General features: G+C 40.3%; 2 long non-coding RNA genes across 3 annotated transcripts; both read left to right on the top strand.

Annotated features, from left to right (window-relative positions):
- Positions 1-16,831: 16,831 nt before the first annotated feature.
- On the top strand, positions 16,832-51,946 carry LOC135417240 (uncharacterized). The gene is made up of 5 exons (XR_010431983.1): positions 16,832-16,926; positions 43,580-43,714; positions 44,256-44,357; positions 46,874-47,014; positions 50,857-51,946. It is a non-coding gene; the product is annotated as an uncharacterized LOC135417240 (long non-coding RNA).
- A 48,482-nt stretch (positions 51,947-100,428) lies between these two features.
- On the top strand, positions 100,429-120,616 carry LOC135413613 (uncharacterized). 2 transcript variants are annotated; one of them, XR_010430308.1, is made up of 3 exons: positions 100,429-100,790; positions 113,814-119,612; positions 119,645-120,616. It is a non-coding gene; the product is annotated as an uncharacterized LOC135413613 (long non-coding RNA). The 2 variants fall into 2 exon arrangements; XR_010430309.1 differs by having other exon boundaries at positions 100,430-100,689.
- Positions 120,617-125,910: the final 5,294 nt, after the last annotated feature.

The following is a 125,910-nucleotide window of genomic DNA, read 5'->3' as shown; positions in this document are numbered from 1 at the left end:
TGTAATTACTACACAGATCCAGCCAAAGTGGACTTAGAATGCGTCTCCTTAAGCCTACCCAAGGCAAGCTCACAGCCTCCTGGGGGTGAGATGTACCTAAGTGAATTTCATCTATTTTATTAGACTTTTGTACACTTGAATGAAGTTCAGTGTAAAAGGTCTCTGCAGAAATAAACATAGCAGATCAGGGGCAAAGTGCAGTTTTCCCTGGTGATTTATATAGTTTAAGATTAGAGCTGGTATTTTGCAAAATGCTGTTTGAAGTTGTTAATTAAGTTTGCCTGAACAGACCAAAACAGACACAGCTAATTGGTTAAGGTTATAGCTATGAGATTGTGACTGTTATCACTGTGAAATGTCTTGGTGTATGTTCTTGTTCAGGTCTGTTCTTCCATTCTTTTTTGGAGGAGGCAGATAAAGCATGCACTGTATCACTGAGATAGTGAGGAATACTTTTGGGAGTATCATCCCTATCTCAAATCTGCTGTTGTTAATGGGAGGTTTCTTTACTGAATACCTCTGTGTTCATTCTACTTGCATTTTTGACAGGAGGAGTGCTATCAGGTGACTTATCAACTTTTTTTTTATGAATAAAGCTTAATAGGAAGCCTTTTCACAGCATGAGACCATCCATAGGTCCAAAATAATTTAATCAACTCTCACAATCCATGCAGTTACTGGCAAACCTGATTCCTTTTATGAATAATTTTACTTGGATCTTAGTAAGAAAAATGTTCTTGTTAACAGTATGAGCAACAAATTTCCAGACAAAAATATGGAGGAGGGAGAGTATGGATAGACAGAGTCTGGGGGGGCCTGTGACTTCATTGCACTTCACATGATAAGAGGGTTTACTTCAGGAGCCGGTGATGGGATGGAGACTTGAAAGGCCAGGCTACAGGAAATGGGAATGGTGAGTCAGGAAATGGCAGCCTTCCCTCCGAGTCATCCTTGAACTACTGCCCTGGTGTGTTCAGAATGGGAATTGGATTAGTAGAGATGTTGCTCCTTCAGAAGAGGTTTCAAACTTGTGTCGTGACCATTTGATGTTGTTAAACATTACGTGCTGTTACTCCCTGAGAGCATGGATTTCAGATCCTGCATCTGCTCTGATCCCTAGTGTGGGTGCCTGCCGGTGCTCTGTAGCTGTCCCTCTCCGCAGTGGCGGATCCTCCATGCCTCCCTCCTGGCCCGGCTCTCCATCCTATGAGCACTGTTATGCACCTGCCTCGTTTCTTGTTGAAGCCGCTGCATGGCTGGTGACCCAAAGGTGTCTTGTGTGGCTGCTAAACAGCTGTAATTTCCCATAACAAGCAAATTATTCTCTCTAACACTTGATCGTCTCACCAGGAGCAGAAGAGCTATCTGTTAGGGGGCCAGTGGTAGTATTTGATGATTGCAGGGGTGCTCACCATGAGGGTATGTGGGGTGACTTAACTCATCAATGAATATAAGTATCTAAAGGGCGTGCTCCAAGAAGATGGACCCAGGCTTTCCTCTGTGGTGCCAAGCAACAGGTCAAGAGGCAATGGGCAGAAACTGATGCACACGAAGTTCCACCTGAATATGAGGAAGAACTTTATTGTGTGAGTGACCGAGCACTGGAATAGATTGTGGAGTCTCCCTCACTGGAGATATTCAAGAACCATCTGGATGCAATCCTGTGCAATGTGCTCCAGGATGACCCTGCCTGAGCAGAGAGGTTGGACCTCTGTGGTCCCTTTCAGCCTGACCGATTCTGTGGTTCTGCTGACTGGGCAGGCAGGCAGCAGCAAACCCGAGCCCGCCGGTCAGATCACGGCTTGGAAAAGGCACCTGAGCCGGAACGCGCGCCGCGCTCCCACCTCTTAATTCTCCGGTGTTAATGGGCAGGACGAGGTTACGCTTCGTGGCGAATTTCGGCGCGGCGGAGCCGGACCGGAGCGGCAGCGCCGGCAGCGGCCGCCAGATGGCGCCCTGCCCAACGCCTTGGCGGGGCCGCCGCGCTCGGCCGAGCGGCCTCCCCGCCGCCTCTGCCCCCCGGCCGTGGCGGCACCGCCTTCCAGCTCCACTCGCGGAATTGTAAGTTGGAAGGCACCCCTGGAGATCATCCAGTCCAACCCCCCCGCCAAGGCAGGATCTCCTCGAGCAGGTTACACAGGAACGCGTCCAGGTGGGTTTTGAATGTCTCCGGCGAGGGAGGCTCCATGACCTCCCTGGGCAGCCGCTTCCAGTGTTCTGCAACCCTCAATGGAAAGACGTTGTTCCTTATGTTGAGATGAAACTTCTTATGTTTTAGTTTATGTCCATTGCTCCTTCTCCTGTCACTGGGCACCACTGAAAAGAGTCTGGTACCATCCTCTTGGCCTTTGATATATTTATAGGCACTGATGAGATTCCCTCTTAGTCTTCCCCTCTGTACACAGAACAGGCCCAGCTCTTGCAGTCTCTCCTCATAAAAGATGCTCCAGACCCCTCATCATCTTTGTGATGATGGGGGAGTGGGTTTGGGTGAAATGGGCCTCCTGGGCCATGGGCAGGGTCAGGGGTGGCCTCTGGTGAGGCTGGGTGAGGCCACTAAATTCGAGCACTCAGGGCCCTGGCACTGGCTGGGATTCATCAGTCTTCTTCAGGGAATGCAGAGCGACCAGCACCAGTGGTGACAGTGGTGACAGAAGGATAGGTGCCAGTGACTGAAACCGAGCGCTCTGTTCATTACAGGCATTTTCAAATGATATTTCTTAAAGACAAAGCAAAAACAAGCTGCCCTTGAACGGAATAGGAAAGTAATTTGAATGTTGAATTTCAGTAGCAATTGCCTGTGTTGCCCTTTTGAACCCTGTGTGTTTCAGTTTTCCCTCCCTGAGCATTCTCCTCAAAAGAACGGATGCATTGACTACATGCGTGATTTTGGGGAGAAAAACAGTTTGAAGAACACAGCCCTGTGCCGTGTCAGCCAGCTGACTGTGTGCATTCATTGGGGAAAAAGTTGAGGGCAGTTAGTCCACACTTCAAGACTGGCTCTCAAGGAGGCCAAGGCCACTGAGATTTTGGGATTATTCATGTTTCAGAGTCAGTTTGCAAGACAAAATTGTTTAGGGCCTAAAGGAATATAAACAACTGTCACGTGTAGTTGTTGGAGCTTCTTTTATGAGAGGCTTGTATTACTTAAAAATTGCTTACGATTGCTAATTTAGCATCTGTGTGGAATGCTGTATTGTCTGGACTCCTGTATTTGCAATCAGAGCAGATAGCAGAAGCATAAGCACTTCCTGCACAGCTTCTTGGCTGCGACCTGGACTGACCTCGTGAACGGCAAGTCGGGGTGAGCAGTATCAGACTTGGATGCTTTCTTCCATTATCGCTGGTGTGTTAACCTAGCAAAACTGCTTGGCTTCTCTGCCGAGCTTTCCAGCTACACTGCAAACATCTGTCTGCCAACTGACTGAAACCACTGCATCGTTTTGTGTAGGCTACCGAACAACTGTCAGATGGGAATAACTTGGATTATCCCATGTCTTAACCAATGTTCTAGATGCAAGAAGTTCTGAACACTTTTATCTTTCCTTGACTTTCCTGTTTTTTTGACTGAATCCTTCTCAGCTATATGTTTTCATTCTCTTAGTAGGCCTTTAAATAACCTGCAAGAGTGTGCTGGATGTTATCCTCCTGCAGAGCTCAAGTAGATTAGGCAGGAGCATTGAGTTCATTGGATCACTATGGATCCACTCAGTTCTTCTATGCATCTCCTATCCATTAGTGTCCCATCTCTAAGAGACTTAGTGATATTAGTTTTGACAGGATGCATTATGCTGTCCAAGGTTATGTCTGAGAACCATAAAACTACAAAAAGAGGATCTCCAGGACAACGCTACAAGCAACTGTACTGGCAGATGAGCTGAGATCTCTGATAATTATTTTCTGCCAGCATGGACATGTGTGTTGCTTTCAGAGTGACAATAGGCTATGAGTGAGAATACCTGTGCAAAAAATATACCATAGACTTGGAAATGTTTGGTTTGGAAAAAAGGTGCTTTTCACATATGTTAGAACTCGCCAGACTTTCTGAAGTCAAATGGGAATTTCAAAACACTTGATCCTGCAGATTAGGCTGTCCATACATATGAAGGAGCCTTGGAACATTCATTCTGAAGTTAGAGAAACAGGCTCATTGAAGAGATGCTCATACAGATGGTTAGGCTTGAAATTTGGGATTTATTTGGCTGAATACCACAGAAGTCATCTTTAAGTTCTCCGTGACTCATCCAGGCTGTCTGAACTTCTCAGACTGAAGAGAGGAAGCAATGAGCAGGTTCAATGATGACAGAGCTTCCTGTCTTCCCTTGAACAGACCTTTTTCATTATATTCTGCTGATTCAAGTTGAGCTCAGTGACTGGGCAAAAACAGGAGAGAAAATGCTGGTTGTGGAATGCCATTCTTGCCAAACCTTTTCAGCCTCCAAGGAAGGCTTATTTTGGCAGAATGTTAAAAATGCTCTCTGGATTGCTTTTTATTTGGAGAGGTAGATGGGAAAGATGCTCCTCCCCAGGCACTGAACCATAAATATTTGACTTTTATACAACCAAATTCCTCTGAGTAGACATGGAATAAGTGACAAAAAATGAGCTTTTACCAAACCTGTGGAATTCATTTCAACATTGCCAGGTGTTTGGCTGTAAGACTGTGAGGTCCCATATTTAACAGCTCATATACTTTGCCAATAATATGTGAAGTGTTTCATTATCTTATACACTGTAGTTGGCACACATCAGTTTGCAGACAAAGAGTAATGGTTTATGATGTTTGTGGATTCCATGTGCAGTTGAAGGCATAAAATGGTGTGTGGTGTATGATAAGACAAATACATAAGAATGAAAGGGCTCATATAGCAAATACAAGATGCTTTCAAGTCGATGATACATAAAACCGTAAATTGTTAAGTTACATCAGTATTTTGATTTTTGTCTCCTTTTATAGTTGACAGGAGTAAAGAACAATGAAGAAACTTGCCTTCAGCTCACCCAAGCTGTTCAAGGAGCACTTGGGGCAGATCAAGAGCTGTGTTATTTTGAGTCTGCAAAATAACCAGGTAGGAGTTCAAGGAGTACTTGGGAAAGATGAAGAGCTAAGTTATTGTGAGGCTGCAAAATAGCCAGGGCTTTTTAGAGTGTTCATCCTAAAGGCTAAATTTTTCACAAATTAAAGCTTAGTTTAGGTGGACAAGCTTACTGGACCAACTGCTTATTCACATCAATTCCCAATATGCAGTGAAGTATTTCAATCGATATTGAAATAATTACTGCAAGATTCTGGTTATGAGCATTTTTATGGATCTTTTTTCCCCTGTGGTGTTTTCACTCTTTTCTGAGTTTTAATCTTTCCAGAAAAAAAAAAAAAAAGTATCAAAAAACTTGAAACTTTAACCTACTTCTAAGTAAATCTTTGACTGAGCAAATCTTTATGTGTTGCTTTGCAGGATAGCAGTGTATTTAAGTGTGCACTCCTTTATGTGTAACAAATGTTTTGCTGAGGTAGGGTCTAAGGATGAAAAGCATCTGCCTATTTACACCAGCAACTCCCCAAGCATGGGAATCTGGTGTGTTGCAAGAGTGGCGACGTTTGCTGTGGCAGTGCTTGCAGCAGCCTGTGTGGTCTGCCCTGCTGGCCTTAGCAGCCTGTCTGGAGAACTGGTAGGGGCGAGCTGCCCAGGAGACCTTGGTCCCTGGGTGAGCTCTCAAACAGCCCACCAAGTCACAGGGCTGCTCCCCAGCTGCAGCGAGCAGGGCAGCTCAGGGAGATCTGCCGTGTCTCACCAGTTGTAATCCAGAAAAAAAACAAGCTCCGGGTATCTAGAAGAGTGAGGAGGAGAAAGTTTGACCATGAAAAGCAGAACAGGAAGCTTCTTGCTTTCATGTCTTCTGCAAGGACTTTGGCAGACTGGCATGTTTTGTGGTGGTTCTGCTGGTGCTTTGGACCTCTGTCAGATGCATTTTTTTTAGAGAGCTAGTGAATTTTTGCATATGAACAAGAAAGTATGTCATTTATCTGATGCTGAATTTCAATATTTTTAGTATTTTCCCCCTTGAGGTGGTTTAGGAATATGGAAGATGATTTTAATGAAATTTTTATTGTTATTTCTAATGCATTTTCTGTGGTGTAAACACTGACTGAACAAAAAACTGAAAGGTGGTCCCATCCCTTGGGGGACTGGAACCTGGTATTAGCCATCTGACCAAGAAATGATTAGAACAGTCACTGGGGAGGACAAGGTAAGAGTAACATTATTTATATGTATTTAAAAAATAATATCTAATAAGTTTAGCCCAGAGGGCTCCACAATCATCAACAGTATGAAGTTTAACAAAAACAAGTGCTGAATTTTTTACTTGGGTCGAGGCAACCCTGAATGCACATACAGTCTGGTGAATGAGATTCTAGAAAGCAGAGCCATGGAAAGGGACCTGGAGGTCCTGGCCAATAGCAAGTTGGCCAATATGAGTCCTGGGAGCCAGGAGGGCCAACTGTGTCCTGGGGGGCATCAGGCAAAGCATCGTCAGCCAGTCGAGGGAGGTGATTGTCCCGCTTTGCTCTGCATTGGTGCAGCCTCACCTGAAATATTGTGTGCAGTTTTGGGCACAAAATATAAGAAAAGATATAAAACTATTGGAGACTGTCCAAAGGAGGGCAACGAGGATGGTGAAGGGTCTAGAGGGGAAGCCACATGAGAAGTAGCTGAGATCACTTGGTCTGTTCAGCCTGGAGACGAGAAGACTGAGGGGAGACTTCACAGCACTCTACAGCTTCCTCACAAGGGGAAGTGGAGGGGCAGGCACTGATCTCTTCTCTCTGGTGACCAGTGACAGGACCTAAGGGAATAGCATGAAACTGTGTCAGGAGGTTTAGGCTGGATATTAGGAAAAGGTTTTTCTCTCAGAGGGTGGTTGGGCCCTGGAACAGGCTCCCCAGGGAAGTGGTCACAGCACCAAACCTGCCAGAGTTCAAGAAGTATTTGGACAACGCTCTCAGGCACATGGTGTGATTCTTGGGGTTGTCCCATGCAAGCACAGGCATTGGACTTCCATGATCCCTGTGGATCTTTTCCAACTCAGGATATTCTATCATTCTATGATTTTACCTGCTTTGATGCAGATGATCACTAAAATAGTGTATTTGAAGTTGTCTGAACTCACTGGTTTCTTATTATCAGAGAAACAGGCAGTTCTAAGAGATGCATGTTTCTCTCTGTGTTTAAAAGAAGTAAAACCTGAGAAACTTTCCAAAAGCCTGAATCTTCTGAGGAAAATGATGAAAATAAAGCTTTCAACTGAATCTGTCTTACTATGCTGACACTTCTGTGGCTCGTCTCACTTCTAGTGACTGTATAGATATTGTTCATTCATATTCCTGACAGGACAGTTGTGAAGCCCTTTTTCTGGCACTGATGATGTAACAGAAGACCAGAGGATTCCTGTATCAACTTTCTGCCTTTGCTGCTTAACTTCCCTTTTGAGAAAACTTCCTTATTTGGAGAAAGTAGTGCACACAGATCCAGATTCAGCAATGTTTTCTGGCTGATAGCAATTCGATATGGCCTTATGCAATTTTTGTTCTCCCAGCTTCCACACACAGGGGAGTTCACTATTTTCTGTTTTATCTTAGTTGTCTGTAGTCTCCCTACAGTGGATGGACAAAATGTTTCCACAGACATAAAAAATGATCCTCAGTTTGACTATAGAAATCTGTGTTTAAAACAGGCATTGATTTAGAGGGAACTTAAGTGTGCCTTAACTATTAGTCTATCATCTGTTTTTGGGCAGAAAATAATTCAGTAATGTCTAGCTTTTAGTCATAGTATATCATGATTAGAATGTTTATGTAGGATGAGGATAGCAGAAAAAATATGAGAAGGCTTGCTGGTGCATTTCTGAGTGGTCTAAACCCAAATGTGGATCAGTTACTGATACTGTCTGAACCAGGTGACAAAATCAAACCATATCTGTTTGGGCCATATGAAATGTCCTCTAAATAGCCTTTGAAAATATGAGCATTAGGTAAATTATGGTTATTATTAGTGAGCTGATGTTTAATTTTGAACTACAGCTTTAATGAGATAAATGTCAGATTATTAGTTTCTAACAGTAATCACTTAAATGAAATTTCATTAAAATACTTGTGAATAATTAATGACATTAAATCACTGACATTTTAACAAATCTTTGTCTAAGACCTGAAGACCTGGTGAAATACGCAGTTTTCATGAATTGAAATAGAAAAACCAGAATCCCATCTGCCTAAAACATAAACCTGTTCAATGCAGAGAAGGAAGTTACAGTTTAGGATACCAGAAATTTGAGATATAATTTCAATATTCATTAATCTTTTTTTCGAAGACATTGGTGCATGTAGAAGCAATAAGGCACGTCCCTGTTTCAGTGCACATCATTTTAGGTCTAGGAGTGCAGAGTGTGAAAATAAATTTTTCTTATGTTATGTTTTAATCAAGATAAAATGACAGTTTTAGAGTCACAGAGTGCATATAACAAGATAAGCAGTGCTGCTTCAGCACAACTTGCATGTATTGTTAGAAAGCAGCATGCACTTAGAAGCAAATGACGGCCCTGAAGTTATGGTGATATTGTAAGGCATTGGTATAAAGTGGTTATCTTTTATATCATTCTTACAACCTTGGCACACATGGTTTATGTTCAAGAATTTGATTTCCTTAGTTTTATATTTTTGCTGTCCTTAAAATCCACCATATGTCCAAGAATGAATATAGTCAATTAAAGAATTTCATAAAACTTTGTTTCTTGAGGGCAGAAATTATTAGAAAACAGAACATTTGTATCAATATTTTATTTGCAATACTGTCCTCTCAATATATACTCACAGCTCTCCATTATTGTTGGTGGGAGTTATATATGCAGGAGTCAAGCAGAATTAAGCTTTCATGAGTAGCTAGTTAACAGATAAATGTTGTATCTCTGTGCTCTGTAAATTAGATGTTGTTCTTAAAGAGGGTTTTCACAAGTCCTGGTTATGTTTTTTTTTCTTAGCTAAATTTCATGATCTTATATGTTATTTTTTTAATAGGGTTTGTAGTTTTTGCAAACACCAGTATGACTTATGGTGACTGATGATTTTTGTTTAACCTGATTCTACACATTGCCTTGAAATATTTTTATATTTCAATGTAACTTGGAACTAAGATCCATTTCTTGAAATGTAGCTAATAATGCTCTGGACTGTTACTATTGCAATGATGTTAATTCTTCCCAGTCTCTGTTATGCTGGTCTGGCTTGCACAAAGAGTTTAAAAAGGCCAGGAACCTAAGACCACCGGCATTGCAGGGAAATAACATCTGAAGAGCTCCCAGTCCTACAGTCCGCCCTCCTGCTGCTGAAGAGCAATAGCAGACTTGATTGGAGTTTATTTGTGGATGGCTATTTTCTAAAAAATAACAAATCAAAGAAATAAATCAGTACAGATCTTATATTACATTTTATATGCTTTGTTTTGTTGGTGGCTGTAGCATGACTGATAGAAAAGGAAACACATTTTTGCTACTGGGAACATGCTTAAGCTTATTTTGTTTATTGTAGTACTTTTCTGTCATTTTGCTTATTCTTTGAAACACTTCCTGCCACTTTTATTTTACTTTTTCCCCCCCAAATCTACAGATTGTATAGTCATCAGTTTCTTCTGAGTTTAATTTTTTTTTTTTTTTTTTTTTTTTTTTTTTTACCTTGGGTTGATCTTGCAGTTCCTGTTTAGTCCTTACTTTGGAGAAAACCCTTAGTGACTTCAACAGGTGGTCTCCTGGAATCAGCTCTTGGTTTTGCCGTATTGAGTGCATGATGTCTGTTGGACAGTTACAATCTGAAATTGTATGCCAAAATCACCAGCCAAGTCCTCCAGAACCGCTCTTTGAATCTGCTGTGTTATTGAAGTCTCATTGGACTACTCATATGGTGATAAGAGTGGTAAAGGGAGACTGCAAAGTCCATGCCCACTCTTCAGAGCCCAGAGAAGGAGGCATAGGAGGGTATTTGGGACAGAGTCAAGAAAGTCAACTATATTTTGTTTTCTTTTGTGGTGCTTCAACAGATGAAAGGTGCCTTCTTTATTCAAATGATAGAATGTGGAGATATCCTGTTCACATGTACACATAATGCATGTGCTGTAGGACTGGGGGAAATGAGATCCTGCGTTTGGTTTTATATCCAGAATTGCTCTATGAAGTTGCCGGGTTCCTTACTAGTTTCCTTGAATCCAGAAGCATGTCTGTTTTGCAGGTGTTTTGCTAAAATTACATTCCATTGCAAAGAACAGATCTTATCCTGTTTGTATTTTTTAAATGCTACCTTCACTTGTGGAATCACATAAGCAATTATTAACAGCCAAACAATAAAACAAGATGTTTTTGATTTGGATTTAAGTCGTCGAGTAGTCTTTTGCTGATCCATGCAAAACGCTTCAATTGTGTGATCATTTTTAATCATCACTAATGAAGTTGACACACCCATGATGTTGTTTTTGGCTTTGATACCTAGAGGACTTAGTGAAGTGGCTGGAGGGTTTGGTTGTGTTCCACATCTCACAGCATCATGGGACACTGGGACAGTAGTTGCTCCAGGGAAGCAAGAGAAAATCAACATTGGCATCATCAGTATTCATCTTCACTCCCACTCTGATTCTGCTCTGGTTTCTTTTAGCTTCTCACTTGTCGTCAATGCAGCAGCAGGAGAGCATCCTGACTTGGTTTGTGCGGGGAAAAAAAAAGGAAGACTAAAAATGGCTTGATCTCAATTTTCAAAGTATGGGTCTGAGCAAAAGTAGGTGATACTTCACAGGTCTTTGGGAAAGAGGTTTTACAAAATCTAGGTACTGGACATTTAAAGCTAATCAGGTTTAACCTGGGAATAAACTGAAAAATAAGTTATACAAGGGTAAGTAATTATTGGAAAATTGCTAAGGTATATAGTAGACTACCCATAAGGAAGTCTTTAAAACAATATATCTAAAAGATATGAGCTGGCAATCAACCAGACATTACAGTCTGTGTGATCAGGAGACTGGTCCAAATGGAGATGGTGATTTCTGTTGAATTTCTAGGTCCTACCACAGGAAACCAGTAAGGAAGAAGGAAAGTTGCTTCTTTTAAGTGACCAATGCCTCCTGACTTTTCTGTCAAAATAGGTCAAAAATGGGTTGTATCTTGACAAGAGTGATAAATGTTTAAACTGTATGGTACTTTTGCCATATTTCATTCTTAACTGAAGAGGTAGACTCTCTTCAGGAAAAACAGCCATATTAATGACTTATAATTGTTAAAGTGTGCTAGTTAATGTTGAGAGACTTTGCTTAGGTTGTAGGGTAGGAGAGGGAAGCTCCTTCTCTCTCTTTTCTTCAAATAGTCCAAGTCCTGACCTCAGGCCTTACTGTGCAGAAATCAAAGACTTTACCCTTTCTTCTCTTGCACTGTCTGTTCAGGAAGCAGGAATAATGGATCTCCTGAATGATGGCCGTGATTTTAATGTGGGATTTTGCTTGTTGAATTGCCTTCTCTTCCGTATGGGAAGGACCTGGCATCATCCTAGCTGGTACTACTGTGATGGCTGCAGGACTAGACCTGACGTCTCTTACTTCTATGGAGTGTAGTCAGAGCTGGCACACTGACCTTCACCAGCTACAATGAAGTGCCCTAAATTTATTTAGCCCTCTAGAAGCACCCTGTTGGTGTTGGGCACACTTAGAAGCTCAGAAATTATATTCATATATGTGTATCAATAGAAGGAACAAAAGTAGCTGTAATACTGGAATAGAAAACATACAGGAGTAACAGAATAGCTTTGCTGGTGGGTAAGTGGCTTGATACACTGAAATTCATTTTCAAACAAATTAAATAAATTAACTGTACCACAATGTGCCTGTGGTTTGAATTCCAATTAGAAGGAATATTATAGTGGTGTAGTTACAATATTGATCACTTGGTTGGATAACTAAAAATGTATGTGAATGATAAGGGAGAGTAAAAAATCACAGTGATAATGAAAAATTTAACTGTAAACATCATATGGGTGTGTAAGACAGAACTTTTTTTTTGTTAAACCACAAATGAAATTTTACAGTAAATGGCCACAGAACAAATAGGAGGAGAAACAGCTTACAATTTATGCCTGAGTTCCTGTGCCAGACATGACTCAGAAGGTAACTGTCAAAGAGTTAGTGCAGTAGCAATTGCCATGTACTGAAGCTTAGCATTCTTGTGAAAGAGCCACAGAGGTGTTAGACAAAACTGAGGAAGCCTCTCAGAAGGAAAACTAAAACAGTCAAGATGTTAAATTTCTTAAAGTGCCATGAAATATAAGGGGTGGATTTAGGGTCTTTTTGATAGATAGTGTGCTTTTTCTCTCCAAAAATTAGCTTCTAAAAAGCCTAAAAAAGAATAAAAGAAATAAAAAGACATAATTGAATATGTGGAAGTAATTGCAAATAAGGAGCATACAAAGGAGAATTAACTTCCACAAGATACATGTCAAAACACAGTAAGGTACACCAAAAAGATTTTGAAGAAAATTGTGAAGGAAAAGTAAATAAATTCACTTTTTTATCATTAGAAGTTGAAACATGACTGGTATATCTGTAGAATATCAAAGAAATATGATAGCAGTGTACTGATAGTATGGAGGAGCTTACAGCTGCTGCAGCATTTTTTTCAGGAGGTGAGGGAAGGAAATGCATTCAAATTGAGGCAGAATAGTTTTAGGCTAAGTATAGCATAATTTGTATGAAATTCTAAGGGCAAGTGCTGCTTACTGAGTAGTTTAAATGACACAAATATTTAATTGCCAAAATCTTAACTGGAATATGTGTCCTAGATGTTTGAAGGTGGAAAGTGGCTGTTTTGTTGCCAGTCTAGAGTGTCTGACTTTGTGGTGGGCAGACTTTTAGAAGCTAAGTAATAAAGATATGTGAGGAGGCACAGGGATATGTATCATGAAATATTGCCACTGTGGTTTTGTAGCCCTGCCTCGCTATTCTACCAATTTTTCTGAAGGAGTCAATATAGGGCAGTTGGATGTTGTGTGGTGCTCTGAGAAACATAATCCAAGGTCATCATCTTATAAAATTATGGTGATGTTCAGTAAGTGGGAAAGTTCCCTTCTGAGAAGAATGTGAGAAGTGAAAATTTACTTGCAGAGTAAAGGAATTTTCCCACTAAGGTCTTACTAGGTTAGTCTGCATATATGGGCCTATCAGTGTATTTATGAGAGGATGAAGGACAAGGTAGGCATAATCAAGAAGGATGGGCCTTTACAGGGCAGTAGGAAAAAGGTCATAACACCTAAAGACTGAACGATAAAGTGGCAGAATTAATTCTATGTTAATAAATGCAAAATAATCCATCTGGGGAGAAAAAACAGCCATGACTGTATGTTATTCAATGCTAAGACTCCACATTAGCTGTTGCTGTTCAGGGAAGACACCTTGAAATAGTTGCAGGCAGGTCTATGCAAACTTAACTCACAGCTAGTCAAAAACATGAGTAAATTGTAGGAATGGATAGAAAGGGGGCAGACAACTAAACAGAAAACATCCCTGACTTTGTTTAAATACAGGATAGACTTCTTGTTCTTTGTAATAGGCCAAGTAAATAGATGAAATAAGTATTACTACATAGTTAAGTATTAACTGATTTCATAGGAAGCCAATCCCATTTAAAAACAGAAGGCTCGAAGAGTGATAAAAATATCAAAATGTCTAAATGAAACTTTTCCCCTCAAAAATTAAGTTTTTCAAGATCACAATGCAAGTTGCTTCTCCAAGCCCTTGTAGCTAAGGGATTCACAGACTCCTACTTAAAAAGAATCATGATTGATATATCACAACTACCAAGAAACTTCAGGCTGCTGCAAAAATAGTCTAGTAAGCAACCCACAATCCTTATGGGGTCATTTCAGTATCTCTTAGCATGTAAAGTTGTCCATGACCCACTGAACAGGCAAACATTCCTAGGTTTTATTACGTGTGATGGTATGGAGTGATGCTTAATAATGTTTTATGTTACAGGTTACAAGCTAACTCTAAAAATGAAGTTGCGACAAATGACACTTTGTGTGCAAATTGTTAAAGACAGAGAATTTCAATGTTAATTTTTATTAGGGATGAAAGATAAAGAAGACGCAAGGTGAAAAACAGAGGTAATGTTTTCTTGTAAGGGGAACATTTGTGCAAATGTCATGCATTAGCCAGGATTTTATTAATGGTTATCTTAGCTTTCTTTGTTCACTCCTATGCTTTTGGGTATTTGAAGAGGGAGGGTCATGTCTCCCCCTCCTTCCTGTGCAATAAATATTTAACAACATGGGCATTTTCAGTGTCCTGGGGCAGTCCTTTGAGCTAACAATTAACATAGGAGAGACACCCTCTCAGTTGTTGTTTCAGCATCTCTTTCTGCAGGCTCACAAAAGTATTCTGGTTGATGTTTGGCAATTTCAGAGTCAGAAGGATTTGAGCTAGCCAAAAGGACTAGATTATTATTACTACATTCTTAATGTCAGCATAGATTCTATAGGCTCTGGCAGAAGTGATGAAGACAACAGGCCTGCCCTGTGCTTCAGATCTGACTGTTACACAAATGTAATCCTTAACAGTGTCCATCAGTTAAACTAAATAAATATATACAATATATCTATGTATGCATATAGATATAATGAAGCATCTCTTGTTTATTAACCCTGAACTACAAAAAATTTTGCAAACACATAATGATGTCTGTTGCCTTAGCAGAAGTTGCAGTAACTTTATTTACTTAGCATTACTTTTTTGGATGGCCATCTTGGCTGTTGTAAGTGACATCAGACTGAGGGAGAAAGTTTCCAAACTGAGACAACCTCTGCCAAAACTGAAAGAATTCTGTTATTGTTAAACTCTACATGTAACTCTCGAACTGCAGTGCTGTGTTTTGGGAAACACTGATCAACTGGGACCCAGAAACAGGCAACAAAAAGACTTTGCTGGCTCCAAATGGCAAATTCCCTTCTCTGAAAGGGCAAAATGAAAGGAGGTAAGATTCCTCCTTCCTTATGCACTTCTAAATATGCAGTTTCCTATTTGGAAGGATTTATCAGCTAGGTAAGACTTATATGTCTTGCAAATGTTCAAACTAGAAATAAAAAAAAGAGAGGAATAAGATCAGTGTGGCTAGTAAGAATGAGAGTGATGCTAGAGCATACCATCCAACTTTAATTATAGTTTGCAATTTACTGTAAATAACCTTATGATATTTTCCTAGTTTAGGGGAAATTCTTCAAACTTTTGCTCAACTAACTTCCATGGGAATTCATGTGAATAACGACTTTGAGAATCAAGATATGGAAATAATTATTCTCTCTCAACAAGCTGGATAGCTTGTCAGCTATCAGTACTACCACAGATTTCTGCATGTACTGAGCTGGGCCAACCCCTGAGAAATGAAGCTACATTAAGCTGATTTGCTTGTCTTCCATCCCAAGGACTGTACACTTCTAAAAAGTACAACGTTCATGTCTAGACCTGGCAAGGACTGACAAAATAACTCACCTTTCTTCTTTTATCCCCCTCTTCTTGTTCCGATCAATATCCTAGGTGTGTTGTTCATTCGTTCTTTTTGGTGTCTGCTGTTGTCACTTCTTTGAATAAAAATCTACAAAGAAAATACCTCCCTACTTGATAATTTTTTCCAATAAATGCTCATTTGCTTCTGTTGGTCACTTCTGTTTATTTAAGGAATTACCAGGGTGTTGTAAAGGATAATTGGGAGTCTGGGGAAATATAATGTGTAATGATGAAGTTGTCCACTCTGAGGTCCGAACAATGTAGACTTTGCTGCTGGCACTGTGCTAATTGGTAGGGCCATGCTTCACAGGCAAATAGAAGAGGACAGGTGGTGAGCACAGCAGTTCTGCGGGGTTTGCAGGGCATCTGTGCTCACAGTCTTGCCTTCAAGGGCATACAAATTCACATGCAGATAGTCAAGAAACAGACACGTATAATAAAAAATAAAGCCAGAATGTAATTAAATAATAAAACATGACAAACAGTGCATTTCTAGGGAATTACAGCATGCCTTGGGTGGAGCTATAAGGCATGAGGCCAAAAGTTGGATGTCTTTAATCATCCAGGAGGCACAGAAAGCTCCTGATGCTGACAGTGCTAGAGAAAGGAAGAGTGGGATGGTGTGGGCAGTCTTTCTGCATATAGTTTAGAAACCAAGTTTGATTTTATACTATTTGGGCATGGAGTTGTCTGTATCTCCTGCTTGCTTTTTGCTGTGTATGGCCTCAATTGGTTAACCTACAAAGACTGCAGAATGATGCTGATGCATCAAACCAGATAGTTCAGCACCCAAGTACATCTAATGAGTGGAGCAGGAAGTCTTGTCCTGGATCAAGTCAGTTTTTTCCAGCCCCTGTGCCTGGACTGGGATTTCCATGAGTAAACCTCAAGAGCAATGAGAGCAGCTGCTAACTCTGGTATGGGGAACAGGGAGAATGAGAGGATCCCTGGAGTGCTGTAAGCTGGACTGCCGAGGGGTCTGTGCTGAGGCTAAGGCTGGGGAGACTTGAGGTGATGTGGCTGGGGAGACTTGAGGTGATGTGTCTGGGGTAACAGACATTTGTGACCATGGGCTTGGCCAGAGAGGCCCAGAGGGTGAGTTGGAAGCCAGAGTTGCATTTTTCAGTGAGGAGGGACAAATGATGAGCAAGACCATTTCAGTGCTTTTCAGTGTGGATGATTAACATAAACTCTGATACCACTACGTGTCCTGATGGCTACTGCTGTACGTCTGTACAGGGGCTGTGAGATTTCAAGGAGCTGTGGGTGGAATGACTAGTTTCTTCCTCTTCATGGTCATCTTCTCCAAGTGTCTTTTCTAAGGATCTGAAGCTTTATCCAAGAGGTAGGAATGAGGCAATGTTTGCAGGTGCAGAGTTTTTCATGCCTTGTGTTCTTCCTGTTATTTTCTGTCATTTGCCTGGAGAGATAGCAGAAGTGAGCAGACATAAGGCTTCTGCTGAGAACTGCAGCTGGCAACAGGATGTTGTCTCTCAGTGAGAGAAAGAAGCCAAACCCAGTGCTCTTGCTGCAGTGACAGCTCCCAGGAGGGTGGAGAGTAACAGGCTCTTGGAGAAGAGGTCTTGTGAGGTGGGAGCCTTTGTGTCATGATGGTAATAAAGCCTTCAGAGACAGAACATGCTGATTCACAGAAATTGAGACTGTTTGTGGGAAAGGGTTGGCTTTCACAAATATCTTGACTTGAAAACTATGGTGGAAATAAAATTTTGGAACTGTCATAATGTTTTGGTAATTTCTAACTGAATGGCTTTCTCATTCGAAATTACTTTTTGTTTTGAAAATTAAACTTAATAGCATATTTAAGAAGTTGCATTGAAAAGATATGTTTTGAAATTGTCAAAGCAAAATGCTGACCTTGAACTCCAGGGCTTTTTTCTTTGCCTCATGTCTTCAGCTTTGAAAATTGCAATAATTTAAAACTTTCCTCCGACTTTGAAGTGGGATATCGATATCTAGAAAACTGTTTACAGGGAATTGTTTCTCCCTCTGCTTAACATAATGAACTGTGCCACTTCAACATGGAGTAGCTCCATTTAAAACCAACAAATTTCTAATAAATTCACTTAAAAAAAGAAATGTAACAATTCTATTGCTACAAAGCCACCTTTTACTGTCACAATTAGTCTCCCACAAGTACAAGCAGGTTTTCTGATTTTAGGCTTAAAATGTTTACTGGTGATTGTAATGCACTCAAAAGCAACCAAATACAGATGGTTAAGTTTGAACAATGTTTTTCTCACACAGTATTTAAGGTTCAAGAAAGTCATAAAACAAAGAAGTCCCAATTCAGTACTGTGCAGCATGTCCTGCTGATGTGTTTATTTCTGTTGCCTGGATTTTAATCACTGAGATGTGCTCACTTCAAATGTGATGCTAAACATTGCCTGTTATTATAATGCATTTCCCAGGAAAGTGCATTCTGACTAGCATGCAAAGTGGAGGAGAAAAGCATAGGGGGATTATTATTTCTTTTTTTAAAGCGTGGCCTTAAGAAAAACAATGGTTCATTCTTTCAAGCCCTGTATCCTGAGTCCTATTTATACTGTTACCAGTTTGGCAAAGGGAAAGGGGCTTCCAAGTGAGTGTGAATTATGGTTGTACCTACAGGCTTGCAGTACCAGGGGGCCATGCTCAAAGTGTCAACTCAGCTCCTCACAACTCACTATCATACTTTCTGCCCACACTGTGCCAGGAAGCTTCATGGCGTGGCTCACAGCCTTATCAATGTGCTTAGTCAACCTTGCAGGGCCCAACTCCCAGTGCCCATCTGCTCTGTGTGGACATTAAAGACACCACTATGCTTTTTTCCTGAGTGTAGTGGTTTGTTGCAGAGTTCTTGACTATAATTATGTCCCACAGTAACCATTGTGCAGCAAGACATGAGTCAGTCATTGACTTTCAGTCCAGCAGTGGTTGTGTTTTGGTGGTGATGGAGATTTCTGGGGCAGTGAGTGAGTTATACAGTGAAGCCCCGATACTGACGTCATTAGGGCAGCTGGGCTCACTGGTTTAGCTTGTGTGATAGAAATGCTTCTCATCACAGTGATGCCCAGGTGACATAAGGTGTATAGAGATATGATTGCTGGGTTTTTTGGTTTGTTTGTTTTGGCTTATTTATTTATTTATATTTATTTATTTATATTTATTTATTTGTAACATTCTTGGCACTTTTATAGTACTATACATTGGTAAAATATATTATATTAAAGTGATGGTGTATGGTGAAGGTGGGTGGAAAGTAAAACAGAATAGCTGTGGTGAAAAGGTAGCAGCTTTTCAGTTTGCCTGTATTACTAAAACCAAGACAAAATAATTTTTTTTCACTAGGACTGTCTCGAACCTCAGCATCAGGTCTGGCTCAGTCAAGCATGAAAACTGTTCATCCTGTGACTCTCCCCACTTTTAGTGCCTTTCAACTATTTTTTACCTGGGAAACCTTATGACAGCAGTATCTTGCAACATAAAACATTATTGCCCTACTCTGTGTGCTTGGGATTTTATCATTATAGCAGAACACCAAAAGCAGCAGGTTAGCAGATTTGCTGCTGAGCTGGTTGGGTGCCTCTGTGTCATTAGTCCATGTTACATGTGCTACTGAAGCCCGGCACTCACTGCTTAGCGTGGAGGCACAGAGACAGAAAAGAAGCACTGCTGGCAGCCATCATCAGCTAATTTTTTTTGTCTGTGATTTCAGGATGTTTAAGACACAACAGAGCTTTTTTCTCATTAGTGAGGGTGAGTATGCAGAAAACAGATCTCATGAAGTCCTGTGCCACCCTGTTCCATCTTCATTTCAACATCACCCGCTCCCACCTTGTCTGAAAAGTTATACACTCTACTGGATGCCTTGGGAAGACGGATTGTTTTCATTTGCAGAGAGGTTTGCAGCAGAGCACTTTTAAAATGACATTGTAAGAAATTGCTACAGTGGAAGACCTGATCTGACTTTTATTTATATAAAAAGAGATCAGGGTTAGGATTTCTAGTTGGAAGAAGCCCATGATTTTACTAGGACATGGAGGCTCATTCTTCTCTCTTGGCATGCCATGCTCTCTGCAATCTATCTGAGAGGCAATAAAGGAGGTAATAAAGTGGCAATCAAAAACAACGCTTCAGTAGTCCTGAGCCACAGTTTGTGGGATCTCATTTGGAACTTATTTACCTAACCCCCTCCCACACATCTGTCTGTCTTAGACACCTACAGGAGTCGTCTCTTTGGAGGGCTGGAGGCTGTCAGAAGATTAAATTTATTTCTTACATCAATCTGGAAGACTTTTTTGTTGGGAAGAGGAAATGCAGAGAGGTAAGGGTATATGGGCACTGCAGGTATGGAGTAAAGAGACAGCAGTAATGACTCTGGATCCAGGAGCAATGCATTTCCATCAGTGCCATATTGTACCCGGTTAACTGACCCTGCTAAGAAGAATTTGGTATTTGGAAGCAGAGCTGCTCACCTCATAGTACGTCTGAGCAAATAGTTCAGAACAAAGTTGATGTATTATCTTTTATTGGCAGGCATACAATAAAAACAAGATATGTATAAGCTAATTATAATTTGTTCACATTCATTATTTTACATATTTTAAAAATCTGTCTTTCACAGATCTTTGTATGTTGATTATGAACCATTCTGTAAACATCATCAGTCTTCTTGGTTCCTTATTTGCAGTTAGGTATGAGGACTTTCTGACCATGTTTCTGATCTAACTGCAACAAGTTCACAGTGTGGCTGGTTTTCATAATCCTGTGTGGATAGATCGGATGCTTTCTCTTATTCATAAGGATGGCAAGAATCACATATACTTTCTGCAGGTTTTCATGCCAGTAGAGACTGACCTGCATGTGACAGAAAAAGGCTGAAGAGAGGTATGAATGATCTTAAAATTCAAAATTATATGGACAGAAGAGGCTTCTTTATCAGTTTCCTCTGTTTTACATTACTGCTCTGGAAGTACTTTTCATTTCCTCTCTCTGTATTTTTGCACATATCTTCTCTTGGGCAGGAACGTGTGTAAAGGGTAGAGCTGAATAGAGCTGAACAGCTAGCAATAGAATTCTATGTTTTTTATACACATGGTAGCCTTCTGTCTCTGGAGACTAATAGATTTAAGGTCCCAGGCTAATTGTTACATGCATAACTGTTGGTAAACTGGGACAAAATTGGCCATGATTATGAACCTATGCAGAGCATTTTCTTTAGTTTTCAGTCTTCCAGAGTAAGGGTGGAATTCTGCATTCCCTGCTGAAGCAAAGTCCCACTGTGCAGCTGAGTCAAAGTAATGGACGGTTGCCTGAATGAAGACTGCAGTATTTAGAAAGAGAGGGCCAAGCAGATTTTCTTCTCTTTATTAGTTTTCTTCCTTGCTGTGGTATTTCAGCACATCCCAATCTTAATACATTTCTCTTTGTAGCATACTTTGGGATGGAGGAAAATGTTCTCTCTCCAAATCTGCCTATAGGGAATTGACATGGGGAGAAGTGAAAAATTTTAAACCATTCTGTTTTCCAGTGGTACAGGTGGGTCCTTACTCAGGTAGCTGAACATTTTTAAATATGCCCCTAGAGGTGTCTGTCTGAAAACCAGCGACGTGGCAGAGCAGGGACTTGAACCCGCCCTGGTGTCCCAGATGCTTAGCTAGTGCTGTAAATGCTGGCTTATACTTCCTGTCCTAACACTGTACTTAGTCCTGTCACTGCTGCCTTTGATTTAGAAGGGCCGCTCTGAATAGAAAGACTGTACTCAGTGTGAGTAATGGTGGTGAAATTTGTCTTTTTAGTAGTTGATTTTTAAGGCTGAAAAATCTGGCATATTCACAAACTGTGAATCAGTGCATCCAACTACAGATGTTATCCTCTGGAAACTGAGGATCTCATACCCAGACGTACTGCTGTCGAAGTACAGAAATGCTATCTGAACATGATTCCTGTTTCTATGACATCCAGAAGATAGCTGCTTTCTCTTTGTAGAAGCAAAAGATCAGAGAAGGCAAAAAGCAAACTAGAGTAACACAAAGGAAGGGGAAAAAAATGTGTTCAAAAGACCTCTGTCTCTCCCCAGCTTCCTGCTCCCTCCCCCTGCCCCCTGCCTCCTCTTCCTTCTGTCTCTAAGGGTTAAATATGCAGAGGGAAAAAATTGCTAGACTTTATGTCTGTGCTTGGTGGGAACTATTAAATTACAGCTGGATGTTTTTAATTATGCCACACATAAATGCCTGAACACAACAGCGTTTTAATCCAAATGTGAGCCTCATTTATGTGTGTTCTGTGTTTGCTCTGAAATGCACTGGCTGGCACTTGTTTGTGGTGGCCCCTTTGTGGCGTTGTAACAGTGTGTGGGGTTTTTCCCTCCCCCCCCCCTTTTTTTTTTTCCCAAGTGTGAGGATGGGAGCTAGTGCTGGCGAGGGGGAAAGGAAATGGGTAATAAAACAGAGAGCTAAGCGGCTCACTGGAGCCAGCGATGCTGGGATCTGGTTAATTGCTCCAAAATGAAAAAGATTCGGGGGTTTTCATGAAATCCCATAGGTGCATTTGCCAAGCCTCAAATATTAGATTGAATTACAGTTTCTAATTCCTCCCCCCCTTTACCCACAGCCATGTGTCTTATTTCTTCCTAAAGCTTGTCCACTTTTCAGAGCAATGAATGTAAGAGAGAAGCAAAGTAAGGAATGCCTGCCTGCTTGTTTTGCATCTTCCCCACTTATGTCTTTTCCTAATCCTACCTTTTATTAAAAAACAAGAAATTTCTCTCTCTTTCCTCCGGAGTATCCTGATGTGTTTGTGGATTTGAGGTTGAAATGTTGCCTATATATTCTGCCTTGCAAAGGGCTGCGGGGAGGGCGTATGAGGAAGACTGTCTCTGTCCCATGTTTTCCACACCCACACACTAGCTAAGCATAATATAATCCTTTTCTGCATAGCCACCAAGACTTGTTTTTTTAAAGGGGCTTTGACCTGTCCCTCTCATTTTCAGAAATAATTTTACATTGGCAGTTAGTTGTGCCAGCATTTTTACTATCCCACAAAGGGATTTCAGCACCTGATTTGTGGGGACTTCACTGGGAAATGATGTCAGTGGTGTGGCTCAGAGGAGTAGCTGTCTCTGAGATCAAATCCTTAAATGGTAGGATTGGCACCCACAAAACTGAAGCTGGAGCTGAGACTCTCCTGTGTATAAATTATATCCACAAATCAAGATGCAAACCCCTCTTCTGACAGTTATTGTGTTTTGTTAACCAGTGAACAATGTATATTTTCTTAGTCTGGATGTTTCAAGATTACAAAAAGTGCACCTTGGTTCTTAGGCTCATATCTGATCCAAGTGTTCTTCTCCTCTTATGAGGAACTGGAAATCTTCCCTCCTTCTTCCACCCTGGAGCTGGGAAGGCCCTCTGAGTCACCTAGCTCTGTCCCAGCCTTGGAACGGGTCTTTCTGCTGGAAATTTCTCTGCCTTGTTTTTCTTAGCTGATTGCTCTGGTGCTCTCAGCATCCCCCCCCCCCCCCCGCCCCCAGCAGATAATTCTTATGCACTTCTTCTGCAGGGACTTTTTTCTTTTTTTTTTTTTTTTTTTTGCTTTTTGCTTTGTTTCAGCTTTCTTTTTGTGTTTTGGTTAGAGATGTTTTTGCATGCCAGCCTCAATTGACTGGTTCAGTCCCTCTGTCCTCCTGAAAGTTGTTTTTTCCTACATTCCTGTGTTATTTCTCACCTTCCTCACATCACTTATTGGTGGAGGCTCCCCTGGATATGAATGTGTGAAATATCCCTTCCAAATTATGCATGCACATTCACAATTAAATATAAATTCCTACTTTCAATCTGCTGTGATTATTTTAAATAATTAAAAATTAAGAGCTCCATTTCCCACTCAAAGGCAAGAAGGATTTAGGCCACCGTTTAGCTGGCAATGTTTAGCTGGCTCCTCATGCAGCCTCTGCCATTAGGCACTAGTCTGGGCTGCCCAGCTTAAAGAGAGCAGAGCAACTAAGGGCATGCTCGAGTAAAGCATGCTTTGATACTTCTGCTGTTTCCTTGTACGTGATCTCATGATGCATTGCTGTGGGGAGATCTAACTGTTCTGCCAACTCATTTTCAAGAACTGTTTTCAAAGAGAATGGTTTTAAATTGCTCACTTGGGGGGTCATTTATTGTCTTTTTTTTTTTTTTAGTGCTGGTTCCTCAGGCATTTGAGGGTGAAATCTCTATTGTTCACCCCACCTCCAGAATGATCAGAAATCATGGATTTTTATTTAGCCACCCACTGTCTTTTGACCTGAATACTTCAATTTTTCTTTCCCACCCAGTCCCTTCCTAATGTTAGCCACAGTCTTCCCATCTTGCTCTCACCCTGTAGGGTAAGGAAATGTGGTTTCATCCATGAATGACATTAATGCCATTGTGTGAATCATTAGTGGATCCAGCATCACAAGCCCTAGGGGATCAAATACTTGCAAACCACTAGAGAGAAATTCTAATATCTAATACGTGGCAGGAATCATCCTAGCTCGAAGAAAACAAAACAACCCTATTTAATACCCAGAGAAGGTCACGGTGCTTAGAGAGAGCAGAAGGCCTTGTGTAATAGCCTCGAGGGGCCCAGAGGCAACCATCCTGCTTCTCCCTTCTGTCTGCATTCCCTCTCATCTCCCCTCTTCCCCAGGCGGCTCCCTCTCCAAACAGCTAACCAGATCCTTCCCACTTGTGGCACATAACGGCAGTATTTGAAGCCCTGACTAGGCTGTTGCCTTGTTCTTCCTCAAAACAAACAAACAAAAAGTCAAGACGAAGCATGACTAACTCAGGAAAAAAAAAAATAATGAAGACAGAAACTGAGCTTTTGTGGTGGGGCAGAAGAGAAGCTGAACACCTGCTGTTCTGCTGTGGTGTTATCCCAATTGCCCTGGAGGTTGCTGTTAGTTCTGCCTTTGCAGGCCTTTGTGCCAGTGTTTCTGCTTTGTCTTAGCCCTTGGTAGAAGACAGCACGAGAGCATGAGGGTTGTCTCACATCCCAAGGAAGTGTTTAAGATGTAACCTTGTGGTTGCTTGCTGGCACCTCTGATGATCCCAACACTTCAGTAGGTGTTCAAAAGCTGATTTACCTTTTTTTTTTTGTGTGTATGTGTGTAATGACAGGCACTTGCATTTGAAAATTTTGGCCAAACATCCTCTGGGATGTAAATACACAAGGTATATTTGGCTGTTGGCTCCTGCAGTATGCATTACCTGTGTAAGAACAGGAATACTGTGCAAAAGCAGAGAAAGCAGATGGAAGTGCTCTGTTATGCATAACAGGACACAGATTTCCCTTAATGACCTCATCCTGCTAAACTTGAAAAGAAAAGTCAAAGGTACTGCAAACTCTTTCTCTGTGGAAACACTTATTCCCAAGTATCAGACATCAATACTTGATTCCCTGCAAAAATTAGGTTATTAATAAATTTAGTAATCTAAGTAATTAATTAGCAAAGGTAGATCATCTGTGGTGCAAGTGGCAAGCCTAGAGATGTGTAGAACATCTTAAAATAGCTGTTGAAATATTTGTGTAAAGTTACATTTTTAATTTCTCTTCTATTATGAACTATGAATGAAAGTATTGGACTTTGGAAATTTCCAGTCCCAGAGGGGGGTGGTGGGACCAGAACTGAAGGGATCGTTAGTTAGTTTTATCAAGTATACAGAGCAAGTTTGAAACAATTTGAAATCAGCTAGGTTGGTTTTAACCGTGTCTGGGTTTGAAACTCTTTACAAATTAAACCTGATTGTTTGTATAGGAGTTCTTACACTCCATCTCAAAAGCTAGCAGAGATGAAAAAGCAATGGAGAGTGGAAATGTTAAAGTCAGTATTCTGAGAAATATCAGGTAACACTGAATTTTCAAACTCTTCGATACTGACATCTATAAACAGAGATTCAGAAAGCTTACTTTTTGAAGCTCATTACTGTAGTGAACTTGTTAGTTCTCTGGCAGCTATGAAGGTTTAGCCACCAATGATGTCAGACTCAGAATTAAAAGTATGTGTGGAACAGATAAGATAAAAGGTGCCTTTTTCCTTCTTTGAACATTAAGAGTTTTCTGGTTGTAGTTTCTTGAACTTGTTGAAGTTAATACATGATAACACAACCTATTTTGGGATGGGGAAAAATAATCCTTTAGGCATGACAACAACAACAAAACACCAAAGAGAAGACCTTCTATCCTAAGTACATGTAAGATTGATTTTCTGTGTGTGTGATTAAATGTCTTAATTTATTAAGCAAAGACTTACTGAAAAAAGGAAAATTAGAAAAATAATGCTTAATCCATGCATACAGCTACTACAATGTCTGTTTGAATAATGGATCTTTTTCTGCACATCAGTGTTACTACAAGACTGGAAAAGCATCAAAGGAATATTCTGCTTGCTGGATGAGCCTTAGGAAGTTAAGTACTGAGAGGAGGCTAGGTTATGCTTTCTCAAACTGTGAAAGAGATAAAAATAGGGCTGAAGATGGCTGTATAAGGTGATATATAGGTACAAGCCCTCACTGGTGAAATTTCTGATCTGGATTAGCAATGTTCCTTTATTTAGGAAGAATGTGGAAGCACAGTGATACTTTAAAAATTGAACTAGATACTGTTCCTAACTGGAGACCTTTTCTAAATATCACATCTTTTGTTATTTCTACAGAAACTTACATGAGCTATGGTATAAGTACTGAAAATATAAATAGTAGCCAAGACATTTTTAAGTGACAGCTTTTACTAACAAGGTACAACAAACAGATTACAAGGTATATGAGCATTCCTTATCAAGCAGAAGCTCATATGATAGCTGAATAGTTTCATGATTTCTAAACAGCTGTTTAAATCAGTGGACTTAAAGCAATTCCTGTCAAAATCAGAGGGAATGTTACCAGTGGAAACAGAATTAAGCCCTAAAGAGATCATTTTTTCAGCACCTTTGAAACTTTTCATCTGCCACCATTGGAGCCAGTGGAAAGGATTTCATTGACTTTGGCACATAAAGGGATGTTGGCTGTGTAACCCAAGATATCTTGTGTGTGCCAAAGCATAAACGAAATTTAGAATGAGACCAGCTTTGCTGTAATGGTGATGATATAATACTCAAGAGCAAACAACTAATAACCTCGTCTTAAAACAAGAATCCATCATGAATGCTCTGAGACCAAAGGGAAAATTTGCCTCTGGCCTCTGGGATTCCCTGCTGGGCAATAAAAAGAGGAGCTATATCATGCAGAAAATGATGAGGAAAGAGGAAAAGCCCTCAGGAGAAAAAAGCCTGTTTCCTTTCCCCTCCTTGTCTCCTGGCATAAGCTCTATTTACCCCTTGTGTATGATTCCACTGAGAAAAACCAGTTCATGATAGAACAAACTGAGAAAGTGCTAGTTCAGGCAGCTTCTTCTTTTCTTTCATGGATTAATGGCAACTAAAAATGAAAGGATTATTTAAGGCCATTTGGGCAATATTAAGTACTGCCTATTGTGTGAGTCTAGGATCACATATAGCCTGGAAACCAAAGACAGCAAACCACATTAGGTTAGTGTAGGTGGACACCTAGGTTATGAAACAGGAAGTTCTTGGATTTGCTTGTCAGTAGTTAGAGAATTGCCTGTTCTGAAGAAAGAAATTAAATAAATGGTGGTTTTCAGTCAGCCTTTCTGAAATCCCAGAAGAACAGCCATGTTACCCAACTCTCCAGAAAACAGTCTTAGTGACCATTCTCACAGATCATTTTTTATTTGGACTTCTGCTGAAGATACAGGAAGTCAAAGTTCAATCAAGTTCACTATTCAGCTTTCTTTATCAAATCAATTCTGCTGTGTTTCCCTGTGGGTGAAATACAAACAGTTTTCAGGCCTTTGGTGAGAAACACATTTCATAGACTGGCAGGACCTGGGGGAAATAAGAACTTACGTGAGTGTACCCTGGGGTGTATCCATCTCTGTCTGTGCTGGGACAAGAGCTGCCATTTGAGTATCTAATTTTGGATTTTGCTTCTCTCTGTATCAGCTAAAGGTTCTAACTGCTCTGCTTCTCTAGTTCTGGAGCAGTACAGGTGTGCAGGTGTCCCTTCATATTTGCTGTGTGAAAACTAAATTGGAGAAATGAGCTTTATATTAACTTGCCGAAGGGAAATACATGCTTATTCTGTTATCACACAGATGTGAGTTGCATGGAGAGAGGCTTGCTGTCACACCTCTCCATGTTCTTAGATTAATTATCTGACAATTTGATTATGTGCAAATAGGTTTACATCCATGGGCATTCATGGATGTAAAGAGCAGGGACATGAAAGTGCATATCTCCAATGTAAAGCAGTGTAAACATCCCTGAAACACCATCAAATGAGCTGGCTAGCAAAGCTCTGTGGGGTGGGGGATGAGGAAAAGGACTCGGGGCTGGTTGGCTTTGGTGTCATACAGTACTGACATGACTACTCCTTGTAGGGTCTGAGCTAGCGATGGTGTGGGATCCTTTGTCAGAATGAGGCTGTCAAAAATTTGCTTGCAACTAGATCTGGAAATCTCCTTGCATTAGATGCTATGTTGTATGAACTGACATTTGTTTGGAGGAGTTGAGTGAAAGGATTTTCACTCAGAACTTCCAATTTCAACATATGTGGGTTTCGGGAGGCCAGAGGTCTTGTTTACCCATTAGAGGAAGAAGCTTCACTGATACTGTCTGGAGAATGACTAAAGGAAATTAAACACAAAAATAATTAGCAGAAAGCTACTATGTTTTGTTTGTTCTTGAGCAAGTGTGTTGTTAGATAGCCTTCATCCCAAATTGTGCTAATTCTGTGCTCCATGTGCACCCCTGTGCTTCAGGAACCTGGTTGCCAGTGACCATATGTAAGAACTTTCATTAGGGATGGACATTACACAGTGTTGGACTTCTTGCACAGACTAGGTATTCATTACTGATGTAAAGATAAGGGCCAAATCACAGATTGTTCCCAAATGAATTGGCCATATTACATTATGTGTTGTCCAGTTACAGCTCTGGGTTCTTGAGAATTTAGAACTGATCTTGTAAAAGGTACACAGAAATTATTTAAACCAATAGTGGGGAATGGGAAGAACATACCTCTGCACAAAGAATACTTTGTGCCTTCCCACCCATTTCTTTGTGCCTGGGAAACCATTACTCTTCTTTCTCCCTTGTTTGTTACAGTTTTGGATGTCTTACTGCATTGATATTTCCTATTCTGGATATTTTGAGTCTTATTAACAGCAGAAAAAATGGTTGAATGATAATTTCTATTATTTTCATGTACAGATGTTGGTGGAAAGTTCCTGATGTTTAGATAGTAGTAATTTAAAAAGCCTCTGAATTCCAGGATGAGGCTTTTCAAATGGGCCCAGGCTCACTTTCCCCTTTTATCTAACCTTTATTCTTTCAGACTAGAAATTCTTTCCTATGTGTTAAGGAGTGATTGGTTTTCTTCCCAGTCTGGATCTACAGCAATCTCCTGGGTTATTTTGTCTAAGGTTGTTGTAAAGAGAAGCAAGAACTTTTGTTCCCCTTCTCTCATATAGAAGTGAGGGTCTTGTTCTTGTTGTCTTTCCTTTGAGCAGTGGGGAGGAGAAATTCCTTCCTGACAGCTGAAAGGACAAACAATTCAGAAATATAAACATTAAAGGAGGTGGGGGGATGTCATTCTTATATCACACTGGTGTAAATCAGCAGCAAGGTCAAAGTAATATACATTGCATCACTTAATGGGAAATCTACTTGTCCCCATGCACATCTTTTCTCATAGGAGTTGGACTCAATTATGTCCCAAATTCTTGTTGGACTGGTGTTCTCATGGCAGAGTATTTTTTGGAAGAAAACAGGCCAAAGTGAAGCAGGTCTCACAAGCAGCAGGAGACACAGCATAATGTAACATAGAACAAGCAGCAGGAGACACAGAGACAAATGCTGTGGGAGAGCCCTACCCCCAAGTCTGACCATAGGAACACCAGACCCAAGTCTGTGGTGTCTTTACAAGTGGGTGTATTGCAAAAGGGATAAACATTCAACTGGCTATGCCTAACATTATGCTAGCACTATCTATAATATACCCTGAAAACTCCAATAACAAATTTTGACTGGATTTATGAGTTGCAGGACAGGAGCCAAGTTAGCTCTTGCTCCGTCTTGAAGTGTTTGGAGCGATCTCATCTTTATATGTCTCGGATTTTGTTTTTTCTGACTTGGTTTCTTTGTATCTTCAATAGCTTTTATCAAACTGTAACACTGACATTCTTTCTCTAACTTGGCTTAGGATCAGAAAAGGGGCTCTTACACATACGTGTTTTATCTAATGGGCTTTTTCTTTTAATTTCTTCTTCAATTAACAGAGATTCTCTAGTCTTTAAATTTTTCAATTACCTTTTTCCTGCCTGGTTTGAAAGTGCTTGGCTTCCATTTTTCAGAATAATTAATAACTTTTCAATTCATTTGGTAGCTGTGATAGCACTTGCCATCTGCCATGACACACGCATGCACTCAGCCACCCACTCATCAACTCACCCATGCACATACAAATGGGATCTTTAAAAGGGGCCATAGCATGTCCACGGAGGTAAATCTGATAAACCACTTACAAAAGAGGCCACCTAACCTCTCAGTTTTTTGTAACTTTGATCATTCCCCCTGCAGAATATTTCTGTCTGTGTCAACATGGAAAGTTTCAACAAAGTTGGTTTAACCCTTATCAAGAAGGGGGCAGAGGGTAATAATAAGTAATTTTGGCCTATGACAGTATTATTTCCTCATGCTTTGTCTCTGTCTGTTTTTGTTTCTTTGTCTCTAACCAATTTTTTTCCTGAGAGATCATACATTTTCGTATGTCTTAAAAGTCTACACAAATCTAACTGACTTAAGAGCAAATTATCTTTATACCTGTTCCTTGATCACATCAGATGTCTGCTGCTAATGTTCCTGAATGTTCTTCATACAGATCATGCAGCTGGCCATGGTTCACTTAAAGTTTACAACATTAGCTAAGGCTGATCTATATTAAAGGTGGTTTAAAATACTGTTTAAAATACTGTTAGAACCATGATACATCTTTGGATTTGCCAGAGACTTCATATCTGACAGATGTCAAAGTGACCCCATAGGGAAGATTACGTGTAATTTCTGTAGACATAAACCTCATTAACACATTGTTTCTAGAAGATGTGTGAATATTACTGCCACACTTAATGATGTTTTTTGTTTTTAATTTTAGTCATTAGCAACTTCTTCACTAAAAGCAATGACTATGCCCTATGATAAGATTATTATACACCCACTTTCTCCATATTTTTATTGGGCATTTTTCTGTTGGCTGAAATAAAATTAATGAGAATTTTTTAAAGATACATGGTAATTTGATGCTTTCAGATATGAATTAAAGACATAATTAAGGTTTAGACACTCTGAAGATGTGTATCCTCACTGAAATGACATGGACCTGTTGCAGCAAGTCCAGAGGAGGGACATGAAGATGATCAGAGGGCTGGAGCACCTTTCCTGTAAGGAAAGGCTGAAGGAACTGGGGTTGATCAGCCTGGAGAAGAGAAGGCTCCTGGGAGACCTTTTTGCAGCCTTTCAGGATCTAAAGGGGGCTTTGCAAGAGAGCTGGAGAGTGTTGTGAAACAGATGTTTTAAGGTTGCTCAAAAAATCATCAGCAAAGGTATCAGCAAAAGCAGGTGTACTATAAAGGCAACAGCACAACAGAGTTTGTGGCAAGGTTCACTATACTACCTACTAAACAGTTAAAATATACTGAGAAAAAATACGCAAAAAACCTAAAATCAATATTAGTCTGGACTGAAACAAACGCAAGACCATCTATGCAGAGGCTGTGGTTGTGGGGGGGAGTAGGTGAGACAAAAGGACAGAAGGTATAAGGACAAAGAGGGATATGGCCCAAAGGCCTGGCAACACTTAACTTACAACTTAAATTAACTTACCTTAACAGCACTTAACAGCATTGACTTAACACTTATTAACTTAACAATTTAACTTGGATCCATATATACTGCAACAGTAACTTACTTATAAATGTAAAGTACTTAAGAACTTAAGAAAGTTGAATCCCTAGCATATTTGATACAGCAGATGCACACAGACATAAAGAGTCTTAACAAGGTAGCTGTGAAAAATTTCCCTCAAGGTCTGTGAAATACTGACTTTGAATATTTTTGCATTCTTCTCAATGGGCGAAGGATTGAGTCTGGAGGAGTGAGATATCAGCCCAGGATCCATCAGTTGGTGATCCTCCAAGAAACAGCAAAAGTGGAGGTTGCTAACTCTGAGAGGCACCCCAGATAATGTTTCTGATAAGCTTGGAGGAGCTCAGCCCAGGTGTTGTCAAGGCCGAGGCCTGATGAGCATTTCACAGATCATAGTGTGGTCTGTGGGGCAGGGTGGGGATGCACCACCACAGAGAGGAGCTTTTCACAGGTGATAGGACAAGGGAGAATGGCTTTAAACTGAAAGAGGATTGGTTTAGATGGGATAGTAGGAAAAAATTCTTCACTGTGAGAGTGAGACACAGGTTGCCCAGAGAACTTGTGGACGCCTCCCCTGGGAGTGTTGAAGACCAGGCTGAATGGGGCTTTGAGCAACACAGTCTAGTGGAAGGTGTCCCTGTCCATGGCAGGGGTGTTGGAACAAGATGATCTTTAAGATCCCTCCCAACCCAAACCATTCTATGATTCTATGATTCAAATGATATCTTTTTGTATCATATTATTCATTATATGTCATAGGTAATTATATTTACAAGTAATTTAATTCAGCATGAGTGCTCATCTCTGTTTCTTTTTTTCTGGAGCAAATTTTTTGCCAAGCAATAACACTTTCTATTGTAGCACCTTATAACTGCAAGTGGGTTTTTTTTGGTAAATATAAATGGTGTATCTGTAGAGAATACGTGTATATCCAACAAAAGCCAAACCAAACCAAAGTGTGTGATGTAAATATGTATGTACACAGCACATGTGTATGATATACGTGTGATTTATTATAGTATGTAGCTCTGCATATTGTACCAGGGCAAGGAGGAGAAAGCTCCTGGCAATTCCATTCCTGATTCACCATTGCATTGTGATTGCTTTGGCCATGCAAAGTAATTGTAAACCTGGCTTTACTGGGCAGTTAAAGTGGGTTTACAGCTGTCTTGTGTCAAGAAACTGAGTGAAGCAGCCAATGAATTCAGCACAGAATTCCTGCTATTTTGGTGTGGTGGAAGCTGCTCCACAGGTGGCCTTTCCAGTGAGCATCTCACTGAGAATGGAGCTGAGTGATAGTTGGAGCAATTTCTTTTTCCACAGCCCAATACAATGAGATCCTTTGAGACTTCCAGTGAACTTCAGCATGTCCAAATTTGATTGTTAGAGCAGTCCTGCTTGTTTATAAGTCTAATCTTACTGAGAGGGAGCGAATACCACCACCCTGTCTCTCTCCACTCTGCACAGAGCCGCGTGGGCTGCAGTAGGTTTCACTGCTGGGGTGGCTGCTTTGCCATGACACCTCCCAAAGTATCTGCAACATACTTGCAATACAGAACAGGGCTGTGGAGCAAAACAGGTAGAAATACCTCTGCCCACAATGCTTTTCAGCATCTGTTTCTGAAGAGCAGCGTTTTTCCTTCTGAAGGGTAGTGCTAGAGGGCAATTGGTCCTTTTGTGCCTGATAACTCTTCCTTTGTCTTGTTCAGCTGTTCCTTCATCAATGCTGCCAAAGAAAGGCTGAGCTGTACTACAACTCAGCCTGGAGTGTCCAAGCTCTCAACTCCTGTGAAAAAAAGTTGATGCTTTTTTTTTTTAAGAAATAAAAGAGGGGAAAAAATTACCTAAAATATAATAAATAGATACAAAATAAAAATACACACAAAAGACGCTCTGCACACAATAGCTGGAAAGCAGAAGTGCAGCAGTCTTTTCCTCTGTCAGTGGGTCAGTGTGTTCTGTAAGCACTTCCATCCTGTCGGGTCCCTGGTTGGTCTCCACCTGCTAGCCGGCTCACTCCAGAGGCAGCGCTGACCTGGCCGCTCCCTCATTTCGCTGGCGCCAGCGGCTTGATGGGCCTTGCACTTTGATTATTTGTGTTAACAGTTAATTTAGCACCATGGACACGTGTGCCAAAGCTGCCTCCACTTCCTGCAGCCTTCCAACAAATGGGACTTTTATGAGATGCCTTTCACAGCTCCCCCGCCTCCTCCAGCTCAACTCCTTTGCCTCTCTTCTCCCCCACCCCTCCCCTGCTTTCCCTCCCCACCCCGCCGTCTCAATCTCAGCTGTAATCTTTTCTACATCTTGCAGGAAAAGAGCTATTTCTGGCAGCTCTGTCTCTAACACTCGCCCCACTCAAACTGATTTAATGGAGATTTATAGATGCGAGGCTATGCAGCTCTGAGGCGCTTTCCTGAAAAGTTTTTCTGTGCCTGTGTTACGTATGGAATATATTTATTTAATATTTGATGTTGCATCTACACTGTCAACTGTTTGCATGACATATTCCACATACTTTTTTTTTTCCCCCCAAGAATTCCAGTGAAATCTTGTTACACAGCACATTTCTGGTCCAATTCATCACAGCTGCTAACTTTACCAAGCTAAAATCTGACACCCAGGTCCAATTTCATAAATCTTTGTGATAACACTGACTCTCGTCTAAGGCAATATGTATTTTGGCTCACAGCTACAAATAAATCCTATCGTAAGTACCTTCTTCCTAGTATGCAGCATGCTGCAATGGTCCAAAAAAAAGCAGCTTCTGTAAGAAGTTGCGGAGAAGGGAGACTATTATAATTTATCATGATTTTCCAAGTAAGCTCTCTGCTATCTTAAGAAATTATGTTCTCTAAAAATAAATGGAACTGTAGTTGTATGTAACACCAAAACTGCTGTTTTTGCTGTTAGTCCAGCTTTGATTGATGCAGGAAAACCCAAGCTGGTATGTAGGGGGTTATATGTTTACAGCCCAATACACACAACATGTTCATTCTGTTTCACTCTTTTCTAAGTGTCCAAGTGCTAAAATTAGCATTAAATATTCAAAACACAGCCAGATAAACAAAAGGAAGTGTATTGTTAAAACTCCCATTTCATCTTCGTTATTGGAGGGTGCTTTGCATGAGTGCTCAAGAGGGTATGTGCTAGTCCTGGGACACCTCCGGGACTCCTGCAGCAGGCACACATCCCATCCAGTCCCTCGCAGCCTCCATGTGAGACCTGGCTTTTGTGTGGACTTTCAGCCTGAGGGATTATTTTACTTGACACCTTTCCCATCCTTGAGTGCTGACACACATGGACGGTCCCCTGTCTGCTTACAGGGGCAGGAACCGGAGCATCCCCATCCTGCCAAGTGCTCCAGGTGGCTGCATTTCTGATGGCTTCAGGTGTAGGAGTCTCCTGATCTGAGCTGTTTACAGGAGCTGGGGCATAAAGCTTTTTCTCAGTGTCTCCTCTGAGTGACAATCCTTTTCCTTTGTTAATGAAATGGGATGAGCTAAGTGTAACCTGTGAAGAGGTCGAGCACAAATCCTGTACTCTCCTCATCTTCAAAACAAGCACTGTGCGAGCCATGATCCTGCCTGCTCTCCTGCCTCCTGCTTGTTTAACAAATGGTATTTCGAAATAATGCCATAGTGTATTTTTAAATATCAAATTTTGCTGTGTTTTGAAATTGCAGCTTCCCTTTGGTTGAAAAGGTTTTATCCCTGTGTTTAACGTTTTGTTATTATGGTCTCTGCTAAATTCCAGGACAGCACATTTTGGAGGTTGCTGGTGAATATCTTTTGCTTAAGCTGAGGCAGGTACTTTCCTCATGGATTTTTTTTTTGTGACACCAAGGGAAAAAAAGTTGGAAGAATACAGATATTACCATTTTGGATCAGACCAGTTGTGCCTTGAGACCACTGTTTTGCTGTGAGAGTAGCTAATCCTGGATGACAGGCTTTTTACAAATTAAACATACTTTGAGAATGATTATTCTGTGTAAGGGTAGCAGCACTGAAAATTAAATGGGTTTTCCAGGCTGTGCTATTGTATGGCACGTTGCTTTAGACTTTTTGGGAATTTACATTTGTTCTGGTCAGTTATGGGGTTTTACAAAAGACCTAGGAAGTGTTGAAACTGTAAGATCGTGTTGGACCAAGTGTTGCAGTAACATAGTGTTTCAACACTGTGTACGTCATGAACCTGTAATTTCAACACTTTCTAAAGAGTCACCAGAGTGTCTCAGGCTGAACTATAACATAACTAAGTGCTCCCGCGTGAACACTCAACTACCTTTCCCCCCTTCCCCCCCCCCGGAAAATATAATTTGAAATACCATTTGGCTGACATTAAAGAGTTTAAAATTGTTTTATTAATAATGAAGGAAAGTCAAAGTAAAGGATTACTGTAAATAGAGAAACTTGCTGACTCAAGGGGTAGCGGGAATGAGTCCTTCTGCTGGATAAATACAATGGACTAGAGTTGCAGTTTTAATTATGGATTCACTTGTGAGGGACAAAGCTCAATTTTTACAAGCCATCTGTGGTTATGCTTCTGCCTTATGTCATTGCACATTGGTTCTGATATCAAATGTTAAACTCCTGCAAATGAATCTGGCTGGATCTCCCTCAGGCTCAGCCAGAGTGGGGAAGAGAGATGGAGCACAGCTTTGAACACAGTTTCAAGCAACCTAGCTGCCCTGTAAAGTCCACAACAGACAAGACTTACATTTTCTGGCACATGTTCTGTTTCACTAGCCTCCCTCCTCAAAGCTTCCAGAACAAGCACCCAGGATGCAACCTCCCTTTAAAAGACATTTTAATAACACTGGAGAAGCCAGAGCTTCCACAGCTGCAAGAGTGAGAATGGACAAGATCACTTTGCCTTGTAGACATGGTGGCTTTGTTTCCTTAACTGGCAGCCTGTCCGTTGAGTGACCTGATACTCCCATTCAGTGAAAAAATTCCTTGGTCCTAATACAACAGTTTTTGTGCACCGATTCAAAGTATTTTGCAAAGGTTGAGCAACATCCCTTTATGAGGTTGAGAAAATGAGGTACAGACCAAAGTGATTGCTGGAAGTCCCCGATGAGGGCAGCAGAGGACGGAGCCCCAGTAGCCAAGTTGTTACTCAGTAGCATATTCACTTGAGACACTGTGTCTATGGCACTCAGCTTCCCACCATCCTGTAATGCAGGGCGAGCAAGTGTGAGTTCTTGATGCAAAAGCTTTGTTTTGCACTTTTCCTTATGTGTTTGACGAACTTCTACCTCACTTCAGTAACCTTTCAGAAGCATCCTCCTCCATCTTATAACCCTTGATATTCCCTCAAGATCTAAATGACCAACATTTTCTCCAAGTAAAACATTTTTCTCTCTTCGTATTTATGAGATGAATTGGGAAACTTCCTGTACCATCCCTGGGAAACTGGACAGCAAGCAAGACAGGAACTCCTGCATTAACACAGCTTGTATTAAACATGCACTGGTGTGACTGTATCTGAGGGTGGGAGAAAAAGAACTACTGGGAATAGCCAGGATTTCTCCTTGTTGCAGGCAATGCTGCTGAGAAAGCACAAACCAGCCACAGTGGTGAAGTCATGCAAATGCAATGCTCCCAAAGGCCACAGGAATTGTGGAAAGATTTGTGTAAATATCTCATGCATTCTTGTGCTCTAAGGTTTATGGAAACAAAAACCACAGTCACAGAGCCAATGCCACATTTGCTTGTCCCTTCCCCCTTCTGTTTCTTCTCTGCAGAAAGGTTGTAGAACAGATTATGAGCAGACAAAACCCAGAATTTTTTCTCTTTTTATTTTTACTAGTAATATGAAAAAAAATGGAAAAGATGGTGAGCATAAACAAGGTTAAGCAGGGTACGAGAGAAAGGATGGCTGATTTGTGAGTACCACGTGAACTTCTTTGCTTGTAAGCATGCCTGGAAAAATACATGCCACACTCTTTTTCCCCCAGTCATTTCAGACAGCACATTGACTCTGTCACTGACCAACTGGACGCCCCTCTTTCCCTGCACCAGTTCATTCTGTAGATGGTCCATACAATTTACTTACCCTCAAAGGGAAGATACTGTATGTTTACCTTCCTGCTTAATTTTTGAGGTTTTATCATGCTCTCTTGAGAGGCTGACAATACCTGAGTCTAGACAAAACCAGCCCTGTTTATTCATGTCCTGGTGTCATTCCTCTCCATTGTTGAATGCACCAAGGACATTCTCCCCTTCTTCAGATGCTTTGTATCATTTCAGTGGTATTACAATAGAGAGGGACAGTCTACATGAGGTCTGTTATGAGTAGATAGCTCAGGGGAATAATGCACCTGCTGTCAGGGAATATGCGTGTCAGTCCTACTGCTGCTACTGGACGTGAGCTCTTAGGAGCTGGTGACTGACTACACAACACTGTCAGGAGAGGAGGAGCACTCTATTAGATGCTCTTTTTTTCAGGTGTTGGCTACTTACAGTCCCATACTGACAAGAGAGAGGACAGGAAAAAGGCAAAAGGAGCTGATTAAAAGATGTGTCCTTAGTCTGCTTCAATTAACCACCCCTTTTCAAGTCTGAGGGCGCTCTACCATCATCTTTTTTCAATGGATCCACAGACCAGAGTGTGGGGAGGACGGGAGCAAAGGATTCCAGCAGGGGCTGGAAGCTGTGAAATTACTGAGAAAGAAAAAGAACAACTTGTATTGTCTCAGGGTAATAACAAGCCTGGCTGCTGGCACAGAGACTGCTGTGACCCAAAGCTTTGCTGAAAGGCGAACATCTTTCTCAGATCACAAAACCCAATCCTTTCCTGCCTTCTCACAGTGCCACAGCACCCTGTGTGTGCCACCCCCCTGCCCCCTCTTCATCTGCTGAGGTGCATTTTTTTTCCAAGGGGAGTTTTCTATTCATAGGAAACTGGGCAGGATGAGCTGGTGCTAATACCAGGCTGACAGCAATGGCCATGGAGCCAGGCTTTCCTTGGCCTCTTGGAGGGACATTGGCTGTGGCTCTGAGCAGCCCTGATGCTTCAGCAGGTGGCACTGTCAGTCCTGCTCACCCACTGTGGGGCTTTTCTGCTTCCAAAGGTATTTTTCTTTTGGATAAGGAATAAAGCTGAGGTTCTGACCACTTGCGGTCATTCAAAATGCCAAAGTATTTTTCAAAATACAGGGGTGATGGCCTAGGCTTCCCAGCCAAATTGCAGCTTGGGTACCATCCCACCAGTCCAGAGCTACACCGGTGATTCCACTGGGATGTGATTTATTTCTTCACTTCCTGTCCCAAAGGAACACCCACAAAGTTGTGAAAGTTGTGCACAGAGTACACAATGCAAAGGAGGCTACACTGATTGCTAGGTGAAGGTTAGCAATTGCTGGTATTTCTGGAGTGGATCTTCAGATCAGAAATGAGCAGGAAAGAAATAGCTAAGCAGCTCCTAGTCAAGGGTGCTGCTGATATATAAACACAAATAAGAAAGCGGACAAAATGCTCCAACATGTCAGCTGTGAAACATTTATTAAGTTAACAAACATTTATTAAGTTAACCAACAGCACCATCCTCACTATCTATTGTTGCAGCCACTTATGGGTGCAGGCTTTAGTCTTTCTTTAACAGAAGCATAAGAGAATTGGTGCTAGTTATCCTGCACTGGTCTAGTCCTATCACCCAACTGGCAAAACTCAGTAGCGGTGGTTTATTTCCTTCTACCAGTTGCTTCAGCTATGGGTTCAAAAGATGATTATTTGATTGTTTTACATAATCAGAGTTTTGTTTGGATAGACGATTTAATGTTTTAAATTCTAGTGGAGAGCATCATCATTTTTTTTTTCATGAGGGGGTCCCTTGCTCACAGCACAAGATTTGGAAAGCTCCAGAGAGAGCACTTTCCTACCTGCTTCCAGATTCCTTCCAGTCTTTCTGGCCTCCTCCCTTCCGTGAGTGCTGCATGCGGGGTGCAGTGCTCCTGACTGTTGCAGAGACATATTTGCTTATTTTATCTCTGAAAACAAAACAAATTTCTCTGTGTTTTGTTCTATTTCCTACATGATAGAATCTTTTGTTTTCACTTGCAACCTTTGCAGCTTCCAAGAATTTTTACTTCTTATGGTTTGCTGAGATGCGCAGGGTTCAATAGTCTGCCACCAGGCCCTGGCCCAAGGTCGAGGATTCCCTCCTTTTCCTTCCCAGTATTGTCCTGCATCCTGCAAGGCCCTTCTCCTTACATTGCTGTGGCTGTCGTGACAAAGGGGACTGGCACCAGGCACGCTCCCGCTGCCACGGTGACAGCTGCCGAGCACTCGTCAAGCTCTAATGACAATAGCATGACCTCAGATACTTTATTAAAAAAGAAAAACTTGAAAGGGAGGGTACATTTAAAAGCAGACAATAACACCTCGTCTCAGTGCAATGCATTGTTTTTGCAAGCCTGGGACAGAAATGCTTTTAATATAATGTTGGCCTATTGGCTCCCAGCCTCTCTCCCCATTTTACACACAGGTTCATCCACACCCGTCCTGTACTCGAGTTCCCAACAGTTGCTGTGGCTGTAAACATGCAAATATATGTTACCTACTGCTGGGCTCAATATGAAACCAGGCATCTTATTGGCCAGGCCGTACTTCTAAAACTGCTGTGACACTCTCAAACTAATTATTTCTCTGTTCTTCACTTCCTCTGGTGTGATGATGGGGTAAAATGGGGGTGATGGTACTTTAGTCCTCATGACAAAGCCTCTTGAGCTACACAGGTCTGGATGAAGCTGTGCTATGGGTGGAGAGGGAGGCTGGGAACTGTGCTGCTGCATGGTGCTTCTCTCCCACAGGGACGTGGAAGGGGAGGACCCTGGTGGGCAAGTGCCTGTGTTCAGCTGTGCCTGAACACAGGGCTCTGCAGTTGTGATGGCCCTGGCAGAAAACATTCACTCGAAGCCACACAGAATTAGTAAATAAGTTTGGCAGAAGGAGGAAGTAGAGCTGGTCAGAAAAATTCTGACTAAACAAGTTTTTGTTGGAATTTACCGATTCATCAACATCAAAGCACTTTGTGGAGAGGGTCCAATTTTGACAAAGTTGCTTCCAAAACCAGGCAGGCTTTGAAAACTGCCTGCCAGGCACATTTTGGAAACCTGGCTAGTTTTATGCTGATTTACACTGTCAGTTCCTTAGCTGTTCACCAATGCCTGCCTGTTAAGAAGTGTATCTTTCCTGGTGTAATGACTCTGAAGTGACTGTCTCCAAGCGGAGTCCCATGGTGATCAGTGTCTGTGGCCCTGCTCATGCTGTTTGTAAAACCCCAGGCTCAGGGACATTGGCTCTGCATAGTGCTACCAACTTTTATCAGAGGGTCCTTCTAAAAAAACAGAGAAATTGACTGACCTAAGAATTGCTGCTTTCAATTCTGGGACCTTTTAATTTGAATTTTGAAACAAAATGTCTGATTGTCATTTCTTTTATACACATGGTCAAGTAACTCCATTGATTTAAATGGAATTACTACTCAGCTGAATTTGTGTAAATCAGGGAAGTTCAGTGAATTCTTACATAGCCTTTGAAACATAATGAAATCCACAAAAATACCTAGTTATTTATCCTCTCCAGTTGGAGTGAAAAATTCTTCTTTTGTTTCTTATGCATGATACTGGTGGTAAACCTTAAAAAAAAAGGAGAGGAAGAAGAGGAAGAAAAAAAATACTTGCTGGACCTGGTTCTTCTCAATGTGCAATTCCTCCTCTTTTATCCTTTGCAGCTGGGTTTGTGTGTGTGTGAGTGTGTGCGCGTGTGTGTGAGAGAGAGGGAGAGAGAGAGGAAGAGCTATTTCACATATCTCGTGATCTGCTTTGTTTGAGGTTGTGATAGTTGGATTCATTGTGCATAACCTACAAGCCTTTACAGAGCATTTCTTGAGCTTCTCTTTATGGGAGGAAAAATATTTGGTGTGTTGTTCTTTTGTTTTTTTTTTCTTTCCTTTCCACAGGGGACTTTTCCAGTGTCTAGTGTGAACATACAGTACTGTAGAAGCACAGAAATATGCCATTGCTTTCAGGCTTGCCCATATCCAGATGTGCATCCCAAGATGTGCTAGCTTTGGGGAACATAAAGGAAACTGAAAGGAACGGGATTTTACTGAAACAAACAGGATTCCACAAAAAGAAGCAGACCAATGAAAGCTGTGCGGAGAACATTTTCTTTCATAGTACCTGTGATTATGCAATTGTGCTAATGCACTGTACTTCACAATATGCCTGTCTTTTGCAGCAGACTCTTTGCTAGTTTTTTTTTTTTCAATTGGATACAAGATAATCTTTTAAGTAATGTGTTTATTTTAGCTTTGTTTTTCCCACTCCCCAAGGTCTGCTAGGATTTGTCTCCTATCTTTTTTATGTGCGAATGACATTGGTTGTTATAAGGTCAGGATCAGAATTCATTGTGGGGGGCAACAGTGCTATAAGGGCTTGACATGAGATCAGAAGTAATGCTGCAGTGAACTTAAAAAAAAAGGAGAAAAAAAAAAGTAGCAAGGCTTATTGTGCCGAAAGCTCTGGGTTTCCCATCCAGACACCATCTGTGAAGCACTTGGGGACAGTGCCTAACGTCTGAGTCATCATGTTTGGCAGTCATTTACCCAGTGGTCTGTTTCCCTGGGGGGAGTATTCATAGGGGGAGAAAAGAAATGCTAGAAGGACGGAAGATAAACTGCCCTTTAGCCCCTTGATTTATATTTGGTCAGAGTACCCCTGTTCTATTTTCTTTTAGTTGGAATGTATCTTGGACATGTTGTTTCAATATGAGACAATCAGCTGGGCTCTCAGAGGAATGTCCCTGGAGATTCAAAACAGCCTCCCAGTAGGGTAATATGTTCAGCAGAATTCTAAGATGTATTCTCCAACATCTGCAGTCTATTTGTGCCTCCAGAATATTTCCCATCAGCATTTGGGGAATCAAAAGGGACATTGAGAGATGGTCACCAATTCTCCACACTGCATGATAACTTGTAAAATGTTTACTTCTTTAAACTTCTACTGAGCTGGTGGTTTATTTGTTTCTGTCTTTCCTTTTTTTTTTTTTTTTTTTTTTTTTTTTTTAAGAAACTAACAACAGAAGGACATGAAAATACACTTTAAATTATTTTTTTATATGAATGGGTTCTGAATGTAGTAGTAACCTCCTGGGAAACCAGAAGGCCTAGGAGTCATCATGGACATCACAGTGAATGTCTGCTCTGGGCGTGTGATAGAAAAAAATTCCTTATTAGACTGCACATTAGAAGTGGGTAGACAATCACATGGAGAGTATTACATATTGCATCTGAGATGCCATGTCCTCACTTTGATTATTTCATTTGGTTTAGTAATCTCATGTCAAAAAAAGACACAGAACTAGAAACAATCTCCAGGCAGGGAGTGAGAATAACAGAGAACTACACAGAACATATTCCTTGTATGAAGACATTGAAAAGATTAAGATTATTTATGCAAGAAAGTAAAAAGAACAAGAGAACATACAGCATGTGTCACACAAGGAAAATAGATAGCATGCTGAAAGAAAATTTAAACCTCCTTCTCAACCTTCCCAGTGATATAGGAATTAGGAAAGTTCAGAAACAAAAAGAAATATTAATTGACACAATGTGCAATCAATCTGTGGGCATTGATTTTGCAGGATATAATTTGTACAAACAGCAGAAAGTTGACTGAAAGGCTGAGAAGATTGTGTACAAATAGTAAATGAAAATGTCCTTTTAGGCAAGATAAAACCAAATCCTTCTATCCTTACTCATCGGGGCATGTAAAGGTAAGAAGAAAGATAAGCATATCACTGCAATGCTGAAAGGACAGGGGAGTGTGTGTTCTTATGACAAGGAGTCTCTCAGTCACCTGTTGGTATTCATGGGAGGCTGTCTGTTTGCATGACGTTGATTGCTATTTGATTCTGGTGACTGGGAGCACTTACTAATTAAGAAACAGATAAAATTCTTTCCCTTTGTTACTCTTCCTCAGGAACTGTAAGATTTCACATCGATGAGAGGAGGCATTTGTCCGTGAAACAGTGACAGTGAGAAATTACAAGCAGCTCTGCTCTAGCCCTACTCTGTGTGTGGAGACAGACTATCAAACCTGGTGGACCAGAAATAGGTATGTCATGGCAATCTTCACCTCAAGGCAAAAGAAGCAAGCTGTGGCACTGCACATGAAGCACATGAACTCACACCAAGCAATAAAGAAAACATCTAGGGTTTTGATTTCATTCATCTTTTTTTTTTTTTCCTTAGTTCCTTTTTCTGTTTCTGTTCTGTGAAAGTCAAATAAAAGCAACAAATAACCAAAAAATCCCTAAACAAACAGTTGGGACTTTGACTTGCGAAACTGTATTTGCATGTTTGTTCTGAAGAGGTTCCCATAGCTCGGCTCTGACTTTTATCTATCCCCACAGGATGTACTCCTACACTTTTTCTTCCAGGGTCCCATGCTTCCTGTGGGTGTTCCCACAGCTGCCAATTCAGACAGCTTGAGTCTGGAATAGACTTTGCACAATCCTGAAGATGCTATTCTCTTGCTAAGTCAAGTGATTCCACAAAAAAATATGGCAGATGTTTAGCATCAGGAATCAAAACAGCATTTTCGCACCACACAGCACATTCTTTTCTTCCTGATACCTTTAATTTCCTCTCTACAGGATATGGAGCAATTTTGCTTTTTTTACTGCTGTTCCTGTGAACTGAAGGAATCTGTGAATTATACCAGGACATTTGCATTCCCATGTAATCTTTTCTGAGAGGTAATGGGGCTTAGTTCACTAATGTCTCATGCTTCATTTTTTCCTGCCTAGAAGATAAATATGGTGTTTGAACAGAGCTAATAACACTAGGTTATTTCTCATCCTTGAATTTCAACTTCTGTGATTTTCAACACCTGAAAAACAAGAGCTCCTGTATGCAATCTGTGCTTCAGAATGAGAATAATAATAGGACAGAAATATCTGAATGATATTAATTGTTTCTGCAGAGGGGTCTCCAGGCCTTGGAGCTAAAGAAAGTCAGATTCACTGATGCTGGAGATGAACATTCCCAATGACATCAATGGGTAGATTCTAATTGAGATTCCAGTCACCTATGGCCTTAGATTATCCTGTGGCATTTTCTTAACGTGATCTAGCATCCTTTTGCATTGCAATACTGTACTGCCTACCAGAAAATATCTTAAGTACACTTATGAATTTCAAGGTGAAAAAAAATTTGGAAAAAGCTATGCCTACCAGTCCTGATTCTAAGCAGCAAAGAGGAATTAATTAATTTGCAGTTTGATTCTCTGTCACAGAGACCCTGGGCTTTCTGCACATCTTGAGTTTAGCACTGTGACACACTGTGTTAAAGCATGAGACATAAAAAAATGAAGACATTGTCTAACAGAAGATAAAAGAACTGCATGGCTGTTACATAAATTATTCAAGCCAGTAATTAAATTACTTTCTTTGCCCCCCATTCACTAAATTACTTCATCAAGAAATTACAAGCTCTTTCTCTTCTCATGATGAGTCTGAGACCAAAATAAATATGAGGTACAATTACAAACCCATCACTATGTGCAATGCTATTACTAGCCCTCATTTTTACTAAGAATTTACACTATGCTGCCTGTGTGAGGCAAATGTTTAAAGGAATATATAACCATTTGGAAGGTACAGAATTTGTGCAGAACTGTCCTACTTTTTAGTGTAGCTTGATGATAAAGATTATCTGAAAACTTTTAAACTCAGCATTTTTAACAATTTAACATTCTCCCAGAAAAAATGCCCACTTTCTCTGCAAATGCTCAGTTTTGCTTTAGAAGATTTAACGTTTTCTGTAGACTATAGGATTTGAAAAGCTTTACAAAAATATTTGGTCTTTTGCCCATTTTTTAGAAGGAGGAGATGGGACATTTTCAGACAGCTACGCAAAATAAGCTCCGTTTACCCCAAACCCTTAACATAAACATATCATGCATAAGCTTAGCAGCTGCAAAGAAGTCAGCAGAGAGAGTGGAAAGGCTTTTGAACTCGTACTTCCACGCTGGACAGATCAGTGTTAGTACTGGTGGCAGATGAGGGATAGACAAGACCAAGCATACTTCTGAGGTCTATAATTCTGTCTTGTATGGCTTCGCCTACAACATCTGGAGCCAGGGCAGAGGTGCTACACAAACCTGTGTGACAGATTTCCTACCCAAGCCTTCCCACGTGCGATGGGCGGCCTAAACCATCTTTGTTGGTTTAGTGGTAGACTTGGCAGTGCTGGGTTAATGGTTGGACTCAATGATCTTAAAGGTTGTTTCCACGTAAACGGTTCTATCATTTTATGATTCTATGTGTCTTTGACCATCCAGAGAAGAATGACTGCAGTTTTTATGAAGCAAACTAACAAAATGGCAGCAATGTTGCAGGAAGAAAACGTACAGTGCTTGGCCTGAATCTTGCAGAGATCCCTGCATATTTTACCAGACACTTGCTGCATTCTTTCAAGTTTCTCAAGAATGTCTCCAGCAGCAATGCCATGGGCAGTGAGCGTGTCATAAAGTGTGAGCATCCTGGGGGAGAATGCAGGTCCTGCCTCTGTACAGCCTCCTCCCCACAGGTCTGTTTTTCCCTTCCCACTTCCCAGGAAAGAAATCTGTGAAAGCTAGGATGAATTTTAAAAGCTGAACTGCTAACCTCAAATCCCAACAGCAGCACCAGTACCCTGATTGAAAATTACATTTTTAATACCTGAGATCCCATTCAAGTGGGGAAGTATGTGTGTTAAATTTTGTGTAATTCATCTGTTCCCCTCCTGGTGCCCGGCTACTGGTGATGTTCTCTGTAGTGTTTCCACATGTACACAAATCCACAAATCTTCTTGACGTAGCATTTCTTGATTTACTATTTTCCTTTTTTTATTTTTTAAATGAAAATCTTACATAATCAGTCACTATCCAATGATTGCTCTGCCATGATAGGACTGATGTCTGATAAAGAAGACTCTAGTCACTAAGAGAAAGTTATCGAGGAGTCCAGAAATTCCATAAAGTCCAGACAGTTTAAAACATTTTAGAAATGTATTTCTTTCTGTAAGCAAGCTTTTCCAAGCTGTTTCTCAGCTTTTTCTGCTCAGGGTTAAAAGGAGAACTAAGGGCCAGTATTACACATCATTCTACACATTATTCTAGTCTGTAAGATTTCTAAGAAAGTTTTCAGTTTTGAAAATCCAATGCACTAGAGAGACAATGGGAGTTCTACGCTGGTGTACTCTATTCACACACTATGCTTTTGCATTTCAGATCCTTTTTATGAATTTGCTAGAGGCAGTAGGAGCCACAAAGGACCTTTTTCAGACTGTAGATGACCTCATGCTAAGAAGAGAGGATGCAAAGCACAAAGCTTCTGAGGTACCCATGCGGCACTACATGGAAGCTAGGCAGGTTTGTGACACTTCTGTTTTGATTTTCAGTATGGAAGATCTATATTCCTGGAATTTCCTGGCAAAATAAACATTGTAAAACACATATTATTACAGACACAGTTCTGTACTTGGTAAAAATTAGGTGTACATATTTCAAATCAACTTTTCTTTCAGCACAAACTTTTCAGGATCTGAAGAAATACAACTATATTCTTAAATTTTCACTATTCTCTACAAGATAATTTCTCAACAGTCAGTGGCCATCACAGTTTTCTCATATTGAAAGTGTAGCCTCCTAAGTTGACTATTGATTAAATTCTTCTGGACAGTCATCCATTTTAATAGATATGTTGGAAAAAATAATTCACAATACATTCTATACTGGGGATTAGGATAAACGCACCTTCAGTCTTCTTTCTGTTTGAAATACTGCAGTTGTTTCTTTGCCGCTCTTCTCTAAAGAAAGTCTTTAACATGTTGACAAATCGGCACTTTAGCTAGCATTCATGGTTCTTGCAAGTGGACATGAGGAAGAGAACTTTATCTGGCCTGGACCATATAGCAGTTACAATAATGTCTAGTTTTAGTAGACAGCAATATTGGGAATAGGCCCTTAGTAATAAACTTTGATTGTTATTTGCTGAACAGAAGTGCTATAGTGTCTGCTAATTACAACCTTGTGTTGGATATGGTGCCAAGTATGTATTCTCAGTTGTTAGCCCAGAAGGCATTGGTTTCCAAAAGATAAAAGCTCTTCCAGTAAATTCAGTTGTGAGACTGGTGCCTAAGACTAAAGGCACCAGACAGCAGCTTAAAAAGCTCTGGTACCTCCTCTTCCTTATTCATCATTTGGATGTCTTTTAGGGGGTATTGACTAACATACTTGGAAGAAAGTAATTCAGGGAACACAAACTCTGTGAACTACTTGTTGAGTTTGAGTTGATCTACGTGGGGATCAGTCACGAACTAGCAAGGCAGTGGCATTATACATTTTACAAGATGGGAAAAAAAAGTAAATATGACTAAATAGCTGTGATGTCATGGAAAGGGCAAAAGGTTATGAAAAGTATTGGCTTGAGGAAAGAGTCATGTATACAGAGGGATGGAAACACTTGGCTAATAAGTGTGTGGCATTCCATGGCTGTGATATCAGAATTCCCAATACCATCTGGCTTCCCTTTTCAGAAAATGCCTAAATTTCCCCAAATAAAAGAGAAAATCAAATGGAAAAGATAAGTCCCTGTAAGTAGGAAAAGCTTTTGTACTAGAGAACAACACTGTTATTCAGTTGCATGGACATGGCCTCATCAGTGCAGGTTAATATTTAAGGACCCCAAGAGATCCCTGTTTTTTCTTTCAATTTTTCAATATATTTTTCTCTGGTATTTGGGCTGGACCAAATAAGAAGGCCTATGGTGCTTTAACATAAAGGAGTGAAACCTCAATTACTTCATTTCTGCCCTGTTTACTGCCATCTATGAGTTTTATTAATCTATGAGTATTTTTAACCACCAAATTCTTTAATTCTCTATATTTTAAGTAAAAGATCTTGTGGCTTTATTTTGTGGATATGCTCTGGCTGAGTATATGTCTGCTAGGATTAGCTGTGAGGCCTATTTCATGCAGCATATACTGTAAAATATGCTGCTGTCTCCATCTGGCTGCTCTGAATCTTGATGCGCAACCCTAAAAGGATACCCTGGACATAGCATTTCCCTTTGTGTCTCTTGTCTCTTCTGAACTTCAGTCCTCTTGTACAAGCCTTGTGGAGAATGGCTCTTCTTACTAGATAGAAGCAAGAGATTTTGCAAATTGTCTTTTTTGGTTATAGTATGTTTGTTTGAATTAGTTTGCCCTGGACGATATTATTGGATGGTGAAGGGACAACAGAAAATGCTTTACCTACTGTAAGCCTTCCATATAATGTGAGAAGTTTATAGGTAGAAGAGCCTCAGAGAGGTAGTCTTTGATGTCCCAACTGTCATCAAGTAAATCCATGCCTTTTCCCATTCAAGCTTGTATAGAGAGAAGCATCTAAAAATATTAAAAATGTTTTTGAATTCAGTACATTTATGTGGATGGGAAATTATGCTCTGTTAGCAGGGATGGACATGCTGTGGCTCTGTTTACTGTCTAAGGACAAGAGGTTTCCCCTTACGGTCATTTATCCTGTTTACTTAATGCCACTTCTCAATATTCCACTCACTCATTTTGAAACTTCTCAGTCATTGTCTATTCCTCTGAAGTGCCAGTGAGCCTTGACAAAAGAAAAAAACCCATGAATGAGTACCAATTTTACAAAGCTTTATATCTGAGAGTCATCAGTCCTCCCCTTCCAGCCACCTGCTGCCTGGTGTGGAACTGAGAACATCTATCTAACCCTCAGCCTCAGAGAGTTCTTGGTTCAGACAGCTGCAGTGTAAATTCCTCTTCAGGCAGTCCAGCAGTGCAGGCTGCCAAGGTTCATCTCCTGTGTGCTAACCTACAGGGCCTCTGTGTGTGAGAAACATGAAAGTATGACCCCTTTCCAATGGATGATCTAAGGAAAATTATATAAATGAAAATACAGAAGAGTCCGGTCATCTGTAGTTATAAATAACTTCTGTTGTTTGGTCAGCTGGAGTCACACAAACATGATATTGTTAGGGCCCACAAATGTATACATACAGATTTTGAAATGGGAATAATGTAGAAAATGAAAGGAGCAATTAACCAGATAAATGCTTGGCTTCTGTCTTACTCTGGCAATCTAACAGATAGGCATATAAAAACCTACAGTGCTGTTGTTAACTTGACCCGAGGCCTTCACAAGATGCCCAGCTTTGCCAGTGTGGAGGGCTGCTTTGATTGACTGACTTCCTAGAGACAAGCATTCAAACTTCCGCAAAAGGCAGGCACAGTTCTTCCTCTCCTTTTAGGGGTAGGAGTTGGATTAGTGTGGGAGACTGGAGTGGGGAAGTGTGAGAACAGCAGAAATCGTCCTTATAGGAGAAGGAGGAAACTTAAAGAGCCATGCATCTCAGGTCAGCTTTTCCCTCTGTTTCCCCCACCTTTCTTGTGAACAATAAGTCCATTTGCTATCTCCTTTTTCTTCCTTCCCCTTCCCTCCCTGCAACGCTTGGCCTGGGAAAAGGGTGAAGGGGGTTGCTTGTAGTAGGGGGTAGCTGCTTGTAGCAGCAAACACAAGGGTGGAGGTCCTTTGTAGCCTTGGCCAGGGAAGGGCTTGGAGGAGACTGCTTATAGCCACCAGCTTTCTAGTCTGGAAGGTGTAGTGTGATGAGTATCTCTGATACACAGCAAAATGGAAAAGCAGTTAGACAAGCATTGGAAAGCCAAGGGAGTGAGGTAGGGCTGTGTTGATGGGCCAAGCTGGTATCTCGATGAGGGAACTGCCAGACTTGAGTGATGGAGAGGCCTTTGGTGCAGGCTCTGCAACAATTGCTTATGAGATTGGGATCAACTTTTGGTCTAGTAAGATGTCACCTAATGCAAGAATTTCAAACGTTGCAATAGTATGTTCAAAACGTCTCAAATGTGCTGCACTGTGTGGTGCCACCTACTCTAATAAAGCATGCTGCTTGTACCTCACCCTGATGCAGCCTTTTGTGCCTGAAGGCAAAAAAGACACTCCTCATTGCCTCCTAAGAACTGAGAGACAGAGCTGGATGTTAAATAAAAGATGGCTGGGAAGCTTAACAAGAACCTGAGGAGACAAGAAGGCTGCCTTTTTAGAAAGGGGCAAGATAGAGAGAATAAACAGATTTGGCCTCAGGCAATTTATATTTGTTCCTCTTCCCTTCTGCCTTGTTCAAATATTACTCTTCTCTCTTAATTTTTGGCATTTCTGCCCTTGCCTTGCAGATCTGAGAAGTGGGAAGTCAAGCAGGCAGCCCAAAGGCACCACAGCCAGAAGAGAAACAGGAGGAGGATGTGGAAATAATTGGAAATCCCTGGGTTCCAGAAAGTCAGCAGAGAACATGCCAGCACCCTTAAGCTAAGGAGGGACCTGGAAGAGGGTGCAGTTTGCATAGTTGGAAGGAGAGAGGGAAGTGCATGTTAATAAGGCAGCGCGAAGGTCTGTGAACTGCAGGAGAGGCATTCGAGGTGGGAACCGCACCCTGTCTCTAATTCCCTCATCTAATCTGGCTGCAGCAGGAGCCCACACAGAAAATCTCTTTCAATCCCCTTACTGTTATCCAGCTCCACACTGCTTTTGGGCTCTGCAAATGGCTAAAACATGAAGCATGGGTGGTTTGTGTGTGCTGTGTTTCGTGTCAGGTTATAAAGCTTTGAAGTTGAAAACTTGTTTTTAAAAGAAATTTCCTCATGTTGTGAAGAACAAAGCAGAAAATTTGCTACCTGAAACAGCCCCTGTAACAGTTAATTACCAAATGCAAATGGCTTATTGGACTAATCCAGGAAAAAACCCAAACAACTTCTTAAGAAAAAGGCTGTACATTTAGAAGATTTATATTCTTCTCCCTTGAGAACAGTGCACAAGCAATATGGATGTTCCCAGCTCTGCTGGCTACATGCAGCCTGATGGTTTTTGTCATACTCTGGCAGCAGCAGGGAAGTCTGCTCTAGGCCAAGCAGAAGAGTTTTAGCTTGTTCTGCAGGACACTTGGCTGGAGCAAGGAAGCTCCTTTATAGCCCAAGACTTCAACAGGTTATTTCATATGTCAGTTCAGCCAGTGCAGAGAGAGTGAAGATCACCCTCAAATGCCCCTTCTTGGAAAGTCCCCTGAAAGGGGGGACTTCCCAGCTTTAGAGTACTGCCAAAACATCCTACTTCTGCAAACTCTTCCAGAAGAAATACTTTTTAGGACTGTGTGCATTTCCTTGGGATATTCATCTGGGAAAATTTAGGATAATTTCTTTAATCAGGCATTGTGGCTGGGGCAGGGGGAATTGGGGAGCCACATGACCCCTCCTTCATATATTTGTCTGCCTGTCCTTTGTGGCTGTGTAGGATGGGGGGGGAAATCCATCCTCTACTAATGTACCACTGTAGGCTTAAACAGCCCAATGAACCATTCTGTTTGCCCTCAGGCTCCTTCAACTTGAAATCAAGCAACAGAGCCACTCTTCTGCCTAGAGGCTGCTCAGCAGGAGAAACAGGGAAGAGGTAGCAGCTGCTTAGAGCTTCCCCCTTTTGCATCCAAACTGCTTGCTGGCCCTGAGGTGCAGGGAGGGGGGAAAGGGTGATGGGAGGCAGCTGGGTAATGTGATGCCCTCTATATCCTTCCTGTAGTGACAAGCCTTATTCAAACACTTCAGTTTAAAAAGCTGAGTGCAGCTTCAGGAGAATGCTTTCAATTCATAATCAAATATGGGGCAATAACAGATGGATAAAACAAACAAATGTGGGGGAGGATGAGGTACATACTCAAACACTCTGGAGTGTGTTCTGGGAAGAAGACACCCACTTTCTACATGTTATTTCTCATTCAGGGAAATCTATGGGCGAGTGAACTTTGGGACCTTCTTCACTGTGCTCACAAAAGTCATTGCTGGAAGAAACACCTCTAATTTTTTTTAACTGTTTTTTTTTTTTTTATTGTGGAAAAAGTTCTCATGTCCTTTCAGGCTTTGAAGCTCTTCCTATCCCTGCTGTATTACTCCTCTCCTTACATGAGGAAGCTGAGCAAGTAGCTTGGCTTTCTGACCAGCACTAATACTACCCTGTCACTTTGCCAGGAGATGCGGCCTGTTGAGTGGAGCACTGGCACAGCAACCCCAACGTGCATTAGCACTCCGTGGGCCTCCCTGTGTTACACTCCTCACGATGGCTGCTCTGCAAGCTCTGTGTGGGGCTCTCCTCTCTGCTGGTGCACTGGGTTACCATTGCATGAGCAGCCAACTCCATTGTTTTGCTGGTGATGATAATACATAGGTTTTTCCAGCAAAGAAAGCCTCCAGGCAAGCTGGGAGGCTTCTCAAAGCACAGCGGGTCGGTCGCCAGACAAACAGCAGAATGCTTGAGGAGTCTATAATGATTTATTGTCTTTATGTGCCTGGGTTCCTATGGCTCGGGACTGCATACGAGATTCAAAACCTGCAGCAGACATGGGGACGTTGATAGTAAATGAAGGACCTGAAAAAAGTCTTTTAAGGTTAACTTTCTCAGTTCAATCTTCTTAATCAGTATGGGGTTACTAAGCAGAGTGGAGAGATCTCTGCAGCTGGTAAGTCTGTGCAATGGTAGCTGTAAGTGAAGCACATCATCATCTTCGAAATCACATTTTAACTTCGTGGGGAAGTGGCATGTATATTATAAGGGCAGAATTTCCCTTCTACTGTCTGTGCAGTCAGAGATCCCTGACTTTTAATTTTTTCTTCAAATGTAGTTAGTTTCTGCCACCTGCCAGCCAACCACAGATGCAGTATCATGCAAATACTGAGGTAAAGGACAGAACAAAGTGTAGTAATTTTGAAGAAATGAAAATATACATTTCAAATCAACAGCAGCAGTTTAATTCTAGAAACCATGACAAAATGCTTTTTATTTTTTCCCCTGAGTTCAGTTTTGGAGTCTTGTTTTGAAAGGAGAACATTTTCTTGGCATGGCTCTATTGATTTCTTAGATGTGCCAGTGGAAGAAACATCATGCTTCTGTGTCTTCAGCTTCTTTGTAATAAGACACAGTTAAACAACTGAAGACATTAAAAATTCATTAGAGCATTTCAATGTTGCAGTCAACGAGACCTGTTGTTTATCAAAGCATTTCCAGCCAAATAAAATGGCTTTTTTTTTTTTTTCTTAAAGCATATAATGGAAGACATTTGTTCAGAGTGCTTTGTATAAAATTAGTTTTATATTTATATGTAAATTATTTTACACTTCTCTAATGCAGCAGTAGGTAATGTCAGGTAATAGGGCAGATCTGTGAGAACACAGATCAGCTTCAACTGCTGAATTCCCCTTTAGGTCAAACAGCACAGGTGAATTACATCACAGTACTGTTGTGGCAATCAGCAACAAAAGAAGTTAATTGCCAATGCTTCATTATTATCTTCATCATGAAGCATTTTTAGGGTACTTAGAGGTCTACAAGTGAAAATATGGTGAGCCAAATTCTGCTCCACTTTCCTACTGGTGTCTCAGAAAGAACTTTGGCGATCCATTTAAACTACCATATCCCAAATTATTGATTCTTACTTCTGATACTACCAGAAACATAGGAACCTTTGGATAAACTGAAACTGTATTGTGAAGACAGATGTCCTACAAGAAAATAACATGCCAAGTCTCATTTTGAGAACACCAAATTGTGTTCTATATAGATGTCTTGGGAAGCAGCAGGTTAACTGATATTTAATTTCTGTTCAGCTGAATGGAATGTGACCAAAATAAGTGCCAAAGTAGCTGATGCAGTTTCTTATCACCCATAAACTTGCACAAGTTTAACTTCAAAAGCTGCTATCATGGAAATAGCTCTGTTCAGTGTGATTTCAGTTCTACCTCTCAGTGTGGTTACTGAGAATGCTAACTGGGAATCTGAAGCTAACCACAATGTCCCAGTACAATAAAAGTCGAGCCAATGCCTTAGATCTGCATGACCTTTCACAGGAATCTAAATTGGAGGTGACAGCAAACCTGACAATTGAGTTAAGACTAACGTTGGTGAGGAAAAATCATGAGGCTTGCTGCTGTTCCCATCAATCTAAATACAGTAGAGTCTGGTATTTTTGTTTGAAGGATCGTGTTATTTTTCTAAACCTACCTGAAAGGGTAATGGACATTTATATTTGGGAGACTAGGGCCATATTTGAATTTATGAGATTTCAGTATTTTAAGATTTAAATGAGTATTTAAAATGTATGCTTATCTTATGATATAAAATCTGTGGTTAAACTTTGGACATAATGTTTCTCCAGATGTTTACATATATGAGCCAAACTGAGAAGAAGATTGTCAAATAGCTTGATACCCAGCTTGGAAGAAAACCTTGGTTGAAATATTTTCTGAGCTGTGAATCTTTAAAAAGAGTGATCTTAAGTGCACAGTATTTTTCAATGGAAGTCTGAAAAGACTTTGTAGTCTTACAGGGACATACTTTATACACACATATTAAATATGTACTCTTAAACCTCCTAGGAAAGATATATAAAAAGTACTACTTTCAATAGTGTGATTTATCACCAGTAGAACATGCTCAATTTTCTACATTTTCCCCTTGCATTTAGAAATTTATTCTTGTCAGAAGTACAGAAGCTACCAAAGCTTCCTTTTCTTGTAAAGATGTGCCTGACCTTATCTTCTGTAATAAGCTCTATTTTGGCAAAAGCTCTTTTTATGTAGGAATGCAGGCATAATTAAACACTGACAGCAAGAGGTATGTTTGGGTGAAATCTGAATGAATATCTTATGGTAATGTGGTTAACAAACTTTGTAAAAATAAAAAAGAGAAGCTGCACCCCCACATATTGGGAAGTCTTGGTAGAGGAGGCTTATAATATCCTGCAGCAGAGGTATGTAAACAATGAGGTGGCAGCGTTAGGTTTTTGGTGTTGACAGCAACATAAACAGCATAAAGTAGCCTTCTAAACAAAATCTCTAGCTGATCAGGGGAGCCGACCCACCACAGGCCTCCAGAGCTACTGAGAAGGCAGGATGCATTTCTAGAGGATTCCTGTGTGTTTCCACCAGTAGGGAAGGCAGGGAAGACGTGTTGTGAGGTGATGTTCAGTAATGGGGCTGTGAACAAGTGTGACCCCCAAAGGCAGAGTGAACCTGGAAGCTGTAGACACATCAAAGGGCTCTTAGCAGCACCAGGTCTTCTGCTGCCCTAAATGTCAGAAAAGGAAGAAGTAGCCCCACTAAAAGTTAATTTAGCAAAACATTAGACTTTCTTTGTCATGAAGAAAAGCAGAGCAAGTGAGATCCTGACCCCGCTAAAACCCATAAGGATGTTACAGCTCATTTAAGAGAATGGTAAAATACTAACATATACTTTTTGAAGTCTCTCTAGCCCAAGCTGCTTGTATGATTTTTGAGGGAACAGAAAGGGATGAATACTTCTCTGTCCATCTTTCTCCTTTTTTAAATTCTCCCCTTGCCTGTTCTGTTGGAGTCAAGAACGAATTTGTGTTATTGAAGTCACCCACGGACGCTCAAGAGCAGTGCTGCAAGAAGGAAATGCTGATTTATGCAATGTTGTGGATCTTCCTAAGAAAGGAGAGTGGGCCTAGGTACCTTCTTTTTTATGTCACAGGCCATGAAAAGTAGGACTAAGTGAGATATGAACTGCCCTGAACAGATGCAGCTGTTGTGTTTGACTGTGATAAATGGTGGAAAAGCATGTCATATCTTCTTTTAGGAATGTTTTTATTGGTTGAAATGTTACATCCGAACATACCATTTTTTACTGGTAAGTTTAAATAGAGAATACATATATATTTATAGCAAATACTTAAATAGGTGGTTATATTTTGTTTTGCTCTTATTAGTACACTTATTCACTGTTGCCACTTTTTTAAAATCTATCTATATAAAGTTGGGCATTTACATACAGATTTCAATTTACAAAGAAGTGGTCTCATTTTCCAAAGTACCCAGAGAGACTAAGAGACTTCTTGAAACATAATTGCATGAGCATCAAGTGAGGTGTTGACAGGATTGCATGCAGATAGATGTGATCACAGTTGCTCATATAGAAATTGTATCCATTCCAGATTCCATTTGAGAAACTGTATAGGTGCACTGATACAGTGCTAATGTGCTGTGTCTCAGCAGCAATAGTTTGCTAGTGACTGAAAGCTGGGTTAAGAACAGAAGAAACTGTTTTCAGAAAATTCTTAGGTTATGGTATTTCAAATTTCTTTCTAGCTGCCATTAAACCTACTAAATAGTTAGTAAAGTATTTAATAGTGTATTTTATATCACTGCCTTTATTCGGATTGTAGTGCAGTGGATTAAATTTAGAAAAATATATGAGCTTGTCCTTTCGTTGTAGTTGACTGATAGCAGTAATTTGTCACTGTTTCCATCACAGGCCACATGATTAAGATCAGAGTCAAGAACACAACTGTGCAGATCTCAACCACTGGGACCATTGCTGTGCACTGAGATAACCAAAAAAGGTAGAGACTGAAAGAAGACAGTGTGATTTGAAATTAATCAAGATGTAACAACTCCCTTCTGTAGGCTATGGTTGGGAATTCTCAGCTGAGCTGAGTGTGCCAATGGCTGATTCACAATTGCTGGCCTGTTCCTTCTCTGACCTAACGCTGTGCTCTTCTCACAGCTGCTGAGTTGCTGATAAATCCTCTGAAGCCTAAAACCTTGGGTTGCCTGAGGTTAACGGAGCCCTGACAGTTTGCACCAGTTGAAGATCAGTCCCTGGGTGCCCAGAACCCTATGGGGAGCGTTCTTTTCTAATGAGCAAGATGTTTGGGGGAACTGCAGGGACTGTGATCTGAGGATACCGGGATGAAACAACAGCCAAACCCAAATGTTAGTTTCTTTAGTAGCAGCTAACACATTTCCTGACTGCCGTGTTGTCCATGTAACTTGAAAAGAATTTTGAATGAGTCTGTGGCAGAATAAACTAGTTAATGAGATCATGGGAGAGGACTTTTTTTCCTTCATGATCATCCATTCTCTTGTCTGGTGGTAATACATACGCGACAACCACAAGTAGTGTAAGAGCTTACCTTTGCCAACAATACTGGATCCCAGGCTTTCTTTTCCATGGGCCAGTGAAGTGCACAGGCCACACTGTAGTTCAGAGGAAGAATAGACAGGCTGAAAGGAAAACATTGTTTCTCCCTTCCAGGCTGGGCTTTTGCAGTGTTTCCAAAAAAAAAATTAAGCTCTGTAGCATATTTCGGTTAATCTTTAGAAAGCAGTAATAAAACTCTACAAAAACTATGCAAAGGAAAAGATAGGATGCTTTCCATCAGGATGCCTGTACTTGGTAGGAAGATCTGTTTCTGATTAACATGCCAAGGTACTTAGGTTGAAAGAGAATTTTACTAGACACTTTTAAAGGAAACTGTTTAGGAAAATGCCATGTACTGACCTCTGAGAAAGATCTGTAGAATCAGTGTTTCCTTCCAGTTCACTCTGAGGTTTCTACTTTTCTTCTACGTCGTGCACTCAATTGCAATACTAATAATACCAATACTTTCAGTGCTGCAACACTCTCTACTTCAAAGCACTTCAGAAACACTGGACTATATTCAGTCTGGTCTTCTATGGATATAAACTTTGTGTTGAAATCTGTCTCTTTTACAGTGAATGGCAAGTTTCCCACTGACTTCAGTGGGACTGAGATTTCACTTACTCCTTCTCAAAGAATTTGGGAAAAACAAACCTTCTGAAAGAGGTGACTGTGATAGCTGAAAGGAGATGAAACCTCTCTTCGTTGCAGGGAACACATAAATTTTCAAAATGGAGGACAGGCACATCCAGACTGTTAGGGGAATGACAGAGGGAAGAAAGCCTAACCTATTCATCTCACACTACCTCTTTTCTCCTAAATCAAGCACTAGGACAATTCTCTCTTTTGGTTGTGCCTTCAAATTTGTAAGTCTGACATTTGTATAAATATGACTACAGGTAAATAGGTACTTGATTTAGTAGCTTGGTTGAGTGGTTGATAACCTCAGTTTTCTAGTACTTTTGCTTAGGATTGTCACTTGCAGTTGTTCACATCAGAACAGAAGGAGTTTATGGCACCTTTGCACAGGGGCAAACCAGCCAGGAGTCAGACCCTTGCTCACATGCACACTCAAATGTGTTTTACTTTTTGACACTTAAAACACTGCAAGTACCTTGAATATTTTTAGTCCTTTTATCACATTGCTCAGTGAAGACAAAGTCTTCTTGGGACAGAGAAGATGATGTATATTTTCACAAGTACATTTAGAGATTGCAAAATGTAAAGTGTTTTTTTGTATGAATAAACATGGCTTTTATAGTTTTGTGATCCCAAAGAAATTACTAACCATATACAAGGCTGAAGAGGAGCATAGCACTGAATATCAAAACTGAACAATGAGGAATATATTAGGAAATAAAAATGCTTTAAATATGAGTTGAAACATTGAGACATTGAAGCACGTCAGCCAAGCTACATTCACTCCTTCTGATCAGGGCTCTGTACCTGAGATTCTTATTCAGGGTACAACTTGTATAATGTTGCCATCTGCCTTTGCTTTTGACTGATCCAACTGAGGATTTCTACACTCCTGGGTATATAAATCCCATCTGTCCGACAGTTACCTGAACTGCTCTCTTTTTCAGCTTCCAGTTGGTACATCCTGAACATGCCAAAGAGCAATCCCGACATCTTGGGCTTGTTTTTCTTTCTGCTCTTCCATGTGTGTATCTTATTACATAGAAGTATACAGAGAAGTAGTTTGCCATGTAAAAATACGATGAAAATTGAAGGAGAACTTCAGGTTTTGGCCACAGTTGTTCTTTTTTTTTTCTTCCCCCCCCCCCCCCCCCCCGCCATGTATAAGGCTTTGCAACACAGCCAGAAAGGAATGTGGAAACAGCTGAAAAGTAAGTTGCTCTTCTCCTCCTTAGGTCTAAAGTCATCATTTCTCTGCGTATTTTGGAAAAGCTCCTTTCCAAATTTGAGCTTCACACAGTTACTGTGGCCTTGTATTCGCATTCTGTGCCTCATCACTAGGAGCAGCTGAACTAGTTTAAATTCTCAACAGCAATGAGAAATTGACCAGAAACAATAAATCATAGACATTCTGAACTTCTGACTAGTGTGAAGTCATTCAGAAATACATTTCCCAGCAGATCTCTGCAGTCTGTGGTATTCCCATCAGGTGATTAATCCTCTGTCAGGGTGCAAAATGTATTGTAATACAGAAAGACAAGGAAATAGAGCAGATATGGAATACAACATTGCTTATGTTTCTAAAGTCTTTGGGTGACAGAAATAGACTGCAATCACTTGCAATACCTTGCATTGCATGCCTTTTAAAAAATCTAAATTATGACTGAGGTGATAAAATGCTCTGAAGTATAGATGTGTGAACCCATGTAGGTGTGTCTGTATATATAAAGAATAAAAATTAAAACTACTGCATAGCTTTCCTGATTGGCTTAAAATACATGTTTTTGGATAGTTCTAAGCTTTTTCAGTTTTTAATAATTTTTTTGGGGGGGGAGAGTGCGGGGGGGGGGGGGGGGCTGGGAAAGCGGTCCCTGTTGTGTAGGAGGGACATACAATATTTGAAATTGTCTGTTACAGTGATTAGTGTCACTGTTGGACTCTGAGCATGTTTGCTTTCATAGGAAAACTTGGCAACATTGGACATTACCAGATGCTCAAATATTCTGAGTAAAAGCGGAGAGGAGCACAAATGTATAAACCCAGGAGAAGAGAACAACTCAATGAACAGGAATTATGATTAAATACAAGAAAGAAGAGTGGGTTGGTGGTGTTGGGGTTGAAGATGCAGATTTTCTGTTGCAGAGCTTGAAGAGATTTTGACTGAAATCAGGGATCTAAAAGAAAAGTGTGGATCCCCTTAAACACCTTTCCCCTGAACATCTTTAAATGTAGTGGTGACTGTTGTTTGACCTGACTGTCACAGTCTGAATGGGAAGGAGGGGAGAATGATGTTCAGAGCTGTTGGTAAGGATGCTGATCGACATACTGTGTGTCTCAAAGAAACAGGGAGCGGAAGGTGAACAGCTCTTGGCTTCAGTCCTTATCCCTTCTTGAATGGTTAAAAGGAAGAGAGTGCCATGTAATCAGAACTGAAATTTCATTAAAGGCATTGAACAGATTGTGTGGCTCTCATTTACACCTGCAGGAGTTTGGATTTGGTCCATGAAGCCCAACTGTGCACTGGTGGAACTGAGCCTGGTGTCTTATGAGTGGTCCCTGAGACTGGCAGCAGTGGCGGGCAAGCTGCTATCAGGAAATGGGGCATGTGTTTCTGTGCTCAGATCTGTGTGCTAAGTACTAGGCCTGGCCTGACAGATGTTAGAGTGCCTCTGAGTAAGCAGGGAAATTATATACAAAAGTTTCCTATTACGGCTGGAATAAACAATTTCTTAACTTTTGTGTATGCTTGTCTTTCAAAGAGTCGCAGTGCTCTCACTCTGTAATACCGCTGATTAATTGCCACAGTTCCTCTGGATCCCAGCTCCTCTGGAACTTGTGAGAAACTCCTTTTCATACTACTACATTGACTTCTCAAAAAAAAGTTTAAGTGCTTCATAAGCATAAATTAATTCAGTCAAACAGCATTTCTGTGATGTGGGAAAATCTGTGGTGCCTAGCTGACACCGCTTACTTGACTTGCTTAATATTACAAACTGAATCAGTGATGTAGATAAGAACCAAACTCAGGATGCTTATTTCTGACCCCCTTGCTTCATACAGTGAATGCAGACAAGGCAAACTCACAGTACTCAACAGAACAAGTAGTGACTAGTGCACCTTTTCATATTAGTGCAAAAGCAATTCCTTTTATGAATTCCTCCTCCCACTAGCTTCAGTGAAAGGAAAATGCTCTAAAAAACTCACTCTTACAAATGTAGCAAAGAAATTTTTCTGTTCTTAATCCCCCCTCCCCCCCGTAACAGTGAGTTGCTTTATTTAACATTCACAATCCAGATTCTGATTTAGGTGCCTGGATTAGCTGACTAGTCTTTAGATTTGGTTCCCACTGGAGTCAACAGACAGGTGTGCATCTAGGATCTTCTTCCAGAGGATGATTCAGAGCAGAAGTCAAAATTGGGTGGTCAGATTTAGCCGAGTGTCTAAAGCCTTGACAAACTCTTGTTCCTGATTGCAATAGGTGGAGCTGCGATTCATCTGACAATATAGTATAAAATAACTGAAATACGTCTGACAGAGAAAAGACCAAGAGGTGATTATCCCAATGATGTGTTTGTGCATCTATGAGGGCTATAAGCAGTAGGAATAAATGTATAGTGGAGACATCTATGTTACAGGCAACCTTCTAGTTCAATTCCCAGTACTAAGCACAATTCAGAAAGTATACATTAGTTTTTGAAGGCTGATTAAAACTGCCCGTTTTGCATTAATAATGGGACAACCTGTTGTCATTTGCCCTCTGCCCTACATAAAAACTTCTGCCAGACATTAATTTTCCAGTCAGGGAGGCTAAATGCATGTGAACATTATCTGAGGTATCTTGAATATCTTTTCTGAAGACAATGACATTTCTCTGTACAAGTTCAAACATGACTCTCCGGTGTTGCAAAGAACTGTCAAATTGAATAACAGGTAGAGTGAAAGCACTTCTTTCCCAAACTATTCAAATGAGCATCACCTTAAATAAACAGAGCCTGGCTAAGGGTTACATGAAAGATTTGTCATAGCAAGAAGTAATATTTGAATGATAATATCTCTTAATTTATTCATTATTTAAAGTTACTCTTTTAAATAGACCTAGAGCAGTCTTTCCCAGGTAACCCCTGAGATAAAGTTATCAGACTCTGGCTCTCATCTTCACTGCATCCTGTTGTAAATAATGCCTTCGCACATGGTATTTCCTACCAGTGGTGACTGCAGTAACTCTTTGGCTCCCAGCAGAAGTAGTTGGGGGTGTGGTTAAGCCAGGATGCAGTGAACATGATTCATACAACAAACCTCAGACCTTGGACTGGTTGTAAGGGATTCCCACATTTATTATGTGGGAAAGTGTTGAACATATTGTATAAATTATACAATGGAGCTGAAAGATTGGGATTTCCCTGTGTTAGTCAGTTGGTTACTACACTAGATTTAGACCATCATTAGAGAAGAAAATAAAAATCTTTCTTATTATAGACAGCAAGACAACATTCAAAACACTTTTTAATTACCAGAATCCCAGAGAAATGAGAAAATGATGCAGAAATTGGAGCAAAAATTGGTTTGCTTTTGCAAATAACCACAACCTTTACAATGCAATGGCTTGATACTCTTTTATTTTTTTTTTTTTACTTGAAAGCAGAGTCTCTCTAGCAATTCAGTTACACTGACGGAAGACATAACCTTTTTGTGGTATTCAGGGCATTTATGCTGTCTGACTGATACTACTTTAGCCATCTGTTACAGTGCAGTTTGGAGGAACCCAGATTCCTCCTACTGCCGATGTAGAGAAGGCAGGCGTGATTCAGAGAACAGGCTGAAAGCCAAAAGGAATTTGAAGGAGATGGTGTGAATACCACCTGAGCTTCAACTCTGAACTTCATTTTTCAGTAATTTGTAGTTTTACTGTAAAATTTCTCTTGGAGCACAAACTTTGCACATGGGAAGTCAAAGAGACTTGTAACAGCCACCAATTTGTAACAGCTGAGGATCTGGCCCAGGATCTGTAATTTTGTTTTTAATAGCTATTTGGAAGAGATTATTTTACAACTTGTTTTAATATGTACATTCCCAGTAGACTGCTCAGGTAATTACTTGGGCTGCAGTTCAAATATTCCACAGTTTCAAATATACTTGCAAAAAAAAATCCATTTTTCCGTGTATAGAAGGTATAGAACAGTCACTTCTTTGGCATGTGTAGCTATTCCTTTGCAAACAAATCCAAGGTTGTAGGTGTACAAATGACTGACTATGCAAATATTTTCAGTTTGTATTTAAGGATATATTTGTAAATGTGTACCTTTAAACAGCAAAAATTTGTTACCTAAAAATGCACTAGGTTACACAGAATAAAAAAAATAATGAAGAAATGATCATGAACACTGGAAATTGATCATGATATTGAAGAAAAACCTTATATGCCATCTTGAGTGCTGCTGACTTTCTCATTGGGTTATATGAAAGATAGTACTTTTCTACCTGTAACTTTCTCTTATATTGCAGGTCAGTAGGGGTTTGTTTAAATTCCTATGCCATATTTATCTATATATTTAAATTATATATATCCATAATTAATAAAAAATTAAAGACCTCTGAGCCAAAACAAATTAAAGTGATATTTTAAACAAGGAGTTCAAGGCTGATAATGTAGTGCTTTAAAGATCCTCCCTGCATAAATGTTAAATTATTCTGAACTAGGCACAGTGGATGCATAGGACAGCTTCATAAGGTAATTTTCCCAGGTTAGAGTCTTGACAAACTGCCTCCGTTTGTATTGTGAAATGTATTTCTCAGCCCTGCTCCTGATTTCCCATGGAACCCTGCCCTTTATATTAGAAGTGAATAATTAGATCACTGGGTTTAATGTTATTATGCAGCTTGCCAAGGTTTGGTGTGCTATCACTTGCTAGAAGGTGTTCTCGGTCACCCTAATGGTTCTAAGGCAAGACTAAGTCTTTCCCTTGGGAATCAACCTCAGGGTGGCGTCACTCAGTCAATGCATGACTTTTCTTTCAGAGTTTAACAAGCCTCACCAAAGACTAAATGGTGTATTGTAAAACCAGACCTGCAAAGTCTCACACACCTAACAAATGAGTCCCACTCCTTTTTGCTTAAGGAAAAATTAAAACAAAGCAAAAAAAAAAAAAAAGATCCTGCCTAAAGGGATTTCTCAGTGCTATTAGGAAAAAATCAAGTCAAACAAATCGTCTTTCTCATACCTAGAGACTCAGTGACATTATCTTTTGCATGACACCACAACTGTGCTTTGGTAGTAATGATTAAATGGGGTTCAGCAGGCCAAGCCCTGTCTGAATTCTGTGCTTAAGAGAAAGGACTTTGTGAAGAATGGGTTATTTGGCTTGCTATCAATTTAAAAAAAAAAAGAATAACAAGAGTTTGGGTAAGATTTTGAGGAAGATTTTTTACTACTTGAGAAATAACTTCAAGAGAATTTCAAAATAAATTTTGCTTTAATCCAGGGACCAAAATGCTACATACTGAAATGTTGTTAAACATTTAAATGGTTAAATAGTATTGATACCTGAAATACTTTAAAATACATTCTTATTTTCCCCAGGATAAAATAGCTGCACATTACACAGCACATTTCAACACCTCTATTCTGAAGAACGACTGCAGTTGCACTTTCTGTATAGCTCCAGTTAGAATGACCTGAATTTAATACTGTCTCAGAAGACAAGCCAGGAATAGAATTTTTTTTTTGGTACATCTTATGCTTTTACATGCTATAGGGCACATGTGAATGCTCTAAAGAGAAGATGAAACTGGTACTAAAGAAATCCACTGTGATATCACGAGAATCTTTGAAGCAAATGGCTGCTGCAAGTTACAATATCAGTGCTTTGTCTTTATTCCACCTGCACATTCATTTAATCTAAACATACTGTAATGAATATCCTCCTAACATGAAATATTTAACCTCTAAGAATCCCTTGTAGATACAGCCTTACCTTTTCATTTCACACACATAAACCTTCTCTATAATTCAGTCATCCCTTTCCTCCCATACCCCCACACAACCTGCATGGGGCACCCACTTTTAAATAATAAGACACATAATTAGCCATTAATACACTAAACGTTAATGAGTAGGCATAATCTTATTAATCTAATGGAAATTACAGGTGTAACTTTTAAGCAGCCCTAGGCTGCCAAAGAATGCAAAGGAGTTATTGCCATCTTTAAATAAAAGTTAAATAAACATGATTCATATCTAATTTTTCTTCATGCAAACTTGTCACTCCAGAAAGTTTTATGATTTTCACTGAGATGGTTAGTTGCTGCAAGCAAAAGGCCAGGAGGTTTGTCCTCTCTGAAATTTTTACCCAAACTGATGCTGTTGATAGACTTTTTCTATGAGACTCATAGACATTATGTTTTCTTTTATATGTTGTAACTTTTTGTTTTTGCTTTCTAGTAATTTGATTGGAAAATAAATTTGGTAAAATAGCTCTCAATTTTTAATTCAAGATCACAGGGAAAATTCTTGCTGTGTTTTAGTGCACTAGGTAAATATAGGCAAATGTGAGTTTCTGTGAAATGCTGTGTATGGTTGTTGCTATCAATATATACATTGTGTATATATTGTACTATGCTGCTATGATCTCAGGGACCACTTGTCTGTAGCCTGGTTTGGTTTGGAGCCAGCAATGCAACTATTTACATCCACAAATATGAGTATTAAAGGAAAGCTTTTGATTTGTAATTGCAATGAACTAGTGAGCTTCTAAATGTGAGTGGCCTCAGACACAAACACTATACATACAAGATCCTTATTCTTCATTTTTGAGGCATAATTTTTGAAAAGATAACTTTTTATGCTTGTGTAAAGAAAAAAAAATAGATTCCTTGCTGTTCCTTAATTAATTTGATTGCATTAATTGACCAGAATATTTCCCTGTGACAGCCAAAGGCATAGCGTGTTTAAATGTTCGTTAGGTTCCATTAATGAATTAAATAACTTTCATTAACATATTATTCAGTGAGGGGCTTGTATTATATTACAAAAGAATTTTTTGTCCTATATTTCTTTTCTTAGAATGCCTCAGAGCTTTGTTTAAAATTATTAAATATCACTTCAGTGGCAATTACAATTTTTTATCATGAAAATTTACTAGATTTTTCAATAGCATCACACTTTTTTGAAGAAGCAGTGCAAAATGTAGCATGCTAGACCTTTGATGTCTCTGGAAAATGAATAGTGTCTGCAGGGCAACTCCATCTAGCTATGGGTTACTCAGGTCTCGTGGGAGAAAAGTTAAATCCTATTCCGTCTGCTACCAGCTGGGAACCTGCTGCTTCCCTCCGTCTGCCTTCTCAGAGTGTTCCACCTGCCTCCTTGCCACTCCCAGTCTCTTCAGACAGGCTGTGGAGCAGCAGATGGGAGATGGAGCAGCTCAGGAGCGAGCGGAACTGGAGGCTTGCTGGCAGGGCTCTCTGAATTGCTCTAAGCACTGAAGCTGGCAAGGGGTGAGAGCAAAGCAGGTGAAAGGGTGTAGTCACTTTAAAAAAAAAGGGACGGGTGGAAAATAGGAGTGGGAAAAGGGATTAAGACAGTTAATTTATCAGAGATGGTTAGAGAGATGATATTCACGAGCATATTTTTTTGCCTTTGAGCTTTATTGCTTAATAATAAAGATACCTGCCCTTGATTTCCTTAGAGCTGTCTGACAATCCCAGCTAAAGATTGCCAGAGATTTCTCTTCAGTCAGTGGCTGCTAGGACTGGCTCCTCTTTCACAAACACCCTCTGCTATGGATTTTGTTTTGTGTTCAAACGGCACTGTGTCCAGACACAGTAAAGTGACATGGCTTCTTCTGTCCCTATCACTCTTTTTTTTTGCAAATGTACATAAAAAGCTATTGCCTAGTGTAGTACATAACTGGCATACCTATTTCATGGCTAAAGAAGCAGAAGAGTTGAAGGCCGTATTTTCAGATCTGACCTCAGCATCTGAAGAGAGAGATTTCTAGTCAAATTCAGGACAAATTCAGCTCTCAGGTACAATGATGTCAATAGGTTTTTTCCAGTGAATACAGGAATAAAAGACTGGAGGAGACCTCTAGGGCTACAGTCCTCTGCTGCCACAGGTAACCACACCACAGAGCATTTTCATGAACCAACCTAGCTTCATCTAAAATTTAAGTCAAAATTTTTTCTTTCCTATCAAAAGATTGTACCAGAACTTTCCTCCTTTAATGTTTAGAAGCCTTCCTTATAATTCTCACTTTGTATTGATTCAGAGGGATCACAGCTTTTCTTCTTCAGAGGGAATGTTCACCTGCAGCTTTCACTGATGACCTTTCCAATAGGCTTGTTCCCAAAGCTGAGGAATTCAGAAGCAAATCCACCCATATTCATTATCAATAGTCTGAACTAAAAAGTGTTCAAGTCAGGAATGAACCCACATCAGAAATTGTATCAGTATCTCCTGTGCCTTGATACAAATTCAAACCCCTTAAGATTCTAGTCTTGAAATTGAGAGGCATCATGCATATGTAATTTTGCCCAGTAATAATCTATGCAGTTGGCATTATCATTCAGTAAAATGTGCTGAGTTGAGGGACATGAATGCATTGTGCAATGCATGACAATTATCTCTTACTAATTAATCCGTCTTTGTCTATAATCTCATGAGAAATATTTTTTCATATATGGCTGGAAGGAGCATATGGGTGAATCCTTTAAACTGCCTTAGTATTTTATTGAAGTGGTTTTTTTTTTCAATTTAAGGTCTTAAGCCAAATTTTCCATGTCTAATTTTTTTTTGGTGGGGGAGAAATTGAGGTGAGGGTCTGCAATCTTAAATTATTGTAAAGTAAAACCTGGGTGAATTTTTCTGTTGCTAAAAATAGGGCTAATTAACTTCCATAGTTAGAAGCCCAGTTTGTCTCCCTTGTCATCTTCTTTCATGGATGCAGTGAGTGCTGACTTTGCAGTATCAGCAGATTTATGCAATGCCTCGGGTTCAGTTTAGACTTTTTCTAACTTTTTTTTATCAGGCTTGTTGTTTATTATTAAAAACTGTATAAAGACACCATTATTGAGTCCTGACAATGAAAATAAGTCGATGCAGATAAGTAAGTTCTATGTGTTAGTGTTTGCAGACTCAGATCTCTGCAACCATTAACCTCAGCTAGAACCATCAGAACAGAGAATAGCCATTAATTTCTCTTAATAAAACGCTCAATTCTCATTTTCCTTGAAGGACACTTGCATATTCTTCAACCAGGTATAAGGAAAAATAAAATCTTTAGTGTACTGTACTACTGCTTTATCACTACTACCGTAATAAAGATTAAATTCGAAATTTATTCTTGTTTGCAAGCTTCAATTAAAAGCAACTTGATCAACACTCCCTTTCTACAAGAAATTTTCTTACCCATCACTTTATAATTATTTTTTTAAAATATAGCTATGTCTTTCATAAATATGGTACAAAAGACCAGATTGTCTCTAAAAGCCATCTAACTGTATTTCCCGTTCAGATGTTTTTCCCTGACAGTTTCTCAAAGTTACAATTTGACATAGCAAGTCCCTTCTTATCTGACAGGAGTTGGGCATTCTCAGTCCTTTCCTGTAAAGACAACTCTTCAAGGAGCTGATCCATAAGCAGAATGGTTGTCTCAGAAACTGGTATGGAATCACCAAAATGAGCACGACTTAGTGTTATTTTCTTGTCAAATGATCCAGTGAAAGTTAGCCATAGTTTTCCCATAAGAAAATTACTAATTTTCTCCTCAGTCTTTATTAGACTTCATTGTAGATGCAAAAAAGCATAGTGTCAAACAGCTAACTTTTTTTTTAATTAGCAAAACTGACAGTAGTTAGGTGGGATGGAACTGAATAATAAAAAGAATCCCGAAAATGATAATTTAGTTAAGAGCAATATATAGAAAAAAAAAATAAAACATGGTTTCAGGGGTTATAGATCTGCTTTTCTCCAATACTGTCAAAGCTGTTAATGTCTATGAGATATGAATTTAATTTTGCTATCATGATTACTGAAAGGAAAGCCAAGCCTTCTATTTTCAAAATGGCCTCTAATTTTTGGTTCACATAATTTCAGTTCACTAGTTATAGACACATAAGGCTTGATTACCTGTACTACTGAATAAAGTCTTCCTAAAATAGAGGAAAGAGGAGAGGAAAATACAGAACTTTGCCATATTTTTTCTGTCCGTCTCTCCAAAAAACAAATAAACAAATTTGGCACGTGAAGTTTCATTTCTACTTTCTCTCTCTCTCCCACAATACCAAAGCAGGTATTTTGACATATTAAGATTAGTATAGTATGTTTCAGTCTCCCAAATTTCATTTTTTTTCAGATGGATATTTCTTACACTGATTTTTGGGAAACTTGGCTATGGACTCTTTTTTTCTGTCCAAAACAATTGTTTGCAACAAACCTTTCTTCTAGTGTAATATGTAGAGTATTTTTGGGAACATTAGCTATTTCTCTCTGAACAATAGGAAGACTGTGTGTTAGAAAGCTCTGGAAAGGATTTAGAGGTCAAAGAAGACAAGTCACTCAACATGAGTTCCCAGTGAGATGTTCTGGGAAAAGACTGATGTGATCCTTTGATATATAAGAAGGGGAGTTGTGAGGAGCATAAGGAGGTGTTTTTACCTCTATCTGACACTGGGGAGATTAACACTGAAAATACTACATACTGTTCATGTCTCTTAGCAGTGTTGTTGTAACTATGGTGGTCTAAGGATACAAGAAGATTTGTAGGAAGGGATGCATTTTTGCTTATTGGACCAGCTAGCATACTTGGAAAAATAGGGGAAAACAGCTGGGCATATGGGCCCATCTTCACATCATGACATCTGCATTAGGAAGAATTTGCAATAGTAAAAAAAAAATAAAAAAATTGTTCCAACCTGTGAAAAAAACACAATAGGGTAAGAAAGAGAAGTAACTCAAGATGTTCATCATATTAAAAAGAATACTGAGTGCATTAATTTCTGAAGTTCAAAGCAAATTCTGGCTGCTAAGGGGCACTCTGATTCAGAGATGAAAGTCATACTGAGGAGGAAAATAAAAACATAATGAGGAAGAGAGAAACAAATGATTAAAAAAAAGAAATAAGGCACAATTATTTATGCCATGTGTATGTGTGCATGCATGTATACATACAGGTGCCTCCAGTAACTTTTGAACTTGTCTCTCTGCAGCCACTCTGGGTGGGAGGAGGTCTGAAAAGCAATTATGTTTCTACAGTTTTCATGAAAGTATGAGGTCAAGAATAGGTGAAATCTCTCTTCGAACAATCCTGATGGAGGTCTATAGTGATCTGAAGTACTGTCAGGGCCATAATGTGAATTGTCACATTAGTAAGACACAAAGGATCCACAAGGAGTTGGGGAAAAAACCTTAGAAATGATCCGTATACAGGAAGAAACTTTAATCAGAGCTCACAGCTTGTTAGGCATCAAAGTAAATCAACCATGAAACACGAATCCATGGGGGACTACGCTTTATTAGTCCCAAGCCTATATTAGTTGTGTAATACTTAGGGTGATTAGCTGTAGGGATAAACTTCCAAGGGAGAAGTGGGTTTGCCATCTTTTGAAGTCTTTCGATGTCTTTTTTGGAAGACAGTGAAACACAAGTAATTGGGTTAACAACAGGAGTAAGTGAATGCAATTGTATGGCCTTTATAATAGACTAGGAGAGCCTGATGACCTAATGATTTCTTCTGGCTGTAAAAATCTATGAATCCATGAATTATAAATGCAAAGCACCTCAGAAGAGCCTTGTGAGGAACTGGCACAATGTGATCCACCTAATTAACTGTATAGCTACTGCCAAATGTTTGTGTATGTCCAGGTGAATGTACCCCAGCTTGGCTACTGCGTTAACGCGCCCTGCTCTAACATCTTTCATTGTTGTCACTGGAATGTTAATAGATGACGGCAGCACAACAGGGGTGAGGATGGACAACTGAGAAAAGTTTAAGATAATGTCATCAGAACTGAGCGGTGTCACAGTATAATGGTCTCCTGCTGGTACCTAAATGCAGAGGAACTCACGGAAAATTAAACATCAAGGCATGTTCATTTGCAAAGCTGGAGATACAGATCCTATGGCAATCTCCTGTTACAATGGGCTTATTTCTGCTTTACTAAATGGATGTGGAGTCAGTGAACCAGTATTTGTGGGTTTTTTCTACATGGCCAGAAGCCAGGCGTACTTTATTGTGTACTTCATTCAGACATAGCAGCATTTATCTACTAAATTAAAGATTAAAAACTGTTGATTCAGAATGTATTCAGATTCTGCTGTTAATTCTGCTGCGATTATGATCTTCTTTAGCTCCTGGGTCGGGGCACTTTTGATGTCAGCTGCAGAATAGGTACTTCAATTCGAAAGTACCTCACAGTTTGGATATGGTAAGAGCACTCCCCCAGCCAGTTACTTAGTCAATAGAGAATAGCTTATTAAGATGCAGTATATTGGTCAGCTTGGGTTGTGTCTCCTTATATAAGACTACTGCATTGCAGGCCCAGGTATTATGCCAGAAGTTTAATGAAAATAAACCTGGGGTTTCTCTGTGGGCTCTAAAGGAAGTAAGACAAGGCCCTGAATTTCCCTCTTTATAGACAAGACATAGTACTTTATTGTGAGAATTCGTTAGGACAGGCTAAAAGAATACAGACAGAAAGATGAGACTTGTATATATTCATATGACTCCAGGAACTACTACTTCAAGAAAAATACTGATTATTGTTAAGAGCTGTGCACAGAACAACCATGAGAGTTGGCAAAGATGATCCACAAATAATGTATGACAGGTCCCATAACTAGCAACAGCTACTTGTTATTCTTTTGTTACATTTGGATTTGGTTTCCATAAATATCTAAGCTCATGACTATCTGGATCTAGAATTTTGGCTTGGATTCAGCTATAATTTGCATGTTATCTGACTAGCTGAAACCTTTTTAATCTGTATCATTTAATTCAGGGCAGCCACCTAGCATAAATACTCCTGTGTGACTGCCGGCATTTCAGTGAAGTGTTTTTAATTCCTAAATATTTTTTAAGACTTGCCTATACTCATCCTTTAATAGTTCACTTTAAACCAGCAATTTCAATGAACTTTTTGAATGGGTTTTCTGAGGAAAATGTTTCTCTTTTAATAGGTATGTGACTTCGTCTTAGTCAACAATCAATGATTTAATGAAGTTGTCACATGCACGATCACCCCTGAGAAGTAATGCAGGATTAATTTCTCTGGTGTATATTTCTTTAGTCTTTCTGTAAATTTTAGCAGACTTGCTGCATTGGTGAGAATCTGCATTGGTGAGAGTCATACCTTAATGTTTTCATATTTTCAAGGTAATTTTTGTAGTTTTTTCCCTTTTTTTTCCTGTCTTCCCCTCTATGTTTTCTGACATTATGTAGTGCTGGAAGTGGAAAAGTTTGATGGGACAGTAGTCTTTTAGCATGACACATCATATGTAATCTTTCACTATTGCCCTTTGTCCTGCAACAGCTGACAGAGTACCTGCACAGCAAATGATGTTTTCCAGACACCAGTGAAAGCCTGATGTTATTTCTTAAGAATGCAGCAGCTACACTACAAACTGGAATGACACCACTCTAAATCTAATTCCTTCATTGGTTTCCCACCTGCCTGGCTGCAGAAACAGTTGCCCTTGCTGGCTGCAATGAAGATGCTTTAAAAATCAGCTACTAATAGTTGTAGCTTCTCCACTTGCATGAATCCTGAGAATAGAAAATGCAGCCTTCAAAATGCAGAGGTATTATTTCGGAAAATGCCAGGCTGATAAGTGCTAATTACATGTGCAGAGAGATCAGAGTGCTGGAGATGAACCTGATTCTGCAGAGGTGTGGTCATTCATAAACATGAGAGCAACCTTTTGCATTGTGCACGTGGTATTTCATATTGGAGGCAATGGGAATCATTCTGTTATGTTATCCTGTCAGATCTAGCACAGGGCAGAACAGGAACGGGACTAGCTTGGTATCAGAAGCTGAGGGTTCCTGGAAAACACTTAAAATATTGTAAGAAATGCTTTCAGTAACAATCTCTCAGATTTGAGATGTGGATTTATCTGATTTTGTGTACTTCATCCTTTTCTCCTACCCTAGTAATATATATTACAGTCATGATATATCAAGATACAGACAAAATCATCAGTATGTCTTTAGTAGCCCTCCTGAGCTAGTATTGCAAGAGCAATACTAGTATTGCAGAGCTTAAAATGGTACCATTAGAGCTTCAGGACTGCACATAAATATTGTACTGGACTTGAATGTGTATTTCTTTAAGTATAGGGATATTAATACTTTTTTTTTCTTGGCAGAACTAATCTTTGAATGATTGTATTTGCTCATCTAAAATCCCTCGTCATTTAATTTGAAAACAGAATCTCCCCCGATACACCACATATTTATTTGATCCAATCCAGAAAAAAACACATTTGGTGATGGTGGAATAATTAATTCTAAGACAGAAATATCCTTTAAGTTGCAGCTGCAGGAAAGTAGTTTGGATATTTTTCACTGAAAGGGTAGTCAGGCATTGGAACAGGCTGCCCAAGGAAGTGGTGGGATCACCATCCATGGAAGTATTTAAAACATGGATGTGGCTCTTGGGGACATTGTTTCGTGGTGAATACAGTGGTGCTGGGTTAATGATTGAACTCCATCTTGCAGGTCTTTTCCAACCTTGATGATTCTATGATAATATTTTGAGGTTTATTCTTATAAAAGCTCCTCTCCCCTATTCTGATTCTGTACTTAAGTACCTTTGGTTTCAGAAGAGCGTGAGAACATATCTAAAGCTAAAATGTGTTAACTTTTCTCCTGAGTATTGATGTGTTCCTAATGCAGGACATAAGCTTATAAACTGCATTGGTATTCTTAGAGTTGAAAGAACTGTTCATGTTTCATTGTATCTTCTCCTTTAGGATAACAACCATGCTCTTCAAGAAAGAGATTGATGAAAATTTGGAAATGATGTGGAAAACATATCAAGAGATGGGTTTGTATCATATATAAATGGTTTGTTATGTCAAGAAAATTGCATATATTTAGCAAATGCTATTACCTATATTTTCAAAATAACTATTTAAATCAAACTTTAAAAAAAAAAAGTAAAAAATACTGAAATCCTTCAATCAAAAGCTTTGAAATCGGACAAATCATTCTCACCGCCCCCATCACTAAAGCAGTGCTCTGGCTCTGCTTTAGGCAGACAAAGTGCAGGAAGTTTAGAGTGGGAGCTGTGAGCAGAGGCCCTGTGACATGGGGAGGTGTTGCAGCTGATGTGTATCAGGCACCACAGCACAGCCAGCACCTTCATGTACTGCGCCAGTGACTCATTAGCTGGGTAGGGGGGCAAGCTGCAAACAGAGACTTGTCCTGAGCCCAAGCATTTTGACTTTCTGCAGCTCTTAAGGCCATGGCCTTACCAGAGGGCAGAAAGGGTGCTTCTCCCAGAATGGAGGAGCTGGCAGTGGCCATGGGAGCAGAGCAGCTCTTGGGGCAGGCTGTGCCTGTGCTAGAGACCAGCATCATCACAGCAGGGCTGCAAAAATAAATAGGAGAACTTAAATTACCTCATGATGTTAAGGAAACTTCCCAGTCTGACCATTCACAAGACTCTCTGGCAGTCGTAGTCTCAACGCTAGAGACTTTCACTGCTGGGACCAAAGTCCCTTCAGAGCAGGTGGCTCCAGTGAACCCACCGGTACCCCTCCTGACTCCCTGCACACCCCACTCCCATGCAGGTTTTCTCTCCAGTTCGACCCTAGGTTTCCCATGGCAGAGTCTCAGATGTCTCGTTCCATAAAGACATTTGTTCACAGCGCAGTTACACAGAAAAAGCCCGAGTTGGGTGCCTCCGAGGGGGGTCTCTCTGCTAGAGTGTCTCGTGGATGGTTAGACTGGGACGTTTCCTTAAGAATAAATTGGAAGAAAACAGAGCTGGAGGAAGCCCGAGGGCCTAGCTCTTCCCTCGCACACACAGGGACCGCTGGAGCCGGCGGTGTTAAGGCTTATTTAGAGGCGACGTGAGACCAAATGGGGCCTTTAATGCGACTGGACAGGACGGGATTAAATTAACCTCGGGTGCAGCCGCAGGGACAGGGAAGGGATTTAGGCTCGGGATGACTGCAGCCGTGCGAGAGCCCCGCGGGCAGCCCGGGGTACGGGCGGCCATGGCGAGCGCTGGCCGGAGAGCGCCGGCCGGGCAGCGCCGCCCCGGCGCAGTTGGGCTGGATCATTCCTGACACGGGGAGAGCGGGAGCAGCCGCGGCTCCAGCCTGTCGGCCGCTCGGCAGGTTGATGGATGTGCTGGCCTGCGAGCGCTCGCCACCCCGGCCAGTCCAGCCCATCCACAATGAGTTACAGTTTCCCGGTCTCCCTCTCGGAACCTCCTCCCTCTCTTCCTGCCGCTGCCGACCGTCCTCGCACGGCCGTGCCCGCCGGAGCCGAGCTGCCCCGCCTGCTGCCCCGCGGCACAGCCCTGCCCAGCGCCTGGGCGAGAGCACCGCGCTAGGCCGTCCTGCAGCTTTCCCAATGGGAGGCATTTTCCTCTCAGGTTGGAAGGGACGGAGGTTTGACTGGAGAGCGGATGGTGCACTTGCGTCGCCTGGGACCTGGCTGAGGAGCTGGCCCGTTCCCATCCTGCGCCTCGCCTCGGCGGCTCCCAGCTCCTGCCGGGAATGTGTCCGCGGGGGAGCCGTCTGCCCGTGGGGTGTCTCGAGGAAGCCCGCGGCACTGCCGTCTCCCAGGGAAAATGTGCTCCAGCCCTGCCGTGTTCCCACTAGCTTCTCTTTTCCTCTCCACGCATCTGTTTTCGTTTTCTTCACATTTATACTTTAAAGATGATGTTCGCCCCTCCACATCCCTTCCCTCTCCACCACTACCACCCCTCCCTCCCCCCAGGAAGATGAATTTCATCTGTGCCTTGAAACAGGGCAAGGAACAATAAATATTTATGGGTACCAGGGGAAGGTTGAACTGTAAACCACCACTTATCCCTACGTCTCTTATGAAAGGAATTAGCGTTGCAAAATTTACATTAGGCAAAAAAAAAAAGAGGAGAGAGAAGCATTTCTATGATGTGAAAATGCTATGCCTCATACCCATTTCAGCTGGAGCAAAATGCCTCTTCACAGGGCCAAATCTGGGGCACGGCCTTTAAACTGTAGTGGCCAAATTAAAACAAATGGCCAAAATTAAACACTCGAGCTCTCGCTGAATGTGAAAGTTCAAGTGATGAGGAAATATGTGTGTAGCAGATCACTTTTCCACAGTTTTATTTGAATGAAGTCTTAGGGAGTTTTTTTGAAACAGTTTTAAATGTAGTCAGAGATACTGTACAGATAAAGATACATAAGAACATAAAAATACCAATGTATGCAGCCAAGCACAAACAGCTTATATACCTCTAAATCCAAAAGGGGCCATAATAACAGAGTGTTCAGTGTGGGTTGTTAGAAGCGCAGGCAAAGATAAAACTTCAATAAAAAGGACATTCTTTTATGTTCAGTGTTAGAAGAAAGGCAATGTAAAATAAGGATTTATGTTTGTGGGGGCAGGCAGAGGAATACAGACACTTTAATAACCTGGTGCTGCAGGAGAGGGAGCAAGCTCCAGTGAGGTTTCAAGAGCTCTCTCTGGCAGCAGAAAGGGCCCGAGGGAACCTGGATCTTTTGGAGCTTGGAGCTGGGTAAGGAGTACAGAGATGTTTGGCAGATTGCCTATTTCCTGGTAAATCTTTGTAAAGCACTTAGGCTTAAAAACCTAATTTTTTCATTATTCCTCATCCCTATCAAAGTAAGTTTTGGAGTATGCTTCTGGTGACATTTACTCTCTGACTCTTCTTTGAGGAAGGGTGATCCCCGAAGTGCCTTCACGAAAAAAATCAGGTTACTGTTGCCTTCAGAACAAGCAAGATCATGTTTTAAAATTGCCTGTTCTGATATTACTGTCGACCTGCAATAGCTGGTTGAAGTGCTCATGAGTACTTAGCTGGTGTAAGGAGAGCAAAAAAGGCTTTGTCTTTTCTGTGTCGGTATCCCCAGTAGTACATAGCTGCTGCTGATGGAGCACTTGCTATTCTAGTGGCCTTGGGCTCATGGATCCCAACATTAACTGAGACTGAAACCAGTGTGTTGTCTGACTGAGAATAAAAAGTCTCTGCTGCTTCCTCAGAGGAGGTAGAATTGGAGGAAACCTCAGTTTCTCTGTAACTTTTGCCCTCTGTTTATTCATCATAGTTATCCATAATAAGTTCTCCCCAAATCTTCTTACTACATTCCAGTTTTTATGAATGTTTTCTGGCTTCTGTGAAAGGCCAACTGAACAGAAATGGAGACCAAATAAGTCATATTTTATTGTCTCTATATGAGATCGATAACAGCATTTTCCGAGGAGAATGAGTCACGAGAAATTGCTGGCAAGGGTGTGGGGGTTGTATAACATCATCCTAAAAAACATGGTGTGACAAGGTTTCTTTGTTCCTTCACTTCTCTCCCAGAGACAATCAGACTTGTCATTTGTTCAATGGGATTATTAAATTAGTTATCCTCCTGAGTAAGAAAACTACTGGTAAAATATGCTTTTACACTAAGTCCCTATAAATCATTTGGAGGATGGAAGAGGACAGGAGATTTTTTCTTCTTCTGTCTTGACTCCAGCATTTTTTATCCAAGTAATTTCTTGTGTACAATAGGCTCCAACAAGTCTTATGAAGAGGAGCTTCTGGAAATTCAGTCCATGACAAGGAGCTGAAGCTGATACGGATGTTAATAAAAATCATAAATGACAAGAAAACCTTGGAATAACTGTCCTACAAACCAGATTTTTGAAGTATTGTGAAGGCTGTAATCAAGTTTTTAACTTTTATAAGTGAAGATTTGTTCTCAAAACTCTTTAGAAAGTTTCTGATTTCTGGTACATTTAATTGCAGTTTTCCTAAATTCACAGCTCACAGGCGTTGGACAACTCTCATATGTTGTGTTTTTTTTCCTCATTAATGTTAATATGTTAATATAGGGTGGATGCTTTTACATTCTACAAGGTTTGTTGCGTTGTGCCTGGTGTCCATCAGAAAACTGAACGCTGTGACCCTGGCCTGTGTTTCTATACAGAAGATACTGTATGAAATAGGTTTTATATGGCACATCGAAACTTTTCCCAAAAGTCTTTTCTTTGGGGTAAGATTATCTGGAGAAAGGCAGTTGGCAATATAAGGTATTGCCAGCATTTTTCTGGCTACATGGGATCATTTCTGTGAACAGTATTTGGGTAGCTATATTCATGTGATGTGTTCTATGCTTAAAAAATGTAACAAAATGGCAGTTTTTCATTTATTTCTGATAAATAACATGTAGTAGTTTTAACTGGTGTGTTTTGTATAAAAGCAAGTAATTTCTAGTGCAAAACTGTATTTTAGAAAAATAAAAATAAAAATATGAAGGCATAGGAATTTAAGATACAGTTTGCAATTTTGGGAAAAAGATGGTAATGTCACTGCATTAGTGACAAATACTGAAAAACTAAATAGATTTAAAGTTGTAAATATTTTTATCAAGACTAGGGAAGGGTATGGAAATTAAGGGAAACTGATTGGTGAAAGTTAATTTAGTTTACTTATGCACAGTATAAAATCTAATAGGAGCTTATAGTTATGGGTATAAGAGGAATGGAGCCTGTTTGCAGTTAAATTCATTTGCTTATGTTTTGAGATATGTGGGACTATGGAACAAAAAGGTTCCAGGCAGTTTGATATTGAGAAGAGAGAGAATCCTGTGAAATGCCTTATGCAAGAGGCTCTGGCTGCCTAGTGCTGTTTTGATGTCTCGGCAGGGCTGGGGCAGCTCTTGCAGCTCTCAAGCGCTGCAGTCAGCAGTAGTTCCACTGTAGGTGGCACATCCTCACCTGAGTCAGTGCTCGTGTCTCAATAGGAGGTAGGGAATACTGCTGATGTGGGTAGTATTTTTCAGAAAAGGTATTAAAAAGCTCCTTCACAATTATTGGTCTTAAGTGTTCTGTAATCGTTTCTCTGGCAGTAGCAGCTTTGAGTTGCCCTGATCCCAGTTCTACCTGGGATTCTTCTGTTTACCTAATTCCCTCTGAATTTGCAGGTTGGATGTGGCATTTTCCTCGCTTTCCTGTTCTAATCTATTGGGTCATATTGCTGCACATCATTACACATATATTGCTATCCACTGCAAAGAGGTTGTGTTTCGTGAGTTGAGTCTTAATTAATTTACCAATTTTTTTTTTCACTCTTGAAAAGCAAAGTGCTAAGTTATTACTATAATAATATTTACTATTTAATTAAATTTCAGTACTGTCTATAATGTTTTGGGTATGTTTCAGTTGCTTAAATTCTTGGGAATGAAATCTCTCTAGCTTTTAATAAGATTTAGATCCTTGGTAGATCAATAGTTCTAGATGCAAGTCCCAGTCTTTTCCACCTTGTTGCACATTGATCCATCCCACCCTGTAAATGTTTGTTAAACCACAGAATACCCTAGAGAATTAGAGAACTCCACTATACATGGTCGATGAAAGGCTAAAATGTAGGCACAAGTAATGTGATTTGTCCAGCAGTGGCAGAGGTGGAAGCAGAACCCAGGCATTACAGTCTGGCTCTTATGGCATGTGTGCACAGAGAGAGTACAGTCTGGCTCTTATGGCATGTGTGCACAGAGAGGGCTGGACTATACCAGACCTTCACAGAGGTTTTCAGCCTGACATCCACTGGTGACATTTAAGAGATTCACCACAGGTAACTAAAAAAAGTGAGTGTGGGCGGATAAATGCAACAAGGAATGCATGCCTGTCCTGACGATGATGCATATTCACAAGGTTGGAACTACTGGGAATAAATGAGTTGTTAAACTAGCTACCTTGGATACTGGTGGTACTGTATTCATCACGGAATGGAGCTTAATACAAAAAACTGACTGTGATGTACTTATGCAGGCCTGCTTCACTAGCTCAGCTAACCCGAGAACATGAAGTGCATGGCAAATACTAGCCAAAATTGTCACCATGCCGTTCTGTGGCTTTCAATAAAGCAAGTTTGGAAAGCTGATTCTATGAATAAAGAAAAGATCTTTTCACGTGTTTTTGATAAAAACCACAACATGAAATCTGGGTGGAAGTTAGTCACATCTTCACCTGATAAGGAAGTTTTCTTCAGTAAATGAGTTGTGAAAGCCTGCTTGCAATTAAATGGAACAACTCCAGGTTCTACAACTACTTTTTCTGAGACCTGATTTGTTGTTACCAGATTTGATCAACGCCCCTCTGAGCACAGCAGCCAGGTAGGGATCGGATCCAAAGCACATGCTGAGGGCTTTTAGCTCTGGATAGCATCAAGAGGATTGGACTAAGATACTTTGAGAAAGGGGTTGCTATCCAGATAGGAGAGGTCATAAAAGCTATATGAAGGGAAGAAAGCCAGAGGATTGAGCTGACTTGCAAGTGAGTTTCCAAGGTCAGAACATTTTATTTAAAAAGCAATTACAAAACTTGTTACAAATGCTGAGAGACCTAGAAAGGGATTAAGTGATCTTGTTAGTTGTATGAACCCTCTTATGACAGCAAATCTACCCATAAGTTAATAAGGCATGTGTGACTGTAATATCTGAGCAGAGTGCAGAGTGACTCTTCCCCTGCAAACAATGATAGGAAAAATGTTGCTCGGCTTTGAAGAGAGGCCCATTGTGTTCACTCAGATGCAAAGGCATCTTGTTTAGATTCTTGAAGGAAGAAGTCTCAGGCTGGGAAGCTGACTGGGAGTCTGGGCAAAAATCAGTGGGGGAGGAGGCTGAGGATGCAGACTGGGGCAAAACATCATTAATGGTAAAAGCAGTAAAAGGGAGGTGGCAAGGGAGGAAAGAGACCTAAAGATAGTTATATTTTCAGGAATATATTTGTGGATGTGTGCGTATACCATGTGGTGTACTCGAACTCAAAAGTAGCATATTTCTCTTGTAATTACTCAAAGGTAGGTATTTAAATCTCCTCAGTTTCAAAAATCAGAGCTACACATATATCTTGTGTGCTTACATGCATTATTAAATTTGTCTTTCCTTCCCTGTGTACATGGTTTTCCTTGGTAATAGGCCATGACAGTACCATAATTTTTCTTAAATCTCCCTTTTACAGTTGCACATCATTTTCCAAAATGCTATATTTTTTTTAGTTTCTCCAAAATTGATCTTGGCTAAAGAGAGAGTATTTTAAGCACTTGTGAAGTATGCCACAGGATAATATGTGTATTTTCATCTCTATGTATGTCTTTTCATCAATCTACATGTTTATAATTCTTTCTTTATGAGGATGGAGAGAAGAATGGAGACAAATAAATAAAAAGAAACATGACATTACTAATATAAATGACCAGGCCATTACTTCAGTGTCAGAATGCAATTAGATCTGACCTGGGACTGGAATTCACTTCTCAGCAGGCCTGCTTAATGATTAGTTTTATTGTTTCTTCATCACCCCTACTGGGGGGTTCATTTTAACTTGTAATGCAAAAAGACTGTTGCCCCTGGATAAAAAGATGGGCATGAAAGACAAAGGGCTGATTGAGGACTGCTTTTCAGCCTGCATACCATTTCTTCTTTTGCTGTCTTGGCTGACAGCAGGAAAAACAGTGAAAGGGGTCAAATCTTAAAGGGCCTTTAGGGTAAGGAGCATCACACTGTACACTAAAATTAACTGGAGAGGTTCTGTGCTTAGAGCACTTCTGATCGCTGTTGTAAGACAAATTGAAGGAGAATCTTTGCAGCAAGATATTGCAGGTACCAGACATTGCTGGTATGATTAGTATTGAGTCTGAGACATGGTTAGCAATGCAAGTGTGGTTTGCAAACACCTGCTCACACTCCCAATCTCAGCATGCAGGTACAAGTACACTTCTAGCAGCAGCTAGGAATTTCCCAACAGCTGCAACAGGTAAAGACTCGTTTAAATCCTTGGCAAAACTTGTGTGCCGGCTGCTACCTGTTCGGAAGTGTTTCCAAAGGGGTTTATTATAAGCCCTGGCATAAATAAGAATACAAATAGTTCCTGTTTGTTTGCTTTAGTTCACTGGGTACATGAAACATGTAGTGTGACTCACAAAGTTGTAGGATAAGTTTGAGGGAGAATTACAGACGTTGTGCTATCTGATATTATGAGATGTAACAGGTGTCTGTGAAGGTAATTTCCCCATCTGGAAACAGTGCTTTAGGGAATTTAGGCTGCTGTTGGAGGAGAGGCTGGTCGGTTCACACTAGTGATGATAGGTGAGCTACCAGGGGATACTGGAGGATTGGAATTGGTGGTTTCTTCAGCTAATCATCTATAGGCTGAGGTGTGTATTGAAACCACAGTAACTAAATGTCTGAGTTTGCAAAACTTGACTGGAAGCTTCATGAGAACAAATATGAAGCTGAGAGTCTTGCCAAGAGCAATGACACTGCTAGCCCTTCACATCAGTTCAGCTGGAGAGAAATAAAAATAAAATAGAGCTTTTAAAATATCTTGATACCAAAAGTACAAGACTCCCTATCTACTGGTGCAAATTAGTGAACATTCAAGGACTTGAGCACAGCTACACTGATCAAATCAATTGGGGAACTAGCCTTTAATGTTTGATTTTGTAAGAAATCACTTAATAATGAACATTCATTTTTTAATAATAGAATCTGCAACAGCTCAAGTCAAGAGGGAGTGAAAATTACACAGTATGCAAGTGAAGAAAACATGGTCATCTGTGAACCTCAGGCTTGCTCTCTCAAATGAACTGGGAATACCAATGGCCTTTAAATTTGAGTAAATTCTGAAATTATTTGGAAGTATAGGACCTGAAATCGGAACAAACCATGGACACGCCAGTGTCTTCAGTGTGTGTAATTCACCCAAGACCTGGATTCTCACAAAATATTCCTAATCTGTATAGATAGTAATTCAGCTCTTATAGATAATTATCATGGTCTCAGTTAGGGCCCAAACTATGCACACACTGGTGCATCCACATCACTTGGGATCTGTACGCTGTGTGAAATTCACCTCTTGAGCCTACTGGCAAGTTTCAAACAATCAGATTTGGAATGATACATCTGGGAGGGCTGGCAGGAGCTGGTTTTGATCCTTGGGGCAAATTTCCAACAGCCCTTCTGAGGTTTCTGCTCTGTCCTTCAGGCGGCACCAGCACCACTGCGGTGGCTCCCCTGCACAAGGCATTGGAGCAAACAAGTCCCCAACAAGGCAGGACAGAGTAGGGCATCCCTTTTTCCTTCTTCTTCTGCCAGGGGGTGGGCTTCAGGAGGACCTCTGCTATTTCCTCCAGCTCATTTGCCCCTAAAACACACTCCTTGTTTTTAGTTTGGAGGTTGCCCAGAACGAACAAAGAACACGTCCTTCATGAGTGAGTTGTGCAAGGCTTACAGAGAAATGCTGTTGACAGAGAGATTTGACAAGACATCTGTGCAGAGCCATACCCAAAGAGACTTCTCTTGATGTTTCCTCTCTTTTGCAAAGCTGACATATCGGGATTTTGGTAGCATGAGCAGCTGTGAGTTGCCTGGCTGCAAAGCAGGTCAGGGTGGACTGGAAGGCTGTTTCCCTTGTCCAGTGCTTTGTGTGAATTCCACTGGCAAGGTCTTCACTCCCAATGCTCCATGCATATGCACACATAATGGTCTGAGGAAGTCCTCCATCTCTCCCTCTCTATCTGGGCTTTGCCATCTCCATGGGTCTTGGTGAGTCCTTCTGATCCAGTCTAGCTCTACAGGGACAGGACATCCAAGCCTTTGAGAATACATTAAGCAAACAAGGTAAATTACTGCTTGTGATAACACAGTACAGAGTCTTTGGGAAAGGACAACCCTTTTCCATGAATACATAAGGCACGTGAAGCCTATGGAGGCAGGTATTGCCTCCTCTCTCTTATGTGAGCTGTCTGGTATAATTAAGCTGAAATGGGAGTCTGGAAGATGTTTGACCCACACTTTCCTTTGGCTCACATTTTCCTTTCATGCTTCCTGGATCTCACTGTGCTAAAGGGTTGGCAAATAGTCGTGTGAGTCATGTAGTGCCATATGTTATGGTTGTGAGGTGGGCATGGTGCAGATGGGATAGCTCTAGTGCAAAGTGCTAGACAGGGGTTATTGGGGATGCCACCATATTTTGTGGGACCGGTGTCACGCCTAAGGGCACTGTAGGTGATTGTGCAATGGTGTGCTCCACTATGGATGGAGTGAACAGAGCATGCTTTATATTGCTGAAAAAGTTAAGGACAGTCTCCAAAGGTACTTATACTTTTAACTCAAATAGTGTTTGATGGCTAAGAAGGACATAGTGCTAAATATGTTTTTGGGGCCAAATTCACAGGGGAAAAAAAATATCTGGAATACTGGCAGTTAAGCTCTAGTCTTCAGCATATTTGTTGACTGAAGTCTCATTCTTTCTCTGTCTGCAGCAGTTCATTTCCTGGGGATGAAGAGAGGTAGTAGCAGAAGGAGAGTTATGAATGCCACCAGAGTGGAAGGAAATAGCTGTTGTTTTGCAGGTCTTTAGGCTGGTGAATGCAGTCAGTCCTGGCCTTATACAAAAGGATGGAGACTGTGTGTGTAAGTTGTGTCTGTCTTCTCATTTGGATGAATTACACACTAAAGTAATTTCTAACAAAGGGGAAAAGGTATATTGTTAATAATTATGTTAAAAAGCAAACCTAACTTGCTGATTTAGCATCCATTTCCTCTTATAAAAGAGAGAAGAAAATGACAACTGAGAATGGGGAGACTTGGGAGCAGTGTAGACAGTAGGAACACTTCAGAATAATTTCAGCCATATTTCTGCTAGGTTTGGTGGCTGCATTCTCTCATCTTTTTTAATTGGAGTGGCAGGCCCAGCATGTCCAACATGGATGTCAATTAATTCACCGTGGATCATAGTGTCAAGCTCAGGGATGGAGAGCAGTGAGATCTCTGGAGAGTATGTGCCGAAAAGTGTGATGGGAGCAGAAGTAGAATTATAGAGAACCTTAGGAAATATTTAAAGACAAGATCAAAGTGAGTGATATTAATTTCCTAAACTCAGTTAAATTAGTTGCTGCTTAGTCACCTAATCTTGCATTTTATGGTTGTTGATGACTGGTCCTCTAGTTTTCCTTCCTCTGTTTCTTTGCACAGGCTGCACTGTCAGAATTTTTGAGCCTGGTCTGATGAAAATTCTATTCAGCACTGCAACCATGAAGATCCCATGAAGGTAACTCTGCCTAGAGTGGCAACTTCCTCCATGGCGCTGATGGCATTTCTAAGTTTATGGGCATACATGCTGGTTTTATGAGACCCTGCAAAAACCAGATGGGGTTGCTGGTGATTCAGAATGTCAGCGTCATGCTGGCCTGCCATGTAAATCTCTTGTTGACGTACATGAGGACCATCATGCTAATAAAACAGAGGATGATAATAACATGCCATTCCAGTGGCTTTTCATCAGAAAAAGAGTAATTGAGAAAGCAAGGCAAACATGAACGGGTGCTTACTGCTCCAGAACAGTTTGTTTGTAACTGTGACATTGTTAATTAGTGCTATGTCTGATGATCTCAGCAATCTTTTCACCAGATGGGAAACCATCGAACACTAGACTGTACACCAGAAAGTGGTGATTCATAAAGATAAGTTGGAAAACCCTCACAGTGAATAGCCAGCTGTCTAGAGTGAGCCAGAAGGAAGCACTGAACTTTAGGTAGGATGTGCCTGAAATAATAGCCATCGCCAAGCCTCAGCAGGGTTTGTGGGAAGATTCATCTATCTAGCCATGATCCTCTTTGAAAGTGTGCAAAAGCAAGTGGGCAGCTGCTCTTAGTGTAACCAGGGGGAAAGGTTGCAGATTAGAGTGATTGTCTGAATGGGGTAGACGTGGGCTCTGTCTTCTCCTTAGTCTGCAAGGAGGAGGAGGGAGGAATCAAATCCTCCACTTAGACTCTCCCCTTAAAAAAGTGTCCTTATACCACTTGTGAGATGGGATGACCTGGGGCAGTTTCTTATTTATGCCACTGTTAGTCAGCTGCTTGCAAGGACCAGGAGATTCATTGAACCAAAGTGAGCAAAAAGCAGTCTGCCTCTGTTGCTTAGTGTTTGGGGTGCTCTGTTGGGAGGAAAGAATCCTGCTTCCAGGCCCATGTCTGTGTATTATTAACCTGGTGTTGAATGAAAAGCACAAAGATATCAATGACACAAATTCTTCCTTCTCCATTTAAACACAGTGTCCACAACTGGCTTTTTGTGAAGATCTCAGTTTATCAGTGTGTGCTGAGCTTGCTCTGAAAGCACTTGGTGAATTTCTTTCCTTGAAAGATGCAAATTATTAACCATGTTTCTAAATAATGACTGTGTTCAGGAGTAAATTGTTTACCTGATTCTGGCAATCTTGCACTTTTGTAGCAGAAATCTCCTTCAACCTGGTGTACTTCACATCAAGTAAGAAAGATGCTAGGTACTTTAGGAATTTTTTTTTATTCAAACTTTTGCATTTAGCTGTCTCATATTCACCTACCACTGACTGCATTAGCCCGTCTTTTCTAAGGCATATTTGTACAGCCTTTTGCATAAATTGGTTGCAGTTTAGGAGTTCCTTGGCTTATGAAAGTATTTCCAATATCTTATTATGAATATTTGATTTCTTGTTTGTTTCTATTTAACTGAAAGAATCAAATGGAAAGAAGAAATCCTCATCCAGAATGTAGTGTACTTATTTCCCAAAAAAAAAAAAATAATTGTATGGAAACGAGACTGTGAAGTGTGTGGATGTTTGAATTAGCTACAGTCCTAGAAATACTACAGAAACAGCTCTCTCAGTTGTTACCTGGACTTCTAACATCAGCTAAAAATAGCTGTCAACTGTTTAAAATCCTGTAGTTTGAAGTTTAAGAAATGTATGCTGTCAGTTTTGGGCTGTATAGTTAAGGCTGTGTTTTCTCAAAAGTCAGAAGAGATTCCTGTCCTTACATAGAATACGGATATATTGTAAAGATATACAATAAAGATTGTAAAACAATCTTTAACTTTTTCCTGATACTGATAAGAACTGTTATGTTCTTATTCCTTTTATATACTTATATACTTGGTTAAAGTAATAATAATAAAAAAAGCGAAAACCAAAACACCCACGAGGTTAAATGATGCATACACAGAAATGTGAAAAAAATGTTCTAAATTACTATTATTTTCCAAAAATCAAGTAATTCATTGACTGACTCATGTTTTATAGCAGCTTAGGCACTGCAGGCTGATGGCTGTCAGGTGTCAGTAAGCTGGCAGCTTAAGAGTTGCCTCTTTGAACAGTCCCAAACAAATGAATTGCTCACTGTGTGCGAGGGTGGATTCTGGCCCAGTGTTTGCTGAGACACTGTTGGTTGAGTCTCTTATGATACTACTGGTGTCTGGCTCTGCCTCCTGTGGTACATTTTTCCCTGCCATGGGCTGGAAAAAGTGGTTAGAGGTAAGACTAAGAGGGGGTTCCAGAGAGTCAGTGAGTCTGAGGCCTTATCTAAACAAAAATGGTACCAATTTAACTGAACCTATTTAGGAACGGAGGTTGCTGAATTAATGCCACCCCCTTTTTTTTTTTTTTTTTGTAGAATGAAGTCTGGGGAGAAGCATTATTCATGCCAGTACAATTTATACTGTTTCTAATGGCTATATTTTTCCCCATTTGTACTGTCAACAGCAGTTGTTTTGTAACTCTTCTGTGCATAGTCCAGCATATTCCTGGATGGTAAATCAGAAACTTGGTCCCTTGCTGCTTTTGCTTTTTCATTTCTTCCTTCATATGTTATTTCATAACCCTTATAGTGATAATCTGACTATTTAACATAACTCTGTTAGTATTCATTTGTAAGTATATTCTCCTATAGCCTTGTTTAGGGAGATGTTTGAAATAATTTCTTTTAATTTGTTGTGCAGTATAGTGTGTTAAATAGGGGAAGGGAGAATACTGGCAGCTGTAGAAGGATCCTACCAAAATTTCCTACATCAAATGGCAAAATAGCTGTTTTTCATACAGAATTTTTCCTTGTATCTAGATGTTGGCTTATGACTGACAGTAGGAAAAAGCTTGTCACGAATTGCAGACAATTTGTGTCAATGTATTCCATGTAAATCAAGAGATATAAGGAGGGACCTAAGTAGAAAAACGTATCTATAAGTTAATTTTCTTTGTTGCCAGAAGCATTCCTGGCACCTCCAGAAAGACTTGGTGATAAATGCTGGTAGAGATGCACCCAAGAAGCATCCCTTGTGAGCAGGCTTGCATGTTAAACCGCATGACTTCCAGGTCTCAAAGAAGGTGTGGCTTCAAAATGGAGAAATCACAGCAGCAAGCTACAAGAATGACTTTTTCCCCCTTTGTAATAATAATGTCAGAGCTGTTATTACATTTGGCCCAGGGAACAGATTGGAAGTGTTTCTCAGAAGGGAAGTGCTTCCAGCTCCACGTCTCTTTCAAGAGCTCCATTCCCATGTACTTGCTGGAAACCTTTCAGGAAACCACATTCCCTTTCCCGTCCCTGTTCAGCAATGCAATCCTTCCCAGCCAGTGCGGCTCACAGGCTGTCTCATCCTCCGGGCCTGGGAAAGGAATGTGACAACGAGGGGGCAAAAGTGCTGGCACTTCCAATCCCATCGTATGCTGCCTTTCAGAAGAAACCTCTCCTCTTCTGCCCTCCCTGCCTTATGAAAGGGTTTTCTACATCCATAAGCATGTTTAAAAAGAACTGCAGTCTCTAATTTTCCAGCATGTGGTGGGGGAAGAATGTGATTTTAGCTGGAAACAGTCACATGGCCAGATCCTCAGCCTTGTGCAAATCTGCGCGATGCTCCTGAGGTCACACTGTGCTGTGCTCATTTACACTGACCCAGTATCTGGCTCCCCAGGTTGCCTCTGATGGCCCTAAATGATAGCTGGTGTCTGAGAGTACCCACGTGTGACTGAAACACCACTGCTATGCAGAGGAAATGCTCTGAAACCTTGCACTGGTGCCATTTTCCAGAAAATCAACAATTCAAAAAGACAGTAAGTGAAGAAATGCTGTTTATATTACAAGTTTCAATAAATAAGATAAAGGGGGCAGGAATAAGAGAAGGGATCAAGGAATTGCTAATGACTTAGAGGACAGAATCTTATTAGAGACAGAAAAGTAAACTTGCTTTGCTATTGCTAAAAGCCCAGGAGATACACATTTCATTCTGCAGAGAAATATTCTGATCAGTACTTTTTTCTGTCATAGCAGCAGGCAATTGAGCTTGGATCCCAGCCAGCCTTTTTAATCCTCTCTTTAAACTAAACAATCAATTAAAAGAGAACACAAGGCAGGATGAGTTAGCCAGCTCTGTTAGTATAAACAGAATGGGTTATTGGGCAACACCATCATGGCACAGAACAATCCCTCCTAGCTTCTGTGCCACAAGAGCAGTTAAGGCTTTCAAGATGAATTTCCAGCCATTGCTGTTAGGATGATTGTACTGTTTTATTATTCTTTTTTTTTTTTATGCTATTTGATTTGCTTGTCATTTTTACTGTTTGCATTGTGTGGTGCATGGGTGGTAATGATTAGATAGTGATTCTCAACACAACAGTTTCTCTTAAAGCAGACATTTATCCACCCTGAGACAATTGCTCTCCAAAACTGAGGGAAAAGAATATGGGAGGAAAGCCTTTCAGCTACTGAAGTCAAAGAAAAACATCTCATTGATATTAGTGGGCAGGAAGACTGGGAGACAGGTAGCTATTCTTTCCATGTTTTGAAAGACTTAAGAAGCTGAAGCTTGGAAAAATTAGGATAAGTAGGTGACCTTTGGAAACTATTTGGAAGCTGCAGGTGCACAGTAGCTCTAAAAATTACAATGCTTACTTAGGCATCAGAAATGGCTTCGGGGGACATAGTTTCAGTGAATGAGCTTAATTTTTATTTTTATTTTTTTAATCTAAGTGGTTTAGACTGTGGACATTATGGTTAAGTGGGCAAGGGTTGGGAAGCTGAATTTTATTCCAGCTCCTGATGCTCCTTTAATGTGTCCCCTTGCAGTAGCTGTTAACCCTGTTGCACTTAGGACTCATCTGTAAACTGGGAATAACAGTGTCACCTGCTTAAGTTTTGAAGCCTGATTAAATAATGTTTGTAAGAAACTATGTGAGGCCAAAGTCATTCTGGGGCTAATCAGTTGCAGAGATGGAGCTGACACACAGGACTGTCAATAATTTGACACCGTATACATTTCCTTTACAGAAGTGGTTCCCAAACTTCGCTGGCCCTTGGGAAGCCCAGCGAGAAAGTAACGTGCTGCATATAACATATGCTTTACTCTTTTCCAGTGCTTTCCATTTTAACTCTTTGATTTCCAGCAGCCACCAGCAGTAGAGAGGATTTTAGCAGCAGAATGGAGGACTGCTACTTCACAGGGATTTTAGAAGCATAAAGGTTATCCCACTTTGTGTGAATTCATGAAGTCATTAAATAGAGGTTAGGATTTTTTTCATGTGTATGTTCTCTAGTGGGATTGAATTTTGCACCAGAGATTCTTTAGGGAAAAATGAAGGATTTCTTTTTTGTGTTCATGTAAAACATATTGTTTAAAGTATCTCATGACATTCTGTGTTAAAAAAAAAGTGTCATCACCTTCACTTCATTCCATTAACTCAACTTTTTTTCAGCTTCAGCTGTGCAGTGTTTATCACCCTCTATTGTCATATATTACACAGCTGCAGAATAGCAAGTTTTTAAAAAAAACCCCAGAACAATAAAGCCAAACCCAGTCCAGAAGTAAAGTTCCTGGTAGGTGTGAACAGTGTAATGAGTAAAATGTCATTAAGAAGAAATTGTTTGCTGAAGGATTGGGACGTCAAAGTTACAAGTTTATTTACAATATTTCAAAAGTTAAAATCAGAGGAAAAGTTTGAAATGCTTGAAGTCTGAAGTGTCAGTAAAACTTATTTCCCACTAGCAGTCATGAATCTAGATTATGTAGTTGGTTTGTATTTAAGCAGTGAAGTCAGAAGGCTTAAAGTGAATTGAAGAGCAGGAATTTTTTGCCCCTCTGTCATGGCATGGTCCCATCTGAAAGGTTGCTGAACTGTAAGATATGAATCCTATAATATTTTTGCTGCCATTCACACACTGCCTTTTCTTACAGTAACATGTTAAGTATTTACAATATCCTTCAATTTAAATCACTTGAGATTAGCAACCATCTCAGTCTTGGCCTTAGCTGCTGTCTTTTTGTCCTGTCCCATCCCATGTGTTCTTTTGAGGATGCAGAACCTCCTAGGACAGGAGGCTAATAAGAAATCATATGCAGCAGTGACCCCGGTGAGAGGAAATTATCAAACACTATTTGCCATGAAAATGGATTAATATTAATAATTTTAAATGTTCAAAATATCCTTGTTGGAATAAGCTGTAAAGTCAGTGCATCTGTCTCAGGAGCAAAGTTATATGCCACCCATAGAGCAGTGAGACATGAACAATCATGCTACAAGTCATGCCTTCTATTAAAGGGCCTGACATCACCTGTTTCAAATTGAAGAGAAGTAATCTGTGAAAAACAGGATTGGTAGACACCTGATGTAAAGTAATACAACTCTCCCCTCCATTTTATTCCTACATCAACCAACTAGTTGATTCAACCACTTTAGCAGAAACAGTGTTATATCACATTTGATTATGATTTGCAAACTTGACTCCTGACTCAATGCACAGAATCTTCATTGCTAGACGTTTATTTTTAAATTAAATTGGATTATATTTTTCTCTGTGTGATCCTTTCTTATTCTCTGATTCTTCCATTTATAATCTGCATATGAGCAAAGACACGTTCATATTTAAGTGTCAGCAGTCCCACATTGGATATAAGCCAAACAAGCCCAGCACTCCTATTCTTTAGAGGTGTGCCTCCAGATCTCTCCATCTCCCATTCTCATTAAACAAAATCCCCAAAATTTGTGCTTGGTTGCTGCCTTCTAGTATGAGGAAGTGGTGCGATGGATGACGCATGGACTGGCCTCCAGGGGAGCTGAGTAGTATTCCCAGCTCTGCCATTTGCTGGGTAATATCCTGCAACTCATTTAACATTTTTGTGTCTCAGTTTCTCCAACTGTGACAATGAGGCTAGTGGGCCAACATTTCTCACCGAAATCAATAATAGATTCCTATTGAGTTCAGTGGCACTTCAGTGCTTTGAGATTTGTGGGGGGAAAAAAGATAATTGTTGCTTTTAATATGTTTTCCTTGGTTGTAATTCACTAGTTTTACCTCACATGAGCATGATTCAGATTTATTCTTAGCCTGCTCCTTTACCAATATGAAACATAACCTTTTATAAAAAAGTTTATCAGGATTTTTATAATTGTCTGTTCTGCTCAATCCTTTTCTAATGTTTCATAAATATTTTTTGTCTTAAATTTCTACAGTATAATGCAAACATACTTCCATACTCCCAGGTAATATAATACAAATGGAAGGGACAAGACAGTATTCAAACATTTTCAGATTATAAAATAGTAAGTATTATATAAGTATGAACTTATTATTATAAGTTGACTTGCCCCAGAGAAACATGACTGACTGGCTCCTCTGGGTGAAACAAGTAAATAGAAAAATTCTTTATTAATGATGTACTCTGCAATAGATTGTATCTGGGGAATTCTGTAGAAATGGAATCTTTTCTCATCCCTTCCCTATAAATGAAATAAGGAGAAGACTGAGTTCCTAGGGGTTTTGTAGGCACATAAACAGTGCATAAATACATATGGAACAGTCACATTTAGGGAGATTTCTGCTTTGGTAACCACTATATCTTGCATTTTTGTTGGCTTCCTTTAGTCAGCTAAAGACTGTAGGTGAGACTTTCCAAATATAGAAAACCAAAATTCTGACCAAGAAATACATATTCTCAGGAGTAAATTAAAGCAGGATCTGTAGATCTGGGCCTTAGGCTTGGAGGGGGCTCCTATAAACACAATGTTTGAATTCAACAATCTAGCAGCTTGGGCTCTAGTGGAGCTCTAGTGGAGTTAGGGCTAACAGGGATAAGGAAGTAGAGCTAACAGGCTATGGAGGTAGTTGAGTGATGGGAATTTTTACTGTAGTTTGGATGGATTTGGTTATTTTATTGCAGTACTCTGGCTTGCTTGAGGCATGCTGGTTGGCCTGACTCCAGGTCTTCTTTAGTCTGACTCTGCCCCAGCAGCGGGTCCCTTTGTCCCACAAATTGTATGCTCACAGAAAATGTATTTACTCTGTTTCTGATGTGAGATAGAAGACAGGTTAGCCATGATAACAGAGGAAAGTTTTATGTGTTTTATGCTAACTTTTTGAATAATTTAGGTTGTTGCAATGGTGGTGAGACACTCTCCTTCAGCTCTCCCTTTTCCACGCTGAACAAACCCAGCTTGCTCAGCTGTTCTGTCAAGTCACGTACTCCAGCCCTTGGTCCGCCTTGGTGGCCCTTGCTCTGGTTTGTCAGTGTCCCAGAATTGGATGCAGTACTCCAGATGTGGTCTCACAAGTGCTGAATAGAGGGAAATAATCACTTCCTTGACTTGCTGGTTATTTTCTTAATAAAACAGCCCAGTATGAGGTTGGCTTTTAATGCTGCAAAGACACACTGCTGATTCATGTTCAGTTTGTCCTCCAGGAACCCCAGGTCCTTTTTGCAGAGCTGCTTTCCAGTCAGTTGGCTTCTAGATTATCCCAGATGCAGGACTTAGTATTTGCCTTTGTTGAACATCATGAACTCATGTATACCTTCAGGTACAGATGCTCATTTTGCACACACAATGCATTATTGCAAGTACAATTATCTGCTTGTACATGTATTCATCAGGTTTATAGACACATTTTGCCATTGTTTTGTTGACAGCTTATTGTTTCCAGGGAGCAATAAACCAGTAAAATTCCTAAACTTCATATATATGCAGGGAGATTTCTCTTAGAACACTTCTAATTATAAACCTCTCCATTAGGTAGGATTCTGTTTTGTTTTTCACTGGCTCTCCTTGACTTTTCCAATTCTGAGATAAAGGCGGTGAGAACCGCATGAGGTATATTGGCATAATCAGTAACACAGACTTGTCTGGACCTCAGGAGATAAGTCTGCACTGTATCAACAGACAGCACCTAAGAATGCTTTTCAAAGAAAAAAGTTTCCTCTATCTTTCAAAGGGAGTTTCCTCCTGTTGTCTTTATTGGAGGTCAGATTGCTGATCAGCCTCCTCCAGAGTTGGAGAGATTCTTCTGAAGACCCCTTAAATTGCATTTCAATTATACAGGGGGCTGTCTTTGCAGGACCATTTTATTTCCAAGTCATCCCATGGCTTCTCAGAGGTGATGTGGTTTTGGAGTCCCCATTGCAGGTAAAAAAAGAAAAGCCTCCTCTGGCAGCCTCCAACAGAACTATGCCTGAAAAGGCATATCTAATTGATTTAGAGAGAATCAAGAGCTCTCTGTTGATAATGTTTGCACAGTGTAAATCTCTCACAAATTAGGCATTCACAGGAATGTGTTCATCAGCAAGGAGTTACAGGGCAACATCAATCTTTAGTGGCCAGTAACTAAAAAAGACAAATTATTCAGAATAATTTGATTTTACAGACTTAAAATGTTCAATTTTTTTCCCCACAATTTACAAAACAAAATAAGTATTCTGATTTTCAGATGTGCTGGTGGATGCTAAAAATTTCAAAATCAGCTGATGTAACAGTATAAGTAAGATCTTTTCACCTTAACCTACTTTAAGAAAAGGAAGCAGTTACTAAGACAGAATGAGATGGATTGAAAATGCTCCAGGATTATTCAAATGCCAGACCCCAGTCTGGGTTTGGGCCGTGTGTAGATTTTGTTTGGTCTTTCCCAGGTCCATGAGAGATGAAGTCCCCAGCATTCTTGTGGGAGACCCTGTATTTCATACTGTTTTGTCATTCTTTCAGAGATCTGGAGTTTGTCTGCTATTTCCTGCAGAGGAAACCTTGGTAAAAATCACCCAGAGAATCCCAGTAAAGGGAACTGCACTTTGGTAAAAATTAAATGAGAAGTCTTGTTCTGGTGATTTAATAAAGGCAACGAATTATATCTTTATTGATTCTGGCTTATTTCTTCTATGTAAAATATGACTTTTTGCTGCGTTTGATAATAAAACATATACCTGACTGTTATTATTGTCATTGGTAGAAGCCATTGGAGAAGCACAAGAATTGGTAGAAGCACAAGAATGAAAAGTTCTGGGTAAAAAAACTGAGGGAAAGATATGAGTAGAAGTTAACTTTTGTTAAGTGTAATTAATATATATGAAAACACAAAATGTTTGTTTTTCAGTTTCCTATCACATTTTCCATCTGGCCTCTGTAAAGCTTTTAAACTTCCACTTCCTCTGTGCAGTTTCACAATATTGCTATTCACAGGAAGTAAGAGGAAGAGCTTAATGAGGGATATGTTACAAATAGACTGTAGGTAGGTGTTTGGACAAAATAGCTGGGCTCCAATATGATCTGGTAAAAACTGAAGACCCCTCAATGGACGTATGAAATTCATCTTGTTTGTTATCTGGTGCTTCATTCTGCAGCACTGGCTATTTTTTGTACAAGTTACTGTTATTTTTTCCTCATGCATTTCATCTGTGATCTCAAAGCACCTTCTTAAGTAAGAATGAAGGTCTTTACAGTTTTTAGACTTGGTAACTGTAAATACAATCTATGCCTAAGCAGTGCTTCAAAGGCCAGAAGCTGGTAGCAGACTTCACCAATGTGCCGATTGAGGTCCCTTTATTCCCAGTTCAGCATACTATCAGTATGCTGCTTTCCAGTGCAAATGAGTGTTTCATAAACAAACTGAAGAACAGCGCAGCTGTCAACAGCTTGTGAAAACAAGAATAAAGCAATTAAAGATTTGTGTCTTGATTGCAAAGAGATTGGTCATAGGACTCATGATTGTGACAAGAATGTAAAGGCACCGGTGAATTGCATTGTTCTGCTCAGATTTCCCTCAACAACAGGAACCCAAGATCCCAGTAAGGAGTGGCCAATTACTTGCATAGTTTTGTAACAGCAGCACTGAGGTTATTACAATGTACATGTTACATAGCAAGGCTGTAGAAGCCTACATAAAGCCATCCTTTCCTTTTTTATTCCCTCTCGTTCAATTTTTCTTTCATCGCTGAAGCCAGCTAGAGCCTTCTAGTGTGAAATTTGAGAGGAGAGCCAAGCTTCTTCTCCTCTTAACATTCCAAACGATTGATGAGTTCAAAATTTGCATCAGGATCAACATTCAAGTTTTGCAAATGGTATGTGTCTTACTAATTAGCTGATCCAAGCCTCCAGATTTCAAATTACAAATATAAATATCCCATGACTTTAATCAATCTTCAGTCCAGCTACAGGATACTTAGTCTGTTACTCACTTCTTACAAGTTTCACTTATTATTAATATCACTTTTCAGAAAAGTAAATTAATTGTCATAATGCAGAGTGATTGAAGTTATTGATTTTTTTTTCCCTAAGAGCTTGAAGCGATCCATTCACAAATCTTTCCTCTCACTTGTGCCTTCTCCTGCCTCCCCTTTCCCAGCCCACAGGTATAGCAAAACAGCCTTGCAAGATGATCCTTACAGTCTATGAACACAGCCTTGTAAATCTGGCTCTAGAACAAACTCTATTATTTTTAACTGCTTTTGTGTAAGACAGGAGGCTATGTAAAGAACAGGATGTTTTGAACATTGAACTCTGGTGCATTACCTAATACTGCTGCTACAGATTTGATGTCATTTCTCTGCAGGTGTCAAAGGCATCATAAAGAGCATGCTACTGGGAGGTTTAACATTTGGCATATATAAGCCCAGTGGGCTTACTCATACGTCTTTTATCAACAGAAATGCTAAGTTTGTTGTTCGTTTTATACACAATTTCAATTACAACATAACCTATTCTTGAAGTTTGTTTAGATTTTATTGTATTTTTAAATGACTGTAGACAAGATACTTAACAGACTTTTGTCAATCTCCACTTTTTTAGGAGATGCATGAGGTGAACCACTTCTGTCTTCCTTGGAACCCGAGGCTGCTGCATTTTGCTTAAGCAGGAAAGGATAATTCCTACCTACTCTGCAAGATGGCTCTGCAGCCAGGTTCTCAGTTGGTCATCTTGCCTCAGTCACTCAGGGAAATTCACTGATACAGAAAGTCATCCTTCCAAATAATGCAGGTGTCAGAGGTCTGTGTAAGAGGAAGGCTTGGCAGAATCTCTTGTGGAAATTTACACAACATCTGCCCACACAATGGCTGGACAGTACTGTCTTTTCTTCAATTGTCAGGTGCACTGGAATGTGTATAGAAGAAAATCCAAAGAAAATAGTAGATCCAAGATTCTAATGCATGAATAAAAGGCAGTTATTGTTGGAAATATGAACCGTGATTTATTTTGCAAGCAATTTTTCTTGACTCCCTAGTCCCTGCTGTCTTGCAAGAAGGCATTTTGCATTAATTGAGACTTTAAAGAAAGAAGATATTATCATATTTTAGTAAGATTATCTGTTAATTTTGTCTTTTTTAAACTTTTGTCAGGGAAATTTGCCTTTCTGACCACTAAACCTGAGGTTAAGTCTGCACTTATGATATGCATGTAAGAAAGGGCTTGATTTTACATTGTAAAAACATGGCTCAAACTAAAGTGGAAGAGCACTGTTCCCATGAGTTAGGAGCATAATACTGAGAGGGAATTCTCTGAGGAGGGAATGCACTATTTGTTCTGCTGTTCCTATCTCTCTCACCCATTCAATTTCAACACCCTCTTCGTGCTTCATTCATTTTTTGTCCTGGCTTCTAGATACATTCCTCCATGGTCACTTAGCATTGTCTGATATCATCTTACTATCATACACGATTCTTTACAGACAACTATTATCAGCTTTACGCTCACTTGTTCTCAAATTAGTGCCATTATTGTGGTGGATGAGCTAAGAACTGTACTGCTCTTGGTGTCCTCTAAGTATCACATTTCTCCTGGGCCACGCATTCAACATGGGATGGGAAAAGTCACATTCCTCGCTAAATTTGGCTACTGTCTAATGAGACCAGCCTGTGTTGCCTTTCTGTGTGGAAAGGCTGGCCGTTGAAAACACCTGTTCGATCACCCAGTTCGTGTTTCTGTCAGTGTAAGGGAAGTCCCTGTTGTACATTTACTAGTAGCCTATAAAGAGCCAGTTTTTGAGGTCATTTTGATCCTAATCTTGCCATCCTGATTCGATACACTTGCTTTATGTCCATTTTGTCCAGCTGTAAATGACTGTACAAGGCATAAAGCAATGATGAGAACTGTCTTTGGGGACTAGCTGGGGTATGGGCTGGACACTGGGATGAGAGGAATTGGGAGGCAGCATGCCTCCTTTGGGTCCTGACAGAAGAGCTGGTAATATGACACATATACTTTGTGCAAGGACTTGTCCTCAGTGGCAGATGCATTCCTGCTTGCTTGCTGGGGGCTTGCTGAGCTTCTCTGTTGCCCTGCATATAAGATAATGATCTCAGTGCCTCCAGAGTTTGAAAACTCAGTATGAACTTTATGCATAAGAATAATCATACTTACTTTAATTATTTAATCGTGTATGATTACGTATGTTCTTCGTGGTCAGAATCAGAGCACCTTATAGGATTGATTTTACCTAGAGGGGAGAGGGCTTATTACCCCATCCTGTCAAGGGAGTGCTGAGGAAAATCAAGTGCCATAGAGAACTGTATGTTGTATTGCCAAGTCTTACAGTCATTTCAAATCTAATGATATTTGATATTTTTAATCCTCCATTCTTTAAATCAAGGGATACTGCAAGAGTCTGAGCATTCCTTTTAAAAAAGAAACTTTCAAAATCTTACAGTGTGCCGGGAGGGTTTGAAAACTCACAAATTAGGAGACAAGAAAGGATGCTGCATATACCCCTTGGAAAATCTTACACCTTGTGATTTTTCAGCTTTTATTCACAATTTTTGAAAATTTGGAAGAGCTGATGGTAGTTCTGTCCTTTTAAGGTACTGCCATTTAACCCAGATGGTACTCTGAGGATAGCCTCTCTAGCAAAGGAGAGTCTTGAAAATGCAAAGCTCATTTTTGGGAATGCTTGGCCAAATGGGACTGGGAGCCTTTGCTGAGAATGCCAGGCAGAATCACTCTAAAAATAATAAATAAATAAGGCATCTCATTCTACCCAGAGATGCTGTATAGAACTGCTATTAAAGTCCACATTTGCAAATAAAAGCAGCCTAAATTTAACTATGACTCAATTACACTAAATCTGACCCTTTTTTGTTCTGTGTTTCAATTTAACACTTATTTACATTCCTAGACTTGGCGCTGTTGGAAGAGAAGCGAGGGGGAGAAGGCATTTTCATCCTCAGAATTGCTATTAAAAAATGATGATTAGGAAAACACAGCTATAGTCAGCCTGAAGCTGGGTAGCTCATTTGAACCCACTATAAAAGATCGTTTTCTCATCCTATTAAAACTCAGTTAGTAACGGCTGCGTAGGCGGCAGGAGATCAGAAATGAACGTCCAACTTGGAGTCCATACAATTGGGGTTGGGTCCAAAGCAAACTGCCTGATTAGTGAAACAATTTGTTTTTTACAATGACAGCGAATAGGTAAATCTTGTGAGTGTCAGGAAATCCTGGAGGATTTTGAATGGGAGCACTGACTGCTTTGCAAGTTGCACTTTGATTAGAAGGCATCGTTGCCTCTGCTTTTCATGCTCTTGTTGCAAGGACATAAACAAGAGGGACTCAATTTGCTGAGGGCATTTATTTCTCTGTCTCTGTCTCTCTCTCTTGTTTTTACAATCTATGTGTAATGACTAATTGGCTGTGTTTTCCCAGCTATTTTATGTTTCTTTTGCCCTGGTTACAAGTCGTACTAAACCAGTATATCCACAGGGACCTATAGACAGCCAGCACTGCCAAACGATACGCAGCATTCCCCTTTCTCTCTAAGTGTAAAACATTTACAAGTAAATTTACAAATGCATTAAGAACATTTCCTCCGTTGGCTGTTAGTGTTTATTTCTTCCCCTTCTCCTCCCGGGAGCAGACACCTTCCAGACCCTTAACTTTCACACACTGCTCTCCCGTTATTTGCCTCCTTCCCTCCCCCCCCGTCGCCCCTTTCCCTCCTCTCCCTCCTCCTCCTTCTCCTTTTCCAGTTCAGCGGCGCAAATTTCTGTTTGTGCCAGTGGGGCGGCCTGGCGAGACCGCAATTGCTCTACCCCACAGATTGACGAGCCCTCAGATGCCGATTTACTGTACATGGCAGCCACGCTGGAGCCGCGGCACATCTGGAGTGGAGTAAGCTTACTCAGAAACAGGGGCCAGCTCCAGCCGGAGCCAACGGAGCTGAGCGCGGCGCTGAAAGGCAGCCCTCCTGCCTCCCCTTCCCGCCTCCCCGGGTACATTTCCTAATGTAAACAGAGGCCAGGGGGGAAGGACACAGTAACTCTTTGCTGCGTGTTTGTCATTTCATGTTCTTTATCTGCTTGAGGTCAAACTGGAGCTCTGGAAAAACAGAAGCTTTGCTTTTATTCTAAATAGCTGAAAGCCAGCGCTGCTGAAGGGGGGGGGAAGGAAAAAAAAAAAAGAGTTTGCTTTTGTGTTTATTTGTTCCACTTTATGGTAATTTAAGGGATAATTTCATTATCTGCAGCCAAATTGAAAACAAGCTGTTGTCTATGCTAATGATATCAGCATATTATTTTATGTACAGTAGGCGTGGAGCTCTTTAAACCACAAGTGGACTGGATTTCTGCTTACAGCTGTACTACTTTAACATTTTTTTTTTATAGTCACAAAATGAGACTTTCCTTTTATTATCTGGAAACAAAAAACATTATGGATGGCTGCTTTGTTTTACAAAATGGTGAATACCTTTCAGGGCCCCGTGCCAGCCTGCTGTCTCACAAATGCATCTTAGCTATGTTACTGCAACGGAAAAGTGTGCTCGTTCTGGGGCCGATACGCTGATTTTATAGTCCAGTTTGCTGGACTGATGAATTTTAATCTCTGTAAAGAAGTAGGAGAGATTTTTGAGGCATTTACTGACTGTTAGCAATCTGGAAAAGAACTCTGTGATTCTTTACAAGTTTTATATAATTTTTATTTCTTCTTTCTAATAGCAGAATGATACAGTTTATAGGTTAGTTGTTCAAATGAGATTAAAATCATAAACATGCAATTTAAAATGGCTTTTCCTACTCAGTATTCCTTACAACTCCATGAATTTTACAGTGAATAAAGGAGAGAAAACAAACCTCAGAAAACATTGCTGCTGATAACATACTGATGCATACTGTGTTGATTTAGCTGTCTTTAAAGACTATAGTAAAAGTCTTATTTAGATGAAAGCAGTGGTTTAGCCGATATGGAGACTATTGAACAATCTTGCTCAGTAAATATATGAATAAACTGCTGCGGGTCAGCCCCTAAACCATTTTTGTCTGCAGGAGTAGAAAGTCTTGATCAGCACATGGTTTTCTAGGGATGTTGGTTCACTGTCGCCTCTCAGTTCACAGGCCATGCAAAGTATTTTAGCTTTCTGGTGGACTAAATTCCAGATGAGTAAGTTGCTCCCATGAGTGTCAATGAAGGCAAACTTATCTATCATGTAGGAAAACTTGGGCTGGGCAGCAAGTGTGGCTGGGCAGCAGTTCTTGTACCATTGTAGTTCAGAGTTTCAGCAGTGCATTCCCCACCCCCTCATAGGGCTCTTATGATTGGTGTTGTATGTTCTGTGTTGATATACCATAATACTTATGTAAGAGATAGCAATATAGGTTTCATATTTCTGTATTACTGTTTTTAATGGATACTGGTTTAGTTGATTATAGTAATTTCTTCACTAAAAAAAAAAATTGTGTTTTCTCTTACTTTCATAGTCCTTCAGATCCCAGTAGGAAGGGGCCAAAACTCCTCATAAACAATGTTGGCCAGGTCTCAGCCTTCTCACCAAGGAAGTAGTGGGCATTACCTCCTTGTGGCTGCTTAGAAACCACCTGGGGTGAAATTCAGTAAGGAGTGGACTGTTTGCATGGCAGAGGTGTTGGTCAGCTTGAAAAGACCAAATTGCACATCTCCAAGGTCTGTAATAACCTTTCTGTGCCTGAAATCAGAAGCAGCACCATGGGTACAGGGACAAATACAGGGATGCTATACCATTTTGCATGATCTAGGTGATTACTGAGGTAGATAAAATGGTTTCTTTGGGGTGAAATGATTTATTTGGAAAAAAACACATGTCTACACAGAAAAGCTGATGAAACCAGTCTCAAAAGCAAAGCTGTTTGGCAAATTTCAGAGAGACCTTGGCACTTGACTGAAATATAAACTTTTTTCAGGGACAGCTGGATTTTGGCTAAGTTCTTCTGCAAGCCTGCAGGGCTCTGGCTGGCAGACCATTGCTCAACCTTCCGACTGGCAGGGTACACGATTGATGGCCTGTCATTGCCGGATGGCCCACCAAGTAGTCTACCTTTGAACTAAAGACCTCAGGGCTTCCAGGTTTCAAAACTGGGACAACACTTATTTTGAAACTTTTTTTGATATGTTTTGGTATGCATTGGAAATATTTTGATTTCAATGAATTACCAAATCCTGACCCCAAAAAGTGTTCCACAGGAGTTTTTTGAACAGCTCTATTCCAGTCTTCAGTTTAATGACCCCAAGGGGAAAAAAAAGTTTCTCCATAAAGCAGAAATAAACCAGAATCCAGTGAATGAGTCTGAAGCAGGATTCCTCTGACCCCTCCTTACCGTAATCCCACTGGTGTCCTTGGTCCTCCAATAGACTCGTCTGGGCCCAGTTACACAGTTCTTGTCTTAATTTTAAATGTGATATCCTGATAGGAATAATTTCCCTCCCCCGCTTCCCCCCTTTCCATTTAGTGCACGTTTGAAATTGATTCAAACTCCTTGTTTTGCACTAATGCCAAAACTATCCATGAGGTCTCGAAACGAAATCTTCTTGGTAGATGACTACGCATCCTACTGATTATGCTATTGTTATTATATTAATAGCATATTCTCAAACTTAGGCAATGTGCAGGTGCAAAACTCTCATTCAACAGTACATAACTCTTTCATCTGCCATTTCTTGCCAGTAGATTTCCTGCCCATATGAATGTTTCTTGTGAAATTTCTGGAGAATAGCTGTTGGAGTTTTGCCAAATGTAAGAAAACAAATACACAAACAACCCCTTTCCAAAACTCAACAATCTCCCCCTTTCCCAGTCCTCTCTTTTAGAAACTACTACTTCATAGTAGATGTTCTACATCTAACAAAAAATACCAGTTGTGAAAAAATAAGCAGCGTGGATTAACGTAGCAAAGGTAAAAGTAAAAGCTTTACTAGGGTGGTGCCAATAATGTCACCACAGAATGCCTGTGTATTGGTATGCCCTTTTGGTTCACGTGGGTGCCTCACTTTAAATATGTGCCCTTGCCTGTTCTTACTCAGTCATTCACTCTGTTAACACTTCTTTGGAATCCTGTCCAGATATATGAGGTTTAAGAGACAATTAGCCTTGGCAAATAATATTCAATTTTATATTATTCAAGAGAAGCCTTAACTCAGTGGGATTTTTTTAGGTAAACACAACTTTGGGATCTACACACATGCTCAAACAGTGGTGAAACCTGTGGACTCTCATTCACAAACTATATTTATTCCAGTAGGCTTCATGCTTTGTGACCATCATACAGAAATGAAGACAGAAGAGCACTTTGAGAATCTGAGGGGATTTAAGGGTTTGAAAAGTGTATCAGTAGGTGTTACTCTGAAAAAACATATGTGTGTGGGAAAAGGGCAGTTACACTAACCCAGCTATTAGCAGTGTACTTTAAAAGGCAATAGATCTCTTTAACATCTAAATAAACTGAGAATTCTGCCTGGAAGTAAAAAAGGAATTTCCAGTTTCAAGTGTGTTATTTCCTCTCAGTGTGATTATTTACAGTATATATCTTTCATGTTTTTTTGCAAAATGTTATTGACATTTGAATGGTATTTCAGCATAAGATTATGACAGATGCAAAAGTCAAACACCAACATTTGTAATATTTTTGACCCCAGGATAAACTGTAAAAAATTATCCTATTGTACTTTCTTTGCTTGCTTTCGGTGTTTTGTTTTGTTAAAGCAGCAAAGGATTCATTGAAGTGGAGCCTGCCATTTGTTATTGGCATTTCTCAGAAGAGTAAGAACAGTCATCAATTATATATTTTTCCAATAAAAAAATGAACTCATTATGTAAATGTTCAGATTAGAATTCTACCCCAAATATATATGTATCCTAAAAATAAACTACAATAAATGTTAGACTAAGCAAAAATGAAGAACAGCAAAAGAATAAAGTCGACGAAAAAAAGTGAAAAAAAAAAAGTAGAAAACCACAACAATAAAAAAATGCAGGCATTAAGTAATATAGTGGGTATGAAAAAAAAAGAGCTTCAAGATGAAGTTATGAGAGAGACAAGGGAAACTATCCACAAAATTGTTGCAAAAGCAGAATTTATTTTTACCTGGCAGGTGAAATTGTGATCACAGTCACTGCAGTCAAGTCAGGTGTCCTGAAACACAACAAATAAAAACCAAGGGCTTTTAAATACGCAAGATTAAAGAAAGATTCCAATGAATTTCAGTGATCATCAAATGATGATTTAATAACTGTGTCAATAACTTTTTTCTCTATTAAGTTTAAATTGAGTTATACAAGTAAGAATTGCAATGTTCTAAAGAATTATCCCCTTCTCTTCTGAAGCAAGAAACGAGAGTTGGAAGCTCTGTTTATATGAGGGGGAATCTAAAATTTGGATCGGATTTGTGTTTTGAACCTCTCTAAAAGGAAGATGCATTTTGACTGGGGCTCTAAGGTGGACCCATCTCTAATTCTGTTGTCCCCAAACTAAGAAAGTATGCTGGACCTCTTATGCAGAGCATGATTGAAATCTGTGAGTCTAAATTATTCCTGTAAGTGAATTTGAAGAAATGTGGTGCTTTTTAGTAGATTCAGCCCCATGACAGGACTCAGTTGTGTCTTTAGGTGAACACATACAGCCCTCCTTAATCACTAAGGATTGTACAAGTGCAACAGTTGGCAGACAGGGACTTTTTATTTTTCATTAATTTCTTAAAGTCCAGTTGTAGTATGAGTATGTTCCTCATTAGTAACAGCACTTCTATATTGCTTTTCCAACAAAACTTGCAAAATATTACATTACTTTTTGGTCTGCTGAACTGCTGAACTACTGAACTGCCAGTTCCTAACAGAAAGGAGCTGTAACTGAATCGCTAGTAAAGGGGCAGGAAATTAGATAAAAGGGTAGCACTGGTTTTACATGCGTAAATGAAAAGATGTTAGCTTCAAATATGTAGCCTTTCAATATATTTTCCAAATCTTCAAAAGTGCCTGACTTTTGTTATTGAAATGCTGCACTAAATTTACTGACCATGCTCCTATGTGTTGCAATAGCTTAGTTCATGTGAACAAAAATTAAGGTGAAAATTTCTTATATCCTGATAGGCACTGTGGTGTCTTTGAAAATTAAAAATCTTAGGGCTTGCATGATTGCAGCATGATTATTGGACAAACAAAGTTTTTTTTTCTGGTAAGTACATAACAAGACATTATTTGGAGGAAGCTAGCATTATAGTCAGATAAATACCCTTGCTCATGCTGCCCAGAAAACTGTGGTAGGAACAGTTATTGAAACACATATAACAAACATTGTGGAGAGAAGAACCTTTTGAACCTCCTTCTTTCTGGTAGGGAGGAGCAGTTGTAAAAGCAGAACAGGCTATGTTGGACGGGAATCCTCCCACCTAGCTTTAACCACCTGTGTTAAGTGTACCCATTTTAGGTTTCCTTTACAATCAGTGGAGGATGAGAGGTCTCCAGAAGGTGAGATGTATTTTGGCTTTGCATTGTCAGCTGCTGGAGTGTCTCTTTCCATTGACTGTAAAGGGCACTTAGGGGTCCTACAGCCCACGGGTGGCTGCTCAGATTTAAGTGGGATGAAACTGGGCCATCCAGTATACACTATAAATGTAAGACAGATAATTACAGAACTACATAACAAATGGAGTTCTTGGTCCCATTTAGGGAAACCCAAGTTAAACTTCTCTAAGGCCAAAGTCCACTGCTAGGAGGGGAGGAGAAATAGGAAAGAGAATGCATCCTGGGTGAAGAAATAAAACATTTTCTCAGATGCTTACTCAATAGTATTGTGCTTCAGGCTCAGGATGTTGCTTCATTGTCAAATGGCTGATCTTTCCTTGTCATGCTTTCCTATTGTTCTCCCTTCCTTAAATAATCCTGGCTTTCAGCTGCATTTTTAATCCATTTAATTCATTTTCAACTCCCCTAAAAATCAGAGATTAGTTTAGTAGATCAGGAATGAGTTAGAAAAAAGGTTGCATAATGGACCTAGTTAAATTACACAGTTGCTACTTGCCTTTGCATAGTAATAACGATGAAGTTAATAGTTTCCACTTTATTTAGCTGCTAAATTCTGTTTTGTTTCAGAAATCAACTCCACTGCAATAACTACATTGTTCTTTGCTCATTAATCTCTATTATTTGTTCTTCTTTGAATTGTTGTGAAGTTTCAGAACATGGGTAGTCCTCTGGCAAACAGAAGAACGTGTTGATCTATTAGACCTTTTAGGCTCTATGATTTAGACAAAATAGTACTATTATAATGGTTTACAGACTTTAGTGGCTCAACTTAGGGCTTCATTGTGCAGTCCACGATATCACAGCAGCTCTTAGGCAGAATTCCATTGCTGCAATTTGTTGTGTACAAAAGGTACAAGAACAGCATAGTGCTAGTTATTATACAGTCAGTATTTGTCAGTAGTTTCCAGACCACTACACTTGCAGATAAATAAAAAAATAAGGAGGGGATTACAATTAACATTTGAGGTTAATTTTATTTTCTTTTTAATTTTTTTTTTAATTGCATTCATACAGTATATGCCTTTATGACACTATCTACTACTGTAGACTGCTGCCACAAATTGAATTGAGTCTTGAATCATTACAAGATAGGCAGTAGGAGATACGTAAATAGTTGTACAAATACTGTAGTATTCTTCAGCAAAAGAGCAGTCCAGTGCAACAATTACACTAATACAGATGGAAGTGTTGACGCAGATTATTCTATCATCTTAATATTTATATAGGTATTCCAATTTAAAGTGAACAAAGCATGACTTTTTTTTCTCTTCATGTGTTTTTAAAAAAATCTTGCAGTTAATATCTCATTAAACATGTAGGGAAAATCTCCTAAGATTTTCCTTTTGCTCTGACCTCACAATCAATAAATTCCTGTGGAGCAAATGCTTTATTTCAGTTTCATCGGTTAGGTTCCCTGCAATCCACAGTTCTCTATCATCTTTTCTACTAAGTGTACACTGAACATCTGATGTTCAGTGGTCATAACTATAATCTCTCTCCCTGTATCTCTTTAATTTGCCGTTTCCTGTGATGGAGCAGCCCTTGACATTACATGTGTTTCATTTAAGATATTCTGTGTTTCGCTCAAATGTATTTGCTGTGTTTGCCCAGTCTTTAGGGTGTCAAAGAACAACAACAACAACAACAAAAAGGCAGCCTGAGGTGACATGTTTGAGCTCCTATATAGAAAACACAGCAGAATAATGTAATTAATTATTTCTATATTCATTATCAGGACTCGTCTCAATGAAACTGCTTACAGCATTTGTGTGCTTTTCAAAACATACAAATTGTGGTAGGTGCCAGGCTTATCTCTGGGACCTGCTGTACTACTGAGTAGCTCTCAGACCATCTGGGTTGGACTGCGGTGTCCCACTGAGATGGTACTGTGCCTCTTTGCCCAGGGAATTTGGACTGGCTAGCAGAAGAACAGAAATATGATAGTTTAATGCCCAAAGCTGCAGTCTGCTCTTCAGAGTAACAGCCATTGGGCACACCACAGAGTGAATCTAACTTACTCACCCAGACTGGTTATCTCATCCTTTGTGTTTTTATTTGAATTTGTGAGGTGCTTCCTGGAAAAAAAGCTTTTATGAGGGGTCTGTATACTGTTCTGTATGAGGGGACTGTTCAGAGTCCTTGCAGTGGTCATCTAACAGAGTCATACTTTTTGTCTCTGAATTCTCAGGAGAGTGCACCCAACTATTTGAATATTTGTGAGTGGACTCTAACTGCACAAAGATGAATTCCAGTTTAATTAAAAATTTCCTGGATCTTATATGGGCAATATTTGCGTGTTGTCACACCTTCAGTCACAGCTCTGCCTGTATCATTAGTTCAGAACAGCAGTTCAGACTAGCATAACAAATAATCCAGAGTCACTGAATATGGGTTGTCACTGTGGATAGTTTAGTTGGTTTTCTCAGCATTTAGAAATGGTATTTCTCACCTCCTCCACACAAGCCTTTTCATTATCCTGCCAACTTCTTGAAGGGAAAAATAACTTCATCCCTGTTTGAGGTGTTTCAAAAGTTATGTGTGGAGAAACTTGGCTGGTATTTTTTTTTAAGGAATATTAGTTAAGGTATGCACTTCATTTCTAAATAAGCTACAATTGAGGAAGCGTTTATGTAATCTCTCTACAGCAGGAATGTTCAGAAACATTCACATTTGAAAATGTTGTTGCACCAGTACATCTCAAAAGCTACATCTGTGTGAAGAGCTTAATCTTTGGCAAAGTCCAAAAAGCTGTTGCCATGCTTAGAGCAGAATCTCTATTTTAACATCTGAAAAAAAGATGTTTCTAGCTATCTTAGTTTTCCAAAGTCCTTCTACAGTGAACAGTGTGCAAGTGAGAAATCCTTCCAGTAAAGATGCCTGTAGAGATGTCTGTCTCTGGTGATTATAAAAGAAGCACCTGTAATCTAAGCATCTTCCAGTAGATGTTTAGCTTTAAGACTTAGGAAATTAGGTGAGATGAATCCTTTTGCTAACATTTACATATAAAGCTTCTGCAATGTGGATTCCCAGAACTTGACCTTTCAAGCTTAACCTGATATCTGAGCCAGTGGCTGAAGGCAGACTTCCTGGCATTTCCCACTGTGCTGTCTGGGTGTGAAAAGGCTTAAGGAGTCATATCCAGAATGAGAACATCTACTTACCATGCTGTGTTCATGTGGACATCGGCACTGCAAATCAGCATTAAGCAAACAAACTCAAAAGAATCACTTAGGCTACTAATTCTTAGGCCTGTCTTTGACTTTCCACTTATTGAAAACTTATTTGTCAGTTTAAAATACAAATGTCATTTTACCTTCTCACCAAAGAGTGGTCCACATGTGATGAGCTGCTTAAAGAGAAACCAGGATTCATGTAAGTATCCATAGTTCTGCATAAGGTCCATACCTTCCCTACAGAAACTTTGAATTCAGTGCACAGTCAACTCTCAAGGTTACTTGTCCTGGATTTAATACTTCAGAGTTGGAAAATTCTGTTCAGAAGAAACAAAGGTATTACAAAACATCTATGAACCAACCAATGAACTGAATTTCTTTTTGAAAAACCTAGTACACAGGTTTCAGTAGAACACAGGAGCAGCAATGGGAAAGGCATAGCCTAGTGTTTACGAATTATACAAAACATAGTGCTGTGTCAAAAGCAGTAGTGTTAATGGCACATGAAAATAGATGAGTCTAAAGTCCAAATAATGCTCAAGAAATAAATGGAAACTCTGTGCATGAGTAGAATTTTGGATGTCATATGAATGTAAGAATTACCATTTTATCAGGCCTAAATCCTGCCTTGGTGAACACTGTGGCTTTGGCAAACACTTTCTTTGTTAGTCTGCTTGCATCTCAGTTATGTCCAGAATTCCCAGTAAAATCAAGATTCTACTATCGAAGCATATGGTCAAAGTCATTCTCTGCCCCAAAGAATTTATAGTCTGAAACTGGGAGAACCTCCAAATTGTTGGAGCTACCCTACTGACATAAAATGATCTCTCTTTTGCTCTGGCAAAATATCCTAAGCATCTACTTAAAAGGTGCTGAGTGACCTCATTTAAACCAATCCTTAGGATTAGGCACACTGTTTGTTTAAACTTTTTTGAGATCCTGAGATACAAGAAGCTTTGGAAGTGCAAAAATTTTTTAACTGGCTTAATATGTTTTTGTGTTTATTTGTAGATGTAGAACTTACGCAGTATAAAATTTGACAGCTAAGACTAGTCATGAAATTTCACCAGGAAAATAAAAACCTGTTAACAATTTGCTGACATTCATGAAAACCCTTAAATGCTTCCAAATCTGCTTCCAGGTATTCACATGCAAGAATCTGAGAAGTTTTGCATTGCAAATATTAGCAAATGCTTTTTAAATCATGCTTGCTTTTCACACACCATTTATATAAGAGCTTTTTGAGTAGCAGCAAATTGTAGTCCTATTAAATTTCAGTTCACCTTCACACTGGTACTTGAGTAAAAAATTGTTTTTTGGGGTATTTTAGAGACAATCCAAGAGTACATGTCAACAATTAAGGATCTGAACATAAAGTTGCAAATAAGAAAATATGCTATTAATAATGAATAGGGAAACTTCTGTTTTACACATGTGAGCAGTTCAGTCAGTTTACTAATCATTGTATTAGAACAGAGAAGACTGTGTATGCCATTTCACCATTTTTTGAATTTCTCTGTTTATGTGTGAGGAGGGCAGCAAACATAAACAAAATAAAAAATTCACTTTAGCGTCTTGGGTTAATTACCAGGTTTGGATAATATTCTGTTTAAGGCAGCCACTTATTTTTTAAAGAATAATTTTTTTAAAGACAGCAGCTTTTAATTTTGCAATCCTAATACTTCTCTGTGGGTTTATTTCTAGGATATTCATCCTAATTTAAATTTAACCATCTGGAGAGTGTAAGCACTAGTGGGAAATGGAGAGAAAATTTTGCCTTTTTTTCTTTCTCTTGCATATATCAAGTTTGTCAAGCCTATTGGTGAGTCATGTCCAGCAGTTTTAATAGTTTAGTCTCATTAGCCATTAATTCACTGGAGATGATAATATTTTTTTATCATTTATGGTTTTGCTTCTTAATGGTTCTGCTGTCTTACCCTAAGGAGTGCAGAATTGGGCCAGGCAGGGAAATAGGAACACTTGCAGTTAATCTGTAAGACTGACTGTTACTCCCTATTACCCCTCATTAGTATCCCTTGCACTCCCTTTTCCTCATCTTTTCCTCATCTTTTCCTCCTGCAGTCCAGCTCCCAGTCATATGGATCTCTGGTAGGTTCAGTGAGGAGGATGAGCAGTCCCAGTACCCTCAGTGTACAGCTGAAACTGTATCCAGCTCTTGCATCCCCCTGATGTGTTTTCGTTCATGCCTTCCTAAAAGGTTTGCCAGAACTTGAAGCAGCCTAGGCATTTAAAATTTAGCTTTACTCCTCTGACCCTGACTCCTCTTTCATTTGCACTGCCTTCCTTTTGGGAATTTCCAGGAAGAATATGGTGGTAGAGTTGTCTATAATCTGTGTATGCACATAAAGTGTGCCTTCATGTTACTGCAGGACCAAAATCCAGGCAGTTGTCTGCTTTAAGTTATGCCTCTTTCTCCTTCTCCTGAAGCTGGACCTGCTGCAGTTTTGTGCCATTGGTGGCCTCATTTTGATCTGCTCTAAACCCAGGCATTGGAGCAATGCAGTTGTGCCAAATAATTTCTGCAAATGCGCTGGGAAGAGCAAGGTAATAGAAAGAAAAGCACCTCTGCTGAACTTCTTTTCCCTCCTCCCATCATTTCTATAAACAACTTCTGATGAGGAAAGTGGGAATTTGGTGTGAAGAGTGGAAAGAAGACATCAGCTTGGAGAGGCAAGGGAGATTGGCAAGGGCAGGAGCTTGGGAGGGGGGTTAGCAAGCCAGAGCCTGGGGGAAACTAGGTCTATCTGGAGAAATAGAGTACAGAGCTCACAGTAACTGCAGATGTGTCATCACTCCCAATGGGCTTAGTGGCTCAGGCTTTCTTGACAAAAGCTGATTGCATGCAGTTGCCTAAGGAGCAATGTTAAATCAATCTTATAATTTTCTCTATTTCTCCAAGATACCTTGTTTATTCTCTGTTATTTCATCTCAGAGGGTCTTTTTCATAAGGGCTTGAAGGACACCTTAATTAACAGCAGCAGTAATGGCTGGCAGGGAGGTAGCAGCATGTGTCCCCTTTCCTGCCCTGCCTTTTATTTGGTCAAGGAAGTCACTTGCACTTTCTTTCATCATTCTTCCTACTCTCTCCCTCCCCCGTGTCCTGACTCCCTGCCCAGATTCAAGAGCTTGAAGGTCTGCTGGTGGTAGCCGTGGTGGCTGCAGGGAGGAGGGAAGGGGGGAAAAAGCAGAGGGAGTAAAATAAGTGTCAAGGAATTCATTGTCTGTTCTCCACCTGTTGTTATTCTGGTCCCAATCAACCTGCTAGCCAGGCTGGAGCCAGTGGCCATCTGGAAACACTGCTCTGTTTATAAACTTGGCATGAAGCAGCACTCCCGGGCCCTGACCTCCCACACAAATCTGGAAACAATTAGAGCAAGATGATAGGCAGGCAGGCAGGGAGAGGAGGGGAGGGAAAGAGCGTGTGAGAGAGGAGGCTTCATAGAAGGGGAAAAACAGACAGAGTGAAGGGGAGCATGGAGAAGGTGGCAAATGTTTCTGAGATGCAAATATTTATGCCCACCTTAAACGACCGCTGGCTCATTAGTTATTGCCCTTGCCAAAACAACTTTTTTTTTCCACGAAGGCTAAGGCACGCCTCTTTGCTTCCTGCAGCAGCACAGGTTTTCCAAATTACATTGTATGTTTTACACTGCTAAAAGTTTGACTTTACAACTCTTAGGAAATTGAGATGGGTCTGTTAGGTACACATGCTAAGACTCATACATGTTCTGTACTTGGTGGTATTGAAAACTGGAGTCCAAATATTGCAGCTCCCACCCATCTCTACAAGGAGTAATGTCTTTCTCTGCTACTCACACCCCCCAGTATGCTGCTTTCCAGAAAGAATGGCTGCCAGTCTCCAGCTCTCTGGAGTGTGGGAGTCATTTGGGCTCAATTCTCTCAAGCCTTCTCTTGCCCCACCCTACCCACCCACTCCTATTGCAACTCATTGTTGTCTTTACTGGGAAGACTGTGCTTTTCCTGGTCAAACCAGACCTTCAGTCACTGGGTTACTCCCTAGCTCCTCTTTGGATTTTGGACCCTTTCCCAGCCTTGCTCTTGCCGTGCAGGTAGGCAGCCTGCCCATCAGCAACCTGTTCCAGTGACTCTCTTGAGGAGAGTAAGGAAGAGCCACATCTCATCACAAAACAAACCCATGCATTTCACTTTCTGGATACATGGTGTGGGCAATCCTGTCTGTGCTCTGGGTGGTTTTAACATGGCTAATAGAGATGCCAGTGTGTTAATTCACTTCTCATAATGTGTCCTTTCAGTGCAAGAGCTGCAAGAGCGAGTCCTGCCTGGTTGAGACAAACCGGACATTCATTCCTGCTGGCCTGCCCAAGGGAGGATACCTTTTGGCTCACCTGACAAATCTGCTACTAACACATCCTGAGAAGTCAAGTGTTGTGTTTCAGGTGCAATAAAAACATGGCTCCTTCGTGGTGTGAGGAACTGCTCATGGTGACATTAAATTTCTCTCAGAGTGCATCTCAAGAGATCCCTGTACTTGCACTAGGTGTGGCCCTGGCAGCCACAGTCAGAGCTGCTGCTGGGGCAGCAGGACGCGAGCCAGTGTGGCATATTGTGCAGTATAGCCCACATCTTTTCATTTCCTCAATTTTCTTCACGCACCAGTCCTAGTATGCCTTGCTTGTGAGGTACATTAAAGGTTTATCTGCCCTGTAATTCGACCATAAAAAGCTGCAGCTCAAAATGCCCAAGATAATTTCTTCCATGATGTTGGACTCACCTCTGGTGTCTACCTCTGGGCAGCCTTTTGCCCATTGGTCTCACCAGAGTGAGTGGTTTGCCTCAGCTATTGTGTGCTGGCGACAATACAAGCATGGCCCAAGTAAGACTAAGACAACTGATAATGCTTTAATGCATAATACCAGCAGATCAGAAATGATCAACTTCAAGATGAGGGCTGTTTGATTTTCATGGCTCCTAAGGAGTGGTATGTTATGAAGTGGTGGTTGTGGTTTGATGGGGGAACTGTTCTGAATGCTACGGGAAGCACACGGGGTCCACTCTGCTTGTGTCATGCTGTATAACAGTTTCTCCATTATCTGATGCTGATTTTCCCTCAAATGGTGAGCTATCTTCATTGGATACACACATAGTATTTGTGGACTAATTCTATGGTGTTTGAAAGTCTTTCGAAAAGTGCTTAAAAAGACTTTTCCTCTCCAAGGGAGTTCAGTGGTTCAGACTCGTTAATCTGAATAAAATATTGCTATCATAATTAGTGCTAATTGGCAGCTTTGTTTGCAGCCTCATCAGAGTCAGTGATTAGCTAAACAGAGGTTATAAATGCATGTCTTTACTACACATAAATAAAGGGCTTTAAGGTCAACTACTGCTAAACCAGCACTTTTCAGAGCACTGTGTTCATGTACTGCCTCCTTCCCTTACCAGAAATTTGTGTTTCACAACCACTGGTTACTTTTCTCAGATTTGCAGTAAGCATTGAGTTATTACGTTAATGTCTGGTATGGCTGTTTCTATGCTGACCCACTAAGGAACACATTTTGTTTTGACATGGCCTTGGAAACTTAAAGGAGTACAAAATGCACAACATGTAGGCATGTAAAAATAAATACAGGGAACCCACCAGACATGAATAGCAAGGAGGCTACAAGCAATTCAGCCATAGGGCTAAGAAACAAATGGTTTCTTTATGTGGCTCTGGCTGTTCGGTAGCTGTACTTCAGAGCAATGTAATGGGTTTTAATGTTCATAAAAATGTTCAATCTGGTAAACCAATTTTTAGACTCTTACACAGTCTTGTTGAAATTGGATTCATTTGAACTGCAATATAAAATATTATGTTTACTTAACCCTTGTAAACTGATCTCCTTTGTCTTCACAAACTTGCTGGGCAGTTAAGGACCTAACATTCCTTCCGCAGTTAATAAAATTTTGCATTTTTCTCTCTATTCATAAATTTAATTACAGTCAGACCTGATTAATCAACATCAAACTTTTTTAATACTCATTCTTTTAGGTAGCTTTGGATTGAAAAATACATATGAAGGTCATACACTGAGACTTTGTATATTATTCATGTTCCAAAAGTCTGCTTGGATTTTTTTCTGTGTGCAGCCCTGCAGATAGTGCAACTTACATCAGCTGAGGGCTGATTACACCTATCATGCAGATAGGTATAATATCTGCATGATAGGTATAGATATTATCTGCATAATAGATAAATAATGTCAGAGCTTTGCTCTTTATAAAAGATGATAATCTCTTTCTGTCCTCATTTTTGAATAAAAGTCCTAGTGATGTGAATGGCAGTTAACATTCAAAGCTGTTTCTCTGTTCTTCTCTCTACCCATTTCCTGAATTTTCATCTGTCTTGCGCCAGGGTCCCTGGAGATATTTCATACAGGCATTTCTATGTTACTTCCAAATGGGCAAGAATAAACTGCATTCCATATGGCCATTAGGTAGCCTTTTTGCTACATGTATATTGCATTTCCCAAGGCACTCAGGATTTACAAAAATCCTTGAATGGTACAGTTGATGTTGATCAAAGAGCCCGTGATTCAAGAATTTATGAAGAAAGATTTTGAGGTTTTCTGTCTGAAATTTTGCAGGGAATACAGTGGCTGGAGTAGTGTTTAAAAATCCTAAAGATTTTACTGGAGTTAGCTGGTCAGTAGGAGTGAAATCCCTTTACAGCCTTAAAAGACGATATAACTTGGTGTGGACTTTTGTTAATTTAACAATGAATGCCTTGCACTTGGTTTGCTGTGCATGGATTGTTGAGCTCCTGGGGACCATCTCACCCCACTTTCAGTGTGGAATATTAAACAAAGTACAAGATTAGAATTTTAACTAAAAGTGAATAGTGAAAGGACATAACATGCTGCAAGTTTGGCTTTCACCTCAGAGCTGATTAATGACCACAGAAGATAAATGGAAAAGGTCAAACCTATCAATTTTAAAACACAGAGCAATTACAGAGCTGCCATTTCTTAAGTTCAAGCTTCCTGCTACTATAAGTCCTGCTTGCAGTGGCTTATGCTGAATGGTCAGTAAGGCTTATGAGAGCACTTTGCATAAAGCTGAATTTTATCAGGGCTACTTTTCAGCTGTGAATCAGATACACTTTTGTGTGTAAGCTCAATATTCTGATACTACTAGGATAGATGTGAAGCTGTGCAGGATTTAAGCAAAGCACCTACCATAATGAGGAAAGAAAATATGAGATCCTTTTATTTGTAAGCCCCTACGTTTGTAATTTACAGAAGATAGCTTCATCTCTTGGGAACCATCTGTATTTCATTGGGGTGCTCTTTTCTACCCAGGTTTATGACATGACTAATCGAAGCACTGGGAGATCAAGTGCCTCACTCAAGGTCACAGATCATTTTGGTAGCTCTGTCTCAAGCCTAGAGTTCAGCATGACTGACTTTGTGATAACACAGCCCCTGTGAACTCCGAAACTAAAGGCAATACAAATAACTGTGTATGGCATAATCAGTAAAAGACTTTGTTGTTGTTGTCGTTGTTGTTCAACATTCCCTTTTAAAAAAATATGTGGAGAGAGAGTACATGAAGAGTGACTAGGAAGGGAGTAAGTGAAAGAAAACAGTGTGTTCTGTGCTCATAAAACAGTAACAAGGACTTGTACAAACTGTATTCATGCCTAGAGCTTGAATGTTTCAAAGTTGTTTCTACAGAGTGCCTTGTAATCACTATCCTCAGCATCCTGTTTAAGAGAAGCTATTAACTGCTTGCAGTACTTTCCTTCTATTTTTCAGTAAGATAATATGAGGCAAAGGCCAAGAGCTAATGTCAGGTTCTGTCCAAAGCACTTTTTTTTTTTTTTTTTAAGAAGAGGTCTGTTAGTCGATATTTTTGAAGTGGCAGAAAGGAAGCACCGGGGCAGTGTCCTTCCTGGCTCCGCACAGCTTCCTGCGCGCTTCCCTGCCGAAGTGTTAGTCAGAACGCTGCAACAATTCATGCTCAGCCTCCCACGCCATCGTCTGCCTGGCTTTGATTTTCTGAACTTGTACAATAGACTGATGGGTCTGTTCTCTGACTTAGCGATGAGTGTACAGGTGGCAGAGCAAAGAGCCAGCAGAAATATCTTTGTGATTCAGAGATTGTGAATGATCTCTGTGTGTGCGTCTCTGAATACACCTGCCTTTTAATGCTATAGTAGACACGGTTGCGTAATGTACCCAGATTAAAGTCTACAGGGCTCTTGGATAAACCCGTTGTGGTTAAAAAAAAAATTAAAAATTAGAGTTGACTGCTGACTAAAATGCTTTCACGCGCACTTTTCTCATATCCCTGGTGATGAACTCTCTCCAGACTTCTTCCCACCTGTTTATGGCTTGGCTCTCTGGATCAGGTGCTGTTCCCATTGGCACCAGTGCAAATCCAGTTACCTGATGTAAACTAGAACCAGTTGGGCAGCTCAGGCTTCACATCGTTGTAGTCATTGTGGAGCCACAATTTGTGAATGGAGTGATGTCTAGCACCATAAGTTCCCGCAAATGGTGAAGGAGTCACTGATTTTGCCTGTAGCAACAGCTGCTGAGAAAGGGAAGAGAAAAACCTCTGCAAGAGCAGGAGGAGATAACAAAGGCAGTGTGCAGTCAAGAGTCAGTCAAAGAATCATGATTATCTTTGACTATATGTTCACTGAAAGAAACAAGCTTTTTGTTTTTCTGCCTCTTGTGGGTGTGCCTTTTATCACATGTCCTTTTTTAAAAAATATAACCAGCCTTTTTCTTCTCCCCTTTCTATTCTAATGGTATAGCTATTAGTGGCTTCATCTTAAGAACTAGTGTAGTAATGCAGTCCAATCTTCATTCTCTCTCAACCTTTTTTAAGTCCTTATGCTAATTTTGTGTTAAGCCCAAACTGTCTCCTCAAAGAGAGCCCCACTGTTCTGACTTCAGTTGTCTCTGTGGTGAGAAACTTGTTTTTACCTTCCCATAGCTGAATGCATCAAGGAAGGCTAATACAGAGCCTCTCAAGAAACCAGTAGGCTTTTACTTTTCTTTAAGAGGACAGAGGATAACAAGAGTTTGGGAAAGTTATACCCAGCAGTAATAGCACTAATCCTTGGCACATTTATATCTGCTGTTGTGAAGGATCATGCTGCTCTGCACCGTTGGGAGAGAGTGCAGGCAAATGTTTAGTGAGAAACTAGATATTGAAGCACGAGATATGAAATGTTATGAGGACAAAAGGATTCTGCTGTTGTCAGAAGCACCTGGTTCCTCGGATCAGCCAGGGTCAACGAAGCCACCTCTGTTATCCTGCCACATAGATATGAAATATAGAATAGAAAGACATAGCAATTCCTACGAGATGAGAGTTATTAGAACCTTCTCCATTACACTGTTATTAGCTTGCCTTGCTGTTAACAAGTCAGGCTCTACTAATGCATTTCAATAGGAATGGCTTTGTAACCAAGTTCTGCATTATTAAAATATTTGCTGTGCAGCTGTTTAACCAGATTTGTTGCTGCTTTTTGTTGTTATTGTTGTTGCTGTAGTTCAGTTCCTTATTTTCATGTCAGTTTTGATACAACCAGAAAACTGCCCACATTGTTTTTGTACTTGGAGCAGTTTATTGTGTGTTTAGTGTATTTCCAATGCAATCTAAATGTTTGTGTTATTATAGTAGCTCTGACATGTTCACAAATAATATTATCTGGGATTTGATGAGTAACAACTGTTGATGGAACGCAAACTTGACCTGCATTAAAAAAAAGTTTCCTCCAGCCATCTTGGACACTAAAGCCTGTCTGGTACATCAACTTACTTTTGTACTCAGGAGCTGCTTTAGGTAGATTTACAGTAAGCCATGGAATGGAATCTCAATGAAGTGAGTGCCCACTCTGGGCCTAAACTTTTACATTTTGTCCCTCAGATTTTTAGCAGGAGACCTTGCCCACTCTATATCTGCTTCATCTATGAAAATGCTTTGCTTTTTTGCACAATATTGGAGACATATGAATCTGACAAATTACATTTGCTGTTAGTTTAGAAGAAATCTGTGAATATTGTAAATGAAAATGTGTGGGTCTGTTTTACTGCTTTGTTCATGATTGTGTAGCCATACAAAATTCCAGATTCATGATTGTGTTATGTACCTTTACACAGTGGATGGTAACTATCAAGAAATCAAAACTGTATTTTTTATTGTTATTTATGTTCGCTTTTCATTATTTCAAGATAAAATTCTTCTAGTACCCCAAGATGCTGATGGCATATGTAACATTAAAAGTCTACATTTGTCTTTTATATTACTATTTCATAATCCTAAAGATGTTAACACAAGGTTTCTTGGAATATTTATTAAAAAAATAACCACTCTGCAGTACATACGTGACTGTGTTTTGTGGTGCTAAAGAATTTCTCTGTATCCTATTGAGGAAAAATGGTAGAAAAATAAAACTAGGAGAGAATTCACCTGCTTCAGCTCTCTGACCAAAGGCTTCTCATCTCAAGTATTCCTGACAGCTGCCTGTGGAAGTCTTTGAACTGTTTGGTACTGTACCATAGGACTTCCTGATTTTTTTCAATTTGCGTTGGTTTGGAGGCATCCCTGTTACTTTAAGTTAAGCTGTGCTCTGCTTGAGAAGGCCCTGGTGCAGGGGCTTGTTCCCAAGATTTCTCATTGTTGCAAACTGTGACTCAGCTGTGCTGTAGCTGCCATAAGCTGCTGTCTGCCCTTGCTGCTTTAAGCACTGTAATGGTTAAAACTTCTTCAAGGCAGTCTGAGGTTTAGTGGCAGGACCTGATAGTTTGTGACGACACACAAGTGTCAGTTCGAGAGGAGCTGTTCTGAGGTCGGCTGTGTTAAGAAGGTCACTCAGATGTAAAGTGAACATAGCACCTACCTACAGCTACCTACAGAATAATAGGTATTTCGGGCTTTTTCTTTCAATCTACTCTTTACTTTGCTGTTGCAAGACAGTAAAACCTTGCTTTTTGTTCTTTGGTGTTTATAGGTTGCTGCAAAGACGTAATGGTAATATTTTTTACAAAAGGTAACAGTTGTCATGCTTGTAAATCAGAATAATAAATCATGAAGTTTCTTATTTCTTTTTGGTGGGCTATTTCTGTCTGAGAGTTGCATTCCCTGTTCACTAGAAAAGACAGGTTTCCTGACCACTAAACAGCTTTTCCGCTTCATGTAAGTTGACACTTGTGTTTGCAGCACCAGAAACAGTGAAATCAACCAAAAGAAGTCAGGAGGGTTTGTTTTTTTTTTTAATGGTCTATAAGGCACAGATAATTTATGCATCATCATCATCAGATTACATAGGAGTTTTGTTTCCTCTAGTGCAAACCAATTTCTTGAATGCTGAAATAAAATCCCTATTTCCAGCAATACTCAAGACTTTCAATTTTGCTTCTGCTGCCTCAGGAGATCCTCCTTCATGGAAAACTGATTGCAGGAGACATACATTTTCCAGAAGTTTTCTGCTGCCTTGTACAGCTTTTATACATGATGCTTAAGTGTAAATTCATTTATGGAAGGTTTGCTGTTTATTTCACAGGTGATAAAAGACTTCACCGGAGGTGAGATTTGACAACGAGAATCTTAGAAGATTGGATTTAATGACATTTTTCACTCGTTAAAATGAAAAGATTACAGTGCAGTTGTCTGAAGACAGAGTAAAACTTAATCCCTTTCTGCTACCTGTTTTGTTGTCCCCAGAGCGATTCATCCTCAGCCCCCTCTTCCAAGGCTAAGGGTACAAAAGAAGTGGCCCTGGGATGTGATACTAGAATTGGGCTTCAAGTGGGGAGAAGGAGCATTTCAGGAGAAAGAAATTGCTTCATGAGAACTGTATTTGTGAGTTCTTAAACTATTTGTGTTCCCATCAGATCTTCCTCCTTCATGATTCAGATTCTCCCCTGGCTTAGTGCTGCAGTGAAATCATACTTCTGTGCTTCTGACATTACAGGCTGTTGCCAGCATAGAAATGACTGTGATAACACAAATCCACCAGGGATGGGCAAACTACTTCAATAAAAATAGCAACTGTAATGAACCTCAGCCCAAATTTTGAACTCCCCCCTGCCTTTTTTTTTTTTTTTAAGCTAACATGATTTTAGTAAGTACCTCCCTGAAATTAATCATGTGGACTCTACAGTCTTGGCCGTCTTCACTGATCCAGCTGCTGTCCTCAAATCTGACAATTTCCATTGCTTCCCTTGGGTTAGAGGGAGTGAGTACATTTTGGGGTATACCTTTGACCTGAGGAATGCATGGGATGAGAAGACATCAGCCAGCTGAGCCCAAAAGAAAATGTGCCAAAACTGAGACTCCCCTGATAAAATATAGTTTGGACAGGGGAGCTCTTGGAAGCCAGAGGGAAGGAGCTGCTTTAGGTGCAGGGGAAGGGAGGATGAGGAAAAGAATGAAAAAGTCTGATTATGTTGGGAAGAGTAAATTGAGAGTAGAAAAAAAGATATTTCAGAAGATTCCCACAAGCCCTGGAACATCCACACCACACTACCAGACTGTCTCAGCCTGCGGTGTGAGTCCTTAGGGTGAGGACAAACAGAGCATTTCTGTATCACCTTGCACACTTTATGCAAAAGTGAAATTAAACAGCATTGTGGTTGCTGGGGTAATGTATCTTCTGTGTACATCTGTGGCAGGAAGTTGTCTCGGACTGTATAGGAATGAGTGAATGAATATGGCACAACTGATCCCTCATGGGCCTCAGTGCAGGGGCAGGCTGAGCACTCCTCAGGGAATGGACTCCAACATGTCAACAAAGCATGCAGCTCCAGTGCCCCTTGTACATCAGGACTTTGAGAAATCCCTTATGCTTATGCTTAGGCCATGTTTGGCATAAGAGTTGTGAACCTGCTTTGCTGTACCCCAGGCTGGTCAGGTATGGCAGTGCTTAAACGGCAGACTTGACTTGGCTCAGTCCTGGGTTTACAGAGCCATACAGCATTGGGATGCAACTGGCTCGTGCCTAACTCAGTGGAATAAGAGCAGAGAAGCGAGGGTCTCTCTCACTATGGAAATGTATCCCTATGAGTGAAATGCAGCCCCTGTTCCTGCAGTTGTCTGTGAAAGTTCAGCTGTGGGGACAAAATACACTTGCAAGAGAAAGCAGCTTGGTTTTGGACACAACTAATGCAGTTAATTAGCACCTGTGAGGAGAATAATGAAAAGAAGCATGAAGAAGGTGAAGGAAATTTGCAGTTAATTTGTTTGTGTGCTGGTGAGCTTTCCAGAGTGTGGAAGTTTCTCTTTAAGCCACGTACATGCTGCAGAGCAGGCATGTGGGAAAGGTTACAGTGAATTTGCCCTCACATAAGAATCACTTTAGAGCAAATAACAGTCCCAACATGAGAAAATTATTTCAAGCCATGAGAAGCTGAAACATTTTTCAAGGACTCGTCAGATCTGTTTTCTGCATTTCTTTTCTTTTTTTTTTTTTTTTTTTTCCACGTGCTTAGTTTAGGTAATATTTACAGTTTTAGGCATTTTGTTTATTGGCCAATGTGTTCACTTTAATCAAACTATCACATGCCATATCTGCCTTGCTGAGGTCTATATTGCATGTAATTAGGGGGTAGCTTTTTAGTGCGCTCCTAGCATGAAATGTGCTGGCCTTTAGAAACTGTGCTTCTTCATGACTCTAATGTTTAATTGCATGCCAAGTGTGAAAATGAATCTGTTCCATATAAAAAAATAATAGTATATATACAGTGCCATTGATCTCCCATTTCAAAATATGGTTAAAAGCTATACTGAATAAATCCATAGCAAGCACTTCTGGATGTTTTTCCTCTGACTAATGGAAGGTTTGCTTGTGCTTGACAGCACAGAAGGGGCTGCCAAGATGGTGGTGAGGGAGGAAGGAGGCAGGAGCCCAGGGTAGTTTCCATGGGTCTGGCAATAAAAGGTGCCTAAACCTCCTTATTTCTGCCCTGGCAGCCTCCTGATCAGTGCCATCACCCTCTGGGCTGCCCAGGGAAACTTTGCTGTGATGTCACCATCCTACAGGGGCTTTCTGGGCTGTCTACAACTGGGGCATCTGCGCAGCTTGCCTAGCTGGTGCCAACCATATCTCCAGGGGTGCCTTGTCCCTGCAGCAGCCTTGTCTCAGAAGTTGCAGTGTGCTGGAACTGTGAAAAACTGTGTCTATGTGAAAAATTGGGAGTAATGGCTCTTCCCTTCTCCTCCCTTCTTACTGGCCACTGCCAGGATCAACCATGGGCAGATGATCACTGGATACAGGCAATTTTCAGAGAGCCTGGGCATCAAAGGTAGATATGATATGGACTTGTTAATTCATCTATTTTTTCCATTCTGGAGGATATCTTGCTTTTAAATAGGTGTGTGCTCACAGGGTACTGTCAAGGCTTCTTGAACACTGAAAAAGAGAATTAACTTCTGACTGCAAAACTAAAATCTTGCCTAGTTTTATCCACACTTCTTTTTCATCCTTCATGCCTTAAAACTCTAAGTAATGTTCAGGTGCTCAGTAACCATTTTTCAAGAGGTGGAGAGAGGCCAGCATGTTTCAGAGCTCTTAACTGTGCATGTGAAATTAATGGATGCTAAATTTTTAGAAGTACACTCTGAGGCCAATAATTTGTACCTGCAGAGGAGGAGTTTCGTGTTTAAATGATAATTTAGCCATTACATCAGGACTTTGGAAGTTAGACTTTTATTCTGCTTGGGGTAATTTCAGAATTAGGTCACGGTGGGATCAATTCTGGACCTCCTTCCCACAGGCTGTTCTTTTCCATGTTCAAATACTGTCTCAGTAAACCCACATGGTTGTTAATTGTGGTTGCTGCTGCAGATGTGTAAACTGGGGAATCTAAAGGTCAGGCCCCCATTCTCCCCCAGCAGGTCTGCTGTGCAGGAGTATCGAGATCAGGGGGACTGTGGAGGCAGCTGAAGCTGGTAACACGGTTAGCTTCAAGGACCTGGCAGGGTAAACTCTTGCCACTTTGTGAACATTTACCCAGGAACCCTGTATATTTTGACTAGCACTGTTCCAAATTCAGCATCTTGTCCATAGAACAAATTGGATTTATATATGAAGGATGAATTCAAGCATTGTGAATTGTAATCCTACTGTATGCATAGCACATGATTTTTAATGCAGCACTGTGACAGAAATTAGGGGTAAACTGTAATATACCAGGCTGATAAACTAGATCTGTCCTCATAAAACTTCAGTCTGGTCACAACCTCAGTATGCTTTTTTAACTTTAAAAATCACACCAAAAAATTGTCCTTCTCCTTAGTTCTTACTAGTCTCTGTTGAAAGGTGCACTCATGCATGACCCATAGGTGACAGACACTTCCAGTCCTGGGTGTGGAGTCTAACTCTTCTGGATTGCTTGTATGACTACATCTCTCTCCTCTTTTCCAAAGTTCTATAATCCATCTGAAAGGAGTTCAGTGTTCTGTTAGTTACTTGGTACCTCACTGTGCTTCTGATTTTTTCTTTTCTACTAGACTTTATCTACCGTGTTCTATTTATTTCAGAGACTAAAGGTACAGATTTTGAAGTCATATTTTTTCATGTATTTCTTTTAGTGTTGTTGAGAGCTGGAGTGCATCAGGAAGACAACCAAATTGCTGAGTGACTTTGGTACCCGAATGTCTTAATTAATCCTGTTAACAAAAACATTTCTTGGAGGTAGCGCATAGGGACTTGGGAAGTAAGGCATACAGGGGAGATTGAATAAATGTGCATACCATGTCAGCTCCCAAGGTCTGGCTGATCTGCTCATCATGCAGTTTGAAGAGGAGAGGGAAAATTCGATGCTAAACATTTCCAGGCCTAAGACTACTTTGTGCTGGGCTGGTCCCTTAGAGTATGACTGCTGTACCTGTGATGGTTACCAGTATGCTGAGGTAGGAAGGACGGTGGCCAGCTGTGTAGGACATGCTACTACTCCCTGATTCCTTGCACAAATGGTACCTCCTGCTGTGATGCTGAGGAATTCAATGTTACACCTCCTCACACAGGTTTGCCCCTACACTGCTATGGCATTGCTGGCTGAATCTTCCTGAAACAGGAAACACTGCTGCGAAAATAGCTATGCTGCAAAGATGCATCACAGGAGATGCCAGAGAATGAGTTTCCTCCCTGACTTCACAGTTTGCATCAACAATATTGTGATACATAGAAAAGTGGATAAGTTCACTGGTATGGTTTTCCAGGCTGGATTGTGTGATTCTGTATTGCCCAGACGAGAAGTAGGCAAACTACATTTGCCCAAGTTTCTCTTGTTACACGGCTCACTGAACTAAATTTTTTTACTATCCAAGTATTATTCCATGAAGTGGTGCTGTCTGGAGAGTAAATCACTATAGCACTACTTCAATAAGTTTGGC

The sequence above is a fragment of the Pseudopipra pipra genome, chromosome 1 (genome assembly GCF_036250125.1).
Source record: "Pseudopipra pipra isolate bDixPip1 chromosome 1, bDixPip1.hap1, whole genome shotgun sequence".
Lineage (NCBI taxonomy): Eukaryota > Metazoa > Chordata > Aves > Passeriformes > Pipridae > Pseudopipra > Pseudopipra pipra.
Note: the sequence above shows the minus strand (reverse complement) of the source record. Positions and strands in the feature narration are given on the sequence as shown.